Below are 144,179 nucleotides of genomic sequence, written 5' to 3' on the forward strand. Positions count from 1 at the left end.
ATGAAGAAGCTTTGTTTGATTATTTCAAGGAAAAATAGATGAATAAGTATACTTTAATAGGATTTATATAGCCTAGTTACACATTTTATGTTTGAATAATGGACAAACCACAGTAGTATTTTAATTTACTGAGTACCATACGTAATGGCACATTTTAAGATCTAAAAACGTTTTTTAATCAGTGCATAGAAAAGTAATAAATTTGACCAGAAACACCAAACTCAGATTCAGATATTCCTCCGGTAATAATGGTCCAGTTCTTCAATAGCATTTCTGCGCATGCGCAGCACCCAGACTGAAGCCAGAGCGAGAGAGGAGGATTCAAACTTCCGGTGGTGTGTCATGGCGGCGTGGTGGAGTATGCTTGAAGTGAAAAACTAAACCAAACCCCCCTCCTCCCTCCACCTCCTCCTCTGTTGTCCTCCTTGATTATTTTGCGGAGCGGTTTAGGGGGTATTTGGCGCACCCGGGGCGAATCGAGAGCAGGAATCGGGATCGCAAAAGTGACTGATAGGAGACATAGCGGCGCGCGCATCCGCCTGAGCATGGCGGCGCACAAGCCCGTGGAATGGGTCCAGGCCATCATTAATCGATTCGACGAACAGGTAAAGAAAACCTCGGTGGGGAGATTTGACATTTCAAGGCCAAAAAAGCGAGCATGCAAACGATGCAAATGCACGCGTTGTTTATGTGGAAGATGCGAGGTTGGTGGTTTTGGGCTTTGCACTGGCCAAATACAACCCGTGCATGTCTTGTTTCAGGCCTGATGTGTTATATTTGGCAGCAAAAGCCAAATATTGGGCTGTAGGGTCGTGATTGATTTGATGAATGTTCAGCTGAGTCGCTCGCGCGCACTGCCTAAATATAAACAAAAGGAATCAGACTCCCTCCGTGCTTGTTGACATACAGAGAGATGAAATTGCATAGCTGGAGCAGCTTTACAGGCACCTACAGTCCTGTGCATGCAACCATGTTTAATAACCATGTCAGTTTATCAATGTTCTGTGTTTATAGAAGTTTTCTGAAACTTTACGACGGTTTTGAGAGCAAAATAACGCATCTTTTGAGCCTGAAGAGGTAATGACAGCACAGGTTTCTGACAGGCGCCTGTCATAAGTCATTTTTAATAAATTTTGTACGATTTTCTGTAAATGCTGTTTGTTAGAGCCTTAAGGGTACATTCAGTATTTGTTCGCAGATCAGAAAATGTGACACCTGAAGAAATTAATAGCAGTTTTGAAGGATGCCATTATAATGATTCACACTATCATGGTCATATCAGTACTCTGATATTTTAATTTACTATTGGAATAAATTATAGGCAGCTAAACGTAAACAAAAGCTATTAATAATAAGCAATATTAAATAGCTGGGCGTTTATGAGCCTTTTTAGTGTTTTAATGTGCATTCATCCCTCGGACCCTGCTCTCATAGCCAAAGCAATTGTGTTTTGTCCCTGCTCTTGTGAAAAAGAAGTGTGCTTAGTTTTATGTAATGTGCACTTGTACAAGTTTTAAAAGTATATTTGAAAAAAACTATATGTAATATATAATATTAACGATGTGGAAAATTTGAATGGAGTCCTGAAATCATGTAAAATTAAAGGTTTTACTTTAAAGTACATTTGAAAAGGTTTTGATGATTTTTTGTTGTGGTTAAAGGACGTACGCTTAGATTTTTACTTGACTTAGATGACATTTAATATATATTTAAAGTATGATACATTTTAATTTTATTACAAATAACGTGCAATTAAGTGTCGGAAAACATTGCATTAATTTAGCACTTAAATCTATTCTTTTAAAGTATATTATTTCTCTAATAAGTACTATTTTAAAAAGTATACTAAGGTGTGCTTGTCAGACTAAAGTTAAGAGGCTTTTCTAAGGGTTTGGCTTCTTGTGCTGCAGATTAGGGGCTCATAACAGTTTAATGAAAGTGTGAAAAGGAGTTTAGGTTGTTTTATCGCTAAGCTGGTTTAGTGCTTTTTAGATCAGAGTGCTTAAGGCACTTGTTTGGTGAAAGCATAATACATTGACAAGTGACACTACTTGCACTTGTATTGCTCTGTATGTTCTCATGACTTGAAGGACAGCTGCTCACCACAATTGCAATTACAAGCAGATCATAAGTTGCAGATTTCCTGAATGGAAACTACCGGAAAACACTAGGATCGATTGTTTGAGCTGATCGCCAGTGATGTGTGGCTTTTCTTCCTTGCAATAGGCAAGTTCTCAGTGGTGGTTATTGCCTTGTCAGCAGCTGTATGAATGCAGAGAGCACCTTGAAACAATGACCTCACAGATGCCATTGCATGGTCATGGAAAACTAATCTGTCCTCTCTCTGGAGAGAGTTGAGTCAGGAATGAGAGGATGATGATGCATTGTGTTTAGATGTCGGTTTAAGAGATTTTAAAGAGCGTTTGCATGTACGAAGGTTACGCTTGTTTTAATTTGTATGATCTTGGAACTTAAGATAAACTTTATTGGTGGTGTTGGGTAGTTTATGATCAGTTATTTTTCTTGTGAGAATCTTAAAAGGATAGCAAAAAAATCTAAATTCTGTCATAATTTACTCAACTCCATGTCATGCCATACCTGTAAAACTTGAATGAAAGTCAATGGGGCCCAATGTTGTTTGGATTCCAATGTATTTCAGGATGTTTTCTTTTGTTTTTCTACAGAAGAAAGTAAGTCATACAGGTTTAGAACAACATGAGGTTGATGAATGATGAGAATATTTAGGGGAACTTCCCTTTTAGCACTAGATTTGATCGTATTATAGCAATATCCAGGAAAAAGGCTAAGTGATTTTTTTTTAATTTTTTTTTTTAAATTCTGAAGTTTTAGAAAGACCATTCCAACTGATGTGATAGGGGTGGAAAGTCTTATTTTTCTTGAATGTTGGCCCTTGAAAGTTTTATTCAAGTATAATCTTAAATAAATTTGATTTAAATTATAATATTTTTAATTGTCTTTGTGTTTTTGGTTAATATACCATCCATTCTCCATAGGACACATGAGTATGGCCGGTTCTTCCAAAGTGCACATAAGGGAAGCGATTGGTCCCTGACCTTTCTGGAATTTTAAACCATTCCTGGGAAACAAAGTGCTCACTGTCCATCGGCATGCTGCATTAAAATGGATATCAACAGGGCTGGGCTATGTGTTCTGTGCGAGTGCGTGTGTTTTATGAGTGTGCGTCGGTTCTTCTCCGGTCTTGAGACTTTCATTTCCACAGTAGTTGGCCGGAAAGAAGGAGGGAACCTCAGGGTTTCTCAGAGTTTTTCTGACATGCCGACGCACTGGCCAGTGCAATTGTCAGGACACTTCAACCTTGCAACCAGAAGTGACTTGGCTGCCTTGCACCACAAATATAGGTCTACTTACTTAGCTAAAGCAGATTATGAGCTAAGATTTGTTGAAATATCAGATTTAAAAAAAACAAAAAAAAAAGGCTTAATCTTTTTTTTTTTTTTTTAGGCTAATTTGACACATTTTTTAGTGATCTTAAGTGTACGGCACAAGGAAACACTATTCCGAGCTAGTTATTAAGTTGGCATCTTTGGTGATCTGTTCTTGGACTTTGCGTGATTGTATTCAGTATGATCACTGTGTATTTGCAGCGTTTTTGTTGTTTTAAAATTTAGACAAAATTGTGAATATATTGGTTATTGTAGTAATTTACTATTATCAGACTTTGTTCCGTTTGAACTAAATCAGTAAAAAATAACCAGGCAATTTTAATGAATTGATTTCAGTTGCTTCACGTGCTTTATCAAATGTTTAGGGCTGAGTTTTAAATGTTTTTGGAAAAAAAATCTCTTATGCTCACCAAGGCTGCATTTATTTTATTTAATTTACAGTCAAAATGTAATATTGTGAAATAGACAAAATTTCAAAGGAATAATTCATCCAAAAAAAGGAAAAAAAACAAAACAAGATTAACTCACCTTCATGTTGATACTTAATACTTCTGCAATAATTTATATAAGATAAAATATATATTTGTATAAATGTCAAAAAGCTAAAATTGTTATAATTTTACTAGAATGCTAACACAATTTAAAATAACTATTTTAATATGTAATTCATCTCTGTGATGGCAAAGCTGAATTTTCAGCAGTGTCATGTGATCCTTCAGAAATCATTCTAATAATACGCTGATTTCTTATCAGTGCATTTGAAAATGGATCTGTTTATTCAGTTTAATGCATCGATCAATGCGTAATAAAAGTATTAAATAGTAATTTTTTTTACTGTCTTTAAACTTTTAAAGGGTATTATTTATAGTCAGATGTTATTTTGATAACTTTTTTTTTTAAATTCATTTCAAACTATTGTTTGCTTTTTTTCTTATCTCTTAATTGAATTGAAAGTACAGGAGAGATTGGAAATGATGGCGAGAAGTGGGGAGGACAGGATTAGGATATGTTACAAGTCTGACTTAAAACTTATTTTGGCAAATAAGCACCACAGCTCAATATATTAGAGCAGTTTATTCGCAAGCTGTAACTTCTTGAAGTCAAAGTTCGTTTGATCCAGAGAGAAGCCATAGTACTCGGAAACCAATTCTCTGAGACCAATTCCTCATCAGGGAATGCTTAGAGGGGGAGAGGCCTCCACCCCCTCACTCCACATACGCTTCATTAAGACGGCCAGGCCATGTGTGCTTTCAACACTCCCGCTACACAGGCTTTAACTTCTTGTGTGTTGGAGAGAACAAGAGCAGATGTGCTGGCCTGCAGGTGTGTGCAGCACAGGGAGGAAGTCTAGAGAGCTGGAGGCGCTTTGTTTCAACACCTAAAGTTTGAGCGTTTAGACCCAAGATGGGGGGGTTGGTGCATTAAGTGCTTGGATGTTCTCTCAGGGGTGGGTGTGTCAAATTTAAGACCGTTTGACCTCTTGCTCTGCAGTCTGTGCGTCCCACGTTACAAGCTGTTTTCCACCCAATGCTCTCAATAAAGCCATAACACAGGCTTTGAAAGCTAAGCTGCAGGAACCCAGCGTTCACACCTGTTAACCAGACCCAAGAGTACTCTATCTTAACTTAATGTAAATATAATGGTTATTTTTTGTGCTTTGGGTTACTTTTTAATGACTATAGTTTGCTTACACTATAATTGTTACTTTTATTTGATTATTATTTACTTGAAATTAATTGAAAGTATATTTGAAAACAAATTGGTCAAGTAAAAAAAATACACTACCATGGCCTGATCTCTAGAAAGATTTAATTGCATCCTTTGCAGAGTATGGTGGTTTCAATTGCTCTCTTTTTCTCTATTTCCCTCAATTTGTCTGTCTGTCTCTGATTCACAGCTCCCAATTAAAACAGGACAGCAGAGCACGCACACCAAAGTGAGTACAGAGCACAATAAAGAATGTTTGATCAACATCTCCAAGTACAAATTTGCCCTCGTCATCAACGGTCTGACCAACATACTCAAAAATGTGAACAACATGGTAAGTCCGTGTCTATAACATTCAAGTTTCCCCTTCTTGATAATTGAATTTTGAAATTCATAACTCTGCTATGAGTGAACTGCCTTGGCATGGCACAGATAAAACCAAGATGGCAGATAAATGTTTATTTAATTCAATTCTGAAAATAAGTAAAGCCTGAGAAACATGAACCATTTTAATGTTTGCTGGTGTTTTTTATGCTTAGTGTTACACTGTTAGCTTAGGAACATGATCATGTCAAGCTCTATTGCAATCAATTGAGAGAAGTGTCTTGCTAATGTCACATTACTGTCTTTTATTCATAGCGGATCTTCGGCGAAGCTGCCGAGAAGAACCTCTACCTCTCCCAGTTGATTATCCTGGACACACTGGAGAAGTGTCTGGCAGGGGTGAGCAGCTTGTCCTGTCTCACAGTGAACTTTGTCCGACCTGTTGCTTGTTTTGATTGTCTTACGTCCTGCCTTTTAACAGCTTTGTTCCTAGCTGTGGTTTCACCTTTGTTGCTGAACGCAATGCTTTACAATCACATATGCTTGCTGCGATAGACGGTGTTGGCGGTGATACCGGTGTTAAGCCTCAACACCGGTTACGTCACTTGCCCACCGCGGCACCGTCCCTCACCGTCCGTCATTTTGATTTTTTTTAATAGTAATAACAATCATTTAGTTCAGTTAGAGAACAGACGCTATAATTAAAACTGAACGCGGCTGCTCAATGCAGCACACCAAACGAACTACAGTTATGCATCACAGATCAAATTTAATTTATCACGTGAGGAGAGTGAGTCGAGCTGACTGACAAAAAGAGTGCGGTGAGACCGACAAGACAATGGCAGAAGATTTTCGAAACGAAATGTAAAAGCGCCCGTTTTAAAAATATTTTGGATTTTGAAAAGCCTGTTGACCTGCTATTTATCTAAGGTGATATTGAATGTTTTTTTTGTTTTTTTTTTACATTAGTTTCTCATTTATTTGGTTCCATGGTATTTGCTGATTTTTATTTTATTTAAACTGTGTGATTTCCCCCCCGCCATTATTTTACATCAAGGTGTATGCAGTCCATGCCTCCAAACTTTCTTAATTGTTTTGCTAATACAGGTACATCTAAAAAAAATTAGAGTATCGTGAAAAAGTTCTTTTTTTTTTCTTGTAACTTATTTCAAAAAGTGAAACTTTCATATATTTTAAATTCATTACATGTAAAGTAAAACATTTCCAAAGTTTTTTTGATTAGAGCTTACAGCTCATGAAAGTCAACAATCAGTATCTCAAAATATTAGAATATTTACATTTGAGTTTCATTAAATGACCATCCCTACAGTATAAATTCCGGGTATATCTTGTTCTTTGAAACCACAATAATGGGGAAGACTACTGACTTGGCAATGATCCAGAAGACGAACATTGACGCCCTCCACAAAGAGGGTAAGTCACAGAGGGTCATTACTGAGAGGCGTGGCAGAGTGCTGTATCAAAGCATATTAAATGCAAAGTTGACTGGAAGGAAGAATTTGGGTAGGAAAAGGTGCACAAGCAACAGGGATGACCGCAAGCTTGAGAATACGGTCAAGCAAAGCTGATTCAAACACTTGGGAGAGCTTCACAAGGAGTGGACTGAAGCTGGAGTCAGTGCATCAAGAGTCACCACGCTCAGACATCTTCAGGAAAAGGGCTACCAAGCCACTTCTGAACCAGAGACAACGTCAGTTGCGTCTTACCTGGGCTGTGGAGAAAAAGAACTGGACTGTTGCTCAGTGGTCCAAAGTCCTCTTTTCAAATAAAAGTAAATTTTGCATTTTATTTGGAAATCAAGGTCCCAGAGTCTGGAGGAAGAGTGGAGAGGCACAGAATCCATGTTGCTTGAAGTCCAGTGTGACGTTTCCACAGTCAGTGATGATTTGGGCTGCCATGTCATGTGCTGGTGTTGGTCCACTGTGTTTTCTGAAGTCCACAGTCAACGCAGCCATCTACCTGGAAATTTTAGAGCACTTCATGCTTCCTTCTGCTGACAAGCTTTATGGAGATGCTGATTTCATTTTCCAGCAGAACTTGGCACCTGCCCACACTGCCAAAGGTACCAAAAGCTGGTTCAATGACCATGGTGTTACTGTGCTTGATTGGCCAGCAAACTCGCCTGACCTGAACCTCATAGAGAATCTATGGGGTATTGTCAAGAGGAAGATGAGAGACACCAGACCCAACAATGCAGATGACCTGAAGGCCGCTATCAAAGCAACCTGTGCTTCCATTACACCTGAGCAGTGCCACAGGCTGATTGCCTCCATGCCACGCCGCATTGATGCAGTAATTCAAGCAAAAGGAGGCCCAACCAAGTATTGAGTACATAGAAATGGACATCCGTTTCAGAAGCCTGACATTCCTGTTTAAAATATCCTTTTTTTATTGATCTTATGTAATATTAAATTTTTTTGAGACAGTGAATTTTGGATTTTCATTATCTGTAAGCCATAATCATCAAAATGTCAAGTAATAAAGGCTTGAAATATTTCACTGTGTAATGAATCTATATAATATATGGGTTTCACTTTCTGAAATGAGTGACAAAAAATATTGGGCCTTATTCACTAAACATGCGTACGCACTAATTTTTGCGTGAAATGTGCGTACGGACGTTTTCACGAATAAATCATGATTCATCAAAAACTTTCGTACTAAAATTTAATCTAAATGTACGAAAAAATTCAAGAACAACTTATACCACACGTACGCAATAATCATGTACGCCCAGGGCCTTGTAAGAATGTATAAAGAACCCCACATATAATTAGATGGGTTATGTACAGGGTGGGTGAAAAGTAACTAGACGTTAAAATTGATAATAAAGTATAATTAGATGTCCAATTTTATATATATATATATATATATATATATATATACACTCACCTAAAGGATTATTAGGAACACCTGTTAAATTTCTCAATGCAATTATCTAATCAACCAATCACATGGCAGTTGCTTCAATGCATTTAGGGGTGTGGTCCTGGTCAAGACAATCTCCTGAACTCCAAACTGAATGTCAGAATGGGAAAGAAAGGTGATTTAAGCAATTTTGAGCGTGGCATGGTTGTTGGTGCCAGACGGGCCGGTCTGAGTATTTCACAATCTGCTCAGTTACTGGGATTTTCACGCACAACCATTTCTAGGGTTTACAAAGAATGGTGTGAAAAGGGAAAAACATCCAGTATGCGGCAGTCCTGTGGGCGAAAATGCCTTGTTGATGCTAGAGGTCAGAGGAGAATGGGCCGACTGATTCAAGCTGATAGAAGAGCAACTTTGACTCAAATAACCACTCGTTACAACCGAGGTATGCAGCAAAGCATTTGTGAAGCCACAACACGCACAACCTTGAGGCGGATGGGCTACAACAGCAGAAGACCCCACCGGGTACCACTCATCTCCACTACAAATAGGAAAAAGAGGCTACAATTTGCACGAGCTCACCAAAATTGGACGGTTGAAGACTGGAAAAATGTTGTCTGGTCTGATGAGTCTCGATTTCTGTTGAGACATTCAGATGGTAGAGTCAGAATTAGGCGTAAACAGAATGAGAACATGCATCCATCATGCCTTGTTACCACTGTGCAGGATGGTGGTGGTGGTGTAATGGTGTGGCGGATGTTTTCTTGGCACACTTTAGGCCCCTAAGTGCCAATTGGGCATCGTTTAAATGCCACGGCCTACCTGAGCATTGTTTCTGACCATGTCCATCCCTTTATGACCACCATGTACCCATCCTCTGATGGCTACTTCCAGCAGGATAATGCACCATGTCACAAAGCTCGAATCATTTCAAATTGGTTTCTTGAACATGACAACACTGTACTAAAATAGCCCCCACAGTCACCAGATCTCAACCCAATAGAGCATCTTTGGGATGTGGTGGAACAGGAGCTTCGTGTCCTGGATGTGCATCCCACAAATCTCCATCAACTGCAAGATGCTATCCTATCAATATGGGCCAACATTTGAATCAATGCCACGTAGAATTAAGGTTGTTCTGAAGGCGAAAGGGGGTCAAACACAGTATTAGTATGGTGTTCCTAATAATCCTTTAGGTGAGTGTATATATATATATATATATATATATATATATATATATATATATATATATATATATATATATATATATATATATATATAAATATAAATATAAATTTATATATAAATTAGAGGTCCAAACAACAAATCACCTGATCTATGCTTATATAAACGGTGTTTGTTTCTCACCTTGTGTTTGGAGGCATGGCACACTTGGTACTGCTTGAAGACATTGCGGCGCGTGCTCTAAGGAGAGAGCGCATCTTTAGAGTGCGCACAGCAGGGTCGGCGCCAAGGGGGGCACTCGTGGGCCGTGGCCCCCCAAACGAGTTACTGTGCCTCTCCACTTTCCATCCTCTCCCCTCCTTGCTGAACGCGATCGATTTTGAAAGCAAAAGTACCGATAAAACAGCGCACATAAGAAAGCAATTGAACGATTTGGCGAGCGTCAGCAACCGCACGCGATCACAGATTGCACGCTCGTCACGAATACACCCCCCACCCACACACACACACACACACACACACACACACAACATGATTTGTACCCCCCCCCCCCCCTCTAGAAATTTAAATGCCCTCCGATGGAGGTGCCCTGGCGCCGGCTCTGGCGCACTGATATGTTTGCTGAGAGTGACGAATGGCTGTTCAGTTGCTTTTAAATAACACATTTTTTCTGGCTTCCACCTCCGACAGCAAAACCTCACCTCACGTTCATTATCGTTAAAGTTATTTTTCTTTGTCTTTTGTTTCGATGCCATAATTTTCTTTCTCTAGATGAGTGCCGCTTTGCGGAAAGCACTTATATGGAGCTGGTTTGGGCGTGTATTATGCTAATCACTAACCTCGTGCACGCGGGCGCTCTTTTAGAAGACTCCAGATTCACTAACAGAAGAACGAGTTTAAGAACAAGCTCATGTGCGTACGCACGTGTTGTGAATTAGGCGGAAAGTTTTCGTGAGAAGTTCAAATGTGCGTATAAATACAAAAAACGTACGCACTTAGTAGTGAATGAGACCCATTGACCTTTTTCACAATATTCTAATTTTTTTAGATGTACCTGTAAACGTTCTACGTTTTATAATTGTGTTCCTCAGTCTTCCTACTGATTTTCAGTTTTGTATACCCATTTAAAATTTGTAAGTTATTTTATATTAGGCATATAGCATGGTGTATTTTTATTTGTTTTGTTAAGAATTGCTGAATTGCTGCTAATTTAAAAGTGAAAGTTAAATGCGCACAGTGCTTTTACAAGCACAGTGCTTTTACAAGCAAAGCAAAGTGAGAACTCAAACAAACTAAAAACAAACAACTGATTGACACCGAATTGCCGCTAATTTGAAAGTGAAAGTAAAATGTGCACGGAGCTTTTACAAGCTATTTAAAACCGAAGGAAAGCGAGGAAAAGAGGGAAACCTCAAACCCCCCCACCACAGTGATACCGGTATTACCAGTGTTGTCTCGCGTCATTTAACCAGTGGTAAAATTTCCTCACCGTCACAACCCTACAATCACAATTGTTTCATTATTGCCTATCGGCAGCCTGACCTAGAAGATTACATATATTTTATTATAGATTTTTATAGATATTAAAAATATTTTTCAGAAGAATATCTAAATATTTTGAATGTTATCTTGACCAATATTAGTCTGTTTCTTTTACTATGCTAGGCTGTAGAAATAAATCGAATGTGGTGAAACTGGAACTACTTCATAGCAGCATGGTTATAGAAAATGAATCAACACCTTGGAATCTCAGCTATCAAATAAACATAATAAAGTTTTTAACCATGCCATAGTATAATAGAAACTAGCTGTACACTATGTTTCAAAGGTTTGGGATCAGTAGAAATTCAAAAGTCACATTAACAGCATTTATAATGTCAGATAAAAGATTTCTATTTCAAGTAAATGTTGTTCTAAAAAAAAATCACATTTTGTACAGTTTCTAAACAGAGCAGAAAATCAGCATATTAGATTTCTGAAGAATCATGTGACTCTGAAGACTGGAGTAATGATGCTGAAAATTTAATTTTGCCATCACAATAATAAAATATATTAAAATAGAATTTTAATATATTAAAAAATTAACAATATTAAAGTTTTTGAAAAACATGAAAAAATCTTGTCGACCCCAAACTTTTGAACAGTAGCGTGAAATGACTGACATGAGTTTGAATGACTTTTTACAGGGGCATTATAGGGACCGTGATATTTGTCTGGTCTCAAAAAGTAGAAACTGTCCAGAAATGTTTTTTGATTGCTCATGGACTCGTGAAGTCTTAGACACAGAGCTCTGGTAAAACAATTAAATCTTTAGCTTTTACTCCCAGACAGACGACTCTGAACTGGCCTGTCAGGAGATTATTACATTTGCAGGTGTTTCCTTGTCTTGAGATTGTCTGGATTTTCCTGTATAGATTAGTAATTTTCCCTTGCCCGGATGCTACACAGCTGTTCACTGTCCTGTTTTGTTTTTGCAAAATTGTTTGTCATTTCCTTTTATGTAATTGAGATGGAGAGGTATACGTACAGATTTCTTCCATGCTGTTCAGGATTTAATTTGTTCCTTGAAATTCGAAGACCTTCAAGACCGCTAAACACTTTATTCGTTAACTAGTTTTAGCAGTCATGAATTTTTGCCTTGTATTATAAAATTCCCCCCTACCATTTGTTACACATTTCGGGCTTTTAGCTTGACCCAGTATGTGTGCAGTACATTGATCCACTAATGTGTTTGTTTGGTACTCTGTCATTGAATTTAATTTCTGTTCTTTAACCCCTTTCCTGCATGCTGCTGATTCCGAAGCGCTTTCTACTCGCTGTAGTTTTAGTCTGGTTTTCAGTAGATGTTATTAAACTTTACACTTACTGTTTGGTACAGCACACAGTAAAAAAAAAAAGAGAATAGTAATAACAAAATATACTGTGTATTCGTGTGCATCATCAGCAACCCAAGGACTGCCTGAGGCTGGATGAGGCCATGTTGGTAAAACAGTTGCTGCCTGAAATCTGTCACTTCCTGCACTCGTACCGTGAGGGCCAGCAGCACGCCGCTCAGCTGCGCAGTTCCGCCTCTGCCGTGCTCTTCTCTCTCAGCTGCAACAACTTCAATGCCGTCTTCAGTCGTATCTCCACCAGGTACCTCTCTAACATACTGGGGGTTCCACTGGGCTCTGTTTGAGGACCTCTTTCATTGTGTGAATTAGCCCCCCAATTACCCCATAATAACTAATAAAAATAGCTTATTTTAAACATTGTAAGCCAGCTGCACAAGTGTTTGTAATTTGTATAAATGCTGGGCCGTTTTGCTTGGTTGTCTACAAATTGAACAGTTAAAGGCAAATTATTGACTTTTAATGTAATGTCTTCTCATAGGTTGCAAGAGCTCACAGTTTGTACAGAGGACACAGTGGATGTCCATGACATTGAGCTCATCCAGTATATCAACGTAGACTGCTCCAAGTTAAAGAGACTCCTACAAGGTAAAGCATGCTCTATTGTATAGATAATTTATTGCCTCAATATTCAAAAAGTTTATTGTTAAGGATGAATTTTATGGGTAGTCTAAAGCTGCATAGTTAAAATCAGAATCAAAATATGGCACAGTGCAAGTATTAAACCGCAAATGAATGAAAATAAATACATAGTGTTTCAATTTATAATAAATTAATTTATTAAATATATGGTGTGGAATTACTTGATAACTTCCTGCATGTTCCCTTTAGAAACAGTACTTAAATTCAAATCTTTGAAAAAGCCGGCTCAGCTCGCAGTAATCAGCAGTTTGGAAAAGGTATGTGCATTTTAAATGATACTATAGATTAGTAGTTTTTTTTCTAGCTTTAATAATTCTCATCTTGTTAAAGGTTATAGGAGTAAATTTATTTTATATGTTTGTGTCAGGCTTTCTGGAACTGGGTTGAACACTACCCTGATGAGTTCACTATGCTCTATCAGAGACCCCAGGCTGACATGGCCGGTTAGTTAGACAATAATTAATATCTACACTGACTTGTTTACTAGACTGCTTTTTGAAGTCCAAGTTTAGATGTGTAACAATTAAACCGTGTGTTTCTGTGTATACAGACTGTGCAGAAAAACTGTTCGACTTGGTGGACAGTTTTGCAGAGAGCGCAAAGAGAAAGGCTGCTGTGTGGCCACTACAGATCATCCTCCTCATCCTCTGTCCAGAGATCACTCAGAGCATTACCAAAGAAGTAGGGGGGGAGGAGAAAGCTAACAAGGTCAGAGGTCACACAGTGAATTGGACTTCTATTCCTGCATCTTTTATTTACTTCTCCTGTTGTATGCAAAGTCATTTATGTAGAATTTTATTTAGCATTGGAACCAGTCACAGACATATATTCTGTGCATACTGATGGTTTGGTGACACATCTAGCTATTTTGTTGTCTTCAACAGAAGTCATTTGTGGACAGTTTACGGAAGGCTCTGGGACAGCACAGCGGCAGCAGACAGTTGACCGAGAGTGCGGCCGTTGCATGCGTCAAACTCTGCAAAGCCTGCACCTACATCAACTGGGAGGACAATTCCGTCATCTTTCTCCTAGTTCAGTCCATCGTCATGGACCTTAAGGTGAAGAGGACCATTTTTTGAGTAAATCACAGAGCAATGCATGTCTGAAGGGACTGAAGAACATTTATTTCTGTGTTTCTAGCTGTCTTCAACTTTGCTCTCTCTTCTCTCCCAGGGTCTTCTGTTTAACCCTACTAAGCCATTCTCGAGGGGTGCAGGCTGCCAGAGCGCTGATGTGGATTTGATGATTGACTGCTTTGTGTCATGTTATCGTGTCAATCCTCGTAACAACCAGCATTTTAAGGTAAGCTCGGTTGTTGAATCTCAAGAGTTTCCAGCATTTTGCAAAGGATATCATAAGGATATTATAGCAATTAATAAACAATCACTAGCAAGAGATTTAATATTATTACTATCACAGCGTATTTAGTTAGTCAACATTCATTTCAAGGACAAACTTAAAATCATTGCCATAACTAACATGTACTAATATCTACACAGAGTTTTTGTTGTTGTTGAATAAATTATTTTCTTTTCTAGGTATGCCTGGCCTCGACTTCTCCTCCTACCTTCCATTTCGTCCTGGTCAACTCCCTGCACAAAATTATCACCAATGTAAGTATGATCTCTGTATGGACATTCACACAATGCAAAATTATTTTTAAATGTTATGCAAATAATTCTAATTTTTTATTTTAAATTGTAATATTATGCAAATTAAATGCAACTTTAAATAAACGGTACACCAATTATATAAATAGATGATCTCCAAAAGTGTCAGCATTCTGCATGAGTGTTGATGATTGTTCATGATAAAATGCGTTTTGGGACCGCTGCCAGTGACTCTCTCTCTCTTGTGACGCTATAGGAGTGGAGTAATTTTGTAGTTTATTACTTATTAATGTTTCACATTTATTTTCTTGCTAGTCACACCTGGACTGGTGGCCGAAGATTGACGCCATCTACTGCTACTCAGGAGAACTGCGCACCATGTTTGCAGACACATTGGGCCGAGTGGTTCAGAGTCTCGGTGCCCATCCACCTCTGAGGATGACATCAGTAAGACACAATCATTTACACATGTTTTATGATGTATAGCAAAGCATTGGTCTTTGTTGTTAAAGTTGCTTATTTTGTTCTTTATTTTTTTTTCAGAGTCTGACATTCAAAGAGAAAATGACGACAAGTTTAAAGTTCAAGGAGAAGTCCACTGACCTTGACTCACGTTCTCTTCTGCTGGCCCTCGTCAAACTCATCCACGCTGACCCCAAACTAATGCTGCACGTGAGTATTTGACTGGAAATATGTATAAAATAGTCATTTAGCTTCTGTTAAAATTATAACGAGTTACCTTTTGTAATAAAGTTATCTTAAGAGTTGTCTCTGCATATTAGGCTAAAGCCCGATTCGGACGGTAATTGTTTCTCATATGGAAGTCTGTAAAAATAAATTTGTATATCACCTCAGTGATAAAACTCATGGATTCGGATGGCGATTTATTCACAGTGGAGGAGCGAGTTCTGTGATCCTACGAACCAGAGAACACGCTGCTCACGTGGCCAGTCACATTGTGTGCCGTAAATAAAATGAATTTTATTTACAAATTTATTCTTATTATTGTGGAAAATGTATTTAAAAATACTTATGTAAAATGTATTCTTATTATTCCAAGCATATTTTATAATGTATAATCCTATTTATTATTTGATTATTTAAATCACCTGTTTAAAAATAGGAAAATACGCGCTATAGTTGTATATAATTATACGCGATATATATCTGTTTATAATACACATTTTAAAATTGTATTGGTTCAAATCCTGGATTATCCAGATTAGGATTTACATGTGGATTTATTCATTTCTTTTCCCCTTTTTTGCCTGAAGAAGACTGGTTCTTTTTTGCAGTCTTTTCTTAACATGATTTGAAATGAACTGTGATTTGGCCTAAAATGGTCTGTTGAAATATCTAAGCTTAGCAGTAGACTTGTAGTTTAAGTATGATTCTGATCAAATTTGACTCCACTAGTTGCATTTTCTCACCTTCAGAACCCAGGGAAACCAGGTCAAGAGATCCAGAACAGCACAGCTGAGCTCATCAAAGGTCTGGTTCAGCTGGTTCCTCTCAATCACAGTGCTGAGCTTTCACAGGAAGCCATGGAGGTAAGACTAGGGGTTTCTTTGAACCTCCTATTTGGTATTGTTAACCAAAAACTAATACTTTAAAGTTGCTTTTGGTAACTGAAATAAAGATATACAGTGCCTATAAAAAGTCTTCATAGCCCTTCATTTTTTTTTCACATTTTATAATGATGCTGCCTTATGTTAAACTGCTTTAAATTTATTTTTTTCCCACATCAATCTACACTCCATACACCATAATGGCAAAGCAAAAAACAGGTTTTTAACATCTTTGCAAATTTATTAAAAATAAAAAAACTTAATTCCATTGCATAAGTAATCATACCCTTATCTGGGACAGTTGGAATTTAGCTGAGGAGCATTCACATTGCTTGTAGATGTTACTGCACTTCGAGTTAAGTTAACCTGTGGCAAATTCAATTGAATGGGTATGATTTGGAAAGGCACACATCTTAATAAAAAGTCTAATAGCTGAAAATGCATATCAGAGCAAAAACCAAGCTCTGAGGTCAAACAAACTGTCTGTATAGCTCAGAGACAGGATTGCATCAAACCACACACCTGGGGAAGGGTTCATAAATTCTGCTGCATTGAAGGGTCACAGAAGCATGTAGTCTCCGTTACCCTTAATGGAAGAAGTTTGGAAAAACCAGGACTCTTCCTAGAGCTGGCCTCCTGGCCAAACTGAACAATTCATGGAGAAGGGTCTTATCTAGACTGGCGACCAAGAAGCTCTGGTCACTCTAGTTGAGCTCCACGATCATATGTGGAGGTGGGAGAAACCTACAGAAGGACAAACATCACTGCAACACTCCGCTGATCTGGGCTTTATGGCAGTGTGGCCAGAAACAATCCTCTCCTAAGTGAAGACACATGAAAACACACTTGGAATTTGCAAAAAAGTATCTAAAGGACCCTCAGACTGTGAGAAACGAGATTCTCTGGTTTGAACCTCAATTCAGTTTGAAGGAAACCAGCTCTGCTCATCACCTGCAGAGTACCATCCCAAAAGTAAAGTGTGCTGGTAGCAGCCTCATGCTGTGGGGCTGTTTTTCAGCGGCAAGGACTGAGGGACAATTCAGAATAGAAGAAGAAAAGCTCAGTGCACCAAAATATAAAGATAGCCTTAATGAAAACCCAGTCCAGAGCATTCAGAACCTCAGACTGGGCAGAAGATCCACCTTTCAACAGGAAAATGACCCTAAGCACACAGCAAGAGTGGCTTATAGACAACTCTGTGAATGTCCTTGAGTGGCCCAGCCACAGCCAGGGCTTGAATGCAATCAAATATTTCTGGAGAAACCTGAAAATGTGCATGTGCCCCCATCCGACCTGTGTAATGTGTAAAGATTGCCGTATCATACCCAAAAAGACCTGAGGCTGTAAAGGTGCTTCAGCTAAGTACTGAGTTAAGGGTATGAAGACTTATGTAAAGTACTTATTTCAGTTTTTTTTATTTTTTTATTAATTTACGAAGTTGTGACGATTCTGTTTTTGCTTTGTCATTATGGTGTATGGAGTGTAGATTAATGTGGAAAAAAAGTCACTCAAAGCAGTTTAACATAAAGCTGCAACATAAAAAAGTGATCAAAAATGAAGGGGTATGAAGACTTTTTATAGGCACTATAAAATTTAAGTATTAGATTCTGCTAAAATTGCTACAACCAAAATAAAAAATATATTAAAGCTTTGTTTTAATATTTCAATCTTATATAAATGACAAAAGCACATAAAAATACATAATTAATAGTATATGGATGATACTATAACACTGCTACTTTGAATTCTTATGGTTGTGCATCTCTTACTCATTCTTGTATTCTTACCCAGGCACTGTTGGTGTTACATCAGCCAGAAACTATAGAGCTGTGGAACCCTGACGCACCCATTGAGACCTTCTGGGACATCAGGTGGGTATAAAGAGATTGGCTGAGGTGAAGTTGGCAAGTAGAAAAATTATCTGACTATATTCTCCTTACTCCCCTCTCAGCTCCCAGGTCTTATTTCTGAACTGCAAGAAGCTGATTGGACATCAGATGATCAACAGTACAGAGATACTGAAGTGGCTCCGGGAGATTCTCATATGTAGAAACAAGTTTCTCTTAAAGAGCAAGGTAAACACCCATTCTGTCTGAACATGAAAATGAATCCACTCAGAGAAAATGCACTCATTCATGTCTCATTGTTCTGCAGGAGTGTGCCACACAGGGCAGTCTCATCCCCATCAGCAAACAGGCTCAGACCAAGCTGGAGGTGTGTCTTTACACCTTCCTGTGGAGCCCTGATGCAGAGGCTGTGTTGGTGGCCATGTCCTGCTTCCGGCATCTCTGTGAGGAGGCGGACATCCGCTGCAGTGTGGACGAGCTGCCCGTGCACATGATCCTGCCCAACTACAACACCTTTATAGAGCTCGCTTCTGTCAGCAATATGATGGCTACAGGTTAGTAGTACAACAGTCTCTGTGACATAGGATTAGACTGGTAGCTTTAAGCTTTAGGGACACTCCCCCCCCCCCCCCCCCCCACAAATTCAGCTAGTGTTGAAAGCCACTGATGTGAACATGGACATCTTATGGTTTGAGGTTTTATGAAACGTTTTACCTGGAACAATTGTAGAATTTCTATCACATACTACTCTGAAAGATCATGGTTAGTTATTGTAATGCGAGATGTTTAATCATATTTATACATGTATATATTTTTATTTATTTGATATTGATGTAGCTAAATAAATTGATTTTGACTATACAATTTGATAATTGTATTTATTAATTTATGATCATGATTACTAATGTGGTAATGTGTTTGTAAAACTATTAATACCAGTGTGGCTAAGTAAATGTATATTTTTAATTTTTTTATTTGTGGTCATGAATTCTTATGTGGATTTATGGATATATAAAGAAAATAGCATTTGATATTGTAATAATACATATATTTAGTTAATTAGTTTTTGCCCATGAATATGATGTTTGATACTGATACTCATAAATTCTGATTAACATTATAATTTAGTGGCGTGGATTCTTGGAAAAATTTTTTTTTGGTCTTACTGTAAAATAAAACCGCTTGCAAACTATATGTGCATTTGTGCATTCAGGTCGCAACACACTTCAGAAGAGAGTGATGGCGTTATTAAGGAGGATAAAACGCCCTACAGCTGGAAATGTAGAGGTAAGGATTTCTTTTTGTCAATTTATGTGAATTTAAGATGTAATTTGTTTGTTTTTTCAGGCATTGCTAATCATTCAGATCCATTGCAACTTTTTTGCAGCTTCTCAGTTCATTTAAGTTGACTCAAATTTGAACTTTTTCAATCTTAGGCATGGGAAGACACATATGCAAAATGGGAGCAAGCTACTAAACAGATACTCAACCACCCAAAAAACAAAGTGGAAGATGGACAGGTAGTTAAAAGAATGTTAATCAGTAAGGTATATAACTTTTTTCCCCCTCTACAAACTACTTTCTCTCTGTCCTCAGGAGTGGATCAACATGACTGGTTTCTTGTGTGCCCTGGGAGGGGTTTGTCTCCAGCAGCGCAGCACCCCTAGCCTAGGCACCTACAGTCCTCCTATGGGCCCCCTAACCGAACGCAAGGGCTCCATGATCTCTATGGGCTCTTGTGAGGTGAACAGCGAGACGTCTCTTAACAGGTTTCTGGACCGTCTGCTGGGTCTCATGGTCTGTACACATGAAAAGGTGGGCGTGCAGATTCGAACCAACGTCAAAGACCTTGTGGGACTGGAACTCAGTCCAGCTCTCTTCCCCATGCTCTTCACCAAGCTACGCAACAGCATCGGACGATTTTTTGAGACCCAGGGTCCGGTAAGAGATTATAATCATGGCATGCAGCTGTAGGATTAGATATTGTTTTAGAAGTAGTTTGCTTTATATTTTTATTTCATATATGTGGCGGTGTAAGTTAACAAATTTAGAACATAAAGATCATTCTCACAAAGAACTGGTTAATACTGCACATAAAGCAAATGTTTTATTATAAATAATTTAGGAATTTCATAATGAAAATAAATTATTGTAAAATCATTATATAATTACATTTATTTTGAAGCATTAATGCTTTTTGCAGATTAAGGTGTTATATTTGTTATACTGTATATTTATATTTTTGTATATGAGTGTGTATTTCTATTTGTTATAATTTTTGTATGTTTAAATATTTATTTGTGGCATATTTAAATATTTGAACACATTTAGTGAATATTTGTAAATGATTGTAAATTCAGATCAACAGTATCTAATTTTCATGAAGAAGCCTCAATGCAAAAGTGCTCCTAAATTTATGCTTAATTTTCTATATAACACACTGGCAACAAATAAAACAAATTACTCAACTTATAAAGCAACTTATAAGCAACTTATAACTGTCATGTACAGTTTTGGACACAAGGTTGCTGAATACCAACATTAATCAAGTTTCCATCCAGATTTTGCGCTGTTTTGGTATCGACAAAGAGATATGCGTTAAAAAAAACTTTGCGAAATTTGCTGTCTACAGCCTGTTTCCATCCAACTGGCCTTTTACCGATAAAATGGTGTGTGTCATGACGTCATCCCTACAAAAAGGAATTGTCGCATAAGTTTTGGTGTATCGCAAAAAAATGTTTCCCTTGAGCTGTTTCCATACATAATTATAAGTGTCATGAGTTTTTTTTTTTTTCTTTGTGTACTTTGTTATAGACTAGATAGATAGGCCACTGTTGATAATCAAGCAATGATCATAAACAGTTGCAGTTGTATTATTATCATTTATTCTGATAATAGGAAATATGAATGTTCATTCCGATTATTTTATTTCTCCTAACCGACCGTCATGTTAACCGACAAGATTGTTAAATTACAATTAAAATTTAAATTGATAGGTGGCTTGACCCATTACAAATACCTAAATTTGTTTTCCAGGTATTCATTTTATACACGTAAAAAGCAGCATAAACAACCTGAACGTGAGGATTCACGCACCTGCAGCGCTTCTGCGAACAGAGAAAAACATAAGCTTTTATGTATAAAAGAAACAGGCCCATATGCAAAATAGATTTTTCTAAATAATTAATGAATTAACAAAACAAAAGGAAAAAAAACTGCAACAATTAACAGCCTATATGCAGAATTTCGGTTCATTTTTGAATTTCGGTTAATTTTTGTGATGCACTCTTGAGAAAGCGGCAGTTTTCCTTTATTTCACAAAAGTACGTTTTGCTTTTAATTGTGAATGTACACAAATAAAATAAATATTTTGAATAGTTTTGAATAATGTCTTTCTCTTATATGACCACAAATGAAGGAGTAGGTTAGTGCAAGTTGTTTCCACTTTTACAAGAACCCCCCCCAAAAACCCCACAAGCGATCGTGCCGGCGCATAGCCTCCACAACGCAGCCTGCTCATGTCATACAATTGAATAATATGAATATGATTTAATGCCCTTTTCAACTACAGGGAAATGGTGCTTTAAAGTGAGCAACACCATGTACACGAACGCTGCCTATAGGCTAATTCTGTCATGTGACACCACATTTATTTGCGTTAAAACCCCTTTTCTCGACAAAAAGTGTTTCCAAACACATTCTTGCGACATTTGAAGTATCGATATGGAATTTATGCACTAAAGTTAAACGGAAAAAGATTTTGTCGACACAGGAGAAATTTAATCGATAATTGGCATTTCCATCAGCTATATCGTAAATATTTTAAAGCGCTAAATATTTTTTCGAAAATAAATCCTTGGATGGAAACCTGGTTATTGTCAGATCAATCCAGACATTGCACTCCTTTTAAATACTGTCCCATTAGCATTTAGTGATCTATTTAATCTAGAATGATCTAACATGCATTAAACACTGGAATCTTTTGTAAATGCAGTAATGTTTTCATTTCAGATCTTATTATCAGTATCACATCACATTCTGCATAGGCCTCAGCCACATTCTGTGCCAGCATCTTTGTTCTTTCTCAATTTCTTCTTCAGGTTTCCATTACAGACCCAAACACGCTGTTTGTAGAGCAGACCATCGCCATCATGAAGAACCTGCTTGACAGTCACACTGAAGGAAGCTCAGAGCACCTCGGTCAAGCCAGCATTGAGACCATGATGCTCAACCTGGTTAGGTGAGACTTTGATTTACACTTTACTATGCTCTTTAAAAAAAAAAAAAAGAGGTTAGGAAAAAATGTTAGTATAAACACTGGGTTTGCATGGCATTTTAATAAAAAGAGCATTAAGAAGTTTATTTTTCCATTAAAGGATTTTTCTTTATGCTCCCACTCTCAGGTATGTGCGTGTTTTAGGGAATGTTGTCCACGCTATTCAGATCAAAACTAAGCTGTGCCAGCTAGTGGAGGTGATGATGGAACGCAGGGACGACCTCTCCTTCTGCCAAGAGATGAAATTCAGGTTAAAAAAAAATAATTTGTTTTAGAAAGAAGTCTCTTATGCTTACCAAGGCTGCATTTATTTGCTCATAAATACAATAAAACCATTAATATTGTGAAATATTCAGCTTCACCTATGATGGCGTAGCTGAATATTTGCTTATTTTGAAATGTTTTTGCTGCTTAATATTTTTGTTGAAACCATGAGATGTATATATTATAAATAAATAATATAATATAATCCTTAAGCTATTCAAGGGGCAAATCTGGTCCGCCAGTCATCTTCATCCTGCCCAAGGGAGAAGTGCGTGCAGGTCGCATATATTACCATGAATTGTTGTCCACAAGGTGGCAACACTGGCCCAGGCCAAACGAAAAAGAAAAGAAAGAGACGTAACAACAACAATCTATGGAGACTGCAACATCATTAGACTGCAGTGTTGACAAGCGTTTATGAGGGAGTTAAGAGATATCCACAACTCTAGTTTAACAGAGTATAGAGACAGTGTTATCAGTCATAATGTCTGGCGAGAAATAGCACAAACACTGGACGAAAATGATCAAATAAAGTAACGTATAGTTTGAAAGGCTGCGCATTCAGCTGCAGACACACGCAGAGATGCTTCAGACTGCCAGTAGAAAGAAGAAAAAAGAGAACTCCTCTAATCGCTGATTAACTTTTGTAGCTTGGATATTTGTAGTTGGGGTGGTGATGGCGCAGTGGATAAGACATAAGCCTTTGGTGTGAGAGACCCGGGTTCGAAAACACTGTGAGACACCAATGTGTCCCTGAGCAAGACACTTAACCCCCTAGTTGCTCCAGAGGCGTGTGACCTCTGACATATATAGCAATTGTAAGTCGCTTTGGATAAAAGCGTCAGCTAAATGAATAAATGTAAATGTAAATGTAGTTTATATGTAATTTGAAATTAAATTGAAATATATATTCAATTAATATATATGTTCAAAAGAACAGCATTTGTGAAATAGAAGTCTTTTGCAACTGTTTAAATGTCTTTAATGTCATTTTTGTTTAATTAAAGTTGTCCTTGCTGAATAAAAGTATACTTTTCTTTAAAAAAAAATATAACTGACCCTGAACCGACAAAATTGCCAATTTGTTATGATGATTGAGTTTGTGAATTGTGAGTTCATGAGATGACTGACATTTCTGCTTTTCCTAGAAATAAAATGGTGGAGTACCTCACAGATTGGGTGATGGGAACATCTAATCAAGCAGCAGATGATGACGTCAAATGTCTGACCCGGTATCGTCTTTGTATTTTCCTGCCGTTTATAATACAGTCATGGCCAAAAATATCAGCACCCTTGGTAAATATGATCAAAGAAGGCTGTGAAAATTAATCTGTATTGTTAATCCTTTTGATCTTTTATTTAGAAAATTCACAATTTTACATTTCATTGAATAATAAGAATTTAAAATGGGGGGGAAATATCATTATGAAATGTTTTTCTCTAATACACATTGGCCACAATTAACGGCTCCCTTTTATTCGATACTGTTTGAAACCTCCATTTACCAGTTTAACAGCTGTAAATTTTCTCCTATAATGCCTGATGAGATTAGAGAACACATGACGAGATCAGAGACCATTCCTTCATCCAGAATCTCTCCAGACCCTTCAGACTCCCAGCTCCATGTCGGTGGTGCTTCTCTTCAGTTCACCTCACTCATTTTCTACAGGGTTCCGGTCAGAGGACTGGAATGGCCGTAGCAGAAGCTTGGTTTTGTGCTCGGTGACCCATTTTTGTGTTGTTTTTGAGGTTTATGTTTGGATTATTGTACGGTTGGAAGATCCAAGCATGGCCCATTATAAGATTATAAGAAGAGAAGGACTCAACTACTTTCTGCAATTCTCCAGCTGTGGTCTTTGGAGAGTCTTTAGCCACTCAAACTCTCCTCCTCACCATGCATTAGGACAATATAGACACATGTCCTCTTCCAGGCAGTTTCGTAACGTCTTATGTTGGTTGGAAATTCTTAATTATTGTTCTGCTCTAGCTCTTTTCTTAAAGCCACTTGGCTAATTTGTGAAGCTCAATTATGTTTTGCTGCAGAATTTTCTTTGGTTTTTCTCATTGTGATGGATGATTAAGGGAATTTGGGCTTTGTTTTCCCTCCTATTTATATTTCTGTGAAACAGGAAGCCATTGCTGGATAATTTCATGTTCATAATCACCCTGGAGTGCTCAAAACTGTGAATATGAATGGGAATATACTCATAAGAATTACTAGGGGTGCCAATAATTGTCCAACGTGTATTTAAGAAAAACATTTATTTCATAATGATATTTCCCCCCATTTTAAATTCTTATTATCCAATGAAAGGTTAGATTTTTGTGAATTTTTAAAATAAAAGATCAAAAGGATTAACAATGCAGATTAATTTTCACAGCCGCCTTTTATCATATTTACCAAGGGTGCCGATATTTTTGGCCTTGACTGTATGTGTAGTGGCGTCAAGCCTGAGAACTTTTACTTTGTTCTTTTCTCATGCTGTGTTTTTGTGAACGGGCAGGGATCTGGACCAGGCGAGTATGGAGGCAGTAGTGTCTCTGTTGGCTGGTCTTCCCCTGCAGCCTGAGGAGGGTGATGGCGTTGAGCTCATGGAGGCCAAGTCTCAGCTCTTCCTGAAGTAGGATCATTCATCCAACTCTTTTGTTTTGTCTTTTAAGGTCCATTTTTAGTCCATAATCTCTTCTCTTCCTCCTTTAGATACTTTACGCTGTTCATGAACCTGTTGAATGACTGCAGCGAGGTCGAGGAAGATGGCCAGCAGGTGGCAGGGCGGAAACGTGGGATGTCCAGACGACTGGCATCTCTGCGGCACTGTACCGTGCTGGCCATGTCTAATCTGCTCAATGCTAATGTTGACAGCGGTCTGATGCACTCCATTGGTGAGAAACACTAACTTTATCATGGATTCTTATTATACTTAAGTTGTTTTGACTGAAGGCAGTGATTCTGATCTCTTTGAACAGGTCTTGGGTACCATAAGGACCTGCAGACGCGAGCTACGTTCATGGAGGTGCTCACTAAGATCCTTCAGCAAGGGACAGAGTTCGACACGCTCGCAGAGACTGTGCTTGCAGACCGCTTTGAGAGACTTGTTGAGCTGGTCACCATGATGGGAGACCAGGGCGAGCTGCCCATAGCCATGGCACTGGCCAATGTGGTCCCTTGCTCTCAATGGGTAAGAGATATTAAAAACTTTGTTTAACCTTTACAGTTTTGACAAAATAAGAATTAAACAGAGCTAACGTCTACTTAAAAAGTATGCAGGAAAAGGTTTTAAAGCAAACTTTTTATATTTATAATCTTTTTTTCTTACACAGAAGCTAGATTTAGGTGCTAAAAAATGCATTAAAAATATTAAGGTATTTAACACAATAATGAAAATTTAATGTGAATTGTTTTTGATGCAGAAAATAGTCATTTTATGTTACAGTTTCTTCATATGCCATTATGAACAGGCCTTAAAGGTATAGTTCACCCAAAAATTTAGATTTTGTCATAATTTACTCAACCTTATGTTGTTTCAAAACTGTATGACTAACTTTCTTCTGTGGACCATGAGTAAGACCCATCAGTGGCATCCAATGTTGTTTGGTTCCCAGCATTCTCTAAAATACGCTATCCATTTAACTCTGTTTTGTTCAGCGAGTAATGCATTGGGTGTATTGTTGGCCATTAGAGAGCTGTTGTGCTCAATGTTCTGATGGTTTTCAGGATGAGCTGGCCAGGGTGTTGGTGACACTGTTCGACTCTCGCCATCTGCTGTATCAGCTGCTGTGGAACATGTTCTCAAAAGAGGTGGAGCTGGCCGACTCTATGCAGACCCTCTTCAGAGGAAACAGCCTAGCCAGCAAGATTATGACCTTTTGCTTTAAGGTAAAGTGAAATGGTGTCAGTCATAGCACATTTAACTTTTGAACAATAGTGTATGTGCACTTAAAAACAGGCTTTTCTGTGTTTGCAGGTGTATGGTGCTGCATATCTGCAGAAGCTTCTGGAGCCACTGTTGAGAGGAATTATTACCACACCGGAGTGGCAGCAAATCAGTTTCGAAGTAGACCCTACCAGGCATGTTTACCTAGTTAAACTCATATTGTTAATATGTTTAGTCAAGTCTAGCTTTTACTTCAGCTCAGCACAAAACACTATATATATAGTCCCAGCCTCAGAGGAGACAATAGAGCAGAGTATTTATTGATTTATATGCTGTATATTACACTGCTGCCATAAAGATTTAATATAAACATTCAATTTCTTTCCTAACGGTTTAACTTCACAGACATACCCGACTCTTTTTGTAAACTTGTGTGTATTTGACAGTTTAAGCTCAATAAGACATGAAAGAGAACTGAGTTTTTGTTCTCGCAAGCCATGCAGGGCTCTCAAAATGTCTAAACCCCTGGTAGCCCTTCGGGCAGGTACTCTTCAGATTTTGGTAGCCCGAAAATTTATTGAATTAACCCCCCAAATAAATATAAATAAATATATATATATAAAATTTTTATTTATTTATAAATATAGAAAATCAGATAGGAGTCTAATCGTCAGTCAAAAATATTTTCAATACACAAATATCAACAAATTTACAAGGTACCTGCAGATTTATGACCCATTTTAAGAGCTGCACAAGTAAAATCAACAGTATGAACAGGGGTTGGACAATGCCACCAACACGTTTCTGAGGACAGTCGCTTCCCTTCAGATACATTCACATAAAGACATCCATGTTGTGTTTTGATTTGAAACGTGCAGCGCTCATATTCCTTCAATGACATCATTGCCTTTTGAAGTTTAATCCAGCTCTAACGCCATTCTTGTCTTTCTGTCCCCAACTGTAAGACCTTTTGAAATTATAATTGAGACATTTCTTATACCATTTAACGTATTTAAAACTTTTTATGGCCTTAAGTTTGATACAACTATATTGAAGAGTTTTTAAGGATCTGCGGGAGCCCTGTATTTTAAGGTAGCCTGTCGGGCAGAGCAGTGATACATTTTGGTAGCGCGACTGGAAAACATAAGAGCCCCGAGACGTCGGGCTAGCGATTCATGCCCTGCCCTGCCATGTGACAGCCGCTTTCTGTGTGCGTACTTTGGATGTGAGCGCTCAAAAAAACATATATCAGAAGTTTAAACTAATATGGTTTAAAACATGATTTCAGTGTGATACAATCAAAACCAAACAGATGTTTTTGTTTTTTTGCCAGAATATCTGAGGTACGTGCGTGAAAACAGTGCATTTTTGCTTCCACTCAAAATAGGCATTTACAAAATGATATAATAAATGATCTGTGGGATATTTTGAGTTGAAACTTTACAGACACATTCTGGAGACACCTGAGGCTTCTACAGGTACATCTCAAAAAATTACAATATCGTGAAAAAGTTCATTTTTTTTCTTCATGCAAAAGGAGCCCCTACCAAGTATTGAGTGCATAAAAATTAATATACTTTTCAGAAGCCTGAAATTTCTGTTTAAAATGTCCTTTTTTTTTATTGATCTTATGTAATAATCTCATTTTCTGAGAGACTGAATTTTGGGTTTTCATTATCTGTAAGCCATAAGAAATAAAGGGTTGAAATATTTCACTCTGTGTAATGAATATATGTAATGTATGGGTTTCACTTTCTGAAATGAGTGAAAAAAAATATTGACCGTTTTCACGATATTCAAATTTTTTGAGCTGTACCTGTATTACATAATGTAAAAGGGGTATAAAAGGTCTTCTTTAAAGGTGTTCTTCATGATGTACATTTAAACACTCGTCAAAGTACAGATGGGTTTTTATTAGAGATCGACCGATATATCGATTTACCGATATTTTTCCCGATATTTAAGCATTTTTCCATAATCGAATATCGGTTTTGTAATATCGGATTCCCCGATAAACACCGCCATCTTGTGGACGTTTTCAGAATTGCGCGCAGGATCACAATTGCAGCGCATCTGAGGGGAGACGAGACAGCAACGGCGTGCAGGTACTTGATTTGCTGTAGTTAGTAAACTATTTAATATTACAGGCATTAATGCACAAATCAGATGTATTACATACATGCCTGATATATAGTTTAAATGCAACTTGGCTCTAAGAAATATGATAAATAAGATACTCTGTCAAGCCCTGTCCCTATAAAGATAGGCTATAACTTTGCCTGAAATAACACAGCCATGAATTAGCACATGGTGGAAATAAAAGCACTGAATTTAATTCTCTCTGTGGTCTATTAGTCTCGTGAAGTCGGAGTCACATAGCTAATCCGTCAAGTCCTCTCCCAATAAAGACGTAACTTTGCATGAATTAAATAATACAGCCATGAATGATTGCATGTTGGAAAGAAAAGCATTGAATGTAATTCTCTCTCTGTTGTCTATATGCTCATCATTAGTCTCGTGAAGCCGCTTTCATATTGCAGTTCACTCAGTGGTTGATGCTCAAGAAATACTCAGCACGGCCACCGCATGTAACTTTTAACAAGATTCACTTTTTTGAAGCACCCTAAATTGTATTAACACTTACTATATAACCATTATTTCGTTTATAAACATCTAAATTAATACAACTCTATGGAAATTAATTATTTATTATCTCCGCGATTGATCGCAGTTTGAGTAGCTTGTAGTTCTGTGTAAAGGCATAGATAAACCGCTCTGTCAGCAGCATAATTTAGAGCATGCCAGTTGAGAAATGCAATAAAATACAATGCTTGTTATATTCCAATATTCCAGAGAATATTATTCCGTGAATTAACATTATCCAGTGAATTATTCTTCACTCTTTATCCTATTAAACAGCTTAAAAAACTGTTTTTAAAAGTGAAGTTAAAAATGAAGTTGATATGACTCCTTTCCTTTATTTTCTCCATTTGAAAACATTAGACTTTCTATGTTCATTTTGCTTACTGCTAATATTAGTGTTGCTGCTAAAGCTTTTTATAAATAAAATGTTTTTTATTGTTGTAATACGAAGATTAAATTGAACATGACAGGGCTCTAGACTGCGACCAAAATGGTAATTGTTTGCGAGTTAAAATTTGACGTGGTCGCATTTGTACCAGTGCCAGGTCTGCGCTGCTCCAAAGCGTCTGCTTCATACAGCGCGCGCTGCCAGCCGCAGCACATTATAGCAGGAGTCAGATTTCACTGATCACGTGAAGAGTGGTGCTTTCAGCGCGAGCGCTTAGTGGGTAGAGCCTGGTTTATACTCGCCGCATCAGCACGAGCGTGAAGGTGCGCGTCGCGGATGGAGCGCAACGGATGGATTTGTTTTCAAACTAAAGTAAAAGACCGCTTCTTAAACCAGAGAAGGTGAACGTGGTGGTATTCTTGTAGAAAAAACATGCAAGTCCTGTCAGCTACAGCCAGTTTAGTTTTACTTTTCTTTTTGTTTTCGTTTTGAGAAGCTTGTTATCTTTGCTGTTTACCTCAGGTTATACTATGGAGGCTTTCCTTAATTAAAAAAATATATATATTAATATTTATTTGCTTCCTCAGAGTTTGCTAAACATTCTGTAATATACTAGGTATATAGTACAGCATGTGGTGTGTCCTATGCCATGCCTCGTCTTATTCGTTTTTGTTGATAAATGTTATGTAAGAGTTTGTCATTGTCAACGTACTGTTTTATTGTTGTTGCGCTTTTTAATTAAGAATAACAATGAATCCATCTTTTGTTTTAGTCTTAAAAAGTTAAAGGTGTATCGATATAAGCAAAACAGACAATGATCTTTTCTTGTAAAATGTGACACCAAGATCGCAAATTTGAAAGTAAAAAGCGCACGAAAAAAGGAATTCCTGTTCACAAAATTTAAATCACAAATAATACAGATGAAAAAGAACGAGTTGAATGTTGAAAACTTTCGTTACCATATAACTATAAACTATGATAAAAGTTCATCAGCATGCATTGATTAATCAAATGTTGTAGCAAAAACAAAAAACAAATTGCAACCAAATTATGTGCTCGTGCGCAAAAGTGAGGTCAGTGGGAAGAATGAGTCTAGAGCCCTGCATGAAAGACTGCTAATTCTCAAAACATTTTTTGTTAAGATGACTGAAAGGAGGAAAAACCAAAGTGAAGTATGGACTTACTTCACGCAGTCATTTATTTACTTTATAACAGTAAATAAATATCGGTTCTGCATATCGGGTATCGGGCACATAGACGGGCAAATAATTGGTATCGGTATCGGTTATAAAAAATCAATATCGGTCGATCACTAGTTTTTATCATTGTCATTCTGCTGAAACATTTAACTTCTCATCTCCTCTTTAGGCTCGAACAAGCGGAGAACCTAGAGGAGAACCAGAAGAACCTGCTGCAGATCACAGACCGCTTCTTCCTGGCCATTATCAACTCTTCAAACGAGTTTCCTCCACAGCTGCGCAGTGTGTGCCACTGTCTGTATCAGGTACACTCACTGCCTAATGACCGTTTGCTTTATTTCCTTTTTTTTTGTTTTTTTGGGGGTTTTTTTACACCACTGTTACTGCATCCACTGAATGACTGCATTGTGGCTGTCTTTCTTGCTTGGGCATCCACTGATCAGTCTTCCAGTCACTTCTAACAAGAGAACCTGCTCTTATCCTCTCACGCCACTGCTCAGCTCTTTCTGTTTGTGTATGAATAGATCAGACGGTTTAAATGCCCCCATTTCCTTCAGATACACACTTGTGAATGTGTTGATGAAAGAAGTCTCTTTGACCAAAAATACAGTATAAACAATATTGTGAAATATATTTTTTTACAGTTTAAAAGATCTATTTTTAATATATTTAAAATTTTAATTTGTTCCTGTGATGGCAAAGCTGAATTTTCAGAAATACTCCAGTTTTCACTCACGTGGTCCTTTAGAAATCATTTAAGCATGTTGATTTGGTGCTCTTAATATCTGTGTTGTCCTGCTTAATATTTTTGTAGAAACGTTTTTTTTTTTTTAGGATTGAACAGCATTTATTTGAAATAGAAATCTTTTATAACAGTGTGACAGTTTTTATTGTTTTTGATCAATTTTATGCATCACTGTTAAATAAAAGCAAGTGGGTCAGTTCTTACTGACCACATAACTGGTTTCCAATAGGGTTATCATGGTTGTTATTTTTATGTTGCTATTATAATTTTCGAAAAAGGGATATGTAAAAATTTCGAAATGTTACTGTTGTCATGAAATTTCTTGTTTGAATGGCAAAATGGGATTGTGGCATACAAAGTGCAAACATTTTCAGTTAAATCAAATGACAACTTGTTAATACTGACTGGGTTTAAGGAGTGATGATGATTTTAATTTTTCATATCATATAATCCTTCATACTTCTGGTATCCCCATTAAAGTTTAATGTATCAGAAAATTATAAAAAATGTCAAAGAAGATCTGCTAAATCATTTGCTGCTTTACGTGCAACAACAGACATTACAGATTCAGTTTGGTAAGGAAACATTTTGATTGTGCTTGAAACTGTCACTAGCAGGTATGAATCACAATTCTTCCAGCTGCAATCCATATTTATATCACACATGGGGTTTCATGCATTTATATAATGTTAGTGCTTAGCAGTGTATTCAGCCCACAGTTGAAATGTTTTGTTATTTTTCATTATTACTTGCATAGAAAGAAATGGAAGGGGGTGTTTATGTAGTTGTCTTTTTACTGAAACAAAAGTACAAAGTTTTCATTGGAAGGTACCAACTGTTTTTCTCACGTCTCTGATGTTACTGCACTCTGTCAAGGGCACCATCTCGTGGACGGTGATGCATAAAGTTGTTTTTTAAGCATGGAAAATAATTCTTTGAATGAAAAAACACCTTTTCTTTTCCTGTTTCTTGTTTTGTTTTCTTTCTTGTCCTTTCCCTTCATGGCCTTTCTTGTCTTGTTTGTAATCACGAAGATCGGGTTGTGATGTTTGGCTTGTTCAGTCCCATAAAAATTGAAATTATAGTTTTGTGGCACATAGTTAGCTTTGAGGTCATTGCTATGCTAGTGAACTCTTAAAAGTTTCCGTTTAGTAGATACATATATTTAAAACACAGTCTGGGGAAACAGACTGAAAAAAATTGATAACTCATCCAATCAAATCATCTGTAACCATCAGTCTTGCTACACAAGTTCTGCTCTCTTCTGCATGGCCCACTTGTGTTCTCAACACTCATGTTCTGGTCTTTAATTACCTGCAGGCGTTTACTTATCTTTACACTCTTTCACACTTTGTTTGCTTGGGCCCAGAGCTCTCTCTCTCCTCCACTGTAGCATCTTTACTGCTTTTGCTTTACTTTCTGCTTGGAGAGCTTTCTTAATCACTGAAATGAACATGAATGATATTGTTCGTAGATGAGCTCTTAGAAAGGCAGTGGTTGTGTTGTCTGCTCCTTCTTTGTGTTTGTATGCACCGTGGCTGTGCTGAGTGCAGTTGTGTATAGCTGCTGTGACCTCTCTGCTCATCTCTGCCCTGTAGGCTACTTGCCACTCCCTTCTGAATAAAGCCACTGTAAAAGAAAAAAAGGAAAACAAAAAATCCGTAAGTGTTTTAGCATTTTATTTTTTCCTTTAGCTACCATTTATTATTAGTTTGGGTTTACTCATACCATAAATGCAACATGTTTTTTGGTTTGTTTTATTGTTTTTTGTTTTCTTTTGAATTTGTTCATTTAATTTTTGTCATGTTTTTGGATTTTGGCTTTCACCTGAACATGTTCAGAAACACCTGTGTAAACAGTGTTGTTTGCAATATGTGTGGTTTTCTTATGAAGACCTCCATTTTTGTGGAAAATGAGCAGCTAAACAAACATAATAATTATACTGCTTTGGATCACCCTTCATTTTTTTATTTTTTTATTTCATCTTGTGGACTGGCTCAGTGGTGGCGGGCAGTTTGGATCAGTTTATACAGCTTTTCTGTATCTTGCGGTAAAGCAGAAGACTGTTTCTTTGTGTGGGTTTAAGACCAGTTCTACCATGAAGACAGTGTATCCTCAAATATTCAGACCTTGAGCCTGGTACTGACTTGGTCTACCTTCTGAGAGAGTGTATAAACGCTTCTAAGTTTAAATTAGAAAACGTTATGAATCTGTATTTTGGCTCCTTGAAGAGTCTTGTCTTTCTCGGAAAACTTTTCATGAAGTGATTTGCATGCTATAAATAATGATCTAAAATGTTGGCACTACTCTGGCTTGTCATGTGCTCTATGGGTCGTCTTCAAAACAATGGTTGGGCATGTTTTCAATTTCAGAAACCATTGGTGCATATATGCATGCTTTATAATGTATGTAATGGTATAAAATGTCTAATTATTCTCACCCTTAATTTTGTCTTTTTGTTTTTTCTCATTTCCTTTCTGTTGCCATTTGCTAGGACCATTTCAACATTATCACAATGTTATAAGCATGGTGCATTTTTATCATCTTTTTGATTGATTAATGTGTTTACATATTAAAACACTGGTTACTATCAAAATACATAAAAACAAAAGGAAATGTGTTTACATAAGATTTTGAAATGGTTACATGTAAAATTGGTACATGTAAACAGATTATACACAAAGAGAACGAGTTAATTACCAAGATTAATATTTTTTTATTTTAATACATACAGTTGCATGCGAAAGTTTGGGAACCCCTTGCAGAATTTGTGAAAATGTGAATAATTTTAACAAAATAAGAGAGATCATACAAAATGCATGTTATTTTTTATTTAGTACTGTCCTGAGTAAGATATTTTCAATAAAAGAGGTTTACATATAGTCCACAAGACAAAACAATTGCTGAAATTATTAAAATAACCCCATTCAAAAGTTTGGGAACCCTTGGTTCTTAATACTGTGTGTGGTTACCTGGATGATCTACGACTGTTTTTTGTTTTGTGATGGTTGTTCATGAGTCCCTTGTTTGTTCTGAACAGTTAAACTGAGCTCTGTTCTTCAGAAAAATCCTCCAGGTCCTGCAGAATCTTCAGTTTTCCAACATCTTTTGCATATTTGAACCCTTTCCAGCAGTGACTGTATGATTTTGAGATCCATCTTTTCACACTGAGGATGATTGAGGGACTCAAACACAACAATTAAAAAAGGTTCAAACACTCACTGATGCTCCAGAAGGAAACACGATGCATTAAGAGCCGGGGGTGAAAACTTTTGAACAGAATGAAGATGTCCAAATTTTTCTTATTTTGTAGAAATATAATTTTTTTTCCATTTAGTACCTGCCCTTCGGAAGCAACAGAAGCTACTTGCATGTTTCCTGGAAGACAAATTAAGTACAATTTACCTTGATCTTCAAATTCAAAAAGTTTTCACCCCCGGCTCTTAATGCATTGTGTTTCCTTCTGGTGCATCAGTGGATGTTTGAACCTTTTTTAATAGTTGTGTTTGAGTCCCTCAATCATCCTCAGTGTGAAAAGATGGATCTCAAAATCATACAGTTACTGCTGGAAAGGGTTCAAATATGCAAAAGATGCTGGAAAACTGAAGATTCTGCAGGACCTGGAGGATTTTTCTGAAGAACAGAGCTCAGTTTAACTGTTCAGGACAAACAAGGGACTCATGAACAACCATCACAAAACAAAAAACAGTCGTAGATCATCCAGGTAACCACACAGTAGTAAGAACCAAGGGTTCCCAAACTTTTGAATGTGGTTATTTTAATAATTTCAGCAATTTTTTTTGTCTTGTGGACTATATGTAAACATCTTTTATTGAAAATATCTTACTCAGGACAGTACTAAATAAAAAATAACATGCATTTTGTATGATCTCTCTTATTTTGTTAAAATTATTCACATTTTCACAAATTCTGCAAGGGGTTCCCAAACTTCCGCATGCAACTGTATTTATGCAAAAGAGGATCTTTGGCTCATTAGCCGTAGGCTTAAAAAATGTTTGCATAAGCTGAGACTTCTCATAGCCTATTTTAAGTCTCAGTCCTATTAGATTGACTTAGTCACTTGAGACAGAAACAGTTTAGTCCCCTACAAAGAATTTGGGACAGAAATTATCAGTTATTATAGGTGTGGGGAAATTGTAACCCCAGATTTCCATGACTAATATTTTTAGGGTGTGTATGCACTGCTACACATTGTTCTGCAAATATTTATTGTGGTTAGTAACAGACTGTTTTGTGCTTAAGTGTGGTGTGTGTATTTGTTGTATTTTAATGGTTGATAATCATTAGGCAGCATTAATTTGCATCTTTGCTACCATACAAGTCTGACGTCTTCATTAATTTGTTCTGTGCAAACACTGCATAGTTTTTAATGGATCATAGCCCTGTTTTCTTTCTAGTTGAGCCTGTTTTACCTGACAAAAAACACATTTATCGGTTAACTTTCTTTTTGTCACACTTTTCTTTTCTTCATAATATTCCTGGATGTTAAACTTATTAAAATTTATATTAGTATTCTGTGTTTTGTTGTTTTCAAATTAAAATCATCATGATGGCAATAATATACTGGCAATAATTAGATGGTTTATCTATAATGCACTCAGCTGTCATTTCCCTCATCCGTTTATGCAGGTGGTCAGCCAGCGGTTTCCACAGAACAGTATCGGTGCAGTAGGAAGTGCCATGTTCTTGCGCTTTATTAACCCGGCTATTGTATCACCGTATGAGGCAGGCATCCTAGACAAGAAACCTCCACCTCGCATCGAGCGTGGCCTCAAACTCATGTCTAAGGTGTGTAATATCATGTTCATACATAGTATAGCTACATAACTTCCATTTCCATCATTTATGGTGAATTGTTTTGTCTAACTGGCAAGATTAAATGCTTATTTATACCACAACACTGGGCCCCTTTACAAAATTATATATAACAATTAGAATTTCTACAATGTTTTTTTTCTTTTCAGGTACTCCAGAGCATTGCTAATCATGTACTGTTCACAAAAGAAGAGCATATGCGGCCCTTTAATGATTTTGTCAAAAGCAACTTTGATGCAGCCAGAAGGTATGTTTGTATTTACTTGATTCTCACATATTAGATCTTTTGTTTCTCTAGTGGAGATTTTTGATAGATCAGCTGAAGGCAAGAAAAAGGCCTTTTGAATAATATACTTGACACTTGCTTCAGATTGTCACATTATTGAAATGTTAATGCTACTTTTAGTTGCCAGTTAGAGGCATGTGTATGTGCAAGTGTATTTTCAGAGAGCACTTGATTGAATAAAAGTTGTGTATGTGTGTAAATGTGTAACTTGTTTTAGGGGTATGCAAGCATATTTGTGTCCTTAAAACTTGAAGATATGGACTACAACCCAAGACAGTTGTGATTTTATTGGGTCTTGAAACACAATGTTTTAAACCCATCTGATCCTCCATGGGCTTCAAAATGCCTAATTTTTATTTTGGCAGGTTCTTCTTGGATATTGCGTCTGATTCTCCACCAAGTGACTCTGTGAACCACAGTCTATCTTTCATCAGTGACGGCAATGTGCTCGCCCTGCATCGTCTGTTATGGAACAACCAAGAAAGAATTGGCCAGTACTTGTCCAGCAACAGGTAAAAGTTGCAAAGGAGGTCAGGGTAGTGTTTCAAAAGCATTGTGAGACTAAATTGACTATTGAAACCAATGGTCTCTACTGTCAACTTAGTCTTTTCGGAATATATAGACATGATTTTAACAAATATTTTGATTAAAATTTTACCATAGGGACCACAAGGCAGTGGGCCGCAGACCATTTGACAAGATGGCCACCCTCCTGGCATACCTGGGCCCCCCTGAACATAAGCCGGTAGCTGACACGCACTGGTCCAGCCTCAACCTCACCAGCTCAAAGTTTGAGGAATTTATGACAAGGTCACTGTTCTTACTTTTTTTATATTCTCTTCAGATTTAACTAAGAAATAGTATATATAGTTGTGAAAATGTAAAGCTAATTAAAGGGTTAGTTCACCCAAAAATGAAAATTGTCATTAATTACTCACCCTCATGCCGTTTCAAACCTGTAAGACCTTCATTCATCTTCAGAACACAAATTAAGATATTTTTGATGGAATCTGAGAGCTGTCTGACCCTCCATAGACAGCAATACAACTAAAATGTTCCCAATTCCAGAAACGTAGCAAGGAGATCGGTAAAATAATCCATGTGACATCAGGGGTTCAACCTTAATTTTATGATGCTACGAAAATACTTTTTGTGCACAAAAGAAAAAAAAAAAAAGACTTTATTCACCAATTTGTCTCCTCCCCGTCTTTTTGGAGAGTATCCGCTGGACGTAAACAGCGAATGCTATTCTATGTCAGCTGCGTTACGCCGGTTATGTTTCCTACGTTGTTGTGATGTGATCTGAACGAAAAACAACAGATCCGGCGTGACGCAGCTGACCCAGAACAGCATACATTGTTTACATCCAGCGTATACTCTCCAAAATGGCACTAGGGTGACGCAGCGGAGACGTTGTTGAATAAAGTTGTTCATTTTTTTTCTTTTGTGCACAAAGTATTTTTGTAGCTTCGTAAAATTACAGTTGAACCCCTGATGTCACATGGATTATTTTACCGATCTCCTTGTTACATTTCTGGACTTGGGAACATTTCAGTTGTATTGCTGTCTATGCAGGGTATATGTATATATGTATATGTGTGTGTATATATATATATATATATATATAGTAGCCCTAATTTATATTCAGCTTTTTTTTTTCTTTTTTTTTTTTTTTAAGGCATCAAGTCCATGAGAAGGAAGAGTTTAAAGCTTTAAAGACGCTCAACATCTTTTATCAAGCTGGCACGTCAAAGAATGGCAATCCTGTCTTTTATTACATTGCTCGCAGGTAGGAGCTTTATTTTTGAATCATGATATATCGGTATAACTCCGGACAATTTTTAGGAATTTTTACATAAATGCATAGAATAACTGAAGAATATTGGTTTATTGATGTGCAAGTTTGTAGTATGTCATATTTAATATAAATGACAAATACATACACTTTTTGATAAATATGTGCAGACGCTCATCCTTAACTGGCATGTATGTGCAATCTTTATTCTTCATTTAAAGTCTTCATATATTTTCTAGATTTTTAAAGCAATCAGGTATTTATTAGAACATAAGTATCATTAATCTGACAGTACTAGCAACTTGTGCAGGGCCCTGTCCCTGTAAGTTTTAGTTGCAAACTAAGTGAGATGATAATCAGATCAGCTGAAAGATTTTGAGAACCATAGTAGTGTAGAACAGAAGTCCAGGCAGTCCCATTGGGAAAAGAGATGCTGCAAAAGAAGTAGTGGTGTTTGGGTTGATGCTTGATTTTTTGGTGGTGGTTGTGCTGGTGGTCGATTTGCCGGTGGTGGTGATGTTTGACACATCTGTGCCTAGTGTGCCTGAGTTGCCTGGCAGGCTAGTGTTGCCCGATGTGCTACTGTTGCCTGGCAGGCTAGTGTTGCCCGACATGCTACTGTTGCCTGGTAGGGCCGTGTTGCTTGGTGTGCTCATGTTGCCTGGCAGGCTAGTGTTGCCCGACGTGCTACTGTTGCCTGGTAGGCTAGTGTTGCCCGACATGCTACTGTTGCCTGGTAGGGCCGTGTTGCTTGGTGTGCTCATGTTGCCTGGCAGGCTAGTGTTGCCCGATGTGCTACTGTTGCCTGGCAGGCTAGTGTTGCCCGACATGCTACTGTTGCCTGGTAGGGCCGTGTTGCTTGGTGTGCTCATGTTGCCTGGCAGGCTGGTGTTGCCCGACGTGCTACTGTTGCCTGGTAGGTCCGTGTTGCTTGGTGTGCTCATGTTGCCTGGCAGGCTAGTGTTGCCCGATGTGCTACTGTTGCCTGGCAGGCTAGTGTTGCTTGGTGTGCTCATGTTGCCTGGCAGGCTAGTGTTGCCCGATGTGCTACTGTTGCCTGGCAGGCTAGTGTTGCTTGGTGTGCTCATGTTGCCTGGCAGGCTAGTGTTGCCCGATGTGCTACTGTTGCCTGGTAGGTCTGTGTTGCTTGGTGTGCTCATGTTGCCTGGCAGACTAGTGTTGCCCGACGTCCTACTGTTGCCTGGCAGGCTAGTGTTGCCCGACATGCTACTGTTGCCTGGCAGGCTAGTGTTGCCCGACGTGCTACTGTTGCCTGGTATGTCCGTGTTGATTGTTGTGCTCATGTTGCCTGACGCGTTGATGTTTGTAATTATTACAGCTACTAATAGTAGTAGGATTTGAGTTTTGGAAGCCATACTTGCGTCTTTCACTGTTTGGCAAACAACAAATATAAAATAAAAATTTACAAATTAAAAGGAATTGAACATTTTTAAAGTCATATGACAGATTCCAAATTAACCAACAATGCTCTACAGTTGTATTCAAGGTACATAAAAACTATATAACTTTTTTAGTGCTGTCAAAATTAGTGCGTTAACGCAGATGATTAATTTTTTTTTTGTTTAAAAGTATTTAACATAACGCATGGCTCAACTGCTGCTTAGGTCTCTTCTTTTTTTTTTTTTTGGCAAGAGGTGCATTTATTCAGTCGCAGAACATCTTTAGGTCCGCATCAAATGGGAGATATTTCAGACGCATGCTCTAACTTAACTTCAGCGCTAGGTGCGAGTCAAACGAGTGTGGAAACGGTACTGTGCTCATAGCGCATGCTCTTCAACTGCACGCACAAAGGCACTGGTGCACGCTGTACCCTGTATCTTTTCATATCAAAGCTGAATGAAACTACGTGCATGCAATGTCGTGGTCAGTTGAGTCATGAAATTACCAAAGAGGCAATTATGGACATTTTTACCTTATATAAAGCCATTTTTCTAAAAGTGTGCATCATTCAGTCAAATTTCTTACATTTAATCAGTGAATTAGAATAATAAGACATTTGGGCTGTTACCAAGCAAATGAAATCAGTATCAATAAAATTCATCTTTGCAATGCAAAGGAAACACAGAAGCTGCATCTGAAGTGGCATTTAGATGCGTTTACGCACTGTTTAATGCAGGACATGAATGCATTTAACCTGCAATTGCAAATGCATAAATAATGTTGTTTATATATTAAAACATAAAGCGTTGAATAATGTTATTTAAAATTATTAGAATAAAGTTTAAATTTGAAATTTAAAACTGCCAGCAGTTGGCTTCAAGTCACTGTTAATAAGTGAGTCATTGGAACTGAACCGAATCATTTAAAAGGTTGATTTATTCAGGAACTAAACATCGTCATGTTGCTCAGAGACGCGAAATAGCGTTGTGGCTGTGTTTGGAATTTTTTTGTTGTCGAAATAGAACAAAAACAGGCAGTATGGTGTCTGAAACGTAAGTCTCTTAATTAACTGTTGTAAAAAAAAAAATAAAAAAATCAATATTAGGGCCTACGTTTGTAATGGTAGTTTTTGGAGAAAGAAACGGCACCCTTTGTGTGATATTGATTAACTATATGAAATTAAATGTATACATTTTCTGTTCTCATATCTTGAATTTTGTGGTCAATGATCATTCTAAATGTAATAGACTGAATCCTGCAGTGAAAGAATACAATGCACACACGCACTAGTCTAGACTTCATGTAATGTATGTGTGCACTCTGTAACTTTGAATGGTTTTTGCAAAATGCTCTAATGTCAAATCGCACATCGCTAAAACAACAATTACGATATCGCAGACGATATATATCGCACACCCCTACTCTGAAATGGTTTTCAAATCTGTCCTGGAGCAGCCCATCACGGTCTCCATCATCTAACACCCTCGATTCAACTTGTCAGTTCATTAGTAGAGACATTAAACCCTGAAGTGAGTCAGAAAAGGTAGAGAGATTTGAGAGAAAATACGATGCGTGTCAGATCTGTGTCACATTTAGCAGCGGCAGCTCTTAAAAAAAATAGCGGACAAAAAAACCTGGTTTGTTTGATGTTTGTTAATAAAAAAAAAAATTAAAAAGAAAAAGGTGGAAATCAATAACTTTTATAGCTTTAAGGATTCATCTACATTAAATTTTTAATTCAAGAATTTAGTGTTTGATAACTTAAATTTTACTTTATATTTCTGCTGAAGGGCACAGGTAAATATGACATTAATTATAATGGGTTTATGTGAAGATTGTCTGATGTTAAAATTATACAATAATGTTGAATGGCTATAATCAATGCTCAAATATTAGGGGAATTTTTTTTATAGAGACATCAGTAGTATTGGTATCAGTGATACTAGCCTTCAGTCATAAAAAAGATGCAATTTAAACAAATATAAAAAATATACTGTCTTTGTTTATACAATTATTTGAAGATTGAATGTAAAATTATTGCAATATAAAAGTATTAAACTTTGTTAGGTGGCATTAATTGTGATTAGTTAAGAAAAATTGTGTGATTATTTTTATTTAATCGATTGACAGCACTAATTATTTTATTTTCAATACTTTTATATAAATAGTCATATTTACCGTTTGGATGATTGCTCTGCGTCCGTTCGATTCTCTAGGAGGATGCCCGTGTGAATGCTAGAGTAGTGTTATCTTTTATTTGAGTGTTACACATTTAAACCAACACCCTTACAAGAGGTGGAGCCACAAAGGTGTTTTTTTGTTGTTGTTTTTCTACCTCTTAAAAGGATAGTTCACCCAGAAAGGAAAGTTTTGTTGTTTACTAACTTTAATGTTATTCCAAATCTGTTGAACATAAAAAGATATTTTGAAGAACGTTGGTGTCCAAGCAACATTGGACCTCATTGTCTTTTATTGTATAGACAAAACAAAAATTTATTTCAAAATATCTTCCTTTGTGTTCAACATAGTCATAGAAGTTTGGAAAAGGGAGGGGTAAATTGTCACAATTTTCATTTAGGGCGAACTATCCCTGTAATTGATGCAACATACAGCACTGATGTCACACTTGACGTCTGTTAGACTTTTGTAGTAGGATATTAGGAAACATAAATCAAACATTTATTTCTTTTCTTCTTTTTTTAAGCAACCATGTGAATTTTACAACCAAAATTATTTTTAATGCAATTTTTTGTATATATTTACTGTACATATTTACATGACTTGATGGAACATGTAGTCTCTTACATTAGTTTGTTGGTTCATCATTTTAATTTCTATTTATTCAGGGAAATTTTTTTTAACTTTTTATAGTTCATTACATCTGCCATGAGGCTTTGAGTATGTTGGTCACTAATCTGGGCTATTTATGTCAAAGTGAATAATGATGAGAACAACCTTGCATATCAGGTAAATGATAGTACTCAGGTTTTTGAAAACCAATAAATAGTGTTCTGTTGTTCTTTAGTTGTTTATTGATTCTGTTAAAATACAAAGCTGTGGGCTAGTTTTTTACTTCTCTCTCATTATTGTTACTGCTTATTTGGTTAATAACATGAAGACATCAGTTTATGGAGTGGAGTCTGCTAAGTAGTCAGTGATCTTAATATGACAGATATTTGTAGACACATTGTTCAAAAGCAGCTTCGCAAAGAATGGTGCTTTATAATGCCCCTAGCGAGCAAGCCAGAGGAGATGGCAAGTAAAAGCCCATAAGATGTAAAGGTAGGTGAGGAAAAACCAATACTCAGCTGGGTAATCCCCTCTTCTTTTTACAGGCACATATTTCAACAAACTGCTGAGAAAACATTTAAACTGGTGTCACCAAGTACATCAAGGAAATGATTGATTTTTTTAAAGCAAGCTCTGCTGTATTTTCAAAGAGTGCTGGTGCTGACTGTTTTCTGTTCAGCACCAGCTTTGTGCTTTTTTTTGTAAGCAGAAGGAAACCCCTCTTTATGAAGAATTGGCATTCATTTGATCTATTTACTATCCTGTGAAAGAATGTAAAATGGCTGGCCGAGCTTGATGGCTTTCATATAGCACAGAGAGGCACAATGGGATTTGAGGATATCCGGGGGAACCAGAAGTTCCATTTAGTTTAAACCTCTCTTGGCGTGGACAGTCAGCTCTTGCTTTGCTGTGTTTAAGCAATTGGCATTTTCCAGTCTCGCTGCAGGGCCTGTTGGCTTTATGTAGTTGTAGTAAAACACCATGGATTTTCCAATTTTGTTCTCATTTCAGTAGTTAAAGGCAGCATGTCTGTACTCATAGAACACATCAGCTTTACACTTTAAGTGTTTTGTTTAATACATAATATAAACAATGAAATGCACAAATCTTTGTCAATACTCAAGCATTATACTGGAAAGAACATTCAGTTTTGCACATTAAGACACTGCTAATTGTAGTGTACTTGTACACGTCTAGATGTTGATATGTCTGCCATACAGTGCTCAGTCACATTATGTAGAAGGCGATACATTTATTGGAAGCAGGCAGAGATTGCATATTTTGAAAAATGTTCAAGAAGGTTGCCAGAACAATGTGAAAATGGAAACCTAAGAGGTAAGTCTCTTGTTTTGCATTCTTTGTGGATTTTTTTGTTTTCCAGACTCAAGGCAGCATGTCTAGTTCAAGAGATGTTATGCGGGATCACCAAGCACTGAGGATGACAACTGTACATAAAAGCCTCAAAATGGTGGTTTCAAAGCTGCATATGTGGATTTTATGGCTTGTGCTGCGAGCTCTGCCGGGAAGGACCTTCTTGGTGCTACGTGTTCGGATTGTTGTGCTTGACTGTGTGGACGGGCTATATGGAGCTGATGTGAGAAATCCCCCACCCACAATCAGTACCTGCTCGCCTGGCCCAGAGGTATTAACAACGCTTGGATATTGACCCACATTCAACTGGGCTGACTTGGACAGGTACCCAGATGTAACTACCTGCATTGGTGCTCGATGGCTAGGATGACGAGCATCGGCACCCAGCGGCGGCTCTGTGAATGCGGCTGAGTGCCAGGTTCTCCTAGTGGCCAGGTGGGCTTCTCCACATGTGGGCCTTGTGTAGCAGGGACAGCCCAAGATCTTTGCATGGGTCTGTTGCATCCAGGTCAGCAGATGGTTTATATTTTCCTCATCCTCACAAGCCCAAGGGTTGTCTCCAAGTGTGAGGAGCTGCAGTCCATCCAGTTGACTGAAGACACCATCGCTCAACGAGGTAAAACGATTAGCATGCAGGTAGAATCTCGTCAGTTTGGGAAGGCGATCCAGTGAGCCAGGCAAGATCTGCAGCAAGTAGTTGTGAGAGAGGTCCACCATCTCCAAATTGTAGGGCATGTTTGTTGGGAGAGTCCAGAATTTGTTGTGACTAAGGTTGAGAGACAGGAGATTGGACAACGTGTTGTTAATTAAGACCACTCGTTCCAGCAAGTTGTGTGACAAGTCCAATTTCTGAAGGTTCCAGTGGTAGGCCGTATCGTTCTTCTCCAATTGATGGATGTAGTTTCCAGAGGCACATATATCCCAAAGTGCTCTTGGCAGACCAACAGGAAGGTGGTGCAGATGGTTGTATGATATGTCCAGAGTTCTTAAGTGGTCAAAATGGTTGAGGAGTCCATCGAGATCTTGGAGTCGGTTATGTGACAAGTTAAGGAAATGAATGTTGTGCTGCAAGCTGTCAGGAAGTATAGCCAACCCTCGTGCAGAGCAGTCCACCGCTCTATGGCCTCTGCTACAGGTGCACATTGGAGGGCAAATGGCCAGCACACGTGCCCCGAACAGAAGGAGAAGCAACAGGTTAGTCGGCATGGAGGCCGGTGTGGTGTGGGCTGTCCTGTAAAAAGGAAAACTTGTTACAAACTTGTTCTTTAGGTTTTGCTTTTATTCAAAGTAAATTAATTGGCATCAAAGCTAACAATTAGATTAGTGGAAAAGGTTGGTCTCCCAGTAGGAGTTGAGACTCATCTACTAAAGACTAAAAAACAAGTCGGTTCATCTTCCAGCAATTTAAATGTGACTATCATTTACCATTTTGCAGTGTACGCCTACTAAGTATTGTTCTGATGTTTCTGTCAACCATATTCTCATTTGTTCTTTACAGACCAAATCAACTTCAGTTTTTAAGAATGAGAACCTCAGTATCCTCAATGCTTTATATCACGGTGCTATAAAGGTTCTCGGGAGATGTAGCAATCATTTGAACTCTTTAGGAGAAAGACCACCCCTACTTTTGGATGACATACCCATTACACCTTATTTTTTGGGAATTAAGCAGCACTTTTCAAAGGCTCATGGCTTAATGTTATTCACCTGGTATAACGCATCAACAAAGTACGGACATGATGCCATTTTCATTTATTGAACTTTTTCTGTCCATTGCACTGTTAACCACAGGTCTCACTGTTACCACCCATACAGAGCCACTCAGTTCTCTCTCTCAGTGGGCCTGTGCTAATAGCTTGAGCCTCTTCCAGGAGCAACCCTGCCATGCTGCAGCACTGATATGTTAGCATTTAGCCTTGCTAGCAGTGGCTACATCCTGAACCCCCACCCCCTCATTTGTGGGGCATTTGGGGATAGCGTTGCACAGTACCGCTATGCATGTGCACATCACGCCATGCTAGGTTTTGGGAAGTTACATGTATTCTGGGTTGCTACGTCAGTATGTAGGAAATATTGAACATGACATTAAAGCCTGAATCATTAATTAACTTCAGTAAGTCCATCTCAAGTTCTATGTTTGCCAGTAGTCTAATAACCTAATGTTACCATTAGAAAAAAAAAAGTGTGTGCACATGCCAGAAATTTCTGTGGGGGAAAGTATCTTGTGCTCTGGTGGAGGTGTCCCTGTTTTTAAAATAAAAATGCTCTACTGCAGACTCACTCTGACCTAACATCTCTCTGCATTTTGTGGTTGAGCATATTTGGTAAGCCTAGCTGTGAGAGTTTAAACGCTCCTAATTCTTGTCTGAATGTCATATATTGCTTACCTGATCCCTTCCATTACTTTGTGAACATGTCGTTGTCCGTTCTGACCCCTCTTTCCTGTTCCCCCTTTTTCTAGAGCAGCAGAAGATGATTTTGATTTGCTTGGTGTCTTGTATGTTTTCCCAGTCTTGTATGACAGCAGGGTCCACGTTTCGTCTTCACTGTCTCTTTCGCTCTTGCTCCCCCTCTTCTACCCACCCCCTCCTTTTCCTCTCATTGGCAGCCGAGAATTACTTTGGTTTAGAGTCTCTCTTAGCCGTTTCCCTGCCTTTCCGTTCTTCCAGGCATGGTCATGCAGAGCGTTTGCACCCCTGGATAGCCTCCGCTGCTGCTGGCTGCCCACTTGATTCAGGGATGTCTGATGTGTGAGAGGAGGTAGAGAGAGAAAGGAGGGAGATGAAGCATCATCGAATGGTGGGGAGGTGGCAAATTGCAGCACAGAGTCGACCCATACTGCTGCTGATGAGGTGGGGGGGGGGGCATGCTGACTTCAGTGTTTTATATTCCAGATCTGCACATGCTACCAAATCATCTCCCTGATTTTTCTCTCTCAATCGCTCTCACACTTTTTTATTCTCCTGTAACATGTCATGGTCCGTGTACATGCCATTTTTAGAAATCCCATTACTCACACAGCCTGATGCTTTGATAGATGAACCCACGATCCATTGCGACTGTACCGTTAGGTGCTGAATTAATCTGTGTGTGATGCAGCTAAATGCAGAAGACAGGGCGACGTGGTTTAATGTGCCTCTACGGCCATGTCCTCATTTAAGGGAAAGCTGTTTTTGTTGATGCACTCTTTAATTTCATTCTTGAGGATTTTAGTATTTGTCTTTGAATAAATTCTCAGATTCATTTCATTCATCTTGTTGATGGTATGCCCTTTAGTTTTTTAGTTTAGAGTATATTGTATGAACTCCACTCTGTTTGGCTGGATGTATTAGTGTTTAAAGTCTTTATATCTATGTAGCTATATATCTATAGTTATAAATATGGGATGGTCTGGTTTACAGTGGTCTGTCATGCTCCATTTGGCTCCCACCTGTTTCCCCCTAGTGTTCTAACAGTGCAGTTGCACATTTTAAGAGCACCAATGAAGTGTGAATGTAGCCGTGAGGCAAAGCAGCATAGCAACACCAATCAAATGTGTGAATGCCTGCATAGCAGCACAGTGAAGTTTTGTGAGGGTTTGAGCTATTGAATCATAAAACCTGCAGCAGTAAATAATACCAATAAGAACTGAATGCTGTCAGAAAATTAAAACCTTATAACGTAACAAAAAAGTCCTATAGCTTTACCATGGTGTAGTGTCTCTATTGGATAAAAATAAAAAAAAATAGTTGTTGTTGGCATCCCGCAAACTAGTTGTTTAAAGGTAATGGCTCAAGTAACCACTGAACTCTGGCTGAATACCAACAGATGAAGTGACTTTTCTTGAAACTAAATCAAAAGGCAGAAAATAGTCTTATGGTCTGTTTCCCAATTTGACTCCGCTATGACATTTCCTCTCTCACTTCTGCTGCTGGTGGTGCACAGGCCCTGCATTCATCACTCTGCAGAAGACACACAGTAGGGTACAACGGGGCTAAAGGAAAAATGTGCTATTCACTGCACCTAAAAAGTATAATTGCAGAAAATATATATATCTATATATATAAAATAAATCATTCAAGTTGTTTTTGTTTAAAAATCTTATAAATGTATGAGGTGGCAAGGGAGACCTTTTACGGGTATTTAAAAAAAAATAATGTCTAAGTTAATACTTGTTCAATACAATCACATTAGCAAAGTTTGTACTGTTTTCTGCTTATTTTGAAAAATAAAAATTAATTTTTGGTCAATAAATATACTGTCATTTAAATGTGTTAAAATCAAAAAAATATATTTTAAAATATAGAAACAAAATAATTTTAATAAGTAAAGATTCTGAAAGTATTGAAGGATATCCAATAATAATTGAATATATATTTACAGTAACAACAAAGGATATGTTATTGTATGATATGATTAATATCATGCTTTTAAATATAGTTTCATTCTAAACATGGTGATTATCTCTAATATGGACACCCAACATAATATATGATATTTACCATCTGAATCTAACCATGTCATTTCAACAAATGGAAAAGTCAGCGATCTGTTAATTATGTTAATTACTGTGCGCCTTTAGCCCCAACAGTAGCAAGTAGAGCTCGCTGCAGCCTGCGGTGGACATCCAACCCCGCCCACATCCAAGTGTGACATCACAAGTCACGCTCATACCAATACAGTCACGCCCACGTCAAAGCGTTACGTCATAAACCACGCCCTATCATATACGTCACCTCTTGTGATTCCCGTACAGGGGAAACCCAGAAGTAACATCGTTGAAGCAATTTACAGCCGTTTCAGGGATCTAAATAAAATTATATGTTGCCTTTCGTTTTACTAATACACGTTTTCTTATTTCTTTAAAGGATGTCTAGGCTAAAATGGCACAACTTAAATCTAATATATTTAATATGTCTCATGTACAGAGCTGATTTCTCATCACAACCGCCTGTAAAACACTTGCATTAGTTGATTAAATTAGGCTAATTGTAATAAAAAACCTCTACACCTTACCTAATTCAACCTTATTGTAATGAGATAAATTCTCATTTATTACTATTGATTTTAAACTACCTAAGACACCTTTTAGATTTATCAAATTTAAAGGGTTCAATTAGATTGTTATTGTTAAAGTCACAACATATTGCTATAATTTATATTTGTCATTTAATTTTCTAAAGATGTGTTGTTCCACTTATCATCAATTGTTAACATTTGAATGATAGGATTGACAGTTCTCCATATTCAGTAGTCTGCACATACATATGCTAAATAGAGATTGCTTGCTTTGACAGATTATAACAAGTAACATGGCGTTGACATTCAGGCCTTGTTCATCAACAAAACTTCATATGAAGTGTGTCCAGGTCCTCCATATATTTAAAGATGAATAAACAGACATCCCTTGCTTCATTTGGTATTTTTATATTTATTATTTTACAAAAATAATTACAATTTCTTTTTACAAAAAATATATGTTCTATAAGAGAGATTTCAATTTAAATTTATTTATAGAGCACCACTAAACACAACTGCTGTTGACCAGTGTGCTGTACAAAAAAAGTAACCACAAACAGAATTTAAAACAAAGACAGTTCACACATAAAACTGCAAGACATAGGGCAGAGCAGACGCAAATCACGAATAATAAGCTCAAATAAAAACGTTTTTAACCTGGATTTAAAAATTGATATTGTAGGGGCGGTTCTGATTTCTGTAGGAAGACTATTCCAAAGTAAACGGAGCAGCTACTGCGAATGCTCGATCACCCCTAGACTTGAGTCTGGTTCTAGGAACCACTAAGAGCCTTAAATATAGATATGTTCCAACTATCATAAATGAACAGCTGAACGATCAGATAAACGGTTCTTAAAATGCAGTATACATACATACTAAGCTACATAGAGAGATTCCTTGTCTTGTTAGATTATTCACAGAAACATGAAATGGACTTTCAAGCCTTGTTCAGCAAGACAATTTGATATGAATGTGTCCAGCTCCTCCGGATACTCAAACAATCAGAATATTGCATTGTACAGATGTGCTATATACAAATTATGCAAGGGAATGTGGGTAGATGTATGATATATTAAATCAAAAACACATGTATAATAAACATAAGTATGGATAGTTTGATATTGCACATGTTTTATTGCACAGTGGGGAGAACATTTAACTGTTTGTGAGGTAGATTGCCTGAGGGAAGAAACTGTTCCTGTGTCTGGTCGTTCTGGTGCTCAGAGCTCTGTAGCGTCGACCAGACGGTAACAGTTCAAAGAGGGAGTGTGCTGGATGTGAGGGGTCCAGGGTGATTTTACCAGCCCTTTTGCTCACTCTGGATGAGTACAGTTCTTGGAGAGTGGGGAGGGTTGTACCAATGCAGCCCGGACTACCCTCTGTAGTCTTCTGAGGTCAGATTTGGTAGCTGAGCTGAACCAGACAGTTATAGAAGTGCAGAGGACGGATTCAATGATGGCAGAGTAGAACTGTTTCACCAGCTCCTGTGGCAGGTTGAACTTCCTCAGCTGGCAAAGGAAGTACAACCTCTGCTGGGCCTTTTTAGCAATGGAGTCAATGTGTTTGTCCCACTTCAGGTCCCGAGAGATTAATAAAAAGACATCTCTTGCTTCATCTGATTCGACCCCAGGTAGTCTTTGATGGCGTTTTGTTGATTTTTACTGTCTATCTGGAGTAAGTCAGGCCCTTTCACCTCCCCACAGAATAACTCACGGTGACTCTGTATCCAGCACAACACTGGGCCAATGTCTCTTACAAACTTCCACTTTATGTCCTCTTGGCACTCCTGTTAAAAATACAGAATGCGTGTGTGTTGGTCCACTAATTATTTGTCATACTAAATGGCATTTACCTCCATCTTGCATACAAGAATACTGCAGCAGGAACCCCTCATCCCAGCAGAACTGCTCGGCATCAGGCTAGGACCAAAAATGTGTAGAATGCTGTGAAACACGACAAACAAAGATTGGCAATAATTATGTAATCTTTCCATTAATATAGAATAATAATGTAATCTTTTCAATAATATAGAATAGTGTGCAAATAGATAATTTGTCACAAACACAGATTTATCCAGCAATTCATAGTGAAATGATGTGGTTGCTCAACCAAGTTACTTTGCAAGGGTACTGTGATCAGTGTATATCATTAAAAATATCATATGTATGTGAGTGAGTTTTTGTGTGTCTGTGTGTGTGTGTGTGGGGTGGTAAGTACATATGTGTGAGTCGGTGAGATGAGTGTTATAAAAAAAATTGCACATTCAGTCAACATTCATTATATGTTGTAAGAATCAGTGCACTAATATATAATGCACTGATTTTTTATGACATATAATGAACTCTAACTGAATGTGCAATTTTTTTATAACCTCCTTTTTTTTAAATAATAGCTACATAACACTCTTACCTACTCATATACACACTCTATCCCTCTCACATATGTATTTACCTCTCCGTACACACACATTTTTAATGACACTGATCACAGAACACTTGCACAGTATCTTGGTTGAGGATAACACACACACATACACAAACAAACATGCATAAATATTTGTGTTACTGATATCTATAATAACGTGCCTGTGTACAGTTCAAAACACATAAGCATGCTGAACTGTTGTTTACACATGCACACAAACGATGCACACCTTCAAGTTGTCAACTTCGTAAAGACCAAAGATGTTTTTGTTGTTTTTACTTACCAACACGGCAAACTTCTTCTTTTTAGCAGTTTGCAAACAATTAGACTTATCTTCTTATCGATGCGGTTTCCTGTTTCAAAATAAGAAGAATGTGACGTAATTGGACACAGGCGTGGCTTGTGACGTCACGCTTGGATGTGGGCGGGATTGGATGTCCACCGCAGGCTGCAGCGAGATGCTCCTCAACAGCAGTGGCGCTTTTTACCCCACATACCATACTTTTACATATTCTTTCGTTATTTAAAAACTGTTGCTTTAATTATCTTAAACAAAACTGAAAATCATAAAGAAGACCTTTGTCTCAAAATATATGCATTAAATTTTAGCGATTTTCATTTGCTACTTAAATCTACAACATTTTAAAAAAATGTAAAATATTAGATCAAGCAAGCACAGAATCAACTTTGCACTGCTGCATGCAATCGCGTCAAAGATCAGATAAATATACACGTGCATCCTGAAAAATGAATGTTTTGGAAAGTGCTAAGCCTTGTTTTTGTGTCTAGTGGTTTAGAAAATAATATCAAAGGCACCTTTTACCCCGGGGTGCCTTTAGCCCCATTGTACCCTATACTACTTGTACTAACTTCATACCTTTCTCAATAGTAGTACTTCAGGTGTGCTGATCCCTAGGCACAGAGTGTGTTAGTGTTGGAAACCGAGAACCGGTTGTGGAATGATTTTCATGATGTTCAGTTAAAGGTTCTTGAATCGCTTCATTTTTCTTCTGTAAGTCTGGAAGTGTTTAGACAGCATCTATCCACTGAATCATCATCCAGTGCGTATTACTGGTCCTAGAAATATATCTAATTTTTTTTTAATTTATGGAAATATTCATATGATTAATTAGCATCAGAGATTAGATGAAATGTTGATGAACCCCTAAAAATCCAAAGGTGCTTATAAGCAAAAATATTAGCATACAGTCCTGCAACTAACATTTAACCTTTTTGTTTTACAGCTGAAGGAAAGAAGGACACAAGACCGTGTTGTTGCAACACTTTGTATTTTTAGAGTGAGCTGCAATTGGGTCTGTTTATCTGACAGTTCCTCTCAGTTTGAAGCCCAGACATGCTCCCAGTAGCTATAGCAATGCAGTAATTCATTCACAAACTGGGTATTAAGGCTACAATTCCCTCTTTCTCATACAAACACTTAAGCGCATAAGAACAAAGACTGGACATGCTGAGGATTTTATGCCTGAGCAAGCCATACATTAGCTTTTAGCTGTTAAAGTATTAAAATTGACATTTTAAAGACCTAAATTAAATCAGAATTGGAGTTTTGTAGCTTTTAGTTCTTAGCAGCTATATGCTGGTGTACTTACACTAACCTTTAGCAGATATACAGATTTAAAATTGACATGCTCTCTCTTCTGGGAAAATCGACCAAGAACTGCAGTGTCTAAACCTGTTGGAGGGCCACTGTCCTGTAAAATTTAACTCCAACCCTATTTAAACACATCTGAAGCAGTTGAACAAGATCTTCAGACTCACTAGAAACTTCCAGGCAAGTGTGTTAGAACTGGTTGGAGCTAAATTCTGCTGGATATTGGTCCTCCAGGAGCAGGATTGGACACCCCTGACCAAGAATATGGATGACTCATCATGGACTACACAGCTTTTTGTCCAGTCAGATTCTCTTGAGATTAAGATGCCATTGATTGGCAAGTAGCATATCATGATTACCGATTGTGACATAATTAAAGCCTATTGGCTAATAAAAAAACACAACCTCTTCAATATGTTCTGAACTTTTGGTTTTGATACATCAAGGTGGCAAGCAATCGTGTTTACATAATTTTTTGATTTTTAGAAAGAAAATATGAGTCTGTTGGTTTGCAGATAGTCACATGAGATTAGGGCAGTGGTGGAGCTGGTGGAATAATCCCATCATCTGATGTTTGCAAAGGAGCTGCTTCTTCTGAAAGGGAATCAAGATCTATAGACACTAAAGGTGGAGGAGGTTTAATTACGGTCTCCGGGCCAGAAGACATAGATGCAGTGAGGTCATCAGTCTGCTTTGATTCTTTGCTCTCCGTCACAGTTTCTTGTTCACTTCCTGATGCAGGTGTTTTGGTATCTGAAGAGTCCACAGATTCTTGACCTTCCTGGATTTTGTTTTCTTCTGTCTCACTTGAGTCTTGAGCAGCTGTCGGGTTCCCATTGGGGGCTTGGACCTCATCTGGATTTTCTCTACCAAACGTGCTTCCATGCAGGATGTCCCCCATGAGAACTTCCTCACTTGTGTTCCTCCCGAATGTCAGGTGTTTTGAGAGCCGTTGGGAGAGGTATCTGGAAACGGACATCTGGTTGAAGCCTTGTCTATTGATGGCCTCTGATTCCTCCATATTTGGCAGGTTTGGTTGAACATCGACATCCAGAAATGGTGAGGGTCCGGCCCACTCAGGATTTTCTAGCTGCTTTCTTTGCATTTTGCGTTTCCTAACCAAGATAAAGATTATGGCTATCAACATCAAGACAAACGTGGTGCCGATCACAGCCGCCACAGCAGGACCTGGGTTCGCTTGCTGCTTGTCTTTTGATGGTGGACTTAGCTTTTTGGTGGTCCACATCTTCGTTGCCTTAGTTATTGATGAAGTCTCAAGCTCAGGTCCTTTAGTGCGTGTCCCCTTGTCTGTGACTTCTTTCCCCTCTGTGGTTTTTACACCATTGGTGCTTAGAGTCCCTTTGAAATCTGCCACAGTTGCTATTGCAGAAGTGTGGGCATGAGTCATTGGGGTTGGTTGGTCTGAAGTCTCCATTGTGGGCTGGGCTGTTGGAAGGTCTTTATTTGTGCTGGTTTCGTTGCTATCCATGACTGTTTTATTTGCTTCTGCATCATAGAGCGCAGTGAAATCGGAAGTAGGTGTTTCCTGAGTGGCTTTCTGTGTCTCAGAAAATCCACTGCTTGTCTTTTCCTCTAGCGAAACATCTGCCCTTGTGGCATTGGATGGTTTAGTAAAGACATTAAATTCTGTAGCATTCTCTGTCTGCAAAAGAGATATAGTATGTGGTCTGCGGGAACTTTCTGTTGGTTTTTGTAGTTCCTTTTGTTGAGCTACCTCATCCTGCAATTGCGTTTCAGGGTGTGTCGATGTAGTAGTTAAGTTTTGTTTGCCATAATGTACATTCCTCCTTGTCCTTGATGTCTCATCTTCACCATTGGCTGTCCTCAGCCTGATCTCTTGCTGCTCAGAGTGACTTGTAAGTTGTCGCGTCTGAACGCTTCTTGAAAGTGAAACCACGTTTTCTGTTCCAGAATCAGTAGTGTAGTCCCTCTGCCGTGATGCATTTTCTGCTGTGTTTGTTCCCGCAATATTCTTATTTCTGGTTGTTAAATGGCTATTTAGACTCCATGGTAGAGAGAAGAGGAAGACAAGTGTGCACAGAGTAGTCCTCATGGTGTCCTTAGAGAACCTTGCCAAAAAGAGACATTTTTGCACATAAGACTCAACAGACCATTTTATATCCCTGAAATTCTTATAGGCCACATGCAGCATGCTCAGATGAAAACTTTTGTTTATCTTTTACGTTATACTTACGCAGACTAACAATGAAAAAAAAAAAGTAGGTTTTTATCAATTTTTTTACGGTCACTATTGGACAACTTCCAACACACTGCTTTCTACTCATTTTTTTTTTTTTTTTTTTTTGTAGTGCCATGTAGTTACTTTAAATGTTAAAAACAAATGCACTTAAGTTTTAATGTGCAGTATCGAGTAACAATTATTGGTTTATGCTAGACAAAACAGCAGAATATTTACTTACCCAGGCATCCTCTGAAGCATTTGTTAAAAACTGAAGTACATAGAGATGAATACGGAACCGTCACTTCACTTGACAGGAAATGAAGCTGTGAAATGGCTGCATTCGTTTTTTTTGTTAATAGCAGTTTTTTTTTTCTGAGGAAAGAATCTGTGGTAACAGATTATGAAAAATACACATTTTTAAAGTATATTTTAAAGCATTGATGTAATTTGTTTTTGAAAAGAACAGTTATTAATTATCTTCAAATGTATCAATAAGAGTCAGAATTCTTTGTAGAGCAGAAGCCATCTAAAGGGAAATGATCTCATGTCTCTCTTTTTTGTAATCTTGGAAAGTTCCTTTCACTCAACAACCACCAATAACAACTTACAAATCTGGCAACTACGTTAACAGTAGCATTACAACACTCAGAAAATATCAAAATCTGATTCTAAATAATAAACAACAAGCATTTTTGTCATTAGAATTTCATTTTATTTCAAATTGAGATGTCAGTGTTCTGAGATAGAAAACTTGCTCATTGTTATAGGATTTTTAAGGCTGTGTGGTATTGCTTTACCCATTTTAAAGCTGAAGTGTGTGATTTTCTTTTGTCCCTGCTTAATATTTGGAGTCAAATATAAATAAGCCATTCGTAGAATGTTCCATCTAAACTGTTTGACCGACTAATGGAAAATGCGTGTTCATTATTTTTGCAATGCAGTTTGCTGGCTGTAGTGGAAATTACAGTAGCGTTCATCTATTTCGCTTCCATCTACACCGAGTGAATGTGCTCTTCGATTTCTGGGTATATGCTGTTGCTTGCCATATTAAAAAAATAGCCAAAATGTGAGACCATACTGATGTTAAATACCAATTTCACAAAATATACAATCATACACAGAAATTACATTTTCTTATTGTCTTTGTCATCCTCACTAAACAGATCTCCATTTTTGATTGAGATGAGAAATCTGCATTGGCCTCATCTGTGAAAGGTCAAATTTTTCTATTAACAGACTATTTGACCCATTTAATATTACAAGAAATTTATTTTTAACAGCATGAGCATAAATTGTAGTTAGTTAAACAATTCTGAAAAACCCTGTAAGGCCACTTGAAACTGGGCACGTTTGTTAGCTTACTTTTTTACTGCAGTAGATGTTGTTGAAGACATTTTAAAAAAGGCAAAAAAGAGAAGTAAAATGCCTGACATCAGAGCCCAGCATACAAAAAAAGCTCTTATACTTTATACCATCAGAGGCATATTCTCCAAAGTTATGGGATCTATACAGGAATCCCTGGAGGTTGAGCTCTGCATGGCTGTCGGGATGCTTTCTGAATCACCAGCTGCGTTAGAAGTGGTGATGTATTGGCTCGGCCCTGCTGCGCCATCATGGATCTCTTCCTCCTCGCCATCTGTCTTTACCTCCTCCAGTAGAACGCTGGTTTCGCATGGACCCACAATGCCGCCCTCTCTTCTCTCAGTACCCCAGTAGCCCGTTCCACTCACCAGGTCTGCATTGCTTCGGGATGGACGAGGGGCCCGGTGATGACGTTTCAGGCTTGAGATGGTGCATGCCAACACTATGGTGGAGGTTAGAAGAATCAGGATGATGCCGCCAGCAGTTGCTGTTGCTATAAACGCTAGCTGGGCATCAATAAAACAGCTGATCTCGGCGGCACCAGTTGCAGGCAAACTAGTCGTTGCAAAAGAAATGTTGAGGACCTCGTACTCTTCCATGTTGGTGGTGTACATCAACTCGTTTGTGGTCTGCATTGTCATTGAGTTTTGAAATCTGTGTAACAAACAAGTGCCGTCAGCAGGTCATGTTCTTTTGAATATTCTGTAGTAGTTCATTTAGCTTTTCAGTACACATTACACTGTCTTAACCAAGCATGATGCAAAAAGTTTCCAGTAGCAATCAATTTGTCTGTTCAAACTTAATGTGAAAAGCTTGGCTAATGGAAAAAAACACATTTATGTACACTACCATTCAAAAGTTTGTGGTCAGTAAGATTGTTTTAAGAAGTTGATGCTTTTATTCAGCAAGGATGCCTTAAATTGGTTGCGAGTGACAGTAAAGACATTTCTATTTCTAGTTCTGTTTCAAATAAAATGCCTTACTAAAGAATCCTGAATCACATTGAATCATGTTTCCACTAACATTAAGCAGCACAACTGTTTTCAACATTCAAAATAATAAGAAATGTTTCTTGAGCATCAAATCGGCATATTACAATGATTCCTGAAGGATTGTGTGACTGAAAATTTACATGAAAAATTATAATTCGATTTTAGCTGCTTTACTACAGTATACGATTTCCTGTATTTTTAAATGCAGTTTTGGTGAGCATAAGAGACTTTATTCAAAAACACAAAAAATTCTTACCAAACCCAATCTTCGGAACGGTAGTGTACATAATTTAACATGAATCGCTATGATTTTAATTTGTATATTGATTCTAAAATGCACCAAATCTATTGTTAAATTAGGTTTTAAAACTCTTTAGCCACTCTAACTGTATAATAAAAACATTAACAAAGACAGAGTAGTTTGTTTTTCTCACTTCTTTTTTCCAAACTCTCAATTACACATTAGCACATGTACTTACTAAAGTAGATATAAAGCCTTTCCTAGGGACTTATCCGGAGAGGGAGAGCTGGTAGATGAACAACGACCTGAAGCAATGAGCCTTGATATATTGAGATACTGTACACAATCACTTCTTGTCCCCCACGCTTGTTGATATTTAGGTGTTCTTCAGTTGAGATGCTCTTGACCTGTGGTTACAACAGTAGAAAGCAGGGCTATGTTTGTTAAACAGGTTTCCATTCTGTGTAAGCTGTCATAGGTTTGCTATTTAAGGGAATTGGTACAGACCGCTCATGTTTGAAGTGTTTGAAATGACTTATGCATTTTTGTTTTTGCCATATTTATACGTTTTTACACATTATTCACAAAATACACCTCTCAGAGATGTACGGTACATTGCCTTTAGAAGCAAAAACACATTGAAATTCAAGATAGTGTTGTTGTTTCTTCTCTTTAGGTTCAAAACCGGACAAATCAATGGCGATCTTCTGATCTACCACGTCCTTCTGACACTCAAACCGTACTACGCCAAGCACTACGAGATCGTAGTAGACCTCACCCATGTGGGCCCCAGTAACCGTTTTAAGACTGACTTCTTATCCAAGTGGTTTGTGGTCTTTCCAAACTTTGCCTACGAGAATGTGGCTGCCGTGTACATCTACAACTGCAACACCTGGGTACGAGAGTACACCAAATACCACGAGCGACTACTGACTGGCCTCAAGGGGAGCAAGAAGCTGCTGTTTATCGACTCGCCTGCACGTCTAGCTGAACACATTGAACCCGAGCAGCAGAAGCTGCCTGCAGCTACCTTGGCACTGGAAGAGGACCTCAAAGTGTTCCACAATGCCCTGAAACTGGCGCACAAGGACACAAAGGTGTCGATCAAGGTGAGAGCTTATGGATATTTGTAAAACTCAATCCAAGTGTTATTTTGGGGGGGGTATTTTAGGTACCAATATTGGCTACGTTAATAAGTTTCTTAACTTACCCCATATTAAAGCCTATAAGAATTTATGTTATGGATGGTAACTGATAAATGGCTAATATTTGTTCTATACTTTTCAAAATAAATTTCTATAATAAATGAAAGGAATAATATAGAGCCCTGCACATGACATGCAGACAAAAATATAATTATCATGGCCAAGAATTAAGAATTTATTACCACAAATGAAATTTTATCAATTCAATCCCTCGTTTTAGTTAAATAGTGGTGACAAATTAGAAATTCATTACCATGTTTTATTAATTTATGGCAAGGTTGTACTAATTTTTTCCCTAATTTTGATTTAATTAAATTGTGAACAAATTAAGTCTTAATGGGAACAAATTCTTAATTTGTTTTTACGATAGACACACACATTTCTTATAATTTTTTCTACATGTCATGTGCGAAGCTCTGTAAAATAATGTAATAAAAAAATTATACATAAAAAAAATAAATACATTTGAAAATAATTTGCTTTCAATGCTACAAATGAATTTAAGCATCACAATATTGTATTGTACAATATAAAAATGGATATTCATTTTGAGATTTTTAGAATATTTAAGTGTTATTAAATTATTAGTGTTTTTAAATAGTAACTTGTATGGTACTATCAACCCAAAATGTAAATCCCAGAGTTTTACACTTCTTTTTTTGGCCCATTCTACCTAGGTGGGATCAACAGCTGTTCAGGTGACCTCGGCCGAGCGAACACGTGTCCTGGGGCAGCCTGTTTTTCTGAACGACATATACTATGCTTCAGAGATCGAGGAGATATGCCTGGTGGATGAGAACCAGTTCACACTGACCATCGCTAACCAGGGCACCCCTCTCACGTTCATGCACCAGGAGTGCGAAGCCATCGTTCAGTCCATCATCCACATCCGCACACGCTGGGAGCTCTCTCAACCAGACTCCATTCCTCAGCACACCAAGATCAGGCCTAAAGATGTTCCTGGCACCCTGCTCAACATCGCCCTCCTCAACCTGGGAAGCTCTGACCCCAGTCTGAGGTGAGAATCAGTTCACTTTGCCTGGCATCTTGGGAGATTGAGATTTAGGCCATGCTCAGGCTGTTTTTCAGCCTAACAACTTGATAGTTTTGGGTGAATGGTCCAATGCGTCCCGCTGTTGTTGTTCTGACAATGAGCCTTTTATCTGCAGGCTTCTGTCTTTGTTTTGGTGAACTGATTAGAAATGCTAATACTGCTCCTTTGTGTCTTTAGTTCAACTGAGGCGGCACTTGAGCTTGCCGCCCCACAATTAGAACCAGACAGAACCTATAATGTAAAAATGAAATACCACTTCAATTTCTGCAAATATGGAAACAAACTTATTAAAGTAAATGAGTGCTTCTGAAAATGATTTGCTCTTAACTAAAGACTCCTTCTACAGGTCAGCTGCATACAATCTCCTTTGTGCCTTAACCTGCACCTTCAACCTGAAGATTGAAGGCCAACTCCTGGAAACATCTGGCTTGTGCATCCCAGCCAACAACACCCTTTTTATTGTGTCCATTAGCAAAACGCTAGCAGCTAACGAACCCCACCTCACTCTGGAGTTCCTGGAAGAGTGCATCTCCGGCTTCAGCAAGTCAAGTCAGTGTCACATACAAACAAAGTCTCATCATTTTGCACATATGTGCTATTGTTAGAAAGTTTGGTGTTAGTAAAATTGTCTTATTTTAGAAGAAATTGATGCTATTATTCAACAAGAATGCATTAAGTTGATTTAAAGTGACTTTTATAAAACTTTTAGGAATCCTGAAAAGTATCGCCGTTTTCACAAAAATATTAAACAGCACAACTTTTTGATAATAATAAGAAATGTTTCTTTAGCAGCAAACCAGCATAATAGAATGATTTCTGAAAGATCATACTGGAGTAGTGGCTGTTGAAAATTCAGCTTTTCCATCACAGGAATAAATTACATTTTAAAATGTCAAACTACAATTTTTATTTAATATTTCACAATATTACCGTTTTTTTTTGGGGGGGGGGGGGGGGGGGGGGTTACTGTGTTTTTTATCAAATAAATGCAGCCTTGATGAGCATAAGAGACTTCTTTCAAAAACAGTAAAAAAAAAAATCTTACTGATCCCAAAACATTTAATTTTTTTTCTAACAGTCATTGCAAAGCACTTTTTTGTGTCATTTGTTACAAAAATGTTGTTTCTCTCCTTTTGGGTGCTTTAGGTATTGAGCTGAAGCATCTGTGTCTGGAGTATATGACTCCTTGGCTACGTAATTTGGTGCGCTTTTGTAAACATAATGACGATGCCAAACGGCAGCGTGTAACAGCTATCCTGGACAAACTCATTACTATGACCATCAATGAAAAGCAGATGTACCCCTCCATACAGGCGAAGATATGGGGCAGCTTGGGTCAGGTAAGCCCTTCAAACAATTGTAAAGTTTCCCCCGGTTTTATTGAAAGAATTCGATTGTGAGAGCTTATTCCATCCAAAAAGTTTCAAACATGCATTACAATGACAAATGCCTTCAAACCCTAACACCCCTGTATATTTCTATAGTAATTCTTCCCATGTTTTTATAAACTCGCAAGTCAGCAGTTACAGAATGCACCATTTTTTACGTTTATAGATCACAGACCTGCTTGATGTGGTGTTGGATAGCTTCATAAAGACTAGTGCTACTGGGGGTTTGGGATCCATCAAGGCTGAAGTGATGGCTGACACAGCTGTAGCTCTGGCTTCAGGAAACGTCAAGCTGGTGTCCAGCAAGGTAAGCACTTAGTGGTCACCATATTATGTGAATTTATGTTTTTAATATATTATTAAATATGATGCTGTTCCTAAGATAACATACTGTAGCATCTCAGTTAGGTTGTACTGAAATACTAAATGTTGCTGCAGTACTGAAGTGCAATGAATGATTTAGAGCATGGAAAATGCAACAGAACCAAAATGTGCCATTTCGTTTTTTTTCTTTCTACTGTAGTAACAGAATATGCAGTGATTTTATAAGCACAGATGCTATTGCATTTTTAGTTGTAATTATTTTGCTTTTATATATTTGAAATGATGATAAAGTTATCAATTTGTTCATCCCAAGATGATTCAAAATGCCCTTGAACAGCTTGACTTATATTGCATGCATTTTTGTATAATTTCATCCAGTTTATCTCAGTTGAAATGTTTACTCCTGTTTAATATCATACAATATTCACTTATAATATTGCTATATTCAATTATCCATTAAACCAATTTTATTTCTTGTTAACATATCTCTAAATGTCCTACAGGTCTTTTAGGTTAATTTCCAGCCCACTAACACTCTTAAACAGATTTCGACTTACCGCATAAAGTGTTTCTGGCTCTTGTGTTCCTGAATCATTCCTCTTCTGATCTTATCCAGGCTGACTAGCTCTTCTACCCAACATCTATTATCCCAAGTGTTGTGTACAAATGCCCAATTTGTATGTGTGCGCACAGACAGACAATAGTTAGCCAGCGGGGCAGTCGCTCCTATTATATGGGCAACTGTTAGTCATTACGCTCAATGGACGTCATTGTCAGACACTTGGGCAGTGGGGAGAGCCACATTTGCGAATTCGATAACTTAAGCACCTCGGTCTTTATGATTCTTGATTGACGCAGTAACCATAACTAGATATCTTTGCCTAGTTGAAGATACTTAGTTGTTTTCGCAAATGCTCAGCTATGCTGAAAAGATAAATATTGTTTGGTTAACATGTGCCAGCCACTGCTGATGTCACAGTGGGCAGCACAAGGACAGGCTTTGTCCAGTTGTTGTGGCTGCTTTTCTAAGACTCCTATAGCAGCCGGACTCTGAGGTTAAATGAGGGACCAAGTATAATCTTATTGAGAGAGCAAAGCAGGGCTCTAGACGAAAAAAGGAATTCCTGTTCACAAAATTTAAATCACAAATAATACTGATGAAAAAGAACGGGTTGAATGTTGAACACTTTCGTTACCATATAACTATAAACTATGATAAAAGTTAATCAGCATGCATTGATTAATCAAATGTATCAAATAAATAAATAAATTGCGACCATAAAGTAATAAAGTGCTCGTGTGACCAACTGAGAAAGTTGGGAAGAATGAGTCTACAGCCCTGCAAATGATGTTTAGGTGCATGTCACAGAGTGAAAATAAAAGGCACACTGTCTATATTCGTTTTTGTATTGGAATAGTTTCTAATTTGAGGTTTGTTTGAAATGATAAATTATGCTATTTGTAAAGAGTCCAGTCATTGTTTTGCTAATTTTGAAAGCTTAAAATTGCTCTTAAACTGCTTTAGTGATATTTTTCAATTTAGCACTCTTTAGTTTTCATCAGTGATTAAAGACAAACAAAGCCCATATTTGTAATTTAACAAAAAATTCCTTTATTAATTTCTCTCAGGTGATTGGTCGGATGTGTAAGATCATCGATAAGACGTGCCTGTCCCCCACCCCCACCCTTGAGCAGCACCTGATGTGGGATGACATCGCCATCCTGGCCCGTTACATGCTCATGCTCTCCTTCAACAACTCTCTGGACGTGGCCGCTCATCTGCCCTACCTGTTCCATGTCGTCACTCTGCTGGTGGCCACCGGCCCGCTGTCTCTCCGAGCGTCAACGCATGGCCTCGTTATCAACATCATTCACTCGCTCTGCACCTGCTCACAGCTCAACTTCAGCGGTGAGAAATGACTCAGATGTATGAGTTTGTTACTTCATTGGAACAGATTTGTAGAAATTCTATCATTTGCTCACTATAGGATAGTAAAGGGTGCCGTCAGAATGAGAGTCCAAACAGCTGATAAAAACATCACAGTAATCCACATGACTCCAGTCCATCAATTAACAATGTGAGAAGGGAAAAGCTGTGCTCGTAAGAAATTGATCAAGACATTTTTAACTTCAAACCATTGTAACTTCAAGTCCTCTATCCACAGTATTGCTTTTATAATATTATCTCCATATAACAATAAGAATTTAGAAATGTTTTAAGTATATAAGGAATGATCCCAGTCCATTTTTTAAACTCATGCTCAAACTTGCTAAAGAGAATGAATTAATAAAAAAATCTAAAAACAAAATAATATTAAAAACTTTGAATAGAGTAATGATACTAAATCATTTTGTGACAGTATGACAGACTTAATGTAAAAAGTTTTTGATTTCGACTAAATATGGCTTAAATCTATTTTCTACATATGAATGCACTCCTTACGTTGTTATGCAGTAGTGCAGATTTTTTTGCTAGACATTAGTTTGTTTTAACATGAGATGATCTATCTGATTTTTTTTGCTGTTCTGGTTTTTGCCTTTCCAGAGGAGACTAAACAGGTGCTGCGTTTGAGTCTGACTGAGTTCTCCCTGCCCAAGTTCTACCTGCTGTTCGGCATCAGTAAAGTCAAATCTGCGGCAGTCATCGCCTTCCGCTCCAGCTACAGAGACCGCTCATTCTCCCCTGGCTCCTATGAGAGAGAGACCTTTGCTCTGTCTTCCCTGGAAACAGTTACAGAGGCTCTTTTGGAGATTATGGAGGTTAGTTACTGCTGCTGTTATTTTAAAGTATTTGGAATCTTTTATGTATCTCCAGCACTGTGCTGATCTTTTTAACGAATTTATGAGTTCCATAACTACTTACTTTTTGAAGCTTTTTATGTATATGTTATTTAACCAATTATTGTTTTTTCCCAGGCCTGTATGAGGGACATTCCTGGATGCAAATGGCTGGATCAGTGGACCGAATTGGCACAAAAGTGTGTTGAAAACTACATTCGCAAGAGTTTTTGTGAAGCAGTTACAACTGAAAATCACAGTACAATCACATTTAAATAATTAATTGTACTTTCTTTTCTTGGATAGGTTTGCATTCCAGTATAACCCATCTCTTCAGCCACGGGCGCTGGTGGTGTTCGGCTGCATCAGTAAACGTGTGACTCATGGACAGCTCAAACAGATCATTCGTATTCTCAGTAAAGCCAGTCCTCTGCTCAGCATTGATCGGGTTAGCGCGGTCTGTTTTTCTCTCTCAAACTACCTCCTTTTAGATTTGATTGTAATAAGCTCGAATCGTTTGTTTTGGTGCATTTATATAATGTGGTCTTCTCTGATGTTTACTTTGTGATTAAATTCATTGAACACCATAGCTGTGCACCATTTAGAACGGAATAAGACAATTGAAGTTTTTTATTTTAATTTTTTTATTTGAGGTTGTCAGGATGCAGAATTCTTATTCAAATTGAGGTAGAATTAAAATTTAAATTCATATGAAGTTTTAATGAACTATTGCCCATATTGCCTATTGGGGTTATGTCCACACACATGAAATATTATTATTAATCAATGTTTAAAATGCCACCTATGAAAATTAGCATGCAATTTATGTATATTTAATAAATGAGGTCACATTGAATTATTTTCTTAAAACAAATTACAAAAAAAACAGTAATTTTTCAATAATATTTGTTAGTGTTAAATAGTATTTCACAATATTACTGTTGTGTTGTATTTTTGATCAACTAAATGCAACCTAGGTGAGACTTATTTCAGAAACTTATTAAAAAAAAAGAACAACCCCAACTTTTAAGGGGTAGTACATAATGTAGTCAAATTAAGATGCCCATTTATTTTTATAAAGTCATCTAGAAACATTTTGTTTGAACTACTTCAAATCGATAACTTTGGAGATGTATACAGTATTGAGCAAAGTTTAGAGAAATGCATTTAATCAGTTATTGGGAAAGTTACATAAGACAAAGTTAATAGATGTAATTAGCCATGGTTTGTCACAAAATGGCAAACTGGTTGGACTAATAACATTTCTTTGTTGTCATTTACAGCTATTGAATTTCCTCTTCCTTTAATTCCAAATTTTATTTCCTACTCATTCATTGAAAGGCAGTTCTTGAAAAATTGTTTAAATGTGCAAGATGACTATAACGACAGTAACCGTATTTTATCTGTAAATGGTGAATATTTGTGTTGTATGAAGAGTGTTTGTGATTCAGGTCTGTGCAGAATGCAGTACAGTTCTAGTCTTAACTGCTGTAGTGTCATTTGCTCAGGCTATGTGCAGGCGTCATGCTCTGCCACTCTGTCTGATTAATGCTGTTCCTGCACAGGGGTTGGAGAGCTGCTTAAAGGGACCGGATAATTACAACAGCCAGGTTCTCATTGAGGCCACCGTCATCGCTCTCACAAAACTACAGCCTCTCCTCGATCAGGTGCAGTCATGTTGTATGCTGGATTCAATTATTAAAACATCAGCAGTTATTAGCTCTGATGTAAAACTATAGTAAAATTGTTTTCATTTACTTCTCTGTGTATACATGTATGAGTGTTTAGGGAAAACGGTTTGAAAATATCTTTGCAATTCAGTTTGGTAGTGCAGAAATTACACACTTGACGTATTAATAGCTTTGTGTGTACGTGTCTAATGATCTGCAGGACTCTCCCATGCATAAAGCTCTGTTCTGGGTGGCTGTGGCTGTACTTCAGTTGGATGAAGTGAATCTGTACTCTGCCGGTACCGCCCTACTGGAGCAGAACCTGCACACACTGGACAGCCTCCGGGTGTTTAATGATAAGGTGCCCGACTGAAATCCACATTTAGACAACCACATACTCAAAACATGTTTCAAATCTCTTGATATTATTGTTGTTGTTCAAATAAATAGCTAAAAGTTCAAGGAAGATTGTATTGAAGTATAAGATCTCAAAGCAGTTATCGTCATAAAAACATAATTTTCACCCCTTAAAGAGTCCTGAGGAGGTCTTCATGGAGATCCGGAAGCCTCTGGAATGGCATTGTAAACAAATGGACCATTTTGTGGGACTAAACTTTGCCTCCAACTTCAACTTTGCATTAGTGGGGCACTTACTCAAAGGTAATGATTAAAAGATCAGTGGATCACACTATAGTATTAATAATAATTGTCAACATGCATTTTATTTTCATTTCACTTAAAACTGGTTTAAAACTAATCTGTCCCAATGTTTCAGAGGGATAATAAGAATAAAAATAATTATGATGTATTATAATAACAATAAATTGGGTTTAACATGCAGATTTAAGTTTTCTTTATTTTTTTACTTGTTTTTCATTTTGTCATAATATTACTTATTTTCAGAGGGTTGATTAAATAAAAAAGCATAGTAAAGTTAATAATAATTGTCCATGTTTAACCTGAATTATTATTTATTTTGTACTTTTTAAAAATTTTATTCACTTTTCTAAGATGACAAATTTATGCATTACCGTGGTATAAACAGACCAATTAATGTATTCCGCTAATTTAATGATTGTTCACTTTGAGCATTTGCTGGTCATCGGTGAAAGGTCTTCCATGTGTCTGGTTTCTCATATTTGTCTTTTCTTCTTGTAGGATACAGACATCCCTCTTCCACCACTGTGGCCAGGACTGTCCGTATCCTCCATACACTCCTAGGCCTTGTGGGAAAACACCGTAGCTGTGACAAGTTTGAGGTGAACACGCAGAGTGTGGCCTATCTGGCAGGTACATTAAAGCCAGCACAACCTTGAGCAAACAATCACAACCTGTTATGAAGTAGATATGCATCTAAATTCTGATGGAAACCTCTAAACTGTATGTTTGTGTACATACAGCTTTGCTCACAGTATCAGAGGAGGTGAGAAGCCGCTGCAGTCTAAAGCACAGGAAGTCATTACTGCTCTCAGAAGTTACAATGGAGAACTTTCCCATGGACATGTACTCTGTGTATGACACTGAACCTGGATGCAGGTGAGAATTTTATCAAACAAGTTTGAATTTTCAGTTTTCATTCTCCTATTTACTTTTTTTCCTGAACCACACTATATTGCTCTTTTTTTTTTTTTTTCACACTCTCTTATGTGTCAGGCTACTGCATGAAAACCAGCCCTGGGCTTCTCCGAAAGTGTCAGAGCGCAGTCTTGCACCTCCGTACTCTGCAATGGGGCAGTCTAGCCTTCGCCCACGCAAATCCATGAGCGTAGACATGGGCCAGCCGTCACAGGCCAATGCGAAGAAACTTCTGGGTATTAGCGGTCTGATGACTTCATTCTTTCTTAGAGGCTCTTAAACATGCTGTAGCTTTACTTTAGCTTCATACTTAAGTGCTTTTATTTTTATTCTAGGCACTAGAAAGAGTTTTGATCACCTGATTTCGGATTCAAAAGCCCCGAAGAGACCAGACATGGAGTCAGGCATCACCACGCCTCCAAAAATGAGACGGGTTTCTGAAAACGACTATGAGATAGGTGAGTTTTTCTACAAATATGAATTAAATGTGTTATGCTACAGGCCAGTGCTAATCTATATGCAATAAATGATAATTAGGTTTTGAAATGAGAGGTTGAATTGCCAACACCTCTTCTTTATTCCAGAAACTCAGCGAATGGCCAACTCCCATTTACGCAAAGTTTCTGTGTCTGAGTCCAATGTCCTCCTAGACGAGAATGTTCTCACAGACCCGAAGATCCAGACGCTGCTCCTTACTGTACTGGTGTGTGCTCCATACTACTTTTCTTTGCACTTGAACTTGTGCTTTAAAACCTTTTACAGGTGGAGTTGTCTTTGAAATTGTATATTGAATTTTTTTTTTTTGCAATTCCCTTATGTATAGCACAAGAAAGTTAAATGAATATCATTTTCTTTCTCCATCTATGATGGTTTTTATATTATATTTACTGTTGTATAGTGAAGTATTGTTTTTAATTGCAGGCAACACTGGTGAAATACACTACGGATGAGTTTCATCAGCGGATCCTGTACGAGTATTTGGCTGAGGCCAGTGTGGTGTTCCCCAAGGTCTTTCCAGTAGTGTGAGTGTCTGCCGTATTACATACCAACACAACACGTCACTCATTCAAGATCCATTAGTCTTCTATTATATCCCATGCTAAAAATATTTCATGAGTTTCAGGGTGAAATGTTGATGTGAATGGAAAGGTACAGAAATGAGGTGGTAACACTTTTTTTTTTTTTTTTTTGTAAAATTATCCAACAGGTTTGAATTTTTAAAATAGTTAAGTTTCAAGTTTACTTTATTTATATAGCACATTTAAAACAGCCAGAAGACTGACCAAAGTGCTTTACACTTGGAAGCATCCACAAGAAAAATTAAAAGGAAACAAGACACATAAATAAGAAATGGAATAGATACAACCTAATAGGCCATTGAAAACAAATAGGTTTTTAAGAGTGATTTAAAAATCGTCAGACTAGGAGCCGTTCTAATCTCAACTGGCAAGTCATTCCAAAGACGAGGCCCAATTACTGAAAAGGCACGGTCACCTCTACGCTTGAGTCTAGAGTGTGGAATTAAAAGGAGGTTCTGGTCGCAGGATCTCAAACTTCTCAAAGGGGTATACTGGTGGAGCAATTCAGATAGGTAAATGGGTGCTTGATGATGTAACGATTTAAAAACAAATAATAAAATTTTGAAGTGTATTCTAAATTGGATAGGCAACCAGTGAAGGGCCTTCAGGAGCGGAGTGACATGATCCCTTTTTTTCTTTTTTAAAAGAAACTTAGCAGCAGCGTTCTGGACCAATTGAAGACGGGCAATTTGTGATTTAGAGATGCCACAATATAAAGAATTACAATAGTCTAGACGCGACGTAATAAAAGCATGAACGGCCATCTCCAGAGTCTTGTCGGTGAGAAAATTTTTGATTTTTGCAAGTGTACGGAGCTGATAAAAACTAGATCCAATCACGGTGGAAATTTGTTTATCAAATTTTAGCGTGGCATCCAACAAAACACCCAGGTTCCGTACCTGTGAGTCCTTCATATTATCTGATGGACCGAAAACTATCACCTCAGTTTTTTCTTCATTTAGAGATAAGAAATTTTGAAATAACCAAGATTTAACTTAATCTAAACAAGACAACAGAGCATTCATGGCCATAGGATTGTTTTTCTTAAAAGGTAGATAAATTTGGGTGTCATCAGCATAGAAGTGAAATGACATCCCGCGTTTCCTAAAAATGGAGCCTAGAGGCAGCATATATAGTGAAAATAAGGTGGGAGCTAAGACAGAACCTTGAGGAAGACCACAGGAAAAAAAGGAAGTGGAAGAGAAGAAATCTCCTAGCCTAACCACATATTTCCTATCCGACAGGAATGACTGAAACCACTTTAAAACTGTGCCAGAGAGACCCACCCAAGATTCAAGTCTATTAATTAATATGGAATGGTTGATAGTGTCAAAAGCAGCTGATAAATCTAAGAGAACAAGGACCACAGAGTCCCCTGTGTCAGTGGCTAAGAAGATGTAATTTAACACTCAAGAGGGCTGATTCGGTACTGTGAGCAACCTTAAAACCAGATTGAAAGTGTTCAAACAAACTGTTTAAAGCAAGAAAAGATTGAAGCTGGAAAAACACAATCTTTTCCAAAACCTTTGAAACAAATGGTAGAACAGAGATAGGGCGATAATTTTTTAAAACAGACAGGTCGAGTGAAGGCTTCTTGAGGTGAGGTGTGACAGTAGCCACTTTCAAATAAGCAGGAACCACACCTGTTAAAAGACACTTATTAAAAAAGGACACTAGGCCCGGTCCAACTGAATCAACAATTTGTTTTAGAAATCTAGGATGAATAACATCATATGGAGAAGAGGATGGTTTTAGTTTAGCAATAGTGTCTTTAAGTGAGTGAAGAGAAACTGGTTCAAAAACATTCCAAGATGCAGACAACAGAGGGAAAACAGACAGCTCGGTAGAGGAATTATAAATTACTAGTCCGGGTTTACTTACTTTGTCCTTAAAAAACCTCGAGAAGCTTTCACATAGAGCGACAGAGGCAACTGACATAGTATTTACCGGGGGGTTAACAACAGAATTAATGACAGAAAACAACATCTTAGGTCTAGAATGATTGTCCAAAATTAAATTGGAGAAATAGGTCACCTTAGCTGATTTTTAGTTAAAGGGTTAGTTCACTCCAAAATGAAATTCTGTCATTAACTCGCCCTCGTGTCGTTCCAAACCCATAAGAGATTTGTTCATCTTTAAAACACAAATGAAGATATTTTTAATGAAATCTGAGAGATTTCTGTCCCTCCACTGAAAGTCTGTTCACCCAAAACTCAACTCTCAAAGGTTTTTTTTTTTTTTTTTTTTTTCAAAACATTTGCAACAAGCTTAATCCAAGTCTTCTGAAGAGTCATGATCACTTTATATAATGAGCAGAATTAATTTAGTTTTTTTCACATATAAACATTCATCAGCGAACATTGGTTCTCATGTCAAGCAAGCATGTTTGAGCTTCTGTGGCCAAATTTGTGAAGTGAAGTGAAGTGACATACTGCCAAGTATGGTGACCCATACTCGGAATTCGTGCTCTGCATTTAACCCATCCAAAGTGCACACACACAGCAGTGAACACACACACACCGTGAACACACACCCGGAGCAGTGGGCAGCCATTTATGCTGCGGCGCCCGGGGAGCAGTTGGGGGTTCAGTGCCTTGCTCAAGGGCACCTCAGTCGTGGTATTGAGGGTGGAGAGAGCGCTGGACATTCACTCCCCCCACCTACAATCCCTGCCGGCCCGAGACTCGAACCCACAACCTTTGGATTACGAGTCCGACTCTCTAACCATTAGGCCAGATTATTTCATGAATAAAAAGTTCAAAACAACAGCATTTGAAATTTAGAAATATTTTGTGACACTATAAATTACTGTCCCTTTTGATTAATTAAATGCATCCTTGCTGAATAAAACTATTAATTATATATAACAATCTTACGGAGCCCAAACCTTTGAATGGTAATGTGGTGTTTGTGTGAAATTTAATTATCTTTTTGCATACACTAGATATGGAAACGACAAGTCATGACACTGTTTTTATTAGTTCCTGATAGTAATTTGTTTTTAAATATGCGGAAAGTGTCATTACATTAGATTCATACTACTCCCAAATCACTAATCATCATAACGATGCACACCTACGAGTGTGTTTGGCATGAGTAATACATATAAAGCCACATTTTCAAGTAATAATCCACTAGCCAATTGAGTTCCATGAGAAGATATTTCAAGAATGTGGTGTGTTATTGTTTTGTACTACACCCACTAAATAGGTTTTTTAGGTCCACTAGGATAATCTACATTAATTAGCTTGCGCAATATGCATGAAAATGATCCGGTTTGTTCAATATTTAGTTTTGGTCCTGTAGTTTGACAGTGTCATTTTTATCCATTATAGCCACAACCTGCTGGACTCCAAGTTAAGCACCGTCCTTTCCATGTGCCAGGACCCCAACCTCCTGAACCCCGTCCACGGCATCATTCAGAATGTGGTTTATCATGAGGAGTCTCCTCCTCAATACCAGCCATCCTGCTTGCAGAGTAAAGCCAATCTCTCCAGTCATTTCTTAACATTCAAATTTCTTGGCAGATGCTTTCTTAATTGTCTAAAAAGCAAGTTTTTAACGTAGCACTATCATATTAATTTAGTGCTATTATTTTATTTTATTCTTTAAAATGCAAATATTGATAGACTGTTAGTTGTTCGAAAATCGATTTTGCATATAATTAAAATTTTTAATCTATTAACAACACTAGGTTTTTTTTTTTTTTTAAAGTCTTGTTTAGAGTTACTTCAGCTTCTGATGTCTGACTGATTTCCTTTTTTTCTTTTGACTCTTCATCACTCTCTTGCTATGTCATCCATCTCTGCTGTCACCTCTCTCTTCGTCTCACAGGTTTCGGTTTCAACGGACTTTGGAGATTTGCCGGGCCCTTCTCTAAGGTATGATTAACTGCTCCCATAAACACTTTTCATTTTCCAACAGAGCGCAGTGAAGAAATTGTGTGCTGCGGTCTCATCTTCCCCAAACATCTCCCACTCCCATTCTGTGTCTGTGCCCTCTTATTTTCCCACAGTTCTTCTGTGGTTTAAAAAGGTGTAAATGACAGGGATGTATTGCTTATGTATCCTTTGCTGAAGGAACTGTTTTCCCTTTTTCATCGCTCAGCAATAAAGATCCGTTTCATCCTGCCTTGTCAGACCAGTAATTCAGGTTTTTACTTGCCCTGCCAACATTTTAATTGTTATAATGTTTATTATATTACCGTTAATTGATTTGTTTAAAATTACTATTTAATTACCTTTATTTTGCTTGTTTTTTTAAACACGTGCTGGAAAAATATATTTTCATTGAATGTTTTCTTCACAAAAAAGTCCCCCCCCACCCCGTTAGTCTTGTCAGGCCTGAATTTTACTTGCTCTGACAATATTTTTACTGTAACGTCAAAACAGTAACAAAATGTCAAATCTTATTATATTAAATCTATTCTATAAATCAAAATTATTTTATTACTTTATTTTTTAAAACCATTTTTCTATGTTTTTGGAAAACTTAAATGAAATTTACCCAATTACTACCATCTTTGCAAAAAACAGTTTTTATGGTTATGTTTTTAATATGCAGTCATATGTGGAATTGTGCAATTTAGAACTACATGACAGCTATAAATTTGCTGGAAAATGTTGTGCTGCCTTGCAAAAAATAACTGGTTTATAATTTTTGAATGCGGTCTAATTGATTCTTTCAAGAATATTGTTGTTATTATTATTATTATTATTATTTAGTCATTTAGGAGACACTTTTATCCAAAGCGACTTACAAATGAGGACAACAGAAGCAATCAATTGTAGTATTAAAACAACTAAAAACAGATCCAAGACTAAAAGCTAAAACTTTATAAATACTACCAATACACATTTTACAAATAAAGAAATTAAATAAAAATGACAAATGCATACAACAAAATTTCTAAACTTAACATTTAAATGAAAAACAAAAAATAAAGCTAAAAACAATTCAAAATATTACAGAACAAAAGGTATGAGTATAATAATGATTCTAACATAACACTAGCCAAACACCAAAAAAAAAAAAAACTATATGTATATGTACAACCACACACACATACATAAATATACATACACATTTATAAATTCTCTCTCATATATATATATATATATATATATATATTTCGTTTCCATTTAGTTTGTTGAAGTATTAAAATAACTAAAATTAAATAAAACTTAATAAAAGACCTATATATTGGGGAATAACCACAGCAAATCCTAAATATCTAGGTTATTCCAGTCATTACATGTTGTTACTATTGCTATTGCTCATACTCCAGGTTAAAGTAATCAAACTTACACTCATGACGAAACAGGTGAAAAATATCCGTCAGATTTACTTGTCATATCTAGTGACCCAAATATGTGTCCCTGGATCACAAAACCAGTCTTAAATCGCTGGGGTATATTTGTAGTAATAGCCAAAAAAAACATTGTATGGGTCAAAATTATTGATTTTTCTTTTATGCCAAAAATCATTAGGATATTAAGTAAAGATCATGTTCCATGAAGATATTTTGTAAATTTCCTACCGTATATATATCAAAACCTAATATTTGATTAGTAATATGCGTTGCTGATTGCTTGATTTTCTCAGTATTTAGATTTTTTTGCACCCTCAGATATCTTGGCCAAATATTGTCATATCCTAACACACCATACATCAATGGAAAGATTATTTATTCAGCTTTCAGATGATGTAAAAATATTAATTTGACCCTTATGAAATGATAAAATATAAAATTGACCTTTATGACTGGTTTTGTGGTCCAGGGTCACATATGTTAAATAAAGCTAAATCATTAATAGTCACTCCTGCTTTTACTCTCTCCAACAGCAAACCCAAATTCCAGACTATGCCGAGCTCGTGGTTAAGTTCCTAGATGCTTTGATCGACACTTACCTGCCTGGTATCGAAGAAGAAGGAGGGGAGGAGTCACTGCGCACACCCACCTCTCCATATCCACCCACCGTCCAGAGCCAGCTCAGCATCACAGCCAACCTCAACCTGTCCAACTCCATGACGTCTCTCGCCACCTCACAGCACTCACCAGGTCAGTGCTCACTTCCTGCATAACTTCACATTCTTCCCGAGCTACTCACACCTGCTCTCGTAAATGTGATTACGTGAGTCACGATAACGCTAACACATGTGATGTCGTTGCGACATACATTTTTTTTTTTAAGTGCTTTTCTGTCTACTTTCACATCTCGAGACCTCTAAAAGCATTGCCAGTTTACAGTTTGTCGGGCTTCGCTAGATGTGCAAGAGACCATCGTACAGGGCTTTGACAGTGGTTGTGTGTGCATTTGACACCTTTGCTTTGTGTTTGTATCTTCATTAACCTCACTGCATTCTGTCTCCTTTTCATTGGGAATGTGCTGTTGGTTCAGAGGGCCCTATAGTTTATAGACGGTCCCCAACTCTCTCCCATCCACGAACCACAGAGGAGGTGCCACCGAAAACAGCTGGTACAAACCTAAACTATAGAGCTGTGTTGGGCAATTAATGTCCAGTTCTATAGTTTGCGAACTGTGGTAACCTATTTCAGTGCCTATTTCTTGTCTTTACTTTTTTTCCAGTGATGGCAGTGTGATACTATTGTTTAAATTGGCCATTAAATGGTGTATTTTCATAACAGAGGTATTTCTATATACGTGTATGTGTAACAAAGTCATTAGATGATCCAGCAAGCACTAAAGTGAATGTCTAAATCACATTAATTCTCACTAATTTCTCCTTTTGATATGGATTTAATCTGCATTTTGAGCTAATATCAGCTACTGCTTAGCTTCACTGTTCAGCAGAATTCTGCTTTTGTTTGACATTTAGAGTAAAACGCAAAAAGTTAGATATATTTGTAAGCTGCCATTTTTATTTTGATTTCCTGTTTCTTCCATTCATCTGTCCTTCCTGTCCTCTTTTGAGTTGTGAATGTGTCACTCATGTTTTTTTTGTTTGTTTTTTTTTCCTTTTCTACTCTCTGTGTGAAGCCTGTCTGCCTTGCTCTAAGTCGGCTGTATTCCCACCTCACCTCGTCCTCCCAGGTACTCATCGACCTCTGTTGTGTGAAAATAGCAGTTGTTGCCATTCGCAGTGTTTGAATTGTAAATCTGCTGCTGGAGTCAGTAGTAGATGCTACTGTCAGATCTGCACAGGAAGTGTGAAGAGAGATTACAAGGGCCTGATATTAACCATACACTTAAGAACGCAGCTGAGGACAGAACATTTGCCGTTTTAAAAGTATTCTGATACTCTGTGGATTTGTATGTACTTTATACAAATATACAGTAGTCAACATTTGAAGTGGAACAAAAAAGTTGATCAAAGTTGTCCTAAGACAAGAACGCATTTTGGTTTTAGGACAACTTTGATGAAAGTTTTACATTTACAAAAAAAAAACATTAAAATGTATTATATATTTCTATTTTTCAACAATTATGCAATTAATCTCTTAATTGTTTATTAATTTTATTTTATAAATTAAATGATATTGTGCAATTTTTTGTTTTATTTATTTTAATATAGATAGGATTGATTTATCTTATTTTGTTTAAATATTTTCTTACTTAACTTACCCCCGGTTTCGGAGTGGTTTCAACTGAAAGAAACTTGCACTGACTGATCTTAAAATATATCAGTGCCTTTGTTTTGTCTCAAGATGCACACCAGTAATGTGAAGTACGTTTATAAAAGTTACTTAAATGTCCTAATTGAACTATGGCCTAATGTTTGTGAAACCGGGCCTATATCCTGTCATGAGAGACACAAGGCACTGTTTTATATTATATAATTTTAGATGTGTATTATTATATAAATAAATTAGTTAAAAAAATTAAAAAAATATATTTTAATATTATCAAAATTAAATGATTAAGTTAAATTAATTTGTAATTAATACAGTGTAATTTGTGTTTAATTTTATATACATACTAAGGCAGTTTATGGTTGGCTGTCTGTTGCTAAATAACTTGATATTTTATTACAGGACCACATTGTTTCTTTGTTGTATATTTTGGCACCACAGTTTGGCTTTAGCACCCAGCTAAAGGCATCATAACCCAAAGTTTAAAGCAGTGTGGCCTTAAAAATTACAAGTGTGAAATCTTATAAAAGACATTAACCCATTTTCAAACAGTGTGAAAAGCCTTTTATAGTTTAGTTTGTAGATTTGAACCTGTGAGAATCGTAATGCTGATATATGCCTTCTAATAATATACACAAGAACAACAGGCACATTTTAAAAGCACACTTATGTCTCGTATCATAAATGCTCACAGGATCCCTGCATGAGACTTTCTCCTCTGTGTGATAATGTAGTGCACTGAGACACCTGCTGTTCAATTTGTGTACTTACAGCCAGACTCCATGGCAAAGCATATGTCTGTGAAACCTGACCAAACGTTAATGTTTTACATTTGATAAATGTAAATTAAGATTAAACAATTGTGAAGGTAATTGATTCAATTTAGAAACAGGAAACCGTTGCGACTGGTGTTACATAACATCTCTCTCCTGCAGGCATCGACAAGGAGAACGTAGAGATTTCTCCCACCTCGACTCTCTCCACTAGTGGGCGAGTGCGACACGGGTCAGCCAGCCAGGTACAGAAGCAGCGCAGTGCAGGCAGCTTCAAACGGCCAAGCATCAAAAAGATCGTCTGAGAAGATTAAGCGTTTCTACCTACTCCACGGCCATCATTCTTCTCCACGAATCCTTTTTGCTATCCGTCGTCCAGTTAACAAGGTTCCTGCATTGAAGAACCGCTTAAGTATTTGTTTTTTAATACCAGTTGAAGCTTACCACACACTTGCCTAAATGAACTACTTCAGGAGAATGCACTGAACTCTCCATGTTGCACTCAACATCGAAAATATCTTGGGACCGACCACGTTGAAATGCTAAATCTATCCAGTTGAGGCGTCCACTCTTCGTTTTGCACAAACTTGAGATTATGTCCTCATCGATGTCTGAAAGAAACACAAGAATGAGAAACTGATCTGATCAACCACTACAGCAAACAGATGACCAACCGTGTGGAGACTCGCAGGCTCATTATCCTGGCCTGGCATCCGGCCTTTTTCCATTTTGTTCCGGACCCAATACGAGATGGACGCGCAGCCTGTCCTGTCCAGATATCCACAGGCTTGAAATCTGGATGGCGATCCAAGATTATATGTGTACTATACTATTGATGATAATAACGATCACATGTTTTGGGTTCTTATTTTATCCATTGTGTGCCTTTGTCAGGGTTTTCAGCTGTGTATAGTTTGTAAAATAGGCAAGACCTTGCTAAGGAAGGAAAAACAGGTACTAATTATGAAAACGTGTTGCGACATTTACCATTATGTCCATACGTCGCTACGGTGTAAACTGTACCATGTGACCATCAACTACGAGAATATCATATTGCAGCATCTAAATATTTATTCTGTAAATGTAGGTAATGTTTTCAGAGATCACATGAAGGTTTGCATTGCAATCGTTATCATCAGTCGTAAAAAAAACTATTCTAGAAGAGCAGCGGATAAGTATTTTTTCTCCCAAAAATGCACAAATCAAACACGACAAATTGGCATTAATATTCATGTTTTAGCATTGTCTCACTGTGGTGCAATATGTTTTTTTTGTTTTTTTTTGTTTCGTTGAACACTATGTGTGTATACAAATTGCACATGATTTAAGTGCATGATCAGGAAATATCCGTGCACCCTTTTACCTTCCCCTGTTCCCGTCTCACTAACAGCTCACGTACGGCACAGGAATCCCAATCCCACCACAAGCTGACATAGTAACATTGCACCAAAGACTAATTTGCAATATTGTGAGGGGAAACTGTTGTGAACTCCATTTTGTATATTTTATGTCTATCTCGTCTATGTTGTATACCTTAATTATTTCTTCCATTCAGTTCTCACTAGCTTTGTAGCCATGTTTTTGGCGTTTCATTGAGTCGTTTTCTCACTCGTCACCTAACAAGTGAATTGCAAAATTAAACACAATTGTGCCATTTAAGTTTGAATAAACATGCCATTTGCAGGGCTTCACGGTGTATTTAACACACAATGGCCATCAAAATTGAAGTGGGCGATTTTTGTGTGCAATAGGTTTTCTGCATTACTTTTCTGTCATTATTATGCCAATCTGCAAATCTACAAGGATGAAATGGTTGTGTACCTAGTAACAGACTCAAGTACATAGTCTCTTTGAAATGCTTATTAAAGGGAAACTTGTATTACTAAAGAAGGGTACCTGCCAAATGTTTGAGGACGGAATAATTATGCATAATTTTAATTTTATGATTCTGAAAGGGTTGCATTGAAATACTAGATGTTTCACACTTAAAATTGGGACCAAATCAGTATCATTTTTCTATTTCATTTGTAGATTTTACATTTTCGTATGTTTTTCAACGTACTATACCCCAGATCCAAAAATGTACGTTCATGCTGACTTGTGGTCATTTTAGGGCACTAAGTATATATATACACAGTGAAATATCATCCCAACAGCAGATTTCAGATCACAATGATCAAAAATGAAACCTGAAATGTTTATTCCTTCTCTATATGTCGTAATGGCGAATTTCACATCAGTCCATGTCAAATTTACAGTTTTTAAGATTAATAGAAAATATGAAGGAACATGACCCAATTGAGTATTTGAAGTGTAAGATTTGTCTTTTTTTTTGCATCCATTACTCTGAATAATCAGAATATAACTCCTTTTTCTTGAATCTCAGATGTTGCATTGCTACTACCAATCTAAAACTGACCTAATCTTATATGTCAGAACTTTAAGACAATAATGAAGGCACAGTCTTGACTGCCATGATGGCGGATAGGACACATGACAAGCCCCTAAGCCTTTTAAATTGCATACGTAATTAAACGTCTTATGTTCATTCTCATCATAAACGGACTAAAAAAGTGGTTTATTTTATATAATTCAAAATGTGTTTGTCTGATGCATTGCCACATTTTTAATTGCATTGGTCATCTGTAAACAATGTATCTGTCACCTGTAAATATGTTTGTGTAAAATTGGAAGTTATATAAATACAAGTGTAAATATGTGATATTGTATTACTTGCTTTTTTGTAAAGCGGTTAGTTGCTGTACATGTATAACATGGCAATTTAATTATACCAGTGTTCGTAATAAAAGTTTCCCTCAACCCTGACACCCTACTGTCTAATCGATTTTTACTCTACATTTCTAACTGGGTTATATTAAAGGGAAAGAAATGTTTAAATGCCAAGACATACCTGTATCAGATGTTTATCACCTCAGAAACAACCTGTGCAAAAACAATGTTTTAGAGGTTTGAAGTTTATGATTTTGTATTGATAAAGTTGTCAAAAGACTTGACTATAACCTCACTTCAGGGGTTATTATAATGAAATGTAAATGATAAGAGAGGCTCTGTGGATTAAATTCATCAACTTTAACAACATTTAAAGAGACTACATTTCCACAATCTCTTGATTCATCATGGTAAATGAGTCAACAATGGTTAGAGTTTGGTTTTGCAGTATTTCTATTAATCCTGGATACATGGAAGAACAAAAGTACAGCACAACTGCAACATCTCTGTTAAAACCAACTTTAACCAAATGAATAAATAAAACAAGAAAGCAAATAAGATGCTCAAAAACATCTTTTGGGAGGGCCTAAGTGTTTGACTTTGGAATCGGTTAACTGAATTGTGAAAGTGTCCTTTCACAGGCTAAATAATCCATATAGATCATTTACATGTGTTAGGGAGACGACAAATATTAGCATATCTTTTTTTATATATATATTAATATATTTTCAAATAAATTGTGTACCAGATAGTTCAGCATTTCCATCAGTTTTTAAGTTTACTTGCCTCATATAGTCAATTAATGAGCTCAAATGTATAATGCATTTATAGGATTTGCATGTAAAATAATACAAAAATCAAGAAGATTCAAATGCTGTTTAAAATAGTTTTAGATTAAATCTTATATATATATATATATATATATAACAAACAGATCATTACTGTAATCTTTTAAAATGTGGCAAACCTCCAGTGTACCAGGCTTTTATCATATCCAGGGGCAAAGTTCAAAGTTTAGCAGCTAACTGCCATGTCAGTAACATTAAATAACTGCTGCTGTTTGTACTTTCTTTTACTTTACCTTTAAACATATTTTGAGCTACAATCCTTGAATCTATTTTGAGTCTTTCTGTCACATTTATTATTATTCCCTTTACATTATAAAGAAACAACTCCGTAATGTCCTCAGCAGCCTCGTGAAGGCCGAGACCACTGTGATCTCGCGATGATTTCAAACATTAACACTGACAGCGGACTTATCGCGAGATTTCATCAGCTGATGCGTCTGTTTTTAGAGTGTGCGTTAGGACGGTCAACACGTGGGGAGGAGAGACGAGACACACACACATACACACGCTAAGCGGGGGGACACTTTGGGATTGTGCTGGGCCTTGAACACGTAACATTAATATTATACGGTGGCGGTGGCGGTGCGAGGGACGCATAAACACAGTGAGTATAAACCGTGAGTTTGGGGTTTTAACTTAATTTACCTCATATATGCTGATAGGTGAAGCTTAAATAGCGTACAGAGGGAGCCCATTTTAGCCGCCTCTGATTAGTCCTGCTGTCGCCTTTTGCCTGACATCCAAGCAGATTTTAACCATCTCACATGCAGCCATTTCATCTTCAAAAATGATTCCCATCTTCATTGGTTTGACATTGCGCCAGTGCTATCCGAAGCGCCTTTAACGCTTTAGCTATAGCGGCTAACGGTGTCGCCAAATCTGACTTCAACTCTAATGAATAAATAACAGGTCTTGCACATTAATTAAAGGCGTCTAATTGAGGAACTGCAGTGAAATTTAACATTATAGCTGATAGACCTTATGCTATTTCGCAAAAACTCATCTTGACCACCTTCAGTTGCTACGACCATGTTTTGGAAGATAGTAACGTTACCTAACGTAGTTTTTTAGTTGATCAGTATCTGTTTGGCCAGGTTAAGTTATATACTCCACAAACCATCTTGGCCATTTTAAGCTGGTTTCACCTGCTGGTTGCTGATTTGCTGCTGGTCCTACCAGCTAAGGACCAGCTAGAAGCCATTATAATCTGGATTTTCCATTAGGGAATTGTCGTTTCCCTATTTTAAGGTCCAAATCCTAATGTTACTTAGAGCTTTTATCATGAGTGTGGTCGTTTTGGAGTATGACAGGGAGAACATATGCTCTTTGTTCTTTGCGCCTTGAAGTCAACTCACACCTTCATTCAGCTGAATTATGTACCAAGCGGTTTCTGTGAACTCATGGATAATTCAGGGCCGCTGTGAAGGAGAGGTCTTAGTGGAGGGTTACCCCGGTGAAATCGGTTTAAAGTCAAGATACTTGAAGCGGTCAGTACTTCAGATGGAAATAGCTGCATGGGGCTGTAATTCATTCAGCGGCCTACCACGCGCACTGTAGGTCAATAACACCTTGCTAACTGGTTATGTGTGTTTTTTATTATTTAATCACCTCGGTTGTGTGTGTGGTTTCATTGCTGTCATAAACCATGGAAGCTTCTTTTATTTCTCTCATTTCGCTTATCAGTCCTTATAGCAGCAGTGAACAGTTAGCCTGACTGCTAACACGCGCAGCATGCAATGCAACCTCGGAGACATCTGGCCGCAAGGTGCCTTATTTTGTCTCACTCAAGACGTGCACTTTTATGCACAAATTATGTCGTGTTATAGCATTGACTTTCGCCGCAGTGTCAGTGTGATCAAACGCTCTCCGGTGTAATTCCCCAGCAGCAGCCGGTGCGCGTCAGTATCACCTCAATCACCGGAGTGTTCACAGGTTCGCTTTTGTATTCTGAATGCAGCAGCACTAGTAAGCCGCTTACTTGCGATCAATGAGTTCATATGTAACGCGTTGCTCGAATGACTGGCTACGGTGCCCTCTCCGTTATCTCCACACCTCCCCAAGGTCGAACGGCCACCGTGCAGCACGCGCTCGGTTCTTTCTCTATGGTCCGCTCGCGCACGCGCTCAGGCTATGATCTGACAGCGAGCGTTTATTTAACCTCGTGCTGAAGGTGAACACAGGGCTGAAACTGGTTCAGGAGGACTTTACTGGGCCGAAACTACAGTATGCGACTTCATTTAGTTAACATGGCTGCTTGGAACGTGCTCTCGAGACTGATAGCGTTAACAGACAGTGTAGTATTAATATTATGGCTCGTGCATTGTGTGACCAACCCTCCATAGCTAGTGCTATTACAGTTTCTTGCAGTAGAGAAAAGTAACAGCAACTAATAATGTCTGATATATAGAGATTGTGTTTGGTGAAGTGGGACATCATTTGTGGCACTTAAAATTAATAGTGTAAAACTTATTTTTTTGTTAAATTTCTGGGGGTCAGAATAAATGCTGTGAGATATATTTTTTTTTCTGTACATGTTCTAAGAGGTTTGTGGATTTTGTAACCCTGTCATCAAAATATGGTACGTTTCTAAATGCGGCCTAAGACTAACTTTTTAACTCAAATCTTCATTAACACTAATATTAAACTTAAGAGTGATGCTGTCGCTTAGTAGGGACTAGCTACTTTGTGGCTAGATTTTGATTTGTTGTCATTTATAAACTATTTTTCCATAATATTTGTTAGATCGTAGTGTCGACCACATTCCTCAAGCTCAAAATGAACTGAGTAATTTACTAATTTTCCTGCTATGCTGTACAGAGACATCAAGTGATATATTATAGAGAAAATTACAACTCTGATATGGTCCGCATAATGTTTGGCATTGATCCCACTAATGATATGAGGAACTCAGAGGTGGGTAGTAACGAGTTACATTTACTTGAGTCATTTTTTTGGGTAACTAATATTTTTAGAGTATATTCAAAGATGGGTACTTTTACTCTTACTCAAGTACATTTTTAGAGAAATGGTACTTTTACTTCGTTACTGTGGGCAACGCTCCTATCGTTACTGTATCTTAATACAATACAAGTTAAAAATGCTTCAATTTATTCCAAACGCGCCGTCTACTTTTCTTTGGGCAATGAGCGATGCCCTTTCGCGAAATATTCATTCTTTTGAGTCAATTCTGTTCTAAGGCTTGATCAAACCAGTGAATTGGTTTGCGAATCAGTTTGAATGATTCGTTCAGTTCCCTGAGTCGTCTGAAGCGGTTCTCACTCAGAGTTGTAACAGAAAGAGCGTTGAAGACGTGGCTTTGGATCTACAGTCAATTGAAAGCAAATCTGCAAAGGCGTGTTTGCTAGAACTCTATGAAGATCTTTATAAGATGAGCACCACGTGTGCTGTCTACGGTTCAACAGGTATAGACAGGCCTCTTTCGATTACAGAACACGATACTACTATGACATTACCAGTTTGTTGTACATGTACCTTATACATTAAATACAATGTATAATTTATACATTAAATAAGCTGTCACAGAATATGAAATGAACACCCGCCAAACCAGTGTTCGACCTGTTCTAGACACAATTAATATTCATATTTGTACAATATTTACTCTTGCAGGAATATAGGCTACGTTTGTTTACATTTTGCAGAACAAAAAATTTGTTAATGTGCACTTGTTTCGTTATGGTCAGATGTCTGTAGCAGTCATGTGAGGAGTTTTCAGTGTCAGAGGTCATAGAATTATACATTTGTAATCCAAAATTTACTTTAAAATATAATTTAATTCAGGGATGCAAATCAGAATTTTCATCAGCTGTCATATGATCCTTCAGAAATCATTCTAATTGATTTATTACCAGTGTTGGAAACAGTTTTGCTGCTCTATTTTTTTGGAACCTGTGACATTTTGTTCAAAATTCTTTGATTTTAATAGAAAGCTAAAAAGAACAGCATTGATCAACATATTGGAATGATTTCTGAGGGATTATGTGACAATGAAGACTGACGTAAAGGCAGATGAAAATTCAGATTTGCATCAATGAAATAAATTACATTAAAAAAGAATTTAAAAACTTTTGAATGGCAGTGTGTATACACACACACACTACATTTAATCTATATATCTAAATAAAAATAGACTATATACAGTATATGATCCAAAGTAACTAACTACTTGTAGTTTTTTTTTTTTCGATACTTTTTACTCTTACTCAAGTAACTATTCAGACTATTACTTTTACTTGAGTGCAGTTTTTGGGTACTCTACCCACCTCTGGAGGAACTGATGCTTCAGATTCTGTTAGCATGGCATTTAACGAGGGCTGTAACCACCAAAGACAAGAATTAGGAATTGTCAATTTTTTCATATTCTTCCTACTGCTCTGCTGCTGTCTAGGATGATAAAAGTTCTAAAAGTTACAACCTAGTTATAAAAACTAAGTTATATCTTCAGCGGTCTATCAGCGCTCATTTAAAAAAAAAAAAAGGTGGGATTTACTGTTCACAGAAGCCTAACATAATGCTTTTGTTTTTAAGACGAAAGATTAAACAACTGACAGTAATATCCATTGATGCAAACTACCCAACTTTTTAGCCATGTTAAATTGAAAATATAAGCTTTAATTTAACCTGTTAGTGTTCCAACATACCACCCGCGGTACATTATATGCTTAGTTCAATTTTCCAGGAATGCTTAAGAAATTGATAATTCATTACTGAAAATGATGAGATCAGATTTTAACAGAGCCATTTACAGCAGCAAGGTATACAGGTACACTGAATGAGTGCAAATTAAAAAAACATTAATAAAGCAAATAGTTCAAATGGTCAAGACATGATTATAACGTTGTATTTAAATATCAACCCTCTACATTGCGAGTAAATCGCTCGCATATGCGACTAAATCTTCACCCTGGGCGACTAAATGATGTCTAATATAATAAATTCTCAGATTTCACTCGCCAGTGTGTGAGTTGGAGGCTATGTATAAGTTTAGCACAGATATGTTTTTACTCCCCGAACACTCAGACTGACCGCATCAGAGTTTCACTCTCCATCAAGCGATCTGTGCTATTTTTCAGTTCATCTGAATGGATGCGCAGCGCACCGGTATTTGACGCACCGTAAACTCTAGTGTAACGGCGCACGACTCGGCGTCGCTTTTTTTAAATGCAGAATTGACGCGCAACATGTAAACGATATTCTTTGTTGTATTCTACTGTCAAAATAACGGAGTTTCTTTGGATTTTTTTTCAGCTTTTAAGAACTGCTGGGTTCTCCGGAGGCGGAGCTAATGCGCAAACGGCAATCTCATTGGCTGGCGCTCACCTATTATCGTCCCTGTTTTGATTTCAGCAAATCAGTTTGAGGGAACGCACACAGCCTGATTAATATTCATGAATCCAGCAGCTCATGAATCTTTTATTATCTCTATAATAAATCTCTATTATTATTATTATCGTCTTATCACTATTGTTAGTTTTTTCCCTTTTTTTTTTTTTAAGAAACACTGAATGACCAAAAAAGCACCACCCCCAGTTAAAATTCAGTTAAAATGTCTAACGTCTAAATGTTTTAATTCTAATTACTAAAGTTCTATCATTAAATAATACTCGATTATCATAATGTCATATTATAATGCTTGATTTTGATGTACTTTTAGATAGGGCTGTGCAATTAATCGAATGCGATTCATCTGCGATATTGCCTAGCTTGTCAGTGAACTACGGCTCTGTGTATTAACTGCCCCTCCATCTGAAAACAGGTGATGGAGATTTACTGCCAATCATGTAGCCGGCTTTACTGACTAGATTCAGATCTAGCCCTACTTTCAGATATTTAAAAAGCTGTACCATTTTCAGTCTGGCGAGTGAACTAAAACATGAACTAGCCAATGAAGATTCAACTGCCAAGGTGTCCATAGAGGGTTGAATATATTTTGATACTGAGTTTTTAGTGCATTTCAAAATGTTTTCCACATTAAGAACTAGCTTTGGTTTCTTTCTTGCGATAAATTTGTCATTCCTTATGCTACATGCTCAATCACTTTTTATTGACAGTCAGAGAGGCTAACTGCAGGCTGTCTTCTGAAACGCTAACTGGAAGCTGAAGAGAAACGGAAACCCCGTTATCTTTGGTTACTATGTACAGGAGTGAATGGGAGGGGTTTGTATATGATGTGTTCCTCCTCTGGAGACTGGGATTTGCTTTCCCCGTGATGGAAATGCATGCATGAATGTCCTTTTAAACTCTGAAAGGATGCCCCTCCCGGCCAATAGCAGTGAGGTAGACATTGCACATAGCTCTCAGCACCGTCTGAGGTTGAATGTCAGCCATGTGATATTGTCCCTGAAGTTTCTGCATGGCTGCCCAGAACTCTCCCCTCTCTCACTGTAAAGCAGTCAGGCCAAAAGTGCTGCAAACAAAGCAATATATGTAATTTTTTAAGATTCGTGAGTTTTGATTACTTCTATTATTTCTAGATTTCGTTCTTTGTCTTAGAAGGGTGCAGTATATTTTTATTACTTACTATGTAATCATCAGTGTGTATATATATAATAATTCCATGGAAGATGTTTTAGTGCCCATGTATCTTACATAACCATGAGCTAGTTGTTTTCTAGATGATACACAGACTTGTGAACAAGACAAAGGAATGAATGTTGACCGGGGTGTAATTTCCCATGATGAGGATGAGTCACCCATTCTTTCACTTCTTCCCAAAAGCAACGCATCTTAAACCTTATTTCTTAAAAGAAATAACCTTTTATTACATTGCTCTCTGGAATACTTTCTGATTGGCCTGTCTGGTCAAGTGTTTTCAACTAGTTTCCAGCTAAAAATGCTATGCTCGATTCATGTCTCTCAAATCACTCTGAAAAAAATTAATAAAACAATAATAATCTACACTCCTCAATATGTCTTGTCCATTTACTCATTTAAATTGGGTAGCTCTTGTAAGTGGGATAACGTACAGTAATTTATTGCAAAATAAGAAACAAGGTTTGCAAGTTTGCACCGTTTTCATTAAATAAACATGAAAAAAAAACATCAGAATGAGTAATAGGATTACAAATAGACCAAATTCATGCATTAGTGGTTGGGTAATTTTGCTACTAAATGTTGATTTGTAGTTCATGATAAACTTTAGTTTCTTGTATGTTAAAGGTTTTATATATATATACGTATATAAATATAATATAAAACAATGCAACAAGACTGAATGGTTAAGCTTGATATCTATGTCAGGTTTATTGTTTGTCCTTTATAGTGTAACATGTCATCAAAATTTCCTTTGTTTCATCTTTGACACGGTTTGTCTAATCAGTTTTCCTTGTGTTGATCTGCAGGTGTAGCTGCTAGGGTCTAGAGGAGATGCCACTGAGGTTCCGGTCCTTTGTTCCGTATACGCTTCCTGGAGTGCTGGCGCTCATAGGCTGGTGGTGGTACATCTCCCGCAAGAAAGAGCGAATCCCCAGCCACGACAGTGAAGAGGGGTCGGTTATGGGCTTGCGAACCTCCTCTGGCGAGGGCAGCAATGGGATGGTTGACAAGAGCTGCCCTGCTGCCAGCAGCAGCACACACCGCAGAACCAGCCGAGACCGAGTCAAGGCCAAAGAGCACAGACCTGTTGAGCAGGAAGTTGTAGCGGAGATACACACGCCTGTACTAAAAGCCACTGCGGGGGAGGCTCTCGGCGCCCCTCCAGTTGTGTTGGCCAGTGGACAACTAAGTGCTCCTCAGAGTGGTACAAAATCAGTCCCCCCAGAAAGCCACCCAGAGACAACAACTCCTGTGTCATCTTCAACCCCAACAAAAACAGTGGAGGAGAGCACTCATCACAAAGGACCAGAGGCCGGCATTGGCAACAAACCTTCAAGCCAGTTACCGTCAGATCTAAGCACTGGTTCAATCAAGAAGCAGGTCGAAAACCAACCTCTAACTAAGCAGCGTCCTGCAGAGCTAGCCAAAGCAGAGCGGCCTGAACCTGAGGGAGAGGTGGCCGCTGAAACCTCAGCACCGACTTGCACTCAGAATCTCCCTGCTGACCTTTTAAAAGATGAGCTGCCCTCCACTACGTCTTCAACAGAGAGCGAGGCTGTCTTGCTGGAGACCTGCAACCTGAAAACGCCACTAACTCTGACCTCGTTCCCTAATTCCACCAGCACACCCCTTTCAGAAAGCTCCATGGAGGCTCAGCACCATGAAAACGGAGACCTGGGCTTGCCGGCCGAGACCAGTCCAGACATGCAGGAGCTCCAGCGTCTCGCGGCGGGGCTGATCACTGAGGTCATCTCGGCAGCCACCCAAGAGTTCATGGCAGTCAGCAGCTGTGAGTCCCGGTACAGCAAGGGCTCTGAAGCATCCGACAGCAGCACGCCAGCTGTAAATGGTAAGAAAGTGGAGTCGTGTGTACCTCCAGAGAGTGTGGAAAGTGCAGAGTCATGGGCTGTGCAGATAGCAGAAGACGTCGTCAACGGTTGTTTGGCACCTTCGCTCTGGAAGATGCCGGAGAATGAAAAGGAAAGAGGCTCGTTGACTGTGCCGTCTGGGGAACAGTTGGAGTCCACGCCTGTTCTGGCCAAGCTGCAGGCGGAGGAAGCTCTGGTGGAAGACTCAGGATGTAGCACGTGCCAGTCCGAGGATGGCATCAGCAGCGAGGATCTCCACAGCACAGGGTTGTCCTCGAACGTGTCTGAGAGTAAAGAGGACCTCATTCAAATTTCAGGGACTTGTAGGGCCTCTGAGAGTCAAGGAGATGGACTGCAGGAGAGTCTTGCTCTAATTGCCCCTCAGGAGTCTCCGCTTACTGCAGAAAACGTGGCTACGGTTTGTGAGGCAGCACGGTTGAATGGAACAGGCTTTAGGAATGGTGCCGCTAGTGAAGTAGAAGCTGACCAATCAGGAGGTGAGTTACAGTTAATGAGAATTTAACAATAGGGCTTAAATGGGTAGTTAACGCAACAGTGACGGTTCTGTCATTAAAGCCTCGTTCAGACTGTCAGCCCAAATCCGATTTTTATTTTTTTCATATTTAAATAGTCTGAACAGCAACGAACTACTTGAAATCCGATTCGTGCTACATTCGTTTGTGGTTTGGAATCCTATTCAAATCGCATTTCTGGAAATCCGTTTCAGTCTGACTGGTCAGATCTGATTTAGCCTAGCTTTTTCACGTCCTCATGCCACGTAAAACCGCTGACTCACAAGACTAAATATAATACTAGCCTACAGCACAACCGCGACGGTAAGACAACATCTGTATAGCAAACTGTATTGCTGTTACTGTAGCGTAGGCATAACAACGCATTGGCATTACCATAGAAACCAATGCACATTCAGTAAAACGAAAGAGCGCTTATGGACACACTATATCTGTATCTGATATGAACAGTAGCGATATGCTATGTGGACAGTCAGTTATTCAAATCAGATCCCATCCAGATATGCACAAAATTAGATTTGGGCTGACAGTCTGAACAAGGCTAGTTACTCTGAAGTCATTCTGAACCAGTTTTACTTCTCTGGATCCCAAAAATATAGTGCCTGGCACACCTGAATTAATCATAGGGACGTTGGATAAGTACAAAAATAGAAATCCTGCACACTGCTGAGTAACTTCATCAGTTAACCTTACTCATGCAAGATATTTAAAAAAGGCACTTTGTTCATATAAAGTCAGTGGGGTTCATTGTTTTTGACCCCATTTTCTTTCACTAAACGGACCAGTACTGTTGCAACATTCTTCAAAATATTGTGTGTTGTAGGATAAATGCAATCAAAACAGATTTGGAGTGATGAAGGAGAGTAAAGGATGACAGTATTTGAATTCACATTATTCAGAGTTCACACTTAAATGAAGTTAATTTCATTGGTCTCAGAGCATCTTGCAGTTTTGCACACTTGAACACATGAACTCTATCTTGGTAGGTTGTTTGATTGCGGTCCACTTAAAAGTGTGGGTTGCGGTATGCTCATTGTGCATTGTTGATACAAATCATTCTAGGTTTGCTTTTCCCTACATAATTCACATGTTGCATCGTGCCAAATATTTGCTGATGCAAATCAAGTGTAAAGGAAATTTCCGCAAAAGTTTTCATCCAAAATGAAGGTGCAAAGGCCTGAGATTGGTTACTAACATGCTTGCTGTTTCAATTAGCTTTGTTTTTTGTTTAAATCCAGCAAGCGTCAGTCCTCTTCTTGACATTTAGCCAAATGTAGTAGTCGAGGGTGCCTCTCAAACTGTGAATAGACTCTTTGGAAACCTCAGATGCTCGAATTCCCAAACAGCGTATGTTACATGAGCACAACTGCATGTGCACGGCTGTTTTTACCGCTCCCTACTACAGCTACGTCCTTACATGGATATCAGAGCCATCTTGCTTTTTTAACTCCCCCTGCTTACAAGCAGGTGTTGGAAATGGCCAGGAGTAAGTTAGTTAGCCAGCAGGTGTTTTCACCAGAACGTGGCGATACTGACACACTGACCATTTTTTTTTTAAGACGGATTTAGTATTTCTCTGTTGATTTGATGACAGGAAGCACCTGTGTGGGGTGTGTATGATTTGTCTGAAGCCTTGTGAGGTGTCATCACACCAGCTCCTGCTATCTCCATATTGTGACCTAAGAAGGGTGTGGAGACTGGAAGCAGCTAGTGTCTCAGCCCATCCTCACTGGAGAAAGGGAAAAAAGGAAACAGAACCTTGATGCTTGCTTCCTTGTTAGTTAAAATCAAGTAAATGGGCAATTATTGACTGTCAAGTAGTAGAAAAAGTGTCAGTAAACAGAAGAGCACTTTGTCATAAGCATACTGCTTTAATGGTATGAGTCAAGAACAATGGTGGCAGTGCTTATTGTCCTGAGGGAAGAGGCTGGTTGTTTTGTTTGTCAATGGTTCTTCTCAGCTGTATTAGTTGTGTTTGTTATTGTTACCCCATGGTTGCTTAGCAAACAGTGATGACCTGGCTAAGCAGGCATTTGTGTTTGAATATCTGTTAAAGAATGGTCTGTTTAGACCCCCTGAAAGTCATCTATATAAGTTGAAGTGATGTTATCTGTAGCGTGTGTGGAATGGATGGCTTTTTTGACTATGCTGACTATAGTTTTTATGAAATCCAGAACATTTCAGGATTAGTTGCAGGTGATTATTAATTTTTATTATGCTAGCAGACATTGTTCTTTTTTTTGTGTATGTTTTTGCTTGTCTGTATAAAATAAATATACATATTGAGTATATATAATATTCAATACTGACAATATTTTTACCATATGCACAAATCGCGACATTATTTGCTGGTAATATGTTTATTCAGTTGGCTTGGCCGGTATATTTATTTAGATGAATTATATATTTTACCTTTTTGTTTATTTGTATTTTATATATAACAAATATAATTTTAATGTTTATTTTAATCTTAAGGCAAATTGTTAAATAGAATTTTTAATTTTACAAACATTTGTTGAAGTCAATGAAATGATTGTGTATGTTTATTTATTGGCACATCTGACTTTTCTCCTTTATATTTTCTTCTGACAGGTTCAGATGTGAATAGCATGGATTCAGTAGACAGCTGTTCGACCTTGGGGGCGGGAGACAGCCAGTCGAGTGGCAGCCTGACCTGTCAATCCCAGAGCTCTGAGCTTATTGTGTGGGAGATTGAGGTGCCAAAGGTACGATTTCCTTAAACCCCTGATTCTGCTTCATCTTAAGTACTACAGCCATCAATCAAAAGTTTTTCTGAAAGTATTTTAGCAGTTTTTAAGGAAAACTCTTTGCATGTTTGCTAACAGTTTTCTATCTGAATGTCAAAGCACAGCAGCTTTTGTCAGTGTGCTGGCTTTCTTACCTTTTGTATGAATAAATTAAAACTTGCTTTGATATCTGTGGTTCTCCTCTGGTTTTGTAGCATCTAGTGGGACGGCTAATAGGCAAACAAGGGAGATACGTGAGCTTCCTGAAGCAGAGCTCTGGTGCGAAGATCTACATTTCAACCCTGCCTTACACACAAGAGTTTCAGATCTGCCATATAGAGGGTACGTGGGTCTCTATGAAAAGCCACAATCTTGGTTCATCCATGGCCTTCTTGAATTGATTATTTTTGTTGTTTTGTTTGTTTCTTAGGAGCCCAGCAACAGGTAGATAAGGCACTGGCCTTGATTGGGAAGAAGTTCAAAGACTTGGACCTGACTAACTTATACGCCCCACCTCCCCCACCGCTAACGCTGCCCTCTCTGCCCATGACTTCCTGGGTAAGATTGGCCCCTTCCTCCTGCTCCTGCAGACTACATAGGCAGCTGCCATCTAAAGCCAGGACACACCAAGCCGACGGTCGGGCAATGTAGGGTGGTTTTTGAGCATCAGGTGGCTTTTTTTTTTTTTTTTTTTTTTTTTTTTTTTCATATGGTTGGCTCGAGTCTTTTTTTTTTGTTTTTTCGGCCAATTCTTCATGTTGAATCGGTGGCAGAGCTCATTTAAGAGAGCGAACTCCAACCAGCTATTCAGCTTAGCGAATGAGCACACAAGAAAAAAATGTAACTGACAAAAGCAACCAATGACAAATGCACACAATGAGGAAATGCACACATCTGTCATTCTATGAGTTTCTTTCTTTATCCACAAGATGCTGATCAAGGATTGACAATGCCAGTGCCGTTTGCAGCTTAGCAGACATGATTGAAAGCTATGTGTTGCTTTGCTTGTAGATCCACAGTTCTAGCTCTTCTGGTTTTCCTGTTTGAATGCCGAATGCAGATTACTGGCACCTGCTGGTATGGAAGAGTTATGTTCTCTCATGCAAGTGCAAGCATACATGCTAGTTGGCTGTCGGCTGTAGTCTGTCCGGTGTGCTCTAATGCAACTTTTTTTGCCGCGACGCCACCGTTGGCTTTCTTCAATACTAGTTCTTTGGCGACGGTTTGGTGTGTCCCTACCCTAAAGCAGGATTCTGACTTTCCCTCAGGGATCTTTTTATTTTTGTCAATCATGAAGCCAAACGTGTAGTTCGGTCTTAAATGATTTAAACTGCAGTGTCCAAGACTTTTGGCATTTTAACATAGTGCTTCATTGGATCTGTCTGTTACAGCTTTTGTTGCCCAATGGGGTGACGGTCGAGGTGATTGTGGTGAACATTGTATCAGCGGGTCACCTATTTGTCCAACAGCACACTCACCCTACGTATCACGCCCTGCGCAGTCTGGACCAGCAGATGTTCCTGTGCTATTCACAGCCCGGGACGCCCCCCTTGCCATCACCTGTTGAAGGTAAGATGGTCCCCTTTTTCTCTTTTCTTATTCCTCTTTCTGCAGAAAATAAAATTTTCTCTCTTATCTCTTTTTTTAGTTGGAGTGATTTGTGCGGCCCCAGCTGTAGATGGAGCCTGGTGGCGAGCGCAGGTCATCTCCTTCTACAAAGATTCAGCCGAAGTGGAAATCCGATATGTTGATTATGGTGGCTATGACAGAGTAAAGATTGACACCCTTCGACAGATCAGGTTATTCCTGCCTTTTTCTTTTTTTTGTTAGTAAAATTTTAAATATAGTTCCTTTTTTATATTTAAAAAAGCAAATGTCACCCATGATAATGTTTTAAAATGTATACAGAAGTATATAATTTTTTCTTATCATAGTCTTGTGCTGTGGACTCACTGATCCTTGATTTTCAGGTCGGACTTTGTGACATTACCGTTCCAAGGAACAGAAGTGTTATTGGACAATATTGCCCCACTTCCAGGTTTGCCGTTATTTAAAAATTTAAGTAGAATTTTCCATCACCTCACTCCAGCTGGATCTCACTGTTGTTGACGTCTTCATTAGGAGAGGATCGGTTCTCAGCAGAGGCCAATTCTGCACTGGAAGAGATGACGAGAGGGGTTCCATTGCTGGCACAAGTGAGTCTTCAAATCATTCATTAATGGATGACATTTATGTTGATGTTTACAGCCAACAGATAATTTAATGGGCAATTTTGTCATAGGTCACCAACTACGACAATAATACAGGACTTCCCTTAGTACACATGTGGAACATGGTGGGAGAGGAGGTAAAATTATTTGACTTGTTTAATAAATTATTAGTGAGAAGGGAGGAAAAATGAAGTATCATTTATTTAGTTTTTTTTTCTTCTGTATATTCATTCTTTTTCTCAAGAATTTTAAGACATGTTTAATTCAGAACTGAATATTCTGACATTTATAGCTTGTTCACACACAGGATGATACTATAACGATAAAGAAAGTATACAGATATGGTTTTAAAATCATTCTAAATTTAAGAATAGCAGAGTCCACGCCACAACTAGAACAATGGCACAGACAAACAATATCACTGGACTCATATGATTGTTCTAGCTGATAAATGAAAATGTTGACAATCAGAATTCATCTGGCTTTTAAAGATGATAGAACTCTTTTTCGTGTGTTGGTATAGATGCTAATGTAGTTCTGTTTTCAGTGTGCAATCTTACTCATTTTGAGAGGCCATCTGTCATGATTCACCTTCATGTCTTTGATTAATGAGTAGCATGAATAACATGATGCTACTTGGTATCTTTTTTTTGTAGCTGGTCCTGCTCACCCGCACTTTGGCAGAGCGAGGTTATGGCACTTGGGTGGACAGTTTCTGATCCTCCAGAGCTCCCTCGCCCTCCTCTCCTCACTCACCTCGTGGCCCGCCTGCCCCTTAATTATCACCACTCATCATGAATATCTGCAGGTTCTGTCCTCCTCACCCCATCATGTCCTCCACCCCCTCCTACTTGAAGTGCGCATCACTGGCTACGGGAGTTTTTTTTTTTTTTTTTTTTTTTTTTGGTTTGCTCTCCTCTCCATCTTGCCTTTTTCTATTTTCTTTTTTCTTTTGTATCCCCTTGCATAAGAAATCAATGTACTGTATGACAGAAAAAAAACAGAGTCAAGCGTCAATGACCGAACAACCAATAAGGACTGAAGTTTTCTTGACTCTGTGCTTTTGTAAATTTAAGAGATTGTGACTAAATAAAGGTTAATCATGTTTTCCGTCCGATCAGACTCCTTCCAGCACAAAAAAACAACTGTGGGGATTATCGTGCCGTGGATAAAATCTGTAGTAATAAAAAAAGTTACATTTACGAAGATAACTATGGTGCAGTTAAGACTCAGCATTGTTGCTGCTGATGTAATCTTGGAGACATGTTTGCAATTACATTATCGTGGCTTCATCCAGTCAGGTGGGTTTTGGAAAGCTGATCTGTAGATCTTGGTACAGTTCGGCAAGGAATAAACGACCACAGCTCCATGTCAACCATCTTGATATCTGTCTGTACAACAGTGTGGCCTTCGAGGGTGATCCGCAGCCCATCTCATGACCTCCCTCTTCACCACACTCTGGATCTGTAGGACTCCAAGAGCCTTTGGCGTCAATAGGCCTGACACCAAGATTCAATTTATTTACTTCACCGATTACAGAGTCTGTTGATCCAGGAGACGTCTGCGCCCTCCTGACCTCTGGGCCTTTATAGGAAAGACCATGCTGAGTCTTCAGCCCTAGAACGACACTAGAGTTCGAATGGTGCTGCTACAGAAGGCAAAAGGCCATCCTTTGCGCTGAATTCTGACCTGTGGGGACACTAAATGAATGACTACAAAAACCAGAACAGTACTGCGTGATAGGACAGCAGGGCACTGCTATTCTGGGTGAATGAACTGCATTCAATGGGTCTTTGTGTTTTTGTATGCATGTAATTTTGCTCTAAAGCACGTCGATTCACATGTTGCATTATCATCTGGGTAATGAGCCGCTTGCTTTTGTCTCACTCAAGATCCATCTTGCAATAACGTCACATCTAGTAGACCCATTGCCATTAATGTCTCCTTGCATTCTGTATATAACATGGTACACGGTGTCCAATCCCAGCAACCCACCCAATTGGCTACTAGAAGCTGTTAATATACCTACCTGTCTTGGAGAAGATAAAAAGCTTTAAGCCTAAGCCTTTTTTTTTTTTTTTTTTTTGGTTTTGCATGGGATGTCATTGGGTCTGCTTTATTACTGTATAGTTTGTGAAAGTGTAATGGCACAGAAATGAATATTCCCTTTTTTTTGTGTCTTATCATTGATCATGCTGTTTCAGTCATGTAATGGCTTTTTGGCCAAGGCTCGTCCCTTTTTCAGCTGCTGAATTATTGCTAATCTAATGTTGCTGGACTCCAGAATGTCTAAGGTCATCCTTGCAGGAGACCTTTCCAGGCTTTGTGGGTTTTTTGATTGTTAGCACTACAGTTAGCCTCTAAAGCCCTTGATAAACTTCGCACCGTGTGAAAAATAAACAAAAGCACCCTGTTATGGCATATATTTGGCTTAACCAGAAAACAAATCTGGATAAAAACAGAAAATATATTTTTTTACACTTTTATTTTGAAACTATAATACACACTGCTGACTTTAGTTGTAGTATAGAGCTCTAAGTACATGAGAACTGACAGCATCTGAACATCAGCTTTAGTCTCCTGTGAGGGACATTACATGGTTTTCCACTATGCTACAAAGTTTTTCTGCAATATTTCCTTCACAAGCTCTTGTTTCTGCACTGTCCTGTGTTCATCTCAGGTATGAGCTTTTAATTTCTTTCTTTTGTGTTTGAGGAGAGTTTTTAGTCCTATTCTTTCAGGAATTGATGTGCTTGACCTGTGTGAACGTGCGCGGCCCATTATAGGTCTGCCTGCACCACAGCAGGTGAAATAAGGAACCACACTGACCTCAGAGCCGAAACGTTTCATTGTTCTGTCTTTAGGTCTGTTTGTTTTACGGTTTTTGTATTGATCAAGTCAAATTACTCTTTGCATACGCTCATATCTTGACTGACATGGCCTCCTACCACCAGTTCAAATGTGTCCTCCTGTATGTTCCTACCCGCTCTCCTTTAATGCAAAACCACGCTACTTTAGACTTGTCCAGGTGTATGTATGTGTGTGTGTGTATATATATATATATATATATATATATATATATATATATATATATATATATATATATATATATATATATACACATGATGTCTCACTGTACTTTTGTAAAAGCACTGGAGCGAGTGTAGGAAACAAAAGGGAACACTTTTTTTCTTTCACCCCCACCTTGCGAAATCTGCTCATTTGTTCTCTGTTGGTGGGAATGGTTTGAAATGTTTTCTTAGCTAGATAATTAATCATTTGATTATTTAAGAGTGTAAGAAGTCCTGTATAGACATGTCCAGGTCAGTTTTTGCCAGACTCACTACAAGGTTTGATTCTTTGGTTGTACAGATCTATTAAAAAAAGAGAATAAAGTTATTAAAACATTTAATGTTGTATTTTAGTTTTTTAAATCATTGTGACTTGTAATATACTGTACCAATCAAACTTGTAAAGTGTTCTCTAATGGTAAAGACATAGGCCTGTGTTTGAATGTCTAAATTTTTAATCTAAGCAACATTTGTCCTTCAGGGGGAGTATAAAATATACCTAGAGGTTTTCTATTTCTATTTTAATAAATTATCTATTCCTTCCTGTTCAAACCTTTGGGGTCAGTTTTTTTTTTTGTTTTGTTTTTTTTTGGGTCCGTCAAGGATACATTCAAATGAACAAGTGACAGTGAAGACCTTTACATTGCTATAAAAATATCCTGTTGTTCTTTTGAACTTTATTTAAAAAATCATAAATTAAGACCACTGACCATTGTTAAATGTTTCTTGAGTACCAAATTAACAGAATGATTTCTGAAGGATCATATGACACTGAACACTTGAGTAATGACTGTTGAAAATGTAGCTTTGCTGTCACTGGAATGAATTAGATTTTAAAATATATGACCCTGGACCAAAAAACCAGTCTTAAGTCGCTGGGGTATATTTGTAGCAATAGCCAAAAATACTTTGTATGGGTCAAAATATATTTTTCTTTTATGCCAAAAATCATTAGGATATTAAGTAAAGATCATGTTCCATGAAGATATTTTGTAAATTTCATACTGTAAATATATAAACTTAAATTTTGATTAGTAATATGCATTGCTAAAAACTTCATTTGGATTACTTTGAAGGCGATTTTCTCTATTTAGATTTTTTTGCACCCTCACATTACAGATTTTCAAATAGTTGTATCTCAGCCAAATATTGTTCTATCCTAACAAACCATACATCAATGGAAATCTTAAATTATAATATAATTTAATAATTTAGTAATATTCAGCTTTTAGATTATGTATAAATCTCAGATGTATAAAAATTGACCCTTATGGCTGGTTTTGTGGTCCAGGGTCACATATATTAAAATAGAAAAGATTTGTTTTACATTGTAATTTTCCGAAGTATTAGTATTTTTTTGTAGTTTTGTTCAAATAAATACAGCTTTGGTGGACATAAGGGGCTTCTTTCAAAAACCTTAAAAACATACATTGCCTATAGTAAGGCTTCATAAAACTTCATTTGTTTTCACAATTTATGTTGTATGATGTTAAACTGCTTTAAATTACTTTTTCCCCCCGCATAAATCTACACCCCACTCACCATAACGACAAAGCGAAAAACAGATTTATCACAACTTTGCATATTTATTAAAAATGAAACACTGAAAAAATGACATTTCACAAGTCTTCATACCCTTAACTCAAGACTTAGTTAAGGCACTTTGGCAACAATTACAGCCTCAGGTCTTTTTGGGTATGATGCAACAAGCTTTGCACATCTGCTTTTGTTTTTTGCCATTCTTCTCTTTAGATCATCTCAAGCTCTTGTCAGGTTGGCTGGGGACCATCGGTGGACAGCCATTTATAGGTTTCTCCAAAGAAGTCTGATTGGTTCCAAATCCCAGATCTGACTGAGCCACTCGAGGACGTTCATAGAGTCGCCCCTAAGCCACTCCTGCATTGTCTTGGCTGTGTGCGTAGGGTTATTGTCATATTGGAAGGTGAACTTTCAGCCCAGTCTAAGGTTCTGAGTGCTCTGAACCAGGTTTTCATTAAGGGTATCTCTGTATTTAGCTGCATTCAACTTTCCGTCTTCTCTGATCATTTCCCCAGTCCCTGCCGCTGAAAAACACCCCCACTGCATGATGCTTCCGCCACCAAGCTTCACCGTTGGGATGGTATTATGCAGGTGATAAGCGGTGCTTCGTTTCTCTCAGACATGAATAAGGAAATGAGGTTCAGCAGACCAGAGAATCTTTTTTTTTTTTTTTCATAGTCTGAGAGTTATTTGGGTGTATTTTTGTAAATTCCAATCATGGTTTCATGTATCTTTACTGAGGAGAAGCTTGAGTTTGGTCACTTTGCCATCAAGCCCAGATCGGTGGAGTGTTGCAGTGATGTTTGTCCTTCTGTAAGTTTCTCCCATCTCCATATAAGATCATGGAGCTCAACCAGAGCGACCATCAGTGTCTTGATCACCTCTCTAACCAAGATTCTTCTCCTTCGATTGCTCAGTATGGCCAGGAGGCTAGATCTAGGAAGAGTCCTGATTGTTTCAAACTTCATCCATTAAGGATTATGGAGGCTAAATGCTCCTGTGAACCTTCAACACAGCAAAATGTTTTTCGTAGTCTTCCCCAGATCTGTCTCAACACAATCCTGTCTCTCAGCTCTGCAGGCCATTCCTTGGACTTCATGGCTTAGTTTTTGCTCTGACATCCATTTCAGCTGTTAAACTTTATATAGACAGGAGTGTGTGCCTTTCCAAATCATCTCCAATCAACTGAATTTGCCACAGGTTAACTCCAGTCGGAGTATAGAAACATGTAAAATACAATCCACTGAATCTGGAATGCTCCTGATCTAAATTTCAAGTGTCAAAGCAAAGGGTATGAAGACTTGTGCAATGTCATTTTATCAGTGTTTCCTTTTTAATAAATTTGGGTTTAGCTTTGTCATTATGGTGAACGGGGTGTAGATTTATGTGGATAAAAAAGTAATTTAAAGCAGTTTAACATGACGCAACATAATAAAATGTGAAAAAAATGAAGGGGTATGAAGGCTTTCTATAGGCACTGTAAATGCTCATTTCTACTTTATATTAGTTGTAGTTCTTAACCTCTAGAGGGAGTTAAAGACCATTTTATGATCACGTTCCCACTCTTCAAGGCTGAGTTCATAAATTTGAGCTCTGTAATCCCAATAATGACATTTCCAAGAGCAAGGATATTCTCTGAGATGTGCCAGTGTAAACACTTCTAAATGAGAGACTGCTTTTATCCATCCTAATTCCGCAGCCTTACTTGACGAATGACTATTTTATTTGCTAGGAAGCTAAAGTGGAGTCATCTAGTTAAATCATAAGAAGGCCTTTAGCTTGAAGCAATTGTGCCTTTTTATAAACTTGAGAAATGAGCATATTGTGGGTGACCTTTGAACACTTGTACCTGAGCTTTTGTCCAGAAAAATTTTATATTTTCGTTCTGATCATGTACAAAACGCTCCTGGCAAATCCTTGATGATTTCAGAAGGTTTTCAAATGAAATCTCTTTCTGGTCTGTTCAAAATCACAGTTCCTTGTTGCTTAATTGCTGTTGATTTAATTAATTGGCTATGAGTTTGAATCTTTGGTTATGAAGTGCCATGAAATTGTCCATCTTCAGCATCACATTAAGGTGAATTTTAATATTGTCTGATATGTAGGTGACACCACATCTCTGGTTTTTCATGCTGTTGCAGACCGCCAAGTTAAGCACATATGTCTAGACTCCATAATGACAATATATTTATTCTCCCAGCGCTGTAATTCTATTCAATTTGGACTTGCTAAATCATAACTCTCCCTGCAAGTGCAAAATTCAATGAGTAAAAATGGAAACATATGCCTTGTCATGAGCCACCTGGCTTGTTTGGGGTTTAAACTCGAGACGCCCCAGAGTGTATTTATTACTCACTGATGGCTGCTCTGCCATTTAAACACATCCAAAAAATTTGTAGATCATGCCACAATAAATGATCCGATGAGAAACAAGGCAGTGGATCTGGCAATCAGGTGCTAAAATGGCAACTTTGTTGGATTTGTCAGTAAAACTAATGGGCTGACAATAGAAAGCTTGCTTCAGTTTTCTCTTTCTGTACATTTCTGTCAGACTGGAATGTGTTTTTTATAGCTGTGATTGCAAGCTATTGCCATTAAAAATCTCAAAACATGAAGATTATTCATCACAATATGCACTGGCTGAATAAATCATGTTATGATTGAAGTAACAGTCAATTAGTAAAACATACTGGTGCTACCATAGACCTCAAGTCAAGATACAAACTATCATAGTCATTTTTTTATTTATTTATTCCAATATAAACCACCATACTGAAACACAATTTCCCTAAGACAGTAATAATAATACAAATGAATAGACTACCTCAGAGTGCATTTTGGGAAATCATCATAACTGATACACAAATCTTGATGCATTACCTAATAACGAAAAACGAACAATATATTTTTATATAGATAATAAAAGTTCATGTTAGTTCACAGTGCATTAACTACTAATGTTAACAGAACCAATTTTAATATTTAAAATGCATGAATAAACACTTTACAATAAGGTTTATTAGTTAACATGAACTAAGAATGAACAATACTTCTACAGCATTTATTAATCTTAGTTAGTTAATTTCAGCATTTACCAATACATTATTAAAATCACAAGTTGTGTTTGTTAACATTAGTTAATGCACTGTGAACTAACATGAATAAACAACTGTATTTTCATGAACTAACATTAACAAAGATGAATAAATAGTGTAATAAATGCATTGTCCGTTGTTTGTGCATGTTAGTTAATACATTAATGTTAACAAATGACACCATATTGTAAAGTATTACCAATAAATGCTGATATTAACATTAACTAAGATTTAGAAGTTTTATTCATTGTTGGTTCATGTTAACAAATGAATTAATGTAAACAAATGAAACCTCATGTTTGTAATGTAAAAACAGATTTTATATCAGTACTATTTTCATTTACTGTACAATTCTAATATGTTCTCACTATATAATGTGCTGTTTCACATGGTAATAAGAGATCAAGGACTACTGAGCGTCTTCCAATAGTGTGTCTCACTATCATATGTCTGACTCATCCCTCTGACTGCATGCCATCCGTGGAATAGAAAACCTCATTTATCAGTATTCATTCTGTGTATAAATCTGTGAGTAATTTTCATTCCTTTTCAAAGAATATGACAGATTCAGGTGCAGGTGTCAGGTGCTGATGTGATGTGATAACATGACCACTAGATAGAGCTAGAGTTTGATATTTTAGCTATTTTTTCTTTTCCCTCAATGAGATCATCAACTTCTGGAGTGTCAGGACCATCTCCATTACAGGGCACTTAAATGAGCTTTTTGTCTGTCTGAGCTCCGTCAACTAGTGGTAATGTGTGCGCTCGCACAAGCCGAGATGAATCTAATGAAGGCACTCAAGCACACACAACCTTTATTCAGACGTCTTGAAAGGCTGAGCTTTTCAGCTCATCACTGGACAGTGATAATTATCCGAGGTCACCCTTGTCTCGGTTTCTGCCGCCAGACAGCTGAGGCCCTTAAATCTTTGAAAACTGTGTGCGAACACAATGGATATTCAGATGTCTTCTGTCATGCCAATGTTACACTGTACGGCAGTGCTGGAATTGGATGAATGTTATTGTCTCCTGAGGGGCCGTTTAACATCAACACATTTCTCATTTGATTGTTCTGCTCAGGCACGGCTAAATTACACTTAAATTTTCGTATTTCACCTCCCCTCTCATTTTCAGTAATGAATGAGCAGAGGCTGAAGTCCATTCTGCAGCCACCAAGGACACTTTTCTTTATTACCGTCCATTATGAGGCCGAATGTGTCTGTTTCTGTCTTCTGTCTAAAACCGTAACTGAGATCCCAGCCTTCTGAGACGGAATAATCGAGACTTTCTCCGCAAGGGCGATTCTGAAGCGTTTCAAAGTAATCTGATACCTGACCATCAAGGCTTAAGGCTGATTTATCCTTTCATTAATACAGTCTAGGGAACAAATTGGTTTTAAAACACACTGAGCATTGATATCTGTGCTTTTTAAACACCTTTTGAACACATACAGTGGCTCTAAAATGATTAAAAGCACCTTAAAAACATGAAGGTCATTGCTTTAGAAAAATATCAATCCAAGCATCATTTATTTAGAATAAAACACTTTTCACGGAAAAAAAAAATTGCACAGGTTATACATAGGTTATTTAAATGAATGGTTTTTCACGTGCTCAAAAATAGCATGTCTTTTTGTAGGTAACACTTTATTTTAAAGAACAATTCCCACTTTTTTTTATGCAAACAAACAATTTACAGGTGACAAATCAAATACAAAACAACCAAGGTCAACAAAACATACATGACAGCCAACATGATTTGTGTGTGTTTGTGTGTGTGTGTGTGTGTGTGTGAGTGTGACTGGGTGTTGGGGTGGAAGTACGTAAACAAAGGAACATGTAAAAAAAAAAAAAAGTACAACAGACATAACAATAGTAAAAACACTATAATAGTAATGATAACAGTAATAATAATAATAGCATTAATAACAAAAAATAGAGGATGGAGGGTGAGGAAGGTGATAAGTAATAATATTAATAGTAGTAGCAATAATATTAATAAATAAATAATAATAATAATAGTAATTAACTCAATCAGAATTGAGGAGAAGTTGGAGGGTTCCACTTTTTCTATTTCTATTTCTTTTTAACAATTCCCACTTTTAACTCGCATGCATGGTACTAGCATATTGGCCGTTTATTAGTACTTATAAAGCACATATTTATGACTTTTTTGCAGATGTCAGTTAGTTAGTTACTTATTCCATTTCATTTCAATATTTTTGAGGCCACTGTTTGTTGCTCAAAAAATAGAAAATGGGTGTGCATATCCAAATCCCCAAATTTGTCTCAAACGCAGAGCAACAAAATCAAAATAACCTTTTTTTCCCCCTGCCACATTATGTTATAACAATTCATCTTTATTTGAAAACACGTAATGCTGAGAAAGAGCATCATAATAATGGTTTTTAGTTTATGCTTGCCGCATGACTGTTAAACTAGCTTCAGCCATGTGACGCAAAGGGAATTATGACATTTGGTCTCTGGCATCCTCAACAGAATCTACGAGGAACAGTGACGTGTGACAAAAGGACAGACACTTGGAGACATAGAGTTAAGTAATTGGAGGTTCGCATAAAAGCGTGTAAAGGGCCCTCAGCATCTCTCCTTACACTGACACCATCTGCTCGGCACTGATGTGAACTCGCGCGCACAGCATAGCCTCTGTTTGTGTGTAGCTTCTCGAGCGGCTGATGAATAGAACGTCTGCTTTGTAGCGTGTGCCAATAACTTTGATGGCAGATCATTAGAATGAGCGCTAACATCTTTTCTGAGTGGCCTTTTTTGTTACATTCCTTGATGTGTACAGGTGTGGATAAAGGAGGAAAGATCCAGATTTGAATTTGAATATAGTGAATCGCACATAGCCTAAATGATGCTGTCAGAGCATTAGCTGTGGGCATCTCATAATACCCACAGGGGCACAATAGCACAAATGCTATATTGGGCTCGTGGAAATGTGACAGATTTGTCGAACCGACATTTCTGTAAATAAAGCAACAGCCAAATGTTGTCTGTGAAACAATCTGTGCAGGGAAATAAAACAGAAATGGATGTTTGGATGTGATAAGAAACAGCAATTCATGTGACAGGATAATGCACATCAGATAAGGTGATTGAGGAAGTGCTCAATGCTCATTTAGTGATGATGTGACAGCACTATTGATTTATTTGAAATTCACATACTGACCATGTCAGTAACATGACTGATAATCTCTGCATTGATTCCATTGATTCTTGGGTCTTTTGAGCCAGATTTGATTTGCTTCAAAGGACAAAATAGTGTTTTAATTCACATCCTTTTCCCTATTAGTGATTTTAATCATTTTAGGCTTTTTTGAGTTAAATGTGTGATTTATAATAAGAAACTGTTTTTTTAAATCCACACTGAATAAATGAGAAATTTAGAAAAGGTAAACAAGTATCACTTGTTGATTTCAGAATGGTTTTAGTTATAAATAAATGCTTTAAAATGCAAAGTTCAAATTTAAACTCAACCAATGAGGTAATCGGAATTCTCAGGAATTACATTTTTAAAAATCTCATTTTAAATCATCCAATGAAGTAATTAACTTATTTTCCAATTAAAACAGAGAGAAAGAGTATAGTGGACCAGCCCATTAGAAATAAACAACCATAAATTGGGTTGTCTCTGTAGGTTATTTTCATATTTTTGTCCCCTCTAAAAAAAAAAAAATACTTCTATAAAATATATTCTCTTCACAATGGCAAGAAAGGGTAGCCATGTTAAATAGTGAATATATTTGGACTCTTCAGGATGACAAAACAAGGATTTCTAGTGCCATGATGGCAAGACATTTAGCATAGTTTTTCAGATTTGAAAAGAGATCATTCTGGGTTTCGAAAATGTATCAAACTAAAGAACTTTTACAATAATTTCTAAGAACCTGAACACTGCTTTGAAAAGCGACAACGTGACTCCATTCTTTATTTCAACCTCCATTAAAACTGTTTCTTAAACATGAAGTATTATCGCTCTAATTATCCATTTAAAGATCTGAGAAGATATTTTCTAACTCCATTGTCAAATTGGCCATTTTAGACAATGTTTGGCACATTACATTTATCTCTCTAATTGCAAAATGCACAGGCTCTAATTGGACAGATCTGTGTTGTGCACTTAGTCTAGTCTTTAATAAGGGTCTTCAGTTCAGACGTCTTTCTCCGCTGTTTTTGAAGACTTAATGGATTTCCAGAGACATTAGATTTAACTTAATAATGGCGAGGGTTTCGGCATTAATAAAGCGTGGCTTCAAAACCGGCGAATGCAAATGTGTATATTTAAATATCCTCTTGATGTGTGTTTCTTTTAAAGTTGCATTTCAATTTCATTTCATCAAACCCGACAGCCGTGTCTCTGTTTATGTCACGAGCAATATGAATATGCATATGGTGAATGGTAAAATTCATAAGCGTATGAAACTGATGCCTCGTCTCGTGGCAGCGGTGTGTTTATTATGTAGATGATTTTTGGCTGATCTACGTGGCGAAATGTACATGAATGGATTTGTTTTTGTGCACTCAGACAATTAAATGTGTCAAAAATGTTTTGAGCTAATTCTGCTACTAATAATACAGTTCTAACAAGTAAATGATACACTAATAAAAGGTCTAATGAGGTCCACAGTGTTCTTTAATGAACCAGTAAACGTTTGGCCTCACAATAAACATATCCCTAAATGATCTTTAAGGCTTATATGCTATGAAAACACTCGGGACATCGTGTAGATATTTAAAACCTTGCTCCGAACAGTAATTTCCTGTTCAATTATGCCAAATCTCAATGAGCCATGATTCTAAAAACAGCCCCCTTTGATGGCCCAGTTGTGAAGATCTGGCATAGTGCCTCATGGTAATGCAATGACAAGGCATAAAACACAACATGCTTTCAGGTGGTCAGATGAAATGTTATTTTGTACTTTCTTTCAAAACGAAAGGCAGCTGTGCTGAATAAACTATTTTGCCCACCATTATGCTTATCAAATCCTATTATGAAATTATGTAATTTCGATTATCTTAAATACCCTGTAAAATGTTCCGCCAAAGCCTATCAGAAATTTAATTGCACATTGAATTACGATTGGAATGGAACGGCAGTGGTGATGCATATTTGAACTTAACAGAAAGGACATTTCAGGCTAAGAGCAGAAGGAAGCTCAATTTCTGCTGATAATGATTATTATTAATACTTGCTAGAATTAGTAATGTCGATAAAAACTTTTATATTGAAAACAATAGTATCTTTGACACGTTGTTTATTTTATTTTTTATTTTTTTCAAAATGGTGGTGTTGTCTTGCTCAAGGCCCGAGAGAGAATAAACTGAGAGGGGAGAGAGATGTTTCGTTTTCTGGGTTGTGCCCCACAGGAACCCGTGTGTCAGTTTACCAACAAGCTGCCCGCTAGGCAGTGAGGTGAGACAGCGGGTTCACCTGCCAATCAAGAGCATCTCAGCCTCCCTCCTCTGGACACCGGCTTTATGTGGGCTCTTTACTTCAAGAGTTCTGACTGTTGTTCAGAAGCTATCTTTAGCAGGAGAGGCGAGAAGAGGAAATATGAATTGGTATAGGTATAGAGAACAAAATGAAGAATGATGTGGTGTCTTTGGGCCGTGGAGCCTCTCACAAACAGAGCTGCAGGAAATAAACAGCCATCACTGTAGCATGACTGAAAATCCACTGAGCAGGCAGCCTTAATTGAGCCCCTCTCTCTGTCTATTTCCTTTTTGCTCTTCCCCCTCTCCATGGATAATAAGCACAAGATCCCTTAACCTTTTTGTGCATTTTAAAGACCATTAATCGATGTGTGAAACTGCATTTTGCAGAAGTCAAGGGGTCTACAGACCCTCAGGTGGTGTGTGATAGCTCAGATATTTCCAGTTTAACGTCTCAATGTGACAGATGGGTGTCGCTGAAGGAGGTGTATTCTGTACAGTCAATATGTGAATATAAACAGCATTGGAAAACAATAATCATACATAATATTTGCATGTAGGCTTGCGAATGTGATTACAAGTATTGATTTATGATATGCTTATGTTTAAGGCATGTTTTCTTTGGTCAGTGAGTAGGAGTTTATTGCTGTTAGATTTTATCACCTTATAGATATCATATTTGCGTACTGGAAAAATTGGTGCATTATTATTATTTAGTCATTTAGCAGACGCTTTTATCCAAGGAGACTTACAAATGAGGACAACAGAAGCAATCAATTGTAGTATTAAAACTAAAAACAGATCCAAAACTAAAATCTAAAACTTTATAAATACTACATATACACATTTTAAAAATAAAGAAATTAAATAAAAATGACAAATGCATACAACAAAATTTCAAAACTTAACATTTAAATGAAAAACAAAAAATAAAGCTAAAAACAATTAAAAATATTAAAGAACAAAAGGTATAATAATGATTCTAACATAACACTAAGCCAAACACCAAAAAAAAACCAACACCTATATATATATGTACAACCACACCCACATACAGACATATATATATATAGCTACATATACATTGATATATTCTCTCTCTCTCTCTCTCTCTCTCTCTCTCTCTCTATATATATAATTTCCATTTAGTTTGTTGAAGTATTAAAATAACTTTATCAAAGACCTATCCAGACAATAAATTCAGACATTATTTATCTAAAATTAAAATAGATAACAAATACAGATCACGTCAGTATAGTTTATCAGTAATCCTAAGAAATAACACTGCCAAACACACATGCTAAAAACAACAACTTACTTACACATAGTAAGAAATGGTTATACAAACTGGAACAGAAGTGAAACAACTCGTAGAAAGAGTTTTCCCTTGGAAATTGTATAGAAACTTGTAAAACATACTTCAATAATTAGTTTTATTTACAATTTTAACATTTTTCATATTGTGTGTAATGTTATACCATTAGTGCATGATGTGGCATGTTTACAAATGTGATTTCTAAGTCTTATCATTAGTTCATAATAAGAAAAAGAGCTATTTATAAACCCTGAAGATTTAGGGAAAAAATGACATCCTCCACTGATTTAATCAAACAAGTCTGTCTGTAAATTAATTTACGCCCTACTTGCTTTTTGGACATGTTTGAGCAACTCAAAACAAACAGAAGGTAAGTTATGAATTCTCTTTGGGGAGAAGTATGAAAATTTAATCAGTGCTTATCCATATTAAATGTGATGTAATATTTCTCTATGTTAAGTTGCAATGAAAAAAAAAATCTAGCTGGAAAAGATCACTGATCTTGGAGACCTATCGGTGCATCACTCAGGCAGACTTTCCGTAGCTTTGTTTACATTGGCTTCTTTCATTTCTACGTGTGTTTAATGTGAATCCGCTACGCTTGTGTGTGTCCGATGTGACAATAACAAAAGTGACCCTGATGCTCTGAGCCCCGGGTGGGCGGGGCCATGCTAAAGACGTCAGTGGAATGGGTGAGGTGACGAGCCCCTCCTGCGCTCCGCCCCGTGAGGGGGAGGGGGAGGGAGCTGATCCCACGTGTGACGCTCGCATTCCCGGCTCAGTAATATTCTCTTAGCTCTGACAGTGTGTGTGTTAGTTACTGGCCATAGTTGGGTTAGCCATGGAGGGAGACGGGAGCCAAGCCACATCTGGAAGCCCTAACGATTCGCAACACGACCCGGGGTAAGCCAGAGCCAATGCTGACAGCACTTGACTTTTTTCCTTGTGTGTTTTTCTCCAGTGAGCATGTTTTAAAAACGCTCTTCCGGGTGCACGCAACTACTACACCTTTGTTTGATGTATATTAGAGAGCACAGCCTGTCGGGGCTCAGTAAACACACACCGCTCTGCTTTGCCTTCGTTTAGCTCTGCTTTTTTTGTCGCTAGCTACACGTCAAAATGGCCGATCTGACATCTGGACTCACTTCTGCTGTGTTTTCCCCTTACAGTAAAATGTTTATCGGTGGCCTCAGCTGGCAAACTTCACCAGGTAAGAGACCGATGGTTGGCTGTCGTGTGTCGGGCTGTGTTGTGTTTCTTTCATTGTATCCAGCGTGGCGCGCTGTGCGGGATATGTGCCGTCATTTGAAGTCCTCTATTCGACCCCTGTTAGACATCCAGGGGGGCGTTTAATTTACAAACTGGTGTGTAACGCATGAATGCTTTGCTCATGTGTGCTCTTTTCTTTCTGTTTTGTTTCACAGACAGCCTTAGAGACTATTTTAGTAAATTTGGAGAAATCAGAGAATGTATGGTGATGAGAGATCCCACGACAAAACGCTCCAGGTAAAAAAAAGGACTCTGTCTTTTTATTTTTGAATCCCTGAACACGTTGAGGTTTTTATTCAAAGCCATATAAACTGGCAATTTTGCCCTTGCGCTGTAATTCGGATGCGACTGGATCGGTGTGTTTGTGGATAGGATCCAGTTTGACATTGATTTGGGATTCTTCATGTTAAACCAAATGTCTTTAATAAACCGGTTTCTTGTGTTTTGGCACGTTAGTGGTTTTTTTTCACACTTGAAATAGTTATTCTTATCCCTGGGTTATTTTGTTCCGTGTTTCACACCGTTCATACTTTACCCTGGGTTAGTAATTAATCCCCCGCTGTCAGATTGAGAGATTTTACACTGTACTCTAGCGTCTTCATTTGCATATTCATGAGGATTAAAACGTTTATTGGAGGCTTACAGCACGCGACATGTTTTAATATCAGTAGAAATGTCGCTATGCAATGTACATCTTCTGAAATGTACCGCAAAAATACATCGTTTCCCTCAAACATTTTAATTAAACTGCGCGTGAAAGTTTCTGCGACTGTACAATGCTTATGAATATTAATGAGGTAAGCGCCGGAGCAGTATATGATTGGTTGTCTGTTGCTAAACATATATGTAGCAGAATTTCATAACGGACGGTTAAAAAGCGCTGCTGAACGCCTTTCAAATAACAAGTTTATAACGTTTCTTAACCTAAGGTTATAACTGGCCTTTACCCAGTGTTTAATCCAAGACGTTAACTCAGGATTATGTGTCTTTGACAGACTGTATTTCTAAGGTAACACGTTATGCAAATGTTTATCTGAAATGTTTTGTCAACCAAGTTCTTGCTAAATAATATGATGGGGTGGAAATATTAAAGGGATATTTCACACTGAAATGAAAATTCGGTCATTATTTATTCAGTGAAACACAAAAGGAATTGTTTGGGACTGATAGTTTCAGTCACCATTCACTTTTATTTGCACCCCCCTCCCATTACATTACAATGAAAGTGAATGGTGACTGAAGCTGTCATTCTACACATTCTTTAATGTTCCTCAGACAAATGAAAGTCATACGGGTTTGGAATGACATGAGGCTGAGCAAATGATGACAGAATTTCCATTTTTGTAACGCTCTTGTCCTTGACGCACTATATTTCTAAGATAACATGTTATTGAAAATGTTATAGATAGCAAAGTTCATGTAGCGTTCAATAATAGAATAGAATGGATTTGTTAACAAGCTTACCAGTCAAACATGTGTAACTCATCGCTGTCGGCTCCTAATGTATGTCTGTGTTTTTGTTTGTTTTGTTTTCCAGGGGATTTGGCTTCGTTACGTTTGTGGATGCGGCCAGTGTAGATAAGGTCCTAGCTCAACCTCACCACGAATTAGACTCAAAGACGGTAAGTTCCCTTCTATTTGCGTTTACATTTTGTGAAGTGCTGTTTAAACATGCTTGTATCTGTGACATTCAGTGGTGAAAAGACACGCGTCTCCCTATCATATCCCTTCCCGGGTCGAGGCACTCCAAGGCATTTGTCATTGTACCACACACACAACAGCGGGGCACTTGACATTAATAAGTAGCTGGATAATTAGTCCTGTCTTCCTCACATGCCTCAACAGGTTTTAACCCCTTGCTTGCCAAACAGGGACTGGGGAACAAAGGGTTAAATCTCATTGAGGTATGGGGGAAAGAAGGAACTAATTACCTGCGGCGTTGTTCTATCGTGACTCCAGCTGTGTTCAGCGCCTCTTGTGACATAAGACTTGCAGTGTATGACGTAGTGTTTTGCACTCTTGTTCCTGATTGAATTTTCCAGACAGAACTCTGAATGTTGTTCAGGGCAAGAATGCATTTTGGATGCATGTATAAGTTCATTGTAAACCTTGCTGACTAGAAATGTTTTACATGCATGATTTACATGGTAAACTAATTTGATCACTTTCGTTTCTTTTTGTGTTTTCATAGTATATTTAGGCTTATGTTGATACTTTGTCATTTGTGGTGCAGGTTAGTGTGTTTACTGGTGCACACTTTTCCATTATTATGCATTTAAGTATTATGCATTCAGTTTATTTCCTAATGTGTCATTATTTTAATTTTTCTTATTTATTTTTCAGTTGTTTTATTCATGCCTGGAGTTTGCTGTTGTTTCAACATTTAAAAGGTGCTTGTAATATGAAAACTTGAAGTAAACTTAGTATGTACTAAGATTTTCATGGAATTTTTTTTAAAATAAAGATTCTAATTTTTAAAAAGATTTTGAAGTGTGTTTTTACCTGTATGATTATTATAATATATTAAACCAGTTATAGTATAGCATTTTTATTTATATTATATTTTATTTTGAATAACATTTTATTTATATTATAGTATTCATATTATAACCTTTTATATAGTTTGGATTCTTCCATAGCATTTTTATTTAGGGTTAGGAGTAATATTTGGAAAATATTGTGTATTTATATTATTTTACATTGGCCATGTAAATATGCAAACTGAGTCATACATATATTTCTCTCAGCAAGAAATAGGTTTGCCTCATTCAACCTAAACTAAATCCAAGAAGAAATACATTTAGATTTTTGTGTGACAGTGAACCTCAGGATAAGCAGACGCTGTACCAGTAAAGTTAATGTGGATTCTATTTTCTTTTTTTTTTATGTATAAAGTCATCTTTCCTGTTTGTAGATGCAGTTGCTAGTTACCTGTAGGAGTCCAGAGTGAAAGAGCCTATTATTTGTGATAGCTAGGGTGTGGACAAATACCGCCTTCACTGACTTATTTTAATGGATGCCCTGTTGCTGCAAGTTCATATCAAGAGACGGACTGTATTTAAAGGCATTCACAGAGGTTCATAGCTTCCCTCAGGAGTTTTGTGGCTAATACTTCTCTTCCAGAACACTGCGTATTGCCATTCCCAGTGCTTTCCATTTAAAAAATGTTTAATGTGTAGTTCTGTGATAAGATGGGGTTAGAATTATTTTTCTGTTTGTAGGTGAGTAGGCAGTTTGCTGGCAACACTGTTGTGTATATGTTTCGTTAAACATACACCCTTTCAAATAAAAATTAAAGTTGCAAGATAAATTGAAATAATTTCTAAAAATATATACAAATAAGGGCGGATGTATTTTAATATTGAAAACATTTTATTTAACATTATCATTTTATCGTAATAATGTGTATGTGTAAAGATGTAAAACACCAAACTAAACTGATTAGATTAGATCAGGTGGCTAATTTGGTCAACAGCAGATTAACCTGTTAAACTGTTTATTACCCATTACTGGGTAATAAAGATTACTGATGATTTTTTACGCAAATCCAGCAATTGGGCAAATATTAATTTTGAATCATAATTTAGCACAGCAGGTGAATATTCGCCACCTCTCTTGGTTCCGTGCCCTAAATCTGTTAGAAATACAGGTGTGCTATTCATTATGTCTCTCTGCCAGTTTGGCATTGACTGATGTAAGCCAAAATGCCTTCAGGAGTGAGAACATTTCTGTCTGATTAATAAAATAATATAACATTGTACATGTCAGTGTTGCACTAGTCGAAAAACTTGTAATTCGGACATCAAAAGTGGGCCGATTTGATTACATAATCATGGCACACGTGTGTAATTCAAGTATTTTTAGTAAAAAGTGGGTCAAGGTTTGACGTTTCAAATGCTCTTGAATGGCTGAGGAAAAAAAAGAAAAGAAAGCTAGCGTTAGCAGTGATGTATACAGGATTGAGAGCGATTGAGATCATGTGGACAGTAGCGGCTGGTGCTAAAGCAGGGATTACTGAGCTCTGGGTAGTGATGTCATCGTCAGGGTTGGGGTGGCTGTGTCATGACTCTGGGGTTTCAGCTCCAACTGGAGAGCAGGAGCCGTGAGGAAGTTGCACCGGTGAAGGTTTAAGAACAAATTTAAATTGCCAGTGCAGTTGAAAGCGCTTACTTTTGATGTCTATAATAGAAGAATTATTACTATTATTAAATATTACTGCTTTAAAAAGATCAAGACTTGATCTTTACCTCGTCGTCACGTTTCCTTTGGCCTTTATTTCCTAGGCTTATTCCATTTTATTTTTATTTTTGCCGTTTGCAGATTTATATATATTTTTGCATATGTATTTACAACTTGCAATAATTTTAATGTAACATATATATTCATATTCATATAAGATTTTATACATTTGCATTTTATATGAATGTTATTACAGATTGACAATATTTGAGTACTAATATATTCAGTTGGCTTATTTAGAAATAAATTAATTACCTGCTTTATTTAAGACTTTAGAAGTACCTGCGGTGTCATCTTTCAATACAGACACCTACGTTTTTATTGCATTTTCTATTTTCCACTTTTTTGCAATTTCCTGTCCAATCTTTTTGTCACATTTGAAGAGTGCAAATGGACCAAAGAAAACATGTACAGAGATATTCTTGACACACTTGTTTCACATTTGATTAAAAGCTGTGTAATCTGCAAATCTGAAAGCCTAGGGTGAGAATTGCATTGTGTATTGACAACTGAAAGACTGTTGCCGGTTTCTCTAAAAGCAATCTGTTTTAGATTAAACACTTTTCTGGATGAATTAAAGTATAACACAACAGCATCATTTCCCACCAGAAAGTTGTATTTATTTATTTATTTTTGCTGTACATATTGCAATTCTGTTCAGGTCAAATTAATTTACCAGGAGACCCCCTCCTTCATATACCACCAAAACATGTTTATTACGCAGCCCCCCCCTTGCATGCTGCCACATCTCACAATTCTGCTTTTCTTTTTCTTACCATTTATAAGAAGTGACAAAGCATTCAGACATGCGGTACATTCAAGAGCAATATAGCACTAATGGATCTTTTTCCCTTGAGTTATTTTTCCATTTAATGAGAGTGCAGAGGCAAGTCTTTGAACTGTTTTTGTTCTTGCATGCATGATTATCTACCGTCCTATCCTTCTAGTGCTCTGGCTGCCCAAGCTTTTGGCCTGTGTGCTAAAAAGAGGGACTGTTGTTTTAGTCTACGACTGTTTAAATGACCAAAGCAAACATCTTTCTCAACAGCAAGTCGGCCAGGAACTCACTTATTTTGCTATGTAAAATCTTTATTTGAGTGTTTAAAATAAATGTGATGTTCACTAATATGAAGTCTAACAAGCCAGCTATTGGAAATCAATAATACACGTTTATCATTAATGACACAATCTATTAAAATGATTTTTTCCCCCTTATAGCATTAGAATCATACATATTTTGCTGTATTAAAAATGTATGATGCAAAGATCAATAAGAGAGAAAAAAAACGTTTTGATTGCAGTTGACGTATTTATGTTGTTAATTTATCCTCCTGTGGAATTTGTTATTATTAATATCCTGGATGAATCGTTACGCTGGTTCAGAACATCAGTGGTTTATGTAAATAAAAAATGCTCTTAATCACAATGTGTGTGAAACTGTTTCATTTGTAATATAATAAAATCAAATAACATAGCTTTTCTAACCAATAAACCTTGTGATGCCCAGTCACATGCCAAAATGCATTATAGGCCGAGCAGTAACCCCTCGTGCAGTGTGGTACAGCAGAGGAGAGAGTCACCCATAATAATGCTAATCCCTCAGGGGGGAAGGAGGTTGTGGATTTATTGATCTAATGCCCTGTCTTGATTCTCCGCAAATCTACAGCTCTCACTAAAACACCTCCTGCCATGTCGACCTGACCTCCCCGAGGCCCCGAGCACTTCTTCGCGAGTCTTTGAATTATCTCCGGTGTGTTATATAATGCCACCTGTTTATTTATGTTGTAATCGAGTAATTATGCTCTAACCTGTGTAAGGTTTTATTCGATTTTGTCATACACAGGCCTCATGCAACCAGCGTGTAATAACTAGGCGAGATTACACATGAGACATGGAGCATTGCATCATGATTAATGCTATACTATCCATGAAGGTTATCGAGTAGTCGCAGCACATTGCCGGCTTTTTCTAATATTTTCTAATTTTCCTCTTCACGTAACAGTATCACAAGCTCAGTTTTCTCATATTTCTTTCTCTTCTTCCTTGTCTCATTTAGATTGATCCTAAAGTTGCCTTTCCAAGACGCGCTCAACCCAAGGTAAGAGCTGTTTGCTTTTGCTCTCTCATGCCGAGTCACTTTACATTTGCAAGTCTGCTGTGTATTTGTTAATAGTGTGAGAGGGCGAATGTTTTTCGCTGAATTTGGCCTTTGATAGAGCAGAGTTGAGTTGAAGTTGTAGCTGTGATGTTACGTTATGGTCTGTTGCAGTCTGGCTGGTGTTATTTTCCAGGCTAACTATGACTTCTCTGTGTCATAGTACAAGGAGAGACTGTTTAATTGTTGTTTCAAATGTGAGGAATTCAGATTTTTTTTTTTAATTAGCATGGCTGGGGATGAACTCAAAGAACTATCACGGAGAAAATATTGAATTATCGCTGCCTTGTTGAGCGTGAAGGTTGAATTTTTTTTTCTTCCCTTTTTGGGGGGCATGAGGTGGGGTGCTGATTAACTTACCTTTTTTAGCATCGCTGCTTGCATGTAAGATGATTAGAAAGGAATTTTTTTTTTATTATAAAAAAAAAAAAACTAAAGGAGAATTTTGCCCTCAGCTGTGGAATTCAGAGCATGAAATCCCTCGTTTGAATCTAGTCTCAACAAGAAAATTTTCTTTGTATAGCCATGTGTGTGTGTTTTTATGGTATCTAATGTCCTGCTTTTGTGAGCCATGCTGGCAACGAACTTCCGACAGCCTCTTCACTTCAGACTGCGCTGTCAGCCAGATGGTCTGTGCCCCAGATTTTGTGTCTGCCATGCAGCCGTTGCTTGGCCTCTCAGGCAGAGATGGGACGGCCCCCCTGGCTCAGCTACGGGCCACCAGCACTTTCACCCAAGAGGAAAGGTGCACCGATCTGAGATCAGCCTAGGTGTTTTCTTTTATAATGGATGCGGAACAGGACGGCAGACGGTCCTTGATCAGAGCAGGCTGGGGAGGAGGGCTCGTGGGGTGACAGGTGTCCATTGCACACTTGTCTGGCTAATTGATATAAAGAACTTTTTTGCTTCATCCAGAGCTCATTGGAGGAGAAAAGGTGCACTCTTTTTCTCGCTCTCGCGCACATACACATGCCAGCGAGGCCGATCCAAATGCAGGCCGCAGGGCCCCGGGCCCAATGCTGTTTCTTGGCTCGAGTTGGACACGGGATGAATAGTAGTATTAATACGGCCAGGCTCCAGTAGCAGTTAGACTGCAGCCCTGTGGATGTTTGCTCAAAGCCAGGCACATTGACAAATAATACCTTTAATGCAAATACATTATTATTCCCATGTCCTGTTAATAGGCTAGGCATTATTGCGCCATCAGACGTTGCCAAGAGTTAGCCCTATCTGACCCTACACTTAGATTTAAGAGCAAACCAGCAGTGGATAAACATGAAGATCCAAATGGAAAACTAAGGAAACAAAAGATCAGCCCTCTGAATAGCCATTCTGTCCTCTACATGCGACGATAGAGCAGTTTTTTATCACCCAACAAAAGCACTAAAAGGGAGTGGGGATTTGTTTTTGCAATGATTTTGTTAAACCGCGCAGAAGTTTACCACAGGCGGAGGGCGAGATTGCTTTTTCGCCGTATTTGTGATTGGGCTTGTTGTTTCACACTATTTTTCCCCAACACGGCTCTGCATGTCCCGACAAGATTTTAATTGGGATTGAGGCCACTTTTGGAAGCGAATGGATTTTCACAGGTCTGATATCGCCCTCCGAGAAAACTGTTATTTTCATCAACCCTAAGGCTGCATAATCCTTCCAATCAAGTTACCGACGCTTCACCAGCTGCTGTAGTGCGGTTTTAACAAGCCTCTAGGTGCAGTAAGGCGATGGACGATCATCTGTATGTGATGGGCCATTTGTTTGCTGCTGATTCTTGTCCTTTATCATTGATCATGTTTGGAGGCCGCTCCATCGCCAGTTCCTAATTTAGTAAGCTTGTATTTATCTTCAAGACATTTGTGTTACGAAGCGCTGCATTCCCAAATAATTAATTTCAAAGCTATTTTGTCCTTCAATAGGTTCATTGATTAGAGGACAAATTTTGAAAATTCATATTGTTGCAAATAACTGGATTACAGTGTTGGGGAACTGTAGCTTGTCTCCTTTATTTAAAGTACTTCAATTACAGTCAAGTTACTTTTTTCAAAATGTATTTACATAATTAAATTTATGTGAAATTATTGTAATAAATATTGTAATGGTATTTTGTATGCTGTTAGAAAATAAGATGGATAATTCTGTACATGGGTTCTAGTGACCTGGCAAATCTTCTTTTTTTTTTTTTTTGAGTCTGGTAATGCTTCAAATGAGCGATAGGGCAAGTGCGTTTGCATATGAGCTACTAACTACTGCCACGCTACTAAAAAATTGTAGTTAAATGATTTTAGTTACCGGTAAATATTTTATTTAATGGTATTTTAGCAGCCCTGCTTGTTCCTCAACACTGGTAACACTTTATTAGGTCTGCAACAACTAATCGCTAAAATATCATCGACAACGATTCTCATTATCGATTAGTTGGGTCTGCCCACAGTGAACGTCCAACTTCAGCCAGTCACGTCAAAATGCTGCTCTGAATAACGCATTTCTATGGACAAAATGCATCTAAAAATAGTGGAGGAAACGGAATGAGATGATGCGGGAGAAGTAAGTGATCTGCTGCCCAAAACATGAGAATTCTTTATTTTAAGCTTTAAGCTAACTTAATGCATTAGTGTAATGGCTTGCCCTGTCAGGCGCTTTGACAGATGCGTTTGCATCCTCAGCGCAAAAACGTTCAGTTTACGGTCATATCCTTATCTGTAAATGTCACAAATTCACTCAAGCATTTCCATTTTTGCGCAAAGGCCCGTCCTGACAGTCTGTGTTAAGTTTAAATTTTTACTGAATGAGCGCCGGCGCGTGCACTTGTGTCAGACAGACAAAACACAGTAGAGAGGGAGATATTCAGATATTTAATATTCAGCACAAAAACATTCATTGTGCTGTAATATCTGTTGTTGTATATTAAAATTAGGTTTAAAAGTCAACATGTAGTGCACGTATTTTATGAGTAGGAACTGTAAAAGGGATAACTGCGTGTAATTGTCTGAATATAAATATCAGGCGCTTCATAGGCTCCTTTTAAAGAATAAAGAAATAAGACGTGACTGTGATCAAAGTGAACGCGTTCCTGCAGAACATTCCTCTTACCGGTTGGTTAAAACTGAGTTTGTGTTTTTATTCGTCTTTATTATTATTTAAATTTTTTACGTAGAGATTTAAAACTAGGCTATATTCACTAGCCGATATACAGTACAGTGCTTAACAAATTTATTAAAATAAATTTAAGTAAGGTTTTAAAAAAATTATGTAAGGTTTGTGCCACTGCTGCTCTCTATATTGGTGATTTACCAAAATATATATTTTTTTAGCTTTCTGTATTGGTTAGTCCTTCAATATGCATAAGCTCTTTAGTAACAGCAGGCTATTTGTAATGCTATAATATAATTATTGCTGTCATCTAAGAAAGAAAAGCAGAAAAAAGCGCTTTTTGGTGTTTTTTTTTTTCAGATACCCAATTACAGTCAAAAAGTACATAAACAATACCAGCAAGAATGCAAGGTGTTGTGAAAGCCATGCATTTTTGTTATTATGTGGATAAATACTATTTAGTTGTTTGTTTGTTATTTTCCCAATAAATAACATTTTTATATTTAAACAGTTTTTTGACAGATTCCTAAAATATTTTAGTTTTCTCTTTATTATGACAGGTGGTCTAGTAAATTAAGCACTGTATGTTTTCATATCATTCAGTTGGCACGTTTGTTTGAAGGACATTGGGCAGAATGTGGATGTGTTTTTTGTCAGTAAAAAAAGAAAAGAAAAGTTTTTTTTTTTTTTTTTTTTTTATCAGATTAATCAAAAAATAAAAATCTGCCAACTAATCGATTATCAAAATAATCGTTAGTTGCAGCCCTACACTTTAAAGTTACTTACTTGACGATGTTGTATCCTAAAATGCCTTGAAGACTCGAATGCAGCCGTTTATGATTCCAATTTGTGCCTGTAGGCATACGCGTGTGAAGTGCAGACGTTGATGCGGGAGAGGTGGGTCTGACTCCGGGCTACTTTTACACTGTTGCCGCGGATTATAATGAAAGTTAGTGGTTCTAAATACACAGTAAACCATGGCTTCATGGGTTTTTTGCTGTAATTTATTTTTGGTTTTGTGCTGGTATTGGTATATTTTGCATGCTAGTGATAGGAATCTTATCCCTTGAATTGGTTATTGAATTGTGACGTAGCAAACCGAGGGCTGTTTCAAACAGCGTTTCTGGGACAGCCTTTGCAAAACTACAGTTTTAAGGAGAAAATACTCAGCAATGGTTTTGATTAATGGATTGGCACATGGTTTGTCTAAAAGCATTTTAAAAACACCACATAGACAAATAACAAACATAACAAACTTGATTTTCACTAGAGGGGGACTTGACTAATTATTAATAATAATAATAATAATAATAATAACAACAACAACATCTACAATAATAATAACATTAATAAAAATAAATAAAAATGGGTAATTGAGTATGGCTACAAATATTTACACTAAAGTTAGGGTATTTAGTTCAGTATGATATATCGGTAATTATGTTATTAGTTACGTCTTTAGATGGTTTCAGTTTTCATAATGCTTCAACTGATGCTTTATCGTTATATTTTATCATGCATGCACTATTGATCTTTAAGGCTATATTGATTCATTTTGGTTAATGTTATAAGAAATTGGGTAACACTTTATTTTAGGGTCTCCTAACTAGTTGCTTATTAGCATGCATATCACTATATTAGCCATTTATTAGTAGTAATTAAGCACATATTAATGCCTTATTCTACATGACCTTATTCTACATCCCTAATCCTACCCAATACCTAAACTTAACAACTACCTTACTAACTATTAATAAGCAGCAAATTAGGAATTTATTGAGGGAAAAGTCATAGTTAATAGTGAATAAGTGTTCCCTATTCTAAAGTGTTACCCACTTCAGTATAGGGGCCAATTTTCATTATTAACTAGTTGCTTATTTGCATGCCTATTATTAACATATTCACTGTTTATTAGCACTTATAAACCACAGATTCTGCATGACCATATTCTACATCCCTACTCCTACCCAATACCTAAACTTAACAACTACCTTACTGACTAGGGGTGGCACGATACATGTATTCGTACCGAACCGTCACGGTACGGGCATCTCGGTTCGGTGCATGAGGCCTTACAACGAATATAGGCAATTCACCTCCAATCCACAAGGGGGCGCCCGCAGCAATGCAGCGCTGTTTGATAACCGCCAGCAGAAGAACAGCGAATGCCATGAGTTGCGCACTTGAAAACAAAGCCCCCTAGACAGTGACCATGTGCTGATTCTGAATGCATCTCTCACATAGACTGACAAAGGAGTATACTTTAAAGGCTTGTGCACTCAACTGTTTGCGAAATGGAGCTTTGAGCTCGTGTATCCTACCTCTCTCATTCGGCACAAATCCAAATATTCCATAATATTTCCGTATTTGCGATGTAACGTATCTGACTGCTAAACTATTATTTATTATGTAAATTATAGGCTTTATACTTCAGTTGCGTTCCAACGGTTACACAGAGGCGGGTGCACTGACGTTTGTATTTTATTTTGATAAAGTACCAACTTTAGCAATGCTGGAACTGATGTGTTTTGTGCGTGTGACGCGATCATTTCAACAGTTTCCTTATACCAGCAGAATCAACTTTAAACACTTATCTTAATAATGCATCACTGTATAAAGGTCTGCTTTTATTTGTGTACACTCACAGTGAAAACAAAACATTGTGGTTTTATAAAATAAAGAAAACAAATAGGATGTTGCTTTCTGCCATTTGAGTTTCCTTTCTGTGAACAAATTAAGCGTGTCACAAAAATGAACTGAAACTCAGCATAGGCTGTTACGTGTCGCACTGTCCACTAGTTTATCTGTTAAGTAAATCGGATATATTTCAAGAATGTATTCCTTGTATGTATATGTACTGCAGATTATATATATAATGTAATATAATATTTAGTATTACTACTGTACTACTCTGTTCAAAATAAATGAAAAGAAACTGAGCATAGTAGATTTGTTGTTTTTTTTTTTCCATTTGTATCGAACCATGACCCCGAATCGAGGTACTTACCGAACCGTTACATCTGTGTATCATGCCACCCCTATTACTAACTAATAATAACCAGCAAATTAGGAGTTTGAGGCAAAAGTCATAGTTAATGGTTTGTTAATGGCAAGAATTGGACCTTAAAATAAAGTGTGACCAGAAATTGTTACCAGTAATATGTCTGGATAAAGGATGTTATATTGTATTCATTTCGAATCTGTCAAAGGTTTTGCCTGACTGAGTGTCTTTTGGGACACTTGGTAGGTTAGGGGAACTAGTTTGAATGGCTGTTTATATGCAGTTCCAAATCTTGAGTGTGGACATTACCAGCCGAATCTGCCCCCTGGGCTTTCGTTCCCTGCCTCTGGCTGCCAGCCTCTGGTTTTTCTGCCATTTAAAAGATTGTGTAATTTTTGCTGACACTAGTTCAAAACACTGCTAGACACTGCATAATGAGTTTGCATTCAAAGCTCAGAGCAGTCACCTTCGGGTCCTTAAACTTGATTTCACAGGGGTCTCACCAATCTTTGCCAAGCCAGTGGCTATAATCAGTCTAATGAGTGACATTATCTACAAAAATGGGAGCTATGCTTGAAGTATAGCCATGTTAAAAGGCCCAGCACACAACATAATGCGATCCTTCAGTTCCAGCAACACAACACGTAACCAGCCTGAGTGGAGATGTCCTGGCATTTACTGCCCATAAGTGCTGTCAAAACAATGCCTGAACAAAAGCTACATTCCCAGTTCTCTCATTTCCCGCAAACCGCCTAGCAAGGGACTGGCAGAAGAGCGAGAGAGCGCTTGTTGGAGCTGAAATTGAGTTTACCCTTGTATTTTTTTTTATTTCACTTCCATTCTACATTGTATGGTGCTGTTTTTCCTCTCACTCTCCTTCCCTCCTTCTCGCTCTCTTTGTCAGTTTTTGAGTGTGTAAAAATATTTGCACCTAGTGTACTGCGAAACAGCGAAGCTGTCGGGTCCTGTGGTGCGGGCTCTTGGGGAGAGGCACACGACTAAGTGTGAAAACTCCAGGCCAAGTTTTTAATGAAGTCCAAAAGGTGGTGCCGTGTGAAGTGCCGAAACCACCTCTCGGCGATCGTTTTCTCACTCACTGGGAGAGAAGAGTGTCACCGAGAGCCCACTGACTCCAAACAACCCCGGCGCCAATTAAAAAGCCCGGCTAACGCACAGCTCAATCCAACTTCACAGACTCTGTTGATCGCCTCTTTCATTTCCGCCACCATAGTTCTTTGCTGACAGCTTGGCAAAGCAGCCCCTTCTCTCTTTTGAATTTTCTGCAGGTGCTGAGAAAACAGATTTGATAAAAGGGCCTTGGTTAAATCTGTTGTTGGTAGATTTGTGTGGCTTGCTGTAAACATTACATGGAAGTTCCATGAAACGTTTTGATGCAAGGAACAACAAAAGAAAAAAAAAAGGTTGTGGATTGAGAGACAGAGAGAGAGAGAGAGAGAAAGACAGAAAATGCAGATCATAGTTCTCCTTGCATCAGGGCTGTGGATTTTGACTAGAATTGTACCTGCCATTTATTTCTTGAAATTTCAGTAGTGTTATTAACTAGCAAATTTGCATTTGCATAGTTTCCTTTGTGAACACACAGTTATATAAAAGTTGTTCATACTGTAGAATATATATATATATATTATTATTATTATTATATTATTATTGTATATTATTTTATTATTTTGTTTTTTTACACAGTGTTTACATTGTCAGTTGCTCTGATTAGTATATTATTGCTGCACCCTTCATTGTTGGTGAGTGACATTTATAGTGGATCCCATTTTTGTTGTTGTTGTCAATGCTTTTTTTAACAGCTATGAATGCATACCAGACATACTTGTGGTATTCTAATAATTAAACAATTTGAGCATGCAATTATGTATGATTTAATTTCTAATTGGTATGAGAAGCTAGCTGAATGCAGAATAACATCTTGTTTTTAAAAGGTAAAGCCATTCTTTACACATTCAAGGGTTGTCTGGTAAATTTCTTGTCTCTGAAGTAGTCTCAGTTCAGTGTGGGTAGGAATGCTAAAAATAAGCATTTTCTTATATACACTACTGTTCAAATGTTTGGGGTCAGTAAGAGCTTCAACAAGGGTGCATTTATTTGATCAAAAATATAGTAAAACTGTAATATTTTAAAATTCATAACTGCTTTATATTTTAATATATTTAAAAATGTAATTTACATTATAATTTACTAATGTAATTTATTTTCAGCAGCCATTTCTCTTCAGTGTCACATGATTCAGAAATAATTCTAATATACTGATTTGGTGCTCAAGAATAATTTAATAAAAGGGATGTAACGATATCAAAATCTCACAATACGATAATATCGCGATATGAAGTCCACAAAAAAAAAAGAAAAGAACAATTGGAAACAAATGAAAATGTTGTACATTTAATTATTCTATCTAATGTATTTTGATAATTCAAAATTAAGAGCTCCAACCCATGTTCTTAACTAAGAAAACTTAAGCCAGAAAAAAAGTCAGTGAATTGACTTGTACCTGAACTTTAAAGGAGACTCAGCCCTCTTTTAATTTGTGATACACTGTCTCAGTCTAAATTACATTCACACTGGTGTTTTAGGAAGCCAAACCAATTAGAATATAATAAAAACACCAATAATGACAGTAATGGCCATATATTGTAATACAGTTGCACTGTAAAATAAATAAATGAATATTTCATAGGTATTTCATTTTTGCTGTACACTATAGTAGGGAAATTGCAATACTTCTTTCCTAATTCCTACACTTGAAAGAGATATTTTGAATTTGGACTGCAGTAACGTTACCCATATAAACCGCTAGCTGTTTGCAATTTTGACACTAATGAGGAGAACAGGCATGCAGGAAAGGGAAGGAAACAAGCTCTTCTGGACATGACCATTGACAAAACCCCTTTAAGATCTCACCACTCGCTGCTATCTTTCCCAAGACCCCCCCCCCCCCCCCCCCCCCCCCCAACACACACACCTCCCCACATGGCGCTTTGGTGCTTTTCCTTTGATTTGTTTTGATTAGCAGGATGTGAGTGATCTAATTAAATCCTGTTCTGTAGAGAATGGCAACACTTTTCACATCGAGCCAAAACAACAGAGAATAGACTGAGATAGGGGTCAAGATAAATTCTGCAGTTGCAAATTTGAATCTAATGGTGTCTGTGGTTGAACTTGTTGTACAGACATGATGAGGGTGAAATTTTCGTGCCAAATGTTAATATTTTTCTCTTCTGGTTTTTAAAATTAGTGTAAGCACCTTTTACTGGGCATTTGTTGAAAGAAAAATCATTAATTTCATGCTTCTGTTCACATAATTTTCGCTCATATTTAATTTTTTAAAAGATTTTCAAGCTCTATTTTGTGCCATTTTTGTGGAAAATGGTAGCAAATATTTGTGTTGACTGTTGTGTTGTTCTTCCTTCCTCATTTGTTCAGGCTCACTGCCTATTCAGAAGTAAACTGATACACACAGGCCTTTCACAAATGGCCCTAATCAATAGCAAATCGCTTTGTCTTTCTTTTGTAACTATGAATGTTAAGTAAAAAGTTAATTTTCTGTGTAGCTGCTGTTGTATACAGTGGCTTGGTGCCAGCTCTAAAAACACATGATTTTTCTTAGGTGATATTCCTCTCCCAGTCGCACCGTGACATTAACTGAGTAGAAAGAGTAGCAATAACACAAAGGGTGTTGTGTTCTGCCTTCCAGCTAAAGACACCATGTGAGCTGAACCAAATGTATTTTTTGACCCTTTCTAACGCCAGTGTACAGTGTATTTGATTTCTGATTGGTTGGTCATGTCTCATTTCTCTTTTTATACCTGGTGTTTAGATTTTGTGTCAGTGTATATTGATGTCAGATAATGTTCCATCTGTGTTACTGGATGACCTAATTCCGCTGATTTTTGGCATTTTTATTAGAATTAGTGTTTGCCAATAAGTTTTTCTGTTAGGCCTATTAATGTTGGAGGTGATACTTTTATTTTGTTGGTGCTAAGGAAACCTGCATAATTCTTTTTAACTAATAGTGGTATCAAAGAACAGAATCAAAAAGAAATTGGCATCTAAATTAGAAATGTTTGTTTAAAAAAAAATTATTATTCAATTATTTTAAATTTTTTAAAAAAATATTACTTTTGATTACAATTTATATTTAGTTAAAGTTCAATAAAGATAAAGGTCATTTTTAAAATGAGTTTTTCCATGTTTTGTTTTATTTTACTGTCGTCTTGTTTTATTTTAATGCTTCTTTGAATTAAATTCTGTTATGATCATATATATCATGTTTAAACTAGCATTCTTGTTTTACATATTTAGAAATTTAGTGCTGATCTCCCACAATGGATATTAATACCAGGTGTAAAAAGGGAGTTCTGATTGACTTGTCATTCCTTGCCTGTTCCTGTGCTTAGAAATCTGTAGATTTTGAGGCACAGGTTGCACACATTACTGTCTTCATTACATTTGCTTTCTCAGCCCTTAGTTTTATTCGATTTTGATAAAACTCTTGAAAAATAAGACAATACGGTATTACTTCAGGCCAGCTTTGACTTTGCCTTGGGCTGTCAGGCCTGGAAGCATGTCAACAGCGCAGACAGGTTATTACACTGTGACAAACTCAGTACGGAGCATCCCGCAGCTTTCATTTAGGGTTTCTCACAGAGTGGAAGGCTGCCAAGTCTGCCAGAACCCTTGTAGGAGAAGACAAGCTTCCAAATCCGCCCAGTCGACGCTGCGGCGTGCTTCTCTTTGATGCTGCGGTTACCTGCCGTGTCCTATGCACAGTACTGATGTAGCACCGAGGCTATCGGCCCACACACTCCACCCTCTGACAGCCGAACTCTGTGCTGCTGCCTGCTGGCTCTCGCTGTCTTTCCCTGTCTGAGACCTCATACGAACCTGCCTGCTGCATGGAGGGTAGGAGATTTGCAGCTTTGCAACTGGTATGTAATCACTATCAGCTTTAACAGCCTGTTTTTTGTGCTGTCGGTAGAGATGCACACATTTTGGCCAATATAGAAGAATCCATTTTAAAAATCTGTACTATTTTTCTTTAAAAAAAAAACTCACTGTGGTAGTCTTTAGGTAATTTTAGTCATTGCAACATTGATTTGATTTAGATTTATAAGCATTTGATTTGATTTTGATCAGTCAAAATTTTGCTTAAAATTTTCCCTTAGTCATGCTACAACAATTATGCAAAATAATTTTAAGTTAAAATATTTGCTCTAACAGATATATGTTGAAACTTGACACCACTCTGTAGATTCCAAAAATGAACATTTTTACCCAGACCTGATGGTATGATACCAATAAAATTAAACAAGTCACTAGGATCTGCTGATAACCAGTGTGGTCCCGTATATCATGCATTTCTAATTGTCTGCCAGGAAAAGCACATATTGCATGTTTTTGACCTTGATGCACAGACTGCAGTCAAACACATTTTTCTCCCTGCGTTGTTACTACTTTGACTTGTCGGATATTGACATTTCTGACTCTGTGGAAGCTGTGCTCGCCTCGTTCACTGTCCGCTTCTCTCTGGGTGTTTGTGAAATGAGCGGTCTGTGCAATCAGTGCAGTGTTGTTGGACTCGTTGAAGCTCCTCTGACCCACCGTGTGTATGTCCTTGTTCAATGATTGTCCTTCAGTTCACTGCAGTGCTCAGCTCCTCTCCTTCACACTGCTCGGCCACTTATCTGACCAGGTGGCTGATATGTTTTCTTTTCTCTTTCTCTTCATTTCTCCCCTTTTTTTCTCGCTCATTGTTTTTAGCATCCTACTGCAAGGGCACCTTTTATTTTTTTATTTTTTGTACTTTCCTCTCAGGAACACTTGCCCTCTTTCGATGCCTTTTCGTCACTCTCCATCTCTTTCTTTTGTCCCTCACACATGCAGTACACAAACCACTTCAGTTTACAGGGATGACAAAATTTGTACCTTAGAGAACTGGTTATGTGTCAGGACATCAGATGGAAACCCAACACAATGCCAAAATTGTTTATTATACAAATGTAATGTTAATGAAATTGTGTTTATGTTGCCATGAACTGCATAGGCCCTACAAATTGCAAAATTATTAACATTTAAAATGGCTGAATTGGAAAATTGGCTATTTTGGTTTCTAAATGTCTCTTGAATTTCAATAGTTTCATGGTCAAGCCAGTAATTCACCACAAAACAGATTGTGGTCTGCTCAAATTACTTTATCCTCTTTTGAGTGAACCTGTATAAAATATAGTCTGGATCATATTTCCTTTTACCTTCCGTAATTTTGTTCATGGTTTTTGAAGATAAGGACATGCCAAGAAACCTGTCCGTGTTGATAGTTGTATAATTTGGCTAGTTTTTACCAAGTAATAGATATACTGTAGACTGTACTGTTTTATCAGATGTACACCAATTTTTCCATTTTCGCCTTGCTTTTAAATTGGTTTATGTTACCATCTGAACTATGGTTAAATCTTAGTGAGGTCCCTATTTAGCCCTGCAAAAGGTACAAAAAGGTATTAATATGCTCATCCGGATCTCTGTGGTTTGTCCCGTGTGGCAGGTCAGGGAAGCAGGAGCATCTTTAGCTGCAGTGTGTGTACGGCTGTCAGGCCCAGGCCTTTTTTATTGGCGCCGAATGTGACAAGAGATGGACACCCCCCTCAGAAGCGACGCCTACTTCGGTTGCATTTTCTCCGCCCTCTGGTTAGCTGGAGCCTTTGCTACCGCATGATAAATCTGATGCTAAATTTAGAGGCCGTTTTTCTCGCACTGAGAGAGAGATTACTGGCAAAGAGAGAGTGAAAGACAAAGTAAGAGAGTGTGTTTATGAGTGTCGCAGGCTTGCTATCCACAACAAATCCATTTGCAAAGAGACGTGTTTTTTTTTTCCTCATGAGGGCTATTGTTGTCACTGATTTTCCATTGTGTGATTTATTGGCTGTTATTTTTACTGTGTATTGTTGCTTTATTTAGTTCACTTCTATTTAGGAGGACAGAGTGTTGGCCAGGCCTTTATAAAATGCATTTTTCCTTTGCAAATCCTATCAGGGAGTTCAATTACACCTTGTCTTCTTTAAAAAAGACAACGTCAAAGAGGCTTTTTGTAACTATTTGATTCCAGTTTTTCACATTTGTCCTTTTAGTTGACTTTTGCTGTATATACGATTGAACTAACCTTTAATCTCGCATGCCCAGGTTTACTAAGCATTTTTTTCTTTTACTTGTTTGTTTGGCAGTAGTGGCGGTGCAGTTATGTAACGGTGAACTTGCAAAAGGCTGGGCTGCATATGCAGACACAATCCCTACTTCAGGATTTAGCTTATCCCGTTCACTACGCAAGTCCCTGAGAAACCACTTACCACTTTGATTTTCCACGCTACTGCTGTGGGATTTCATTTGATCTTTAAAAGCAGATGGCATACCAGCTATATCTAAGAACAAAACAAGTGCCATCTTCCTTTCATATTGACCAAAGACACAAATACACTTAGCGTTGCACGTAAGGCACTGCACGAATCGAAGCATCAAACGAAATTAGCCTTGAGCGCGACTGGTTAGCAACAGCTGTTAGCTTCAGCAGACGCACGCTAGGCTTTTGATGTAGCGAGAGAGGGTAAAGGGCGATGCTGGGTCTCTCTGAAGTATGCAGGGAGATGGGAACTTGCTGGAGACGTTTCCAATGCTGATACAGCTGAAACAACAGAAGGGACAGTACGTTTGAGAGGACTGACCTGCTTTACTCCCATTTTGCTACACCGATGCCAAAACAAACTCGCACCTTTTCAAGACTCAGTCAGTGTGCTGTGCTCTAATTCACAGGTGTCTCGGCTGACCTATTTCATATCATGCTGTGCACGGCCGCAGTTCTTTCAAGGGATTGTTCACCCAAAAATTAAAATCTGTCATAGTTTGCTTTCCATAAGGTTTTTCTAAAGCTGCATGACTTTTTTTTTTGCAACACAAAAGGAGTCATCTTGAATATGTTTATGTATATTTGATGAAAAATACAGGAAAACAGTAACATTTGTGAAATATTATTGCTATTTAAAATAACTTTTTTTTTTCTTGTAATGTGTTTTAAAATATAATTTATTTCTGTAATTGCAAAGCTGAATTTTCAGCAGTTATTACTCCACTTTTCAGTGCCACATGATCCTTTAGAAATCTTAATACGCTGATTTAGTGCTCAAGAAACATTTCTCATCAATGAAATAAAAGATCATCATTAAATAATGACAATTAAATAAAAGATCATTTGAAATAAAAAATCTGTTTATCAGTTTTAACCAATTTAATGCATCCTTGCTTAAAAAAACAAACAGAAACAAAACTTACTGACCCCAAATATTTGAATGGTAGTGTATTAAATATAAATAAATTTATATTTACAATTAATACTGCCCCTGATGACAAATTTCATTTTCGACTGGAAGAATGAAGTCGCACCTTTATGGCAGTGATGTTTTTGATCACTGAGGTTTTTGCCCCACATGGCTTCGAATATGACATGAACTATCTTATTTGAAACTAGCAGAGCTCAAACGATCCCTTATTCAGCAGCAGATTTTTATTTGGAATTCTCAGCCCAACTGTCATCACATTTTCCTCTCGGTTTTTAAAATAAATCTCTTGTAGGCCCTCTCCTCTGGTGAACTTACGGAGGCCCATTAGGAGTGTCTCGCTGTTGGAGTTGCAAATGGTGCAGGCTTTTATTTTTGGCCCTGTCCTGGCTGATGTGTTCTGTTCTGAGACCGCTAGCTCTAAGATATTGATAGGTTTCGCTCTCTCTCACTCACGCTCCAAAACACAACAACACATACAAACTCACACATGCATTTGTGTTATAGGCAAATATTAATCAGAATTTTTTTCTTCACTGATTTTGTATTTGCATTTAAACATTACAAACTGTGTATTAATACAGATAGATGGATAATACAGTTAGTCAAATATAATCATCATACTTGAGTGCTTTAAATGACCAATTTTATGATAGATGTTGTGAATAAAAATGTAAACACTTGTGAGGGGCATATTTGTTATTAATAGTATGGACATCATAGCTAAAATTTAGCGCTGTGGCACAAAGGTCCAAGTGTTGTGCTTTCCAGCAGCACTAATTACTCAAAGACCCTGATGCAGTGATACAATAAATCACAATCATTTATCTGTGGCTAGTGTCTGTGATGAATAATTAAGCTAGTTATTAGTTAAATGAACAGCACATTAATTACCCATAGGCCTCCGTCGTTAAAGGTTGCGTCTCGCTGAATATGAAGGTAGCTCTTGGGTGGCGGTTTCTTTGATATTGACGTATTATATCTGAAGCTTGTGTTCTAGACTTCGGGTCTTTAACCTCCTCGGTTAGAGGAGTTCACAGTGAAACGTGCGGCTTGTTGGTAATCGACAGAATAATTGGCAATCAATTATGAATGAAACAGAGCCTCTGAACATAGGCCTGCCCATCTCTACATCAAATTTTAATTATCATTCACAAGCGTGAAAGTCCAGTGGAAATCTCTTGATATGTTCCGCAGGGTGTTACAGTGGCTGACCTTGCAGTCCTTGGGGTCTCAGAGATTCATGACTCGGTTTTGCCTTGTGATGACCTGTAGACCATCTTAACAATAAATGGTTTATTAAGTCAAGCTTGTTTCTGAGAGCTCTGTACCTCATACAAACCCTGTGCTACCGACCTCTTGTAAATTTAAATAAAATAGGGTGTTTTTGGCTTGTAGTCCATTCCTGTTATCTTCCATATTCTGGAAATATGTGTTTGTACATATAAGGGATGCGCAGTGTATTGGTATCAATCTGTTATCGGCTGATATGAGATTTTTTTTAATATTATATTTATCTATTTATTTTTTGTATCAGTGGATGGATGTTTAATTGTGCATGTGCATTTCCTCAAAATTTACTATTTATTTATTTATGCAGAAATGTATTGACCCCCCCCCCCCCCCCCCCCAATATAATTGCAAGCATCAATTCAATTTTGTCATGCTGCATTTTAAACTAAGGGTTTTTGGATGTTTAAATGATGAAGGTGCTTTGATATGTCCTATCCCAGCTTCCTGTTTGAATAGGAAGTCTCAACACAAGAATTGTATATTATACAGGCTGTTTTTGCCCAAGTTATCAAATGCCAGAATATTTTTTTTTCTCTTTTGCCTGTTGGTAGAGACACACCTACATCCATAAGCCTGAAATGCCGAAACGAAAAAGCAGTTAATAATGTAATATAGGAGGAGACCTGAAGGTGATAGAGTGGTCTGCTCAATTCTTTGCCAGTTCTCTGGGCCTGGAGGTGTATAATATCAACTCCCTGCAGTGCACATGGGTCATGTGACCCTGGTTGCTACGTTACTGTGTTCGACTGCAGGCATACTCCCCTAATGGGAAGACCCTTGGAGCAGATAAGTGCCGCATCAAGTCAGTTAACAATCAAAGCTGGATCCCGAGATTATAAGCCAAGTTCCGAAATCACAAAGTCTGAATGTGGAGGATACGCTTAATAGTGTTAAATGTGAGAAGGAATGGCGAATGTACACTTGGCTCAAGTCAGAGTGGTTTCTTAAATAATAACAGCATTAAAGGAATCGCATCATCATTCTAAAGCGATCATAAGAGCCATTTTAGCTCCTAGTAATGCTGAGATATGACACCCATACCGGGAAGTCCTCAGTGGATGGTCAATGCATTGTGTGTAATGGGAAAGTTATGAGGATAAATGTCTGTGAAAGAGTGGGCTAGTGCTGGAGAATATAGATATAATGTTCCCACTGACCATACAGCTCGGATGTAAATGTCTGCTTGAGAGCAGTTATCCATCCATCCTTTCTTCTGGCACACGCTTAACCGCGGCTTCGCTGTTGAGTTGAGGGCAGCTGATGCCAATAGCCTGGGGCGCTCTGATCACTGTCATAGGTGAATAATTATAACTAATAGGTTTTTACCTTCAGGGTTCGACATGTTTGGTAACAATAGACAGAGTAAATGGTTAGATGGAAGCGTGAGGAGATGGGGTTTGTGCTTTCTTAAATAGTCAGTGTTGGCCAGTTCATTGAGTTCATTGATGCAGCAAAAGCAGTGAGTTTTGCAAAATGCTTTGCATGCAATGGAAATTGGGTGCATACTCGGGGCCGGATTTACCTCTTATCGTGACATAGGCAAAACACATTTTTGGCCCCCCCTTCCCTATTGGTATATTACCACCCCAGCAAACAAAAATATTTCGTAATCAGTGGAAACCGTAACAGTGTTTTCTATTAAAATAAGCACTTGCGTTCAGTCAAAGATCGAATGTAGTTCTTTGTTTGAGAACGGAGAACTGTTCCATTAATAGGCTCCGGCGTCATGGCCATATTACCACTTCGGGAGTGCATTATTTTGCAAATAATTTTAACGGCCTGGAGTCACAACCACACCTCAAGACGTTGTTCAGATGATTTGTGACCCTGGAGCACAAATGCAGTCATAACAACCCTCTACGGACACCTTGGCAATTGAATCGCCATTGGCTAGTAATTTTTTTAGTTTACTCGCCAGACTGATATACTATGTATATATGTATGTATGTATGTGTGTATGTGTGTGTGTAAATAAATAAATATATATAAATATTAAAAATAATATATAAATATCTCAGTGTTTCCTCTAGGATTTTTTCCAGCTGTGGTGGCAGGACTATTTCCCATGGACCACGTCCCCTCCCCACCCAAGAATCAGATGCACACAGAAGACAAGTACATAGTAAATAATAAAATAAGAACTAATAAATGAATGACAATCAGTAGCACAAACAAAAACAATAAGATACAAATTAATTTAAAATTAACAGTACTTTTTTTTTTTTTTTTTTTCAGTTAGGTCTAAATATAATATATAGGTACTGAATTACAACAGAAACTTGATAATCTATTCAACTGTAAAATAACACTGGATAGTCTTCACTGTATAAATAGGCAGTAATAGCAGACAGCAGCAGGTTTATTTAGGCTGCTGTCTCTTTAAGACCTCATGCACAGATCTAATATACTGTTACACAGGGCTCTACACTTACTTTTCTTTTTAGGAGCTATTGTCCTACTAATTTAAAAAGATTTAGGTGCACCTGATCAATAATAAAAAATTTGCCTTCCTAATATGAGGTGATTATTTGACTCCTTAAAGTGATTTACAGGGGCATTTTCTTTTTACCTTTTGTAATGGTATTTTTCTAATTTTATTAAAAGTATGTCATCTTTTGTCAAATTAATTTTTTAATTTTTTTTTATTTCTAATTAAAACTATATAATAAGAAGTAGAATAAGACAAATAAGTTACAATCATATGAAATTAGTATTAATAAAACAAAATTTGTACTACAGAGGTGCAGTGGCAGAAGATCACAAAAGTGGCTTGTAGGTACATTTTCTGACGTGTAATGATGCTCAGAGGTGGCATGAGTGCAATTAAATTCATGTTGAGACGAATGTTTTAAATATACCATACCATTTTGTTTTATTTTTGGGTTATTGTATGTCCTAGTCAGTTACATCATTGTTCTTTATTGGTGGCACAGGAGTCAGAATCTAAGAAAACCCATCTAAAACTTCCATATTCAAGCTTGCTGAATGATTTTGCAGTATTATCATCACAGTGCATCGATTTGTGTCTTCATCCATGCTCCTCTCTCCATTCTTAGAGATTCCTGCTGTGCCAATGCTCCCCACAGCTGTGGCCCCTCTGCCCTGCAGTAGATTTGGGCCTGCTGGCCCTCTCTTAATGGCTGTGAGCAGTAGGGGAGATGGGCCGCTCGGGGAGCACTTGTTTGTTGATTGGCGACAGCAGTGCAGCCATTGTTTCCACAGCTGCCTCGGTTGAGGTTTCAATGTTCTTGATTCGACCTTGGGGAGTCAGGGCCGTTTGATGCGTCCTCCAAATGTAGACATGGCCAGGCCAAATATGTCCTGCTATTTTTTTATTACTAGCTTAGAAGTGGACTGCATGGCCAAAATCTTGAATCACATCATGATATGATCGTGGTCTATATAGTCTTTTAATACCTATTTTTCTAAAGTGGCTTAAATAATTGTATTTATTGAAACTTGATGGATGCAATCCAAAGATAAGATCATTCTTAACAAATAAATGTCTGGCATCGGTGCAAAAACAGCTTCACATTATGTAAGCACTGAGTTGAAAACAACATTCATGGTGATAATACATTTGAATATGACTTCATACCATGTTTGAAGCCATACCGTTGAATTCTGATTTAATGCTGCAAATTGAGATGAACAAAGTAAAACTGAGTGTGTTTCTTAATGCAATGCGTCAAAACTAAATTGCTCCCATTATAAACGATGAATATATAATGGAAGTGCTCAGTTTGCTTGTCAGATTTTTAAAAAGTTGTATCACATTTACATTTACATTTATGTATTTAGCAGACGCTTTTATCCAAAGCGACTTACATTGTATTCAAGTTACAGTTTTTACATTTTATCAGCTCTTGCTTTCCCTGGGAATCGAACCCATGACCTTGGCGTTGCTAGCGCCATGCTCTAATATTTGAGCTACAGGAAAGCATCACAGATATAAAGCAGTAAAAAAAATGCTACAACAGAGTCTCTACCATTGGACAATGTTCAGTCATACCACCCAGGCACTTTTTATTCTGGAGACTTGAAAATATTACTCTTGTACATTTTGTTTTGAGAGCTGCATGTAATCCAGTGCACCAATGCTGGAGAAATGTGGTTTACTGTATGTGCTGCTGGGGTGGATGTAGTATGGAAGCTTGTTACAGCCCAAATTCCAGTTCAGAGCTCTTCTGTTTTAAACAGAGCAAGCAAACAACAGCTCGCTATCCTGATTCAGGGCTAAATTGGAAAACAACCAAGTTCAGTTGTGCTTGTTCTACTGAAGTAGACACCCTACTGAGAGCTCCTGACTGAACCTGAAAGTTTAGGATTCTCTCGTAACCTCCAGCAACCATTGCTTTGTGTTTGATCAAACCTTGAAAAGCTACAATGAATGTACAGTCTGAGAATTAATTCGTATTCTGCAATTCGGTCCGAAAGCATTTGAGTTTTAATTTTTTCAACAACAATAAAGCTACCGCGAAACCTTGTCTCTAAACGAACGCTTGTGCATTTTTCTACAGTTTCATCAAACAGGAAATTCCCATCTCACCCCTGCATCTGTCTTTTTTGTGTTTTTACAACTCCAGTTCTCATCCCAGCTCTTAGCCGCCTGCCATGAAAACCACACTCAAAGTTCCGTCCCTTCCCTCACACAAGCTTTTATTTGAACATGCTTTTACCATTCATCAGAATGCGAAGCCAGAGATCACAGCCTCTCTCCAAGGACAGGACATAAAGGGGAAGTTTACTTCGGGAACATCAGCAGATAAAAAAAGAAAGGGAAAAGTAGACACCGACACTTGAACTTATGATTGGCACCTTTGACGAGGTTTGAGTTGAGTTGACGGTGTGCATCCATAACCATAAAAGATATTGAACGGTTGATGTTGTGTTTATGAGCATATAGCTCAGAGAGGCAGCTGTCCTCAGAGTTGAACCGTTGAGTAACGCAGCAAAGATTAATAGCCCGCGATAGACAGTAAATGATACTTGATTTATGGCTCATTATATACGCTGCTGTGCGGCTCATAGTACTACACACTGGGCTTTTAATACTGCCGTGTCTATCAAAAGAGCCAGGCTTATGAATACGGGAGCTGAGAAATTATACTAAAGTAATTAGCATGGAAAGACCACCGCTTTATAAACGATCTTGCCGTTAATTTTGCCCACCTGTGGTTCTGTTGCAGACAGGGTTACTGGCAGTCAAGGGACGGTTGCAAGAGATTACAGGGGAGTGATAAACTAAATAAAGGTGGTGTATTTTCCTGTTGTATTTATAAATGGAGGCTGACAGGGGTCTTAGTCACTCCACCGTTTATGTGGCGCCAAAATAGAGGAAACAACTTTTATTACAGGACACATTTTAAGATATCAATGAAAAATGTTTTTCTTTTTCTTTTTTTCTAGGGAAGTAGTTTATTTCTCATGGGCGATTATATTTGTTCGACTGTTTTTTATGTGTGCAATAAATGTCCTCACAATTCATTGATGCATGAATTGCAACATAACCGTGTAACTGCAAACACTTGAAAACAGATAAAAATGATGTAAAATGACCAAGTTTCTGGTATTAATCACCCACTCTTATAAAAATTGCGGTCAACATCGAATCTTCAGCCCTTGAAGAGTCTGAGCCTGTCCTTCTTGGCTCAGCAGTCTATTTTAAGAAGGCTCTTGTTGTGAAGCAACACTCTCCCTGATCTATCCTTTTGTCCACAACCAGTCATTACTGCCACTGTCACCATCTGAGAGCCGTTTCCTCCCTCCATGCCAGGGTTAAGGGCTAGACTACTTTTGACCCACAGAGCGTGTGCTCGCAATGGGTGATGGTGATGATCTTAAACTGGCGGCAGACCATTTTCACTGGTTGCTATCTCACCCTTGAAATGTGAGATTTCTCATCTCACCCCCTTTTTTAAGGCGTTCTTTGCCCGAGCTCTAGTGATTCCTTAAATCTGTGTCCAGGGCTTCAGGTAAAGCCCTGGACAAAAATCCCTCCTCCTTGTGGTTCTACTCCTAGTGCTTTTTTCTGGAGGTGTAAGGATGTGTGAGGGTTTAGCAGAGATGATGGCTAAGTGATGTGGGGTGTACTGAGACCCGTGAACTGGCTGTTCCTTCTTTTTTCTTTTTTTTTTTCTTTTTTAAACCCATAATTATTAATTTCTTTATAATTTTAGGCTACATCGTCTAAAGCTTATGCAAACACATCTCTTGATACATTATATTATATTATATTATATAAAACAATTAGGGTATTTTTAAAGTAAATTAGTACTTTTATTCACCGAGAATGCATTAAATTGATCAAAAGTGACAATGATGACATTTACAGTGTTTCAAAAGATTTCTTTTTCAAATAAATGCTGTTCTTTTGAACATTCTATTCATAAAATAATCCTTATTTAAAGAGTCTGTCATAGTTTCCAACTGTTTTCAACATTGATAATAATAAGAAATCTTTCTTGAGCATAAAATCAGGAAGGATCATGTGACACTGAAGACTGGAGTAATGACTGCAGAAAATTCAGTCTTGCCATCACAGGAATAAATTACAAATATATTAACATATAAAACAGCCAATTTACTGATTTAACTGTATTTTTGATCAATTAACTGCAGAAACCCTATAAGGTTTTGATTTTGAAGTTTATATTATATTATTGGTTTTATGTGAAAAACAGTTCCTTGACTTTTAACTTAATCTTTTACTGTGCTGTAGTTCTTAAATGCTTGGAGACCCATTTGGAAAAAAAAGAAAAGAAACAAACTGAGCTAGTGAGAATCGGAGACATTTTGCAACACAAGCTGCTAATTCGCCTGTTTACTCTGCCTTGATTTGGATGATTCTCAGCTATTGTCTGTCTCTCATTTTTGACATTTAGTGGGTGCTTGATAGCTTTTCTTTTCCACTTCCTTTGGATGTGGTGACTGAGGGGAAGGCTCCCTCCTGTGCTTCTGGCTGATCTCTCTGTCTCTTTCTCTCTCTCATGCTGTTAGTGGAATCAAGGGCAATGCCACAGATGAGGAGGAGACATGCTAAAAGTAGCCGCCACTGATCACTGAGAGTGAGAGTGGAGTACCCCCCACGCACCTTTAATCTCACTCACTTGTTCTCTCTCCCTCTATCCGTAGCTTTCTCTCTCTTTCTATCCTCTGACTTTGATTACAGGTCTCCAATAGTCACAGAGCATGCGGTGAAGACCAGACCTGCAATGGGCTGCATTTCCTTTCTGCTGGAAAATTCAGTTTAAACTAAGCTGTGTGCAAGCTGGTCATTAGCTAGTTGAAGTTGGTCAATATGGTAGCCCAAGCTGGTCATAAGCTGGTTAACCAGCTACCAAGATGGTCTGGAACAGCTAGAAACTAGCTACCAGTGACTCTCTCCCAATTCTCTTCCTGTGGCTCCTTCGCTCTTACCACACATACCGAGGGATGCAAGGCTCTCCAGCCTTAAACTAGAGGAGACTGCGTGTTTGTCCAAGCTACGAGCATTGCTTTAGCCAGACTGAAAAATGGAGCCTCTCTCGGTTGGCATTTTTTGCCCTTTGTTGCCCGACGAACAATAGCTGACCTCCTTTAAAAGGATTTACAATGCAGCCTTCGACTTTGTACTTACAAGTAGAGGATAACAAATGGAGAGTTTTAATCAGGCTGTTCTTTTTTATGATTGTTTTATTTAGCATTTTTTAAGCAGGTCATTATTTAATTTGTCCCTGTCTTGGACTGGGTTTGTTCCTAATCAGTGAGTTGTCCATGGTGCTCTTCAAATTTATTCTCCTCAGCAGTGCACAAGCATTTTTCACGTTAAGTAAAATGCTAATGTGGAGTAGTAAAATGAGAGATTGTAGGGCTGTCGTATTCCGCCAGTCCATTATCATTAGGTTGGAATGCTTTTCTATTTTCTCTGTCAGTTCATTTAGTTCTGCATAATAACAAATAGACAGCCTTTCCTGTGATTCCACAACAGCGGCGCTACTTCAAAAACAGCTGGGGGAAGATTTACAACCTATGTTTACCAGTTACATTATGCTTTCCCTTTCACCTATTACTTTGTCTGAGTTTCAATGGCAAAAGAAGCCAACAGAATGGATCTCGAACAAATTGTACCTGTTCGTTCGACAGCTAAAGGTGAGAGAGAAAGTGCAGTGACAACTCATGATTTATTCAGTAATTGTGTTATTTAAACTGTCAAGTCACAGGATTTGCAATGTGAATGTTGCAGCTAACTGTAAAGTTGTCTGTCAGTGTTATGCGTCTGATGATGCGACTCCTCCCCCAATCAGTGTTTCGGTGCATTCTGACAAACTGCTGCCAAAGATCACGGTGCTCCCCCATAGAGCTACCTTTATTTTCCTGTCTACAAAATATACTTTCAGGTTTGATTGACATTGCCTTAAATGGCTCTTTCAGCCAGTTAAAGCCGTCTGCTGATGCTGCCTGAGTGATTGGTCTTTCTCGATTTTCTTCACCAGAAAACAAGCAGCATTTACTATTTACTGCTCTGAATAGATCTTTGTCCTTCAAGAAAGATGAAGTGTAAACTTGAATGAGCAAAGGCAAATTATTTTAATTTCAGCATGAATTTAAAATTCACCATATTTGCCTTTTTTCAGCATGGATGCATTAAATTCAAAAGATCAAAAGTGACAGCAAAGACTATTCATCAAGATTCCTGGAAATGCATCAGTTCCCACAAAAAATATTAAGCGGCAAATATTAAGTGTTTTCAACTGATGAAAATAATAAATGCTGCTTGCACCAAATCAGCATATTAGAATGATTTCTGAAGGATCATGTGACACTAAAGACTAAAGCATTTAAAATGTATTAAAATAGAAATTGTAATTGTAATATTTTATAATACAATTTTAGTTATTTTACTGTAATTTTTAATTAAATCTAGCCTTTTTCATTTTTTTCAGTTGAATATGAATTTTTAAACGTATAAATACGCCTGGCTGCACAGTAACTGTAACGTTCATGAAGGTTCATAGGTTGATGACTGTTGGTGTGAGACTGACACCGTGTCCTAACTACACGCGACGCGACAAGATTCCAGCGACAAGCAATTTGGGTGTCCACACCAGATGAGACGCGATGCGACGACGCGACAGAATCAATCAAATATCACAGCCAATCAGAAGCATGTGTGGGCAGGCTCTCTCTGGAAGCGCTCTGCACTCGCAACGCAATGGATACGTTTATAATCTAATTCATAAATATTAAAGCTTTTTAACATTAAATGTACATACTGAGTGACTGATAACATCTTTGTTATGGAATACACTCGTTGGTTCACAGTGAGTTCACAGTTTTAACGGACATCTTTGCTTTAATTTATTTTCAAGATCTGAGGTAACCTGTCTGTTGTTGCTTTCAGTATGGCTATAAGGTCACACAAAATTATATTTAAACTCACTTTAGACACGTTTAACTTTGAATAAAGCACATAATCACATGCGATTATCTACTGTCATATAGTTTGGTTGTTGTTCCAGCCAGTTAGGACAAAAACTCAGATTAACATGGAAAAGATACCTTTTATCGCGTGTCGCGGTGCGTGTAGTTAGGACACGGTGTGAGTGTAGTGCTGTGACCAGCAGGTGAAATGAAGCCGCCCGGAGGCTTGCAGTGAACTTAGTAGCTGTCTCTGCTGTTGTTCTTGTTAACCTCCTCCATGCCTGTAAGCCGGAAGTCTGCTACATAGGAGTTAATTGAACACAGCTTTGCTGTAGTCACATTAAAACCCAGGAGGGAGCGAATGGGGCTAGAGCAGGCAGAGGGAGTCCAGAACTTTCGGCTAGCTCATACAAAACAGCTGCTGTCTTACACATGACAACCTGAGGTAGAGCTTTCCACTTTTCGCAGTAGCAATTATGTCTTTGTCAGCCCACATTATATTGGTGGGTGCCTAATTCTAGTTAGTCTTCCTGTTTGCATGTTTACATGAAAGGCCGCAGGAGAGGCTCTGGAGAATTCCGCTTGTATTTTAGCTAAACAATTCCTGTTAGTGCTATAGAAGTCACTCGCACATCTCCTTCTCAAAATCAATGTCCACAAGGCACTGTGGAGTGACCTGTGCAATTTATCCATATTGAAGCATCAATACACCTCTGTGCCTGCTTAGCATCTGATCTGGTCCGTGCCTGCTTGGCAGCTCTCTCAGTGTCTTAGTGAGATTAAAATGGGGATCATGTTTGAGTTCGCTTCAGCAGGGAGGAGACTCCGTGTGACCTGTTTCACCCTTCTCAGGCAGTTATGAACTCGATTTTACATGGCTCCATCTAAACTGATGATAGGTTTGCCCTCTCCTATAACACACAAATTGTGAGGCTTTTAAATGGTGAATAACAAATTCTTCTTTCAGGGGATGCTATGATGTTGATTCTGGTGTGGTTCTTGTAGTGTAGACATTTAATAACAGACCTTTGTCGGGGTAGACACAAAATTTAATTTGATGGGAATGAAAACAAGGCTCTGAGGGATAGAAGTACAGTTCACTATGTCATAATGTTGTGTACACAGTTGTCAATCATTCAGCTTGATGAAACTTTGAAAATCCAATACATCATGAATTTTTAGTGGATGGGAAACAGTGTCTGGAAAACATTGGTTGTAAAGATTAGATGTGACAAAGGATCTTAGTCAGCGTTTACAGCCCATTTTACTTCAGGATATTCAGCAAGTTTGGGATACATATAAATGTGTGTCTAAATACATTTATATGCATATAAATATTCACAAGTAAAGTAATGTATTGTTTGGATAATTAATTAACCTTTTAAATGTGTTGTCTGAAAATTGCATTGCCCAAAACTGATGAAAATACATTTGCAACCTTTTAAGGAACTTTGCATAAATATGACGACATGAATAAATGACGTCATATGTCGTCAAAAGTTAAGCTGATGAAGATTATTTTATTATTGGAATGCTTACTGTGTATTGTGTTCTAATGATTATTTTATTTTTTGTTGTCAAATCAGATATAAAATATTTAAATGGTTTATGCATATTGGTTATTGGATAGTAAAATAAAAATAATTTGTAGTGGTCAAAAAAAAAAGAAAAAATATATGAGTGCAATCTCAATAAAATATGGGATCGGCCTTGATTTTTTTTTCCATCTTAAATTGATTGGATTGTGAAAAGTGGTGTCTATATGACAGGAAAGTTGAACCAAAAATATAAGAAAGTAAATTAAGCCTAGTTTTTTTTTCATTTCTTTTTCAGTCTTTTATTTTGACTTGAGTTTAGCATACTGTATCCAGCTGTAACACTAGCACAACTGCTGAGTAACACCGGCAGAATTTAGAATGGTGATAACTGAGCTTCCCTTAGGTTAGGCTCCCCGCTATGCACTCTCAGCGAATGTAATTGCCGAGGTGATGTTAAAAGCAGTGAACAGCTTCCGCCAGGGCTATCCTGGCAGCGATGTTGAGGAGCAGCAGGCGTAGTCCTGATCCAGCAGCAGCAGCTGTTGAGAGAGAAGATGAAGGCGGGCGAGCGAGCCATCCACAGGTGCAGTGTGTTAGACGCTTCACAGACAGCTTGCGTTTGTTTTTGCTGTTGTTTTAGTAAGCAATGCTGTG

General features: G+C 37.7%; 5 protein-coding genes across 23 annotated transcripts in view; 3 read left to right on the forward strand and 2 right to left on the reverse strand.

Moving 5' to 3' along the window:
* Positions 1-292: 292 nt before the first annotated feature.
* Positions 293-80,055, forward strand: LOC306854451 (neurofibromin-like). 3 transcript variants are annotated; one of them, XM_079392443.1, is made up of 58 exons: positions 293-605; positions 5,323-5,466; positions 5,772-5,855; positions 12,475-12,665; positions 12,903-13,009; positions 13,253-13,320; positions 13,431-13,506; positions 13,614-13,771; positions 13,948-14,121; positions 14,237-14,365; positions 14,602-14,676; positions 14,989-15,120; positions 15,217-15,345; positions 16,110-16,223; positions 18,033-18,112; positions 18,193-18,316; positions 18,396-18,642; positions 19,302-19,375; positions 19,525-19,608; positions 19,685-20,029; positions 22,189-22,328; positions 22,492-22,614; positions 23,777-23,860; positions 25,133-25,249; positions 25,330-25,511; positions 25,596-25,807; positions 26,344-26,505; positions 26,594-26,697; positions 30,903-31,038; positions 33,077-33,139; positions 36,129-36,287; positions 36,464-36,561; positions 36,966-37,112; positions 37,264-37,410; positions 38,279-38,389; positions 58,466-58,898; positions 59,672-60,012; positions 60,395-60,597; positions 61,195-61,388; positions 61,603-61,743; positions 63,390-63,669; positions 64,306-64,520; positions 64,677-64,738; positions 64,845-64,986; positions 66,104-66,205; positions 66,429-66,569; positions 66,742-66,868; positions 67,367-67,498; positions 67,609-67,744; positions 67,862-68,019; positions 68,119-68,241; positions 68,368-68,486; positions 68,705-68,805; positions 72,198-72,340; positions 72,697-72,743; positions 74,707-74,923; positions 75,864-75,917; positions 77,392-80,055. In XM_079392443.1, exons 1-58 carry the CDS (start codon positions 546-548, stop codon positions 77,532-77,534), a joined length of 8,334 nt encoding a protein of 2,777 aa, XP_079248569.1. In that variant the 5' UTR covers positions 293-545; the 3' UTR covers positions 77,535-80,055. The 3 variants fall into 3 exon arrangements, with proteins under 3 accessions (XP_079248569.1, XP_079248570.1, XP_079248571.1); XM_079392444.1 differs by lacking the exon at positions 75,864-75,917; XM_079392445.1 differs by lacking the exon at positions 33,077-33,139 and having other exon boundaries at positions 304-605.
* Positions 43,662-46,709, reverse strand: LOC306854011 (oligodendrocyte-myelin glycoprotein-like). The gene is made up of 2 exons (XM_079391783.1): positions 46,345-46,709; positions 43,662-45,188 (listed from the first exon to the last, which is right to left on the reverse strand). The coding sequence occupies exons 1-2, from the start codon at positions 46,356-46,358 to the stop codon at positions 44,009-44,011; spliced, it is 1,194 nt and encodes a 397-aa protein (XP_079247909.1). The 5' UTR covers positions 46,359-46,709; the 3' UTR covers positions 43,662-44,008.
* LOC306854163 (uncharacterized protein) lies at positions 52,656-55,536 on the reverse strand. Its single transcript, XM_079391980.1, has 2 exons — positions 55,433-55,536; positions 52,656-55,081 (listed from the first exon to the last, which is right to left on the reverse strand). Exons 1-2 carry the CDS (start codon positions 55,450-55,452, stop codon positions 53,521-53,523), a joined length of 1,581 nt encoding a protein of 526 aa, XP_079248106.1. The 5' UTR covers positions 55,453-55,536; the 3' UTR covers positions 52,656-53,520.
* Positions 80,056-81,246: 1,191 nt separating the features above from the next.
* Positions 81,247-95,855, forward strand: LOC306853754 (uncharacterized protein). The gene is made up of 11 exons (XM_079391400.1): positions 81,247-81,411; positions 88,169-89,727; positions 92,356-92,489; positions 92,726-92,852; positions 92,941-93,068; positions 93,902-94,079; positions 94,159-94,309; positions 94,481-94,548; positions 94,632-94,705; positions 94,792-94,857; positions 95,377-95,855. Exons 2-11 carry the CDS (start codon positions 88,194-88,196, stop codon positions 95,437-95,439), a joined length of 2,523 nt encoding a protein of 840 aa, XP_079247526.1. The 5' UTR covers positions 81,247-81,411; positions 88,169-88,193; the 3' UTR covers positions 95,440-95,855.
* Positions 95,856-109,866: 14,011 nt separating this feature from the next.
* Positions 109,867-144,179, forward strand: part of LOC306853891 (RNA-binding protein Musashi homolog 2-like) — a 274,331-nt gene continuing 240,018 nt past the window's right edge. For 16 of the 17 annotated variants that reach the window (XR_013782779.1, XM_079391569.1, XM_079391572.1 and 13 more), the window contains exons 1-5: positions 109,907-110,096; positions 110,363-110,403; positions 110,618-110,699; positions 112,000-112,084; positions 116,758-116,799. Coding sequence is in view for 16 of the 17 variants with exons in the window: in XM_079391569.1 (XP_079247695.1) it covers positions 110,035-110,096; positions 110,363-110,403; positions 110,618-110,699; positions 112,000-112,084; positions 116,758-116,799 (312 nt within the window). In the remaining variant the exon portion in view is untranslated. Of the gene's footprint in view, positions 110,097-110,362; positions 110,404-110,617; positions 110,700-111,999; positions 112,085-116,757; positions 116,800-144,179 lie in introns of all 17 variants that reach the window. The other variant, XM_079391568.1, reaches the window with a different exon arrangement.

Source organism: Barbus barbus (assembly GCF_936440315.1).
Source record: "Barbus barbus genome assembly, chromosome: 34".
In the NCBI taxonomy this organism is placed as follows: domain Eukaryota; kingdom Metazoa; phylum Chordata; class Actinopteri; order Cypriniformes; family Cyprinidae; genus Barbus; species Barbus barbus.

Excerpts from the sequence above, each read along its gene's own strand:
- LOC306854451 (XM_079392443.1), top strand. The coding sequence starts at position 546 with ATGGCGGCGCACAAGCCCGTGGAATGGGTCCAGGCCATCATTAATCGA. Across the intron at positions 13,010-13,252 it reads GTTAAAGAGACTCCTACAAG|AAACAGTACTTAAATTCAAA; the intron begins GTAAAGCATGCT and ends TGTTCCCTTTAG. Across the intron at positions 19,376-19,524 it reads CTACAGCTGGAAATGTAGAG|GCATGGGAAGACACATATGC; the intron begins GTAAGGATTTCT and ends TTTCAATCTTAG.
- LOC306854163 (XM_079391980.1), bottom strand. The coding sequence starts at position 55,452 with ATGCTTCAGAGGATGCCTGG. Across the intron at positions 55,082-55,432 it reads ATGCTTCAGAGGATGCCTGG|GTTCTCTAAGGACACCATGA; the intron begins GTAAGTAAATAT and ends CTTTTTGGCAAG.
- LOC306853754 (XM_079391400.1), top strand. The coding sequence starts at position 88,194 with ATGCCACTGAGGTTCCGGTCCTTTGTTCCGTATACGCTTCCTGGAGTG. Across the intron at positions 94,080-94,158 it reads CTTGCCATCACCTGTTGAAG|TTGGAGTGATTTGTGCGGCC; the intron begins GTAAGATGGTCC and ends CTCTTTTTTTAG. Across the intron at positions 94,858-95,376 it reads GGAACATGGTGGGAGAGGAG|CTGGTCCTGCTCACCCGCAC; the intron begins GTAAAATTATTT and ends TTTTTTTTGTAG.